The 144,179-nt window shown below is 38.3% G+C and overlaps 9 protein-coding genes and 2 long non-coding RNA genes across 25 annotated transcripts; 5 read left to right on the top strand and 6 right to left on the bottom strand.

Moving 5' to 3' along the window:
- Window positions 1-1,869: 1,869 nt before the first annotated feature.
- LOC309502944 (gamma-crystallin M2-like) lies at window positions 1,870-2,634 on the top strand (the record flags this gene model as incomplete). Its single annotated transcript, XM_082175618.1, has 3 exons — window positions 1,870-1,899; window positions 2,038-2,280; window positions 2,362-2,634. 3 exons carry the CDS (start codon window positions 1,870-1,872, stop codon window positions 2,632-2,634), a joined length of 546 nt encoding a protein of 181 aa, XP_082031744.1.
- Window positions 2,635-10,163: 7,529 nt separating this feature from the next.
- LOC309502957 (gamma-crystallin M2-like) lies at window positions 10,164-10,801 on the top strand (the record flags this gene model as incomplete). The annotated part of the gene is made up of 2 exons (XM_082175631.1): window positions 10,164-10,373; window positions 10,529-10,801. The coding sequence occupies exons 1-2, from the start codon at window positions 10,179-10,181 to the stop codon at window positions 10,799-10,801; spliced, it is 468 nt and encodes a 155-aa protein (XP_082031757.1). The 5' UTR covers window positions 10,164-10,178.
- Window positions 10,802-22,523: 11,722 nt separating this feature from the next.
- Window positions 22,524-23,346, bottom strand: LOC309503075 (gamma-crystallin M1; the record flags this gene model as incomplete). The annotated part of the gene is made up of 3 exons (XM_082175766.1): window positions 22,524-22,799; window positions 22,930-23,181; window positions 23,338-23,346. The coding sequence occupies 3 exons, from the start codon at window positions 23,344-23,346 to the stop codon at window positions 22,524-22,526; spliced, it is 537 nt and encodes a 178-aa protein (XP_082031892.1).
- Window positions 23,347-26,474: 3,128 nt separating this feature from the next.
- On the bottom strand, window positions 26,475-27,313 carry LOC309503074 (gamma-crystallin M2-like; the record flags this gene model as incomplete). The annotated part of the gene is made up of 3 exons (XM_082175765.1): window positions 26,475-26,829; window positions 26,926-27,168; window positions 27,305-27,313. 3 exons carry the CDS (start codon window positions 27,311-27,313, stop codon window positions 26,557-26,559), a joined length of 525 nt encoding a protein of 174 aa, XP_082031891.1. The 3' UTR covers window positions 26,475-26,556.
- Window positions 27,314-29,327: 2,014 nt separating this feature from the next.
- Window positions 29,328-37,660, bottom strand: LOC309503073 (uncharacterized protein; the record flags this gene model as incomplete). Its single annotated transcript, XM_082175764.1, has 9 exons — window positions 29,328-29,603; window positions 29,753-29,995; window positions 30,136-30,182; window positions 31,051-31,285; window positions 31,462-31,704; window positions 33,339-33,608; window positions 33,711-33,953; window positions 36,902-37,174; window positions 37,355-37,660. Coding segments are annotated over 9 exons (2,136 nt in total), but the record flags the coding sequence as incomplete, so codon positions are not given.
- A 462-nt stretch (window positions 37,661-38,122) lies between these two features.
- Window positions 38,123-45,777, bottom strand: c9h2orf80 (chromosome 9 C2orf80 homolog). Its single transcript, XM_082175615.1, has 9 exons — window positions 45,653-45,777; window positions 45,056-45,132; window positions 44,831-44,912; window positions 44,587-44,669; window positions 44,394-44,484; window positions 43,580-43,657; window positions 38,945-39,032; window positions 38,721-38,827; window positions 38,123-38,568 (listed from the first exon to the last, which is right to left on the bottom strand). Exons 2-9 carry the CDS (start codon window positions 45,094-45,096, stop codon window positions 38,500-38,502), a joined length of 639 nt encoding a protein of 212 aa, XP_082031741.1. The 5' UTR covers window positions 45,097-45,132; window positions 45,653-45,777; the 3' UTR covers window positions 38,123-38,499.
- Window positions 41,281-42,714, top strand: LOC309502964. The gene is made up of 3 exons (XR_014207442.1): window positions 41,281-41,531; window positions 41,854-41,907; window positions 42,028-42,714. It is a non-coding gene; the product is annotated as an uncharacterized lncRNA (long non-coding RNA).
- Window positions 45,778-45,971: 194 nt separating the features above from the next.
- Window positions 45,972-50,355, bottom strand: sgo2 (shugoshin 2). The gene is made up of 8 exons (XM_082175591.1): window positions 49,817-50,355; window positions 49,641-49,721; window positions 49,356-49,531; window positions 48,989-49,066; window positions 48,772-48,811; window positions 46,663-48,576; window positions 46,426-46,528; window positions 45,972-46,296 (listed from the first exon to the last, which is right to left on the bottom strand). The coding sequence occupies exons 1-8, from the start codon at window positions 49,881-49,883 to the stop codon at window positions 46,209-46,211; spliced, it is 2,547 nt and encodes an 848-aa protein (XP_082031717.1). The 5' UTR covers window positions 49,884-50,355; the 3' UTR covers window positions 45,972-46,208.
- Window positions 50,356-50,487: 132 nt separating this feature from the next.
- On the top strand, window positions 50,488-56,391 carry uchl3 (ubiquitin carboxyl-terminal esterase L3 (ubiquitin thiolesterase)). 3 transcript variants are annotated; one of them, XM_082175607.1, is made up of 9 exons: window positions 50,488-50,626; window positions 50,780-50,791; window positions 51,140-51,268; window positions 54,286-54,442; window positions 54,573-54,658; window positions 54,766-54,813; window positions 55,373-55,448; window positions 55,615-55,673; window positions 55,787-56,391. In XM_082175607.1, the coding sequence occupies exons 1-9, from the start codon at window positions 50,585-50,587 to the stop codon at window positions 55,868-55,870; spliced, it is 693 nt and encodes a 230-aa protein (XP_082031733.1). In that variant the 5' UTR covers window positions 50,488-50,584; the 3' UTR covers window positions 55,871-56,391. The 3 variants fall into 3 exon arrangements, with proteins under 3 accessions (XP_082031733.1, XP_082031734.1, XP_082031735.1); XM_082175608.1 differs by lacking the exon at window positions 50,780-50,791 and having other exon boundaries at window positions 50,508-50,626; XM_082175609.1 differs by lacking the exons at window positions 50,488-50,626; window positions 50,780-50,791 and adding an exon at window positions 50,835-50,858.
- Window positions 56,392-57,265: 874 nt separating this feature from the next.
- On the top strand, window positions 57,266-106,489 carry lmo7a (LIM domain 7a). Of its 13 annotated transcripts, none has more exons than XM_082175564.1 (35): window positions 57,271-57,616; window positions 62,617-62,687; window positions 67,334-67,403; window positions 70,364-70,470; window positions 80,552-80,582; window positions 81,154-81,267; window positions 81,849-82,044; window positions 83,965-84,205; window positions 84,785-85,075; window positions 85,345-85,626; window positions 86,336-86,491; window positions 87,647-88,378; window positions 90,335-90,364; window positions 90,899-91,025; window positions 91,449-91,588; window positions 91,899-92,538; window positions 93,190-93,423; window positions 93,745-93,859; window positions 94,226-94,387; window positions 95,536-95,711; window positions 95,825-95,888; window positions 97,196-97,252; window positions 97,397-97,438; window positions 98,497-98,522; window positions 98,806-98,913; window positions 99,119-99,211; window positions 99,622-100,115; window positions 100,927-100,983; window positions 101,148-101,203; window positions 101,385-101,543; window positions 102,696-102,885; window positions 103,015-103,266; window positions 104,243-104,351; window positions 105,609-105,711; window positions 105,792-106,489. In XM_082175564.1, exons 1-35 carry the CDS (start codon window positions 57,548-57,550, stop codon window positions 105,812-105,814), a joined length of 5,817 nt encoding a protein of 1,938 aa, XP_082031690.1. In that variant the 5' UTR covers window positions 57,271-57,547; the 3' UTR covers window positions 105,815-106,489. The 13 variants fall into 13 exon arrangements, with proteins under 13 accessions (XP_082031691.1, XP_082031690.1, XP_082031696.1 ...); XM_082175572.1 differs by having other exon boundaries at window positions 57,272-57,616; window positions 95,611-95,711; XM_082175570.1 differs by lacking the exon at window positions 97,196-97,252.
- A 24,326-nt stretch (window positions 106,490-130,815) lies between these two features.
- Window positions 130,816-131,482, bottom strand: LOC309502962. Its single transcript, XR_014207440.1, has 2 exons — window positions 131,025-131,482; window positions 130,816-130,892 (listed from the first exon to the last, which is right to left on the bottom strand). It is a non-coding gene; the product is annotated as an uncharacterized lncRNA (long non-coding RNA).
- Between the last annotated feature and the right edge of the window lie 12,697 nt (window positions 131,483-144,179).

Below are 144,179 nucleotides of genomic sequence, written 5' to 3'. Positions count from 1 at the left end.
TTAAATGTTGTAAAATTATGGTATTTTAAACAGATCAATTTTGATTACAGTTTTTTACGATTGCTATGACAGATTTTTCTATACTTTTAACAATTTTCCAAAACTCTTAACACAGTTAGCACTACATCCGTCTGTGTAAGCTATACTATTAACACATTTCTTGTTGCTTTAACACAAAATGCATGCAATTAACACAAATTTAAAATGCTTAAACTTCTTTTACACACAAGCTCAAACAAGAAAAAAACAATGGATTTTTACTGCCAAATTTACCAATGCTTTAACACTGTATGCCAGAACAGATAACACCATGTTCTAAACCTAACCTTACAGGCTAAAGTCAAGGTAAACAGCTGCTTATATTGTGAATTGAAACACAAATATATCCCCTGTATTTTATTCTATTCTTACTGAGAAACAGCTGATTGAATTATGCAAATAATTAGAAGATGACTCTTTTTTTTTTCTTTTTTTTTTCTTCTTGTGCTTTTTCTGTTCGTATATTTTGTATTTTCACATTATTCCATTGCTAGTGAGAAACAGCTGATTGAAGTTATGCAAATATGGGACAATGTGGCATTCCACCATTCCCGTCTAGTCACAGCCTGGTTTGACGCCCATCAGAGGATGATGTCCATTTTCCTTGCCCCTTACTTCCCTTTCCTCAACCCCATTGAGGAGTTTTCTCAGCCTGGAGATGAAAGGTTTTTGACCATAGTCCACAGGACCAAATGTCCCTCCTGTATGCAAAAGATGTTGCATACCAAGACATCACAGCTGAACACTGCCAGGTGTGGATAAGGCATGTTACTGTAAACGATTCTTCCCAAGATGCCTTGCCAGGGAAGATATCAGGTGTGATGTGGATGAGAACATGTGGACAAATGCAGAAGACCGGGCAGATTAGAAGATGGCCTTTTCTGTTTGTATATTTTGTATTTTCACATACAGTAATACTGTAAATGGCAGCTATATTGCATATTTTTGTTATCTTGCAGAAATGTCCTGTCGCAAATAAAGCTGTTACTGCAGCAATTCTGTGTCTGTCTTCTTTTTTTTCATAAACCATACATTCTATAAAGCTACTCTAAGAAGGGTCATTTATTTTGTAGTATTGAATTTCTGCTGCAAAAAACAACAACAACAAAATGCATGCATTTACATTACAAACAAAACAAAAATGTAGAGCGACTTCAAAAAAATAAATAAACTGCAGTGCAAAACACAATCTATGATCAATACAATATACTGTCTGTTGTATAAGGGCAGACCTGACACATAAAATAATGCAGTTTCTGTAATTTCAGCTGATGATAGTGTTTTTTTTGTCATTGTGTTATGATTGACTAAATGTTCCTGTTGGAAGAGAACATGTGTTAGTGTTTTGAATAATTATTTGATTTTGAAACATGTTTGCAGTGTTTTGTTAGACATAGTGTATTGTGTTAGTGTATTATTGTATTTTGAAAATTAGTTTTGGAGTTTAGTTTACAATGTGTGATTTTGAGCATGAAATTAACCGTTTTGCCAATTGTGTGTTTTAGGTGTGTTGGTGCGTTAAGAGTTTAGGAAACTTGTTAAATGTATTGAAAAAACTGTCATAGCGATTGTAAAAAACTGTAACACTGTGTTTGACAAAATTAGACATGTTATTGTGGAGTGTATATAACCTGTAGGTTCAGTTGAAATGGTCCACAATGAATGCACTCTAAACGTTTCCATACTGGTCTGCTGAGTCAGGAGGTTGTCCTCAATCTCAATAGCAAGCACACAGTTTTATTCAGTTCGCTCGGGTATAAAAGTAAGGGTGAGACCTGTCAAGAGGACAGAGCAGTGTAAACGGAAGAGCGTCCAATAATAAAATAAAAAATGACTACCACCAGCATGAACACGTGCAGGGTAAGTAATCATATAAATAACAACGAAATACCGCTTTCTCTCTCTCTAGTAGAATGCAATTTTTTACTGAAATGCATGCATACCTCAAAATTCCTAGTTAACCTCTTATCTTTAATCCTCTTTAATCTTTAATCTCAGGCTGTCTTCTACGAGGACAGGAATTTCCAGGGTCGCTCTTATGAGTGCATGAGTGACTGTGCGGACATGTCCCCCTTCTTGAGTCGCTGTCACTCTTGCAGAGTGGAGAGTGGCTGCTTCATGATGTACGATCGTCCCAACTACATGGGAAATCAGTATTTCTTCAGGAAGGGCGAGTATGCTGATTACATGTCTATGTTTGGCATGAGCGACTGCATCAGATCTTGCCGTATGATCCCTATGGTAAGAGAAGAATATATACTTCACAAAATGCTCTTATAACAGTTTAGCACAATTTTTACCTTTCTGTTTATATGTTTGTAGCACAGAGGATCCTTCAGAATGAGGATCTACGAGAGAGAGAACTTCATGGGTCAGATGTACGAGATGATGGATGACTGTGACAACATCATGGACCGTTACCGCATGTCTCACTGCCAGTCCTGTCATGTGATGGATGGCCACTGGCTCATGTATGAGCAGCCCCACTACAGAGGCAAGATGTCCTACTTCAGGCCTGGAGAGTACAGGAGCTTCAGGGATATGGGTAGCATGAGATTCATGAGCATGAGGCGCATCAGTGATTCCTTCTATTAAAAAGTAAATTGTATTAATGTGAGAAAATTTGTGTTACTTGACAATAAAGCACTTCTGAACTACTCTCTTAAAACACTTTTGTTTAGTTTTAAGGATAGTAAAATGAAATCCAGTAAAACATCAAAGCCATGGCATGTAAGTACTTGACTAGAACGGAGAAACCATTATTTATTGGTCAAAAATGATGACTTTTATAATATTTCAAACAACAATCCAAAACAAATAATGGATCACTCACTGTAGTCATATTGTTTGGTCGATATAGAACACAAGTAATTTGATTGAAAACTGTTCCACTCTAATTGAATCTTCATTCACTTTGGGTCAGGATATCTTCAAACCTTCAGCCTGACAAAAAGTATCTGAATGGATTTTCTGTATACACAATGGTCTATAAAATGTAAATGAATTTGACATGAAGTAAACAGGCAGTTTGGCTGTAACTTGGTAAGGCTTTCACCAATTGAAATAACATTTTGTAAGTGTCATTACCAACATTTGCTGACAATATGAGCAGAATAACCATGACTATGAAAAGGTGTAAACAAATATGAAATAGAATTTGTGAATTATAGCTTAACAAGACTATAAAAACTAAATAAATATAGTCTATTAAGTTTGGAAGTTTGTAACGATTCAAGCAGAGTTTATCCATTTTCCTTTAAGAGGCTGCAACTACATCTACAGGTTAGTTCATTAAAAATGTACCCCCTCTGACTACATCTCAGTCTGCATATTGTAGTCATTATATTAACAGTCATGTGCTCTGAATGTGGCATTATATCACAGTCATGTCCAGAGGTGGAAAGAATAATAAAATATTCGTCTCAAGTAAACGTACTATTACTTCAATGAAATTTTACTTAAGTACAAGTAAAATTACCGGTCTAAAAATCTACTCAAGTAAAAGTAAAAAGTATCTAATTTCTCAGAGTAAAAGTTACTGAGTTACTTTTTTAACAGCGGGAGTGGGGTGGGGGACTCTCCCGTGTAGGGTTGTAACCAGGGCCGGCCCGCGGCATAGGCAAATGCTAGGGGCGCCACTCATCCATAGGGGCGCCAGAATGAGTGAACGAGTGGATTTTTATTTTTTTATACTTTTTTTCTTATATATAATACTATTTTAAAACCATTAATTCGAAATACTACCAAATAAAGCAAAAAAAGTCCGGCTCATCAAACTTCCCCCGCCCAGCGAGTGCTTGAAGTGCGTCAGAAACAGAGCGCGCGCGCGATCAGTTGTTGGTAATTTGTTGTGTAGCGTGCGCGACGCCGCATCCAATGTAGACAGCATTGCTTTTGCTAACACACAGCTCGTAGAAACGGGCCTGGCAGCTCGCGCCAGTTCTAGACACGGTGAAAGTTTCCTGATTGTGACGGATGGCCGAATTTACATGACACATTATATATTAGCATTATAGTCTGCGATAGATACAGTGCCAAAAAGAAGAGAAGAGGATAAAAGGGGATAAAGACAGAGGTAAAGTGATGTAGTGAATGAACAGTTTATCTAATTGCATAGGAGTAAGATACTATAATTTCATGGCAGTTATTTTTTTACCTTAAACTTAATGTTAGCAGTTGTTCTGAGTTCTCCAGAGGCCCCAGACTGTGTGATTTTGTAACAATCATGTCAGTTTTAAGACGCATTTTTTATTATCACTTTTTTTTTTATTAATGTTTTACTCTACAGTTGTGCAGTTTTGGGGGGGGGATACAGTACAGGCCAAAAGTTTGGAAACATTACTATTTTTAATGTTTTTGAAAGAAGTTTCTTCTGCTCATCAAGCCTGCATTTATTTGATCAAAAATACAGAAAAAATTAATAATATTGTGATATATTATTACAATTTAAAATAATTGGTTTTCAATTTATTATACTTTAAATTATCATTTATTTCTGTGATGCAAAGCTGAATTTTCAGCATCATTACTCCAGTCTTCAGTGTCACATGTGACATCCAGTCTATCACATGATCCTTTAGAAATCATTCTAATATTCTGATTTATTATGAGTGTTGGAAACAGTTCTGCTGCCTAATATATTTGATGAATAAAATGTTAAAAAGAACTGCATTTATTAAAAAAATATATATATATTTTCTAATTATATAAATCTTCACTTTTGATCAATTTAACACATCCTTGCTGAATAAAAGTATTGATTTATTTCAAAAAAAGAAAGAAAAATATGACTGACTTTCTTCTTTTTATTTTTTTATTTTTTTATTCATCAAAGTATCGTAAAAAGTATCACAGGTTATAAAAAAATATTAAGCAGCAGAACTGTTTCCACTTTGATAATGAATCATCATATTAGAATGAATTCTTAAGGATAGACTGGATCAATGATCCTGAAAATTCAGCTTTGCATCACAGAAATAAATGATAATTTAAAGTATAATAAATTGAAAACCAATTATTTAAAAATGTAATAACATATCACAATATTATTATTTTTTTCCTGTATTTTTGATCAAATAAATGCAGGCTTGATGAGCAGAAGAAACTTCTTTCAAAAACTTTAAAAATAGTAATGTTTCCAAACTTTTGGCCTGTACTGTATATGGCATTTTTTAAATTGATTTGCCAAAATTAGTAAAACTTGTAACGGTATGAGATTCTCAGATACGGTATTAAACAATTATTAAATAAATAAACGGTATTATTAAACAATGGTTATTATCAGTTAGAATGACAGTTAAATTAATGAAAATGAATTTTGGTTGAACAAATGCTTTATTATAACAATCTTGAAACCATTTGTTTGTTTATTAAAAATTCAATAATAGCCTAATCAACTAAATTCAATAATTGATTATGTATTAGATTAACAACTTATTTTTTATCATTATTAATTTATTAAAATGTTTAAGAATAATAGAGTCCTATGGAATGTATTTGAAGAGTTCAGATGCAAAAGCCTCTAAGTGGCATCTGAAATTTTCTTCTAGAATGATAATTTTTATCAAGCTTGTATATTTAAGTTCAGTAATTTCACTTAAATGGCAATGCAAATTACCTATTAATTGTAATTTAAGTGAAATTACAAAAAAAATTGTGATTGTGAAATTGTGAAAAAAAAATGTTTTGTGATTTTTGCGAGTTTTTTATTCTCCCACCCTCCAATTAATCAATGCAGTAGTTTCCGAAGCACGATTTATTTATTTTTCCTCCCTTGTATTTTTTATTTTATTTTAATTTTTTACTCAGTAACAAATATGATTTAAAATGTAGCGAAGTACAATGCTTCAAACAAAACATACTTAAGTAAAAGTAAAATTACAGATTTGAAAACCTACTTAAAAAAGTAGAAGTACAAATAAAAATGTACTCAATTACAGTTGTAATTCGTTACTTTCCATCTCTGGTCATGTCATAAAGTGGGGTGAAAACCAATAAACTTAAAGGGTTAGTTCACCAAAAAATTGAAATTCTCTCATTAATTATTACTCTCCCTCAGGTCGTTTCAAACCCCCAAGACTTTCCATCTTCGGAACACAAATGAAGATATTTTTAATAAAATCTGAATGATTTCCACTTTGACAATTCAAAAAGTTAATAACGAGATTGTAAAACTAATCCATGTGAATTGAGTGGTTTAGTCCTAATTTTCCGAAGAGACACGATCTGAAGAGACACTTTGTAAACTGAACAGATTTAATTTAGGCTTTTAGTCACATAAAAACATTCACCAAGGCACACATCGGTTATGATAAACGGAAGCTCATTCAAGCTTGCTTGACTTACGAGAACCATGTCTCTTCAGAAAATTTGGACTAAACCACTCAGTTTACATGGATTAGTTTTACAATCTCTTTATGAACTTTTTGAAGCGTCAAAGTGGTAGTTGTGTAGTTTTATACTGGCTCTATCAACAGTTTTTGCTGAAAAAAATATTGACTTGTATCAGATTTTATGTCACATCTTACGTCATCTTCTCAGTTCTCGCGCATGCGTCGTGGCGAAACAAAAAAATTTAACAAAAACAGAAACAAGTCTTATAAAACAAGACCAAAAAAAATGACTGAATATATGAAAGGTTACTTATAAAAAATAATAATAAAAAGTCAGGCTTGTGCACAATTCAGAATTGAATTGAGAATGACTCCTTAATTCCAATTCAATTCTTGAATTTGAATTGATGTCAAAAACAGGATCTAGAATTACAATTCGAATTTGAATTAAAGGAAGCAGAATTGCAATTCAATAAAAATTCAAAGAAATTCATATACATATTTTAAGTCAAGTGTTTAACAATGAAGCTTTACAGTACACTCTAAACAAAAATGGTGCTAAATAGCACTAAAAGTGGTTCATTGGCTTGTAATCATAGGGGAACCACTTTAAGTGCCATATACGCTGATTTCACGCAGCCGCCATTTTGAAATCGAAAGTGAGGCTCCGGTGGGAAGAACCCCGGAAGTAAAGATAAACAACAATGCCTTGGATTACCAACCTGAAGCTGCTGCCGCGATTTACACTATTGGATGTTAATATCCAATATAGGATATGTATATATTTCATTCCTGCTTCGTTTTTTACAATCTGAATTATATATAAAAAAAAGATTTTATTTATAAATGAATTTCACTGTATATAGTCTAAAGTATGAAAGAAATGTTTGTACATTTTTAGAATTGACACAACATCATTAAACACAACAATAGGCTATCACATTCACGACTCTCCTGTGATTAAAGGCGACACTTCCGGTTTTCTTCCCACCGGAGCCTCGCTTTCGATTTCAAAATAACGGCTGTGTGAAATCAGCGTATAGCACCTACCTTTGTCAAATGGTGCTATGTAGAACCATAAGAGGTGCCATATAGCACCTTAACCACCCCAAAGAACCGCTGAAGAACCAAACTGGGCTTAACAGGTTCTTTAAATGGTAGTGGTGCTATATAGCACCTTAACCACCGCAAAGAACCCCTGAAGAACCATTTTTTTTTAGTGTGTATATGTCAGATATGATTGCATTATAAATGATATTAGTTTGAACTACTTGTACAGATTACATTAAAAGGATATGTTTTCCCCAAGCAATAAATGTTAAAAGCTCTAGTCACAGAACAAATAATTAAGTTTGATTTATTGTAATTGTAATTTTGTGGAAGATGATGGAACATGACTCCATTTCCTAGAATGCTTTACTTTAACCTAGAATGCTTTACTTTAACCAAGTATTTAAAATGGTTGCTAAACAATTTGAGGTGGTCATTTGTTTGAAAGCACAATTTGATGGGCAACACTGGACTTTTTAAGTTTCAGAAGTCCTTTACAACTTCACTCTGCACCTGTTGAGAGAATCTTTAGTGTTGCAGGAAAGATATTCAGACCAGAACGGTGCAGACTCAATGAAAAAACATTTGAGGAGCTATTGAGAATTAGATGCAACAGTGTTGCTCAGTAATTTTTTGCATTGGAATAAATGATATCTGCATTTACAACAACTTTGTGTTTGTGTGATTACTTTGAAATGAAAATTACATTGGAACAAAACTAATTAAACAACATTGAGGGGGTAATTTATTTCAAGAATTTGATCAATATCTATTTTAGAACAAAATGTATGCAGGGTTGAGGAGTAAATAGTTACGTGAAATGAAATTTCTGTTATTAAATTACAAAATTAATGTAATTGTATTTAGTTGTATTACTGAGGTAAAATGTTTAATTCAATTAGTTACTAATCAACTTAAAACGAAATTGCTCTGCATTGATAAAGTTATCCAAATAAAGTAATCCAAACCACATTTATAATGGGTAACTAATAACAGTAAGCAATAACATTTCCAAAGTAACCTTCCTAACACTGAATGCATGCGAGACTCAACACATTCTTTCTGTTGTGTGACTGTGTGGAATTTCTTTGAATTGCCATGAATTTAATTCCACTTCCTGTCATTCCAATTCAAATTCAATTCAACGTCCTGTGGGGCGGAGTAAATTCAATTCAAATTCAAATTCATGAATTGAATGGAGGCCAATTCTGAAATTCTGAATTTTGCACAAGCCTGATAAAAAGTACACGTCATCACCAATCAGTCATTTCTCAATATCCTGGATCTGACTGAGACCTAGATTCGGCCAGAAAACACAGGAATATCCTCTGCTCTCTCCACCAACTTCACTTCAAAAAGGTTAAGGAAACTAGTTTAGGAAAATATTTAATAATATATAACACATTTAGCAACTACAAATTGTGCAATCTGAAAAAAATTTAAATAATTTTAGTAAATGTATATCCATGTCTCTCTGTCCCTCTCTTTGTAAAATAGTATTTTAAAGAGATTCATCTCTGCTCTACAATGTTATGTCTCCCTCAACTCTTCAGCTAATTGCTGACAATGTTCTTCACAAACTAAATTAATTACCATCGCCAATCAATTCTCAGAACTGCAAACTATCAACTTTTCTACTTTCTAAAGGCTGAAATCTCTAAATTCTATAGATAAAAAAAAATAAATAAATAAAATATATATATATAAAAAAATAAAATTGATTAGGTGCTCTCATAAAAGCAATATCAGAATTTAAATATCTGCTATAAGATTTGTTCTAGCAACAGTCACTCCAAGCACTCTGACAAGCGAAAGCGGGGGTCCTATTAAAGTCAGTTGAATATTCAAGCTTGCTATACTTTTGCCTATGTTGATGAAAAAGAGTTATAAAAATTGTATAGACATGAAATGTTATTATGCAGTGTTACGTTGCACCAACACCATGCAGGCCCCAGATGAATTAGGTCAGTTAAAATACATAGAAAGAAAAACATGATTTGGTATCCAATGCAACCTAACATTTAAGGAAAATATATAAAAAAAGTTTAAAAAAAAGTTTAACAAAAGTTCATTGTGAAAAATGTAGTGTGACATACAGTACCTTGAAATGTTTTAAAATCAATCAACAGTTACTGTAGTTTACATTAACATTAAACTTAATGATAAAAACTATTTGTTTGATAACTTCCTCCACAAGCCCAGGTTACACAAGCATATTTGGTTTGAGCTTCATGCTGGCTGTTTAAAATGCTTTCTTGTCATTGGAATTGCTTTACAAGCAGAAATTTCACATTTTCTCCACCACAAGGCTTGAAATAATAACCCTTTCAGGTCTGTAGTAGCAAACTGTACCACTCACTACACCATGCAGCTGACTAAGGCCTTTTTAAACAATAGGAATACAAATTCTTTGGGAGTCCATATAGTATAAATAAGGCAGCAGACTGTTGTTACAGTAGCCAGTTTGGAATAACCACAACCACAATCATGCATGGAAAGGTAAGCCTTAAAAATTCTCAACATCTTACTAAAAACATGATTTATTTGCTGTTCTGATTTATAATGGTATCTCAGCTCTAATTGATATATAGAAAATAAAACACTGCAATTCAAATAAAAGAAATCATTTGGATATTGTGTTGGGTGACATTTAATATATTGATAAATAGTAATTAAGTCAATGCTGAACATTTTTTTTATTTGTCCCAGGTCATCTTCTACGAGGACAGGAACTTCCAGGGTCGCACTTATGAGTGCATGAGCGACTGTGCGGACATGTCCTCCTACCTGAGCCGCTGTCACTCTTGCAGAATAGAGAGTGGCTGCTTCATGATGTATGACCGTCCCAACTACATGGGAAATCAGTATTTCTTCAAGAAGGGCGAGTACGCTGATTACATGCCTATGTTTGGCATGAATGAGTGTATCAGATCTTGCCGTATGATCCCCATGGTGAGTTCCATGTACATTTTGCATTTGTAAAAACTTTTTTTTAAATATATATTTTTTTAATCCTTTTGTTCAAAAAGCATAGACAATAATTTCAGAATGCCAATTCATAAAAATGAATGAACCTAAACTATTGCCTGACAACTTATTCACTACAGTACAAAGGCTCCTACAAAATGAGGATCTACGAGAGGGAGAACTTCATGGGTCAGATGCACGAGATGATGGATGACTGTGACAACGTCATGGACCGTTACCGCATGTCTCACTGCCAGTCCTGTCATGTGATGGACGGCCACTGGCTCATGTATGAGCAGCCCCACTACAGAGGCAGGATGTCCTACTTCAGGCCTGGAGAGTACAGGAGCTTCAGCAATATGGGTGGCATGAGATTCATGAGCATGAGGCGCATCATGGACTCCTTTTACTAGAGATTTAATGTTTCAATAAAATAACTTCTATACAACATTAAACATTGTGTTTTGAACAATCTTTAATGACAATATATTTGTATTAATGAATAATCCACATAAAAATATCCAATGGATTAAATTAAACTTGCAAATAACACAAAACAAAAATATTATTTTATATATAGAAGAAAATGTCTGACAGATTTCTTTCAACACAACTGTGTGATCAATGGCTTGTATGATTAATCAAAGCATAATAGTTGAACCCAACTAAATAATATTTCTTAAAACAATTGATGATTAACTTCGGTTCAATGCTGATATGACTTCTAAAACTTAAACACATTCAAGTAAACAAGATTGCCACGAAGGCAGCATTCTGACACAGGTTTGGAGAATGAAGACCAGGGTTGGGAAAAATTTTGAATTTAAAAACTTGAATTAGGATATTAACCTTTTACAGAGTTTTTGTAGGCTATCAACATGTTCAGTTTAGCTCCGTTCATAGACTTTTAGTTTGTTTTTCCTCAGTTCCTGTTTTCCTTTGTTTGTATTCCTGCACTTCCTAGTTGCTATGGTCGCTGTCATTATATGTTTGTTGAGTTCAGCTGTGTTTGATTAATTATCGTGTTTGAATCAGTACTTAAGTTCTGTTTTCAGTTGTTGTATGCTTTATACACACGGTTGTGCTCCCACCCGTCTCTGTTTAATAAAACCTTTTTATATCTCGTCTTCAGACCGTGACAGTGTAGTTGTTATAACAGTGAAATTCAAGAACTTTTCCATCTGTACTTTTCCAGGGAGAGGTAGCTGTTTGTAATAAACTATAATAATTATAAATTTAACAATCTCATGAACCGATCGCAATTTCCGACACTGATACACGGGGTTGTGTACTTGTTCTCATACTCATTAAAATGCTCCAATACCAACAACCAATACCACGCAGCATGTACAGTACAGTGATTGTGACAAAGAAACACAGAAAACAGAGCAAACAGAGAGCAGAATGGATATATCAGAGAAGGATGTCTATGAAGTAAATGTATATCGAATGAATAGAATGTTAAACATATTTAATATTTACGCCTATACAGCTGATGTGTGCAAGCTGATAAGCGGCACAGACAGGCAAGCTTGATGAGCGCACATCCCTTTTTCACAGATATCACTGGAAAGTTTGTAGTTCGGTCAGATTTGTCAATAGCAAAGAAGGTACAATGAGGCACATATTACTACTGTTAAAGCTGCAGTCCGTAGTTTTTCCTCTTTGTCGCCATCTCTGTTCGAAATCTGCAATTGCAGTTATTCGCGGAATTATCAACTTTACGTGGGTTGTGCCTCAGCACGGCACAGTGCGGATGAATCCAATGTTTTGAGGAGAATGTGCGGCTGTCAGTCACCGCACCGGTGTGGATATTGTCATTCGGAATCACAGATTCTACTTTTTGGAAGTATGACCTACATAACAATTTTAACCGGAAACATCTGAACAAGTATGTATTGCAGTAAATCGTGCTGATTAAATCTAACGATCGCTTATCATATCAAACCATGCAAATTATACTTTGTTCTCAAATTGTTAATGTTAACAACATCAGCATTGCATGACTACATTTAATGCCCTTCCGATATTATCCTTGTTTTCGCATGGGCCCGGTTGCATTCTCTTTTTTTTTTCCTGTAGCCACTCCGAAGTCCGAACAAAGTCTTTTGCATTTTTTTTCAACTGGTGATTTTTGTTTGAACCTTTCTGGATCCGCCATCAAATTGATAAGTTTAATTATATCAAGTGCTGTGAGAAAAGGCTATAAATCTCCAACATCCTCACACGCAATATAGCCTATTAGCCGAGACTCCTTTATGTGTACAGAACAGATGTGACGTAATGACGCAAAGACATGCTCGAATTTCCCGCGGAAATCCACCAGTACCACTGGAATCAAAAACATTATTACAAGCTTACCGTTTAGAATCGAGCTAAGGCAAGCAGATAGTTTTGAACACTGGCTGGTTATGTACTTTCTAAAATATGTATTTTGGATAATTTTTAACCCAAAAAAGTTACGGAATGCGTTTTAAATTATGTTTTATTGACAAAGTTCGGAAGGAGCACGTTCAGATAATTAACCTGATTAACACGAGAGGAGTGCATTCAATCAATCAACGATAAGAGGTATATATACAGCAGACTTACCTCTGTTCGTTGACAGTTTATCAGCATCCCTCCACCACACCATCTCCTCACTTCTAGTCCTAACTCCCCTTATCACAACCGGGGGGAGTACTGGGTTTGGGACAAAATTCCGAGCTCGGAGCCCTCCCCCCAAGACTGGGTAAACCCAGCCTGATATGCCATCGATTTGATTTTGCCCTGCAGTTCAGGCTGGAAACCCGTACATTTATCTCCGCTGCTTCCTTTACAAATTTGCGGGAACCAATCACAAACTGGCTTATCCACCTATTGGCGGGTTTAATCCAATCCAATTCCAGAGCCGTTACGGCTCTGTCCAATTCCTTTTAACCTCTCGACGATGCTCAATGGCTTCTTTTTAGCAAACAAATTGCTTGAGTGGGTGTAAATACCACTAACTTTCATGTTTTTTTTTGTTTTTTTTATAAAACCTGCAAAAATCGCTCGATTCCATTGACTGCTTCTGCAAACCGCTGATCAACACGTTTGGTTACACATTTTCTGCCTGGAGTTTTCGCGTCGCTCTGCAAAGTACGTCACCTGGATCGTTGGTCTGATTGGTTGAAGGACTATCCAATTGCGTACAGAGTCATTTGAACTATGCCTGTTGATCACACCTCTTGTGCAGTAGAAAATACATAGCAGACTCCCCAGACCAATTTTCAATCTTAAAAGACTAAACTTGGTCTGGTGATAGCCAGATTACCTCCCCCCGGAACAACACTCTTGATCGCTGATCGCTTACTCAGCACACATGCATAATTTGGATTAAAACTAAATTGTATATGAAAGTAAAAACTTGAACTCCACGTGATTTATGTATAACGAGTGGTTAGGGCTGTCGCGGTGAAGGAATTTCCCTTGCGGTAATTGAGTGGCTTAACAGTAATATTAATATGCAGTATTATTGCCATTTATTTATTTTTATTTATTTGTTGCTATATAAATAAGTGTTACAATGTGGTCAGCATACACAAAAACGAGGACATTTTCAGTAACCAATGTAACCGAAAATAAACAAGGCTGTCACTCAGTGCGCAGTTACATTGTTACGGCAACGGACTGTCTTTGAGTGAGTCATTAAACCGTTCATTCAACGAACACATTCAAAAACGCTGATTCATTAAAAGATAGATGTAATGAAACAAGGTGTTAATTATTTTTAACTTTGAGCTCCACTTTTCAAGGCTCAGCTGACCAGCAATGCGTTGCATGTGTTACCCGCATCAGGGCTGGGAAGCCTGAATGAGTAAATAGAATGGACCACTTATGCCGGCTCTGTAGAATAAAAGATAAAAGACACGCTGTGAGACTAGCCTGGGTTTCTCCTTGCTGCCTTGCGCGATTTTATTCACGCTGCTAGGCAGCCTGGACACCATGGACCAGATTTTCCCCTCAAAAAGGGAACCAATCACAGAACGGGGAGGGAGCAGCAAGACGATGACGACGTCTATGCGAAACACCGAAGCAGTTTGTTTATATCTATGGATCCAACTTGGCATCAGACGCGAAGTTACCTTTCGATGCAGCCTTAGATAGTGTTCTAAGTAGTTTAGAACGCAAGTTTATTTCGTCTTCTTCCTCGTCGAATTTCTGTCGCTCTACATACGTCATCTGGTATAATTGAAACGATTGGCTATGAGCTACGTACAGGCGCATTTGATAGACATTCGTAGCGCCCAATAAACGGCTCTGGGCATTCATAAACCACGCCTCAAATACGAGAAAATGAACATGTGGTTCCCAGACCACGTCAAAGAGTATAGAAGCCCAAGAGGCGAAACACAATAGAACGCTCCATAGCAACAGTTGCCCCCATGACGTGACAGCGCGGCCGCCATTATGGACTGAAAACTGAAGGAAAAACGCCGAAAAATAATGGGAGTCAATGGCACTGAACCAACTTAACATAACAAAAACTTAACATAACTTAATTTTTTCTGGCCGTCATATCTAAATATGAAAACAATTTAAATACATTAATGAGGATGACCGACGTTAAATGACAGAAAATGTTACGTTTATGTGTTGGTTATGCATGGCCTAATTACCCTTAGGAAAATAGTATTTTGGGACAAAATATTACTATAGAAGGATTATAAGACTACTATAGAAATACTATAGCGGCTCGTATTCCTATAAGATTACTATAATATTTTGTCCCAAAATACTATAAGATTCCTATAGTACTTTTTCGTAAGGGTATGTCCCCCACCGAATCGGCTTCATTAGCCTACCACTTACGGTTTGCAAAGATACAATTATAAAATTACTGCAAACCTTTAATCTATCAATATTTATGTTCTATTATGCATTTTCCTTGTTATATGAATAACAGAAATTCATGAAATAATATATATGCAGACACACAGTAATAAGATATTTATTCAAATGTTGATTTTGAAATTAGTGAACATCACCATATGATTTGGAAAAATAAATAAATAAATAAATAAATAAAATGATAAATGAACATTTCTAAAGACAGTTAATCTTTTACAGAATATCACAAAAATATGAACAACTTGTTTTTTCAACATCTTCAGTGAAAGTGCACACAGTGAACGTTTCATGGCAAGAACAAAAACAATCTATGAATGTCCTATTACAGGCGGAAAGGTAGGCTACAAAAAAGATGTGCAATCTAGCAAGTGCACACATGAACTATAAACAGTACTAAAATGGAAGTGGTGCCAAGATCTCAGTAATTAATCAGACACCACCATCTATTGTGTGTGCATTTGTGTATGAGACGTTTTTTTGTATTTTTTTCTTTTTGTGAGAGAAGAGGCATTGATTTTGCCATTGACTGGCGCTAACGATTTCAGCAGCTTTCAGTCCATAATGGCGGACGCGCCTCCGCAGCGCCATCTACAGACTGTTACCCATAACACAACAGAGTTTCGCCTCTTGGGCTTCTATACTCTTTGACCACGTCTCAATGAGACGAGGTCTGACTTTAGCCAGGCTACTGTGAGACAGGAGTACTGGCTGCAAGCTCCGGCAAAGTTTAATTAACTCTCAAGCTTTTCTTAGCTCTTTATGTATTCACAACATTAACATATTTAACTTTACAGAACAACAATTACTTGTTTCTCTGGAACACAACACATTCCATTAAAGAAAATAATATTTCAATAAAGGCTTTTCAGAAGTTACTTTTGTCTGTACTTGACTTGTTCTGCAACATTAGAATCAATCACAATACATTGACCTGCCACAGTGTTTTCAAATGTTTTCACATCATTATAAACATTAATTCCATTTTCACACTCCCACATAAATGAATCTCGCATTTGGCTTCACACTAACCTCATGTTTTACCAAGGGGGTTATCCAGCATCCGGAAAGCATATGGGGGCATCCATTGGCTAACAAGCCATCACCTGCTGTTAGCATTCCATTGACTCCCATTCATTTTGGCATCACTTTGACAGCGGATAACTTTACTGAGGCGTTTAAAGACTCTATTTGTCCATTGTTTATTTCTAAAGAAACACGACAATGTATAAAAGGCTCCATTACCTTGTATCTTACGTTATGGCCCCATAGAAGCCGTTTTTGTAAAAATAGGCTAACGATTGCATCATAACCACGCAACTCTCTGTCGCACAGTAGAGAAATTACCGTATAGACAGGAGGAGAAGCTCGCAGGCAATCGGGGGGACGTGGAGGCTTAAAGTCCGATAAAGTCATGGGAGAAGAACAGAGAAAAAGAAAAGTTGCTCCTGCTCCTAGCCCATGGACAGCTCCTACTCACGCTCTCCGTCTCTGCAAGATTCGGAAGGGAATGATTCAGATTTCTCTTGGCACAGCAACTAGAAGACTTACAACTGTCAGACAGGTTGCTCACGTCACATCTACGTCGTCAAGCTCAGTTTGAGGCTGCGCAGTACGCTCAGCCATCAGGAAGAGTGTATGGCAAACCATTTTAACATTTAATCCTTAAAACCTACTAGTCGCTATTTTTATGCTACCAGTACTTATTTTTTAGATACTAAAAAATACCGTCTGTGGAGGGAAAATTCTGTTATGCGCGGGTGCAAAATAGGAATGATACATGCGTCGGTGTACAAAGTCAATTGCGCTGGGTGCAAGATAGGACCCTATGTGTTTTACATGAAAGTCGCCATTTCGGCTCTAGTTCATGCAAACATGCGGCGTCATTTTGGATCGAGATAACTCGATAGTAGCAAATGTACATTTAACTCACTTAAACTTTATCATCCAATTACAATCAACATCTAAAACACTTTAGAAACATTCCTAAACTCTTTTCACTTGAGTATTTTCTCTCATTTCACTTCAAATTCACATATTTGTCACTCGTGTGTAATCCGATATATGACTCATTACTACTGCATGCGTATTAATAAAACTAACAGTCTTTCTCAGTAACCCATCAAAAATCAACATACATGTTTGAAACAGTGTTTAACATCAGTTTTGACCAGTTTTTGAATAGTTTTTTTTTTTTTCTCACCTGTAGAATAATAAAAGACAGGAGTGAGACAGGAGTACAGGCTGCAAGCTCCGGCAAAGTTTAATTAACTCTGCAGTCTGCAGCACCCGCGGGCGCAGTACCTTCAACAGCGCTAAATTAAACACCCTCTACAGGAGACAATAAAAACAGCAACACATTTTCTTTACCCACAACAAAGGTAACGATTAATTTAACCATCAATAAACGAATGTTGAAGGCACATACATTTATGAACAATAAAAACATTTTTTTAAAGGGGTGTCTTTTTTTCCTCTTTTATTTTAACATATATATACACACATTTTCCAACCTACTACACATGGGTAAGGCTGAAAGCTGATGCTTCACTTAATAGAGACCAATGGCATTGATTCAATGCGTGACTCGCTGATTTTTTTTTTCGCGGATTCCTCGCGCTGTGGAATGCTGACCAGCGCTGACGCCATTCATGGAATACCCTTAAACGTTAAAAGGATGATACAACAAATATTTCACTTTCCTTGGACACAGCAACCTTTTCACAAATATAAATGACTTGACCTCAAAGACAGACGAAGGTAATCGCAGGCGCTCAGTCGATCTTTCTCATAAACTGTCTGTTTAGGCTTAAAGGATAACTGTCGCCAAAATGCAACCTAGGGTCTTTTTGTTAATCTACCCGAGGCAAACTTTCGTTTAAAAGCATAATTAGAATGGAAACGCCACTTTTAAGTTTGACCGTATTTTCGTTTTCGGTCAAATTGCCTTTTGAATGGGAGTGCTTGGGGCACTACTATGATAGCATCAAAAATCACTATTTTTAAAACACTAAGAAGGCTCGACACAACATGAAACTTTGCTCGAAGTATCACCAGGGGCTCTACACATGAACTCGAGCACTGAGAACATTGTTTGTGAACACAGAGTTTACTAAAAAGAAAGATTTTGAACAACTCACTGTAGCTGTGTGTCACGATCCACACACAAGAAATAGGGAGTATTTCTGCCTCAGGAAGCGTGAAGGCGGCCATCCTGGGAACCAGAATTAGGCGTGGCCGCCTTCTTGGCTGGAGACTCTCCAAAGCTGCTGCTTGATCCATTTTGTTGGGGAGTTCTTCTGTAACATTGCTGGCTGAATGATAGGAGGAAGCAGGATCCACATGCAGCAAACTTTATTTAATAAACCTAAAACTAGACAAACTCAGACTCGGGAAACAGGACACAGGAACCAAACAGCCAACAAACAAAAACAAGAACTCACAAAGACTGAGACTGAGACTAGACACAGGGCTTAAATACATGGGCAAACAATCTAAACAAGATAACAAGGGGGCGTGGTTAATCAGAAACACCTGGGGAGACTAATCAACATAACAGGGAACTGCTAAACACGGGAAGACAGAGACAAGACAGACAGAGGAACACAGACATGAATCATTACACCCATATCTTATACTATAAATTATATAAGTGGAGGGCCCACATCAATGCTTTTAGGGGGGCCCAGATTTCCCTAGCTACGACCCATGATAATAGTGCATATATTCTGATTTTATCGACCATGTACCTAAAGTAACAAAGTACTGTTTTAGCTCCATATTTAATTTATGACAGGAACGAGGATGTGTGGTACAGAACAACAGTGTGTTCAATAGACAGGTCTGTTGTTTAAAATAATGCTGGTTAAGCTCAATTCACACACAGATTAGAATCAGCATTTTTTAAGCCACTACATCAACATCTCTTATCATGGGGTTGGGGGAACGGATTCCAACAGCTGTTTTGTTTGCCATCAGATTCTGTTCCCCCCATGTTTCTTACACAATGAGGTTCTAATTAAAATTTGAGTCCTGGCTTGTAGTCTTTTCCTAATCCCATCCCTCTCTTTCTTTCCCACTTCGCTTCTAGTCTACATACTGTCCTATCATAATAAAAGACAAAAACGCCCAAAAATACATATTTTAAGCCACTACATCAACATCTCTCATCATGGGGGTGGGGGAACAGATTCCGACAGCTGGATTGTTTGGCTTCAGATTCTATTCCCCTCATGTTTCTTACACAATGAGGTTCTAATATTTACAAAACTGATTCTGGGCTGTTGGTCTGAGGCCTGGCTCGTGGACTTTTCCTTTTCCTGATTCATCTGCATAAAATTCAATTTGGCGTCATAATATATGTGGCGAGCAGGACGAGGACAAGGCCGAGGGCCGTGAGAGAGTGGCACGAGGCCGGTGGCGTGATTACTGATGAGCGACACCTGTGTGACACACCGGTCTCGCATCTCTCACGGAGGAGCAGAAGCATAAAGGGGGAGCGACGACAGTGGAGATCGAGAGAGGACAGGCCTGAACTTGTGTTGTGTTTTATTATATGTGACAGTAGTCGTCCGTGAGGGGCTGCTGTCTTTTACTTTACTTTCGTTTTGTATTTGTTTTATTTATATCATTAAAGTTTTTGAATGTTCGCTGGTTCCCGCCTCCTTCTTCTCATAACAACGAACTGCGTTACACTGGTGCCGAAACCCGGGAAGAAGGAGGAACGCGCTGTCAAAGAGCCCTCGCCACTGTAGGGAATCCGCGGTGCCATTGAGCATGGTGAGCAGTCCCGTCGCCATGGACGCACCAGGCAGTGCGCTGGAGTGCGTTGCCGGGTGGTCGGTCGAGCTCACTGCCGGCCGCCTGGGTGCTGGAGGGGCGGCTGCCGTCCATGAGGGAGCATAGGAGTCACCGCCGTTTGCCAGAGGCCGGAGCCTGCAGGGAGCAGGGAATGAGGGACTCCTGCCGTCGCCGTCCACCAGGCGGCAGAGGAGTGTCGAGCCGTCCACCGAGGGCTATCCAGCGCCACCGCCAGGCACCGCGGAAAAGATCGCCCAGCAGGTGGAGGACCAGATGGCAGCGCGTTGTGGGAACCGGACCAAGATTTATTTATTTTTTTTCTCTCTCTCGTCTCTGTCGCTCCTCATGCTTTAACGTTTCAAAGCCGCGATGTACAGAAAATCACACAAAGATATAGAAGAAAATGTATAAAAACATTTTTGATCAATAAAACTAAGAAATAACATAAATAACTCCAGAAAGGCCACACTGCAGATTTGCATTTCACATGCAAATCAAATTAAATCGGCTAAATTACCTGTGCGAGCAGGCCAGCCTACAGCACAACATCGATGCACCGAAAAAAATAAACAATTAATTTACTAAATTAAATTAGAACAGAATATACCTTTCTAATAAATAAAAATACAAAACGAAATAAATCAGAATCAAGTCACAGGATGAGGAGCAAATGTGTGCAAAATGCCTAAAGTGCAGGGGAACATATATTCAAAACACAAGCCACAAATAGTTAGATTAGATAACCCTGACAGATCAATAAATAAAATAAAAATAAAGAAATTATTAAAATAACGATAGTAGCCATGCGGAATTTTCAACTTTGTCTTTTTAACTGCTGAAACAACAATAAATGCTAAACTGGAGTGGCAGTCTTTTTAGCTAAAAATGTTCACAGCATCCAAAAATAAAATTAGAACCGGCTGAAAAGTTTTGAAATCACTTGTAGGCCTACCTGATCGAGAGAACAAATCCTAAAAGTCTTTCACTCTGTCTGTCCGTTTGAGTCTTTTCAAATTGTGCGCGCGGATAAAATACATTCTAACGTGAAACATGTTAACGTTGGCCGGCAGAAGTGCGATCATGGTTTTCCTGATGCTAAATCCAGCCTTGGAGAATATCCTTTCTGATGGTGTACATCCACACTTTATATTTTCTTATCCCAGACATTGTTAAAGATTTAAATCCTTGCCGCGAAGACGCTCCTCTGTCGGTCACGGATTGAAAGTGAAACTTAAATCTGTCACGGGGTGTTTGGATTTATTCACGCACGTTAAAAAATATTTATTAAAAGCTTCTTTCTTTGCACATTTTTATAAACAGCATTATCATAATAGGCTGAATATTAACGTATTGACATAAAAGCTAGTTCTATGTGAAATCAGACATTGAGCGCCAAAGTGGCATGATCCTCGTTTCATAACACCTCTGCGAAGATTCGACCGTGAGATCGGTAGTCGAATCAGGCTCCTCCTATCGAAGCATCGAATCTTCGACTATTCGGGGTCACCCCTACACGCCAGTGGACCGAAATTGCGCTAAACATTAAAATATATTTAGATATTTTACATTTTCAAGGCTTATAATGCTTTTATGCATTTTATAGTCATTAAACATTGAATATAAATTATGTTCATATCAAATTAACCAGACACATGTACAGAACATGTGCACGGAGAAAACTCACCAGAGTTGGGAAAGTCACAATAAACTAGAACCTCTGTTGTAAATGGACTTTTATCTTCACAAACAACAATTTAAACATATAATCTAAAAATAACAGATTTCACTCTTGCTTCAGCTTCTATAATTTTTTTATAAACTCTGTCTCCACTTATCTTCTCTCTCAAGTTCAGTAGCCTAAATATAAAATTGCCCTCCTACACATGTATACTGCAGAGTTGTCAGCGGGTCAATGGATCAAATGTATATTGTACAAATAGTACAAATAACTACTAAGTAATAGACATGTTTTCATTATTCTCCATATATTCTGCCTTTGATGTGGTTTATAGGGAAAACTATAAAAAAAACTATAAAAAGGTCAGTGAGGGCATCATGACATAAACGTAGCACCTAATTTGGCCAATTAAATTAAACTAGGTTGATCTATGCAATTGTTTTCAAATCTGAATAGAAATTAAGCTGCAAATGGCTTTTCTGAAATGTTTGGACCTTTTGGACGTGAAGCAAAAAAAGCCCTACTTTTTAAAAAAAGCCCTATTTAAATTTAAGGCTCTGAGAGAGTGTGAAAAACAGCCATGCAAAACTAAATTATGATTGTTTTAGTCTAACAAAGTGACTTATGTTATTAAGTTAGGTTTAAGTCTAACAAAAAAGTATTAAATTGTTTAAAAATGCATGATCTAACCCTTTTAAAAATGTCAGCCATACAGTAATCTAATGAAACAATGGACACGAAAGCTAGTTCTGAAAATAACACTTTATTTGCTTCTAAATACTAGTGATTTAACACATGTCAGTGATACGCCTCATGCTCATGAATCTCATGTTGCTATATCCCATATCCCTGAAGCTCCTGTACTCTCCAGGCCTGAAGTAGGACATCCTGCCTCTGTAGTGGGGCTGCTCATACATGAGCCAGTGGCCGTCCATCACATGACAGGACTGGCAGTCAGACATACGGAAACGTTCCATGATGTTTTCACAGTCATCCATCAGCTCGTACATCTGTCCTCCAAAGTTATCCCTCTCATAGATCCTCATCCTGAAGGATCCCCTGTACTGTAAAACAAAGAAAGATTATTAATTTAGCAGTCTTTCAGCAATGCATGCATAGTATACCGTTAAAATTATGAAAAAAACTGTGCATTGCTAAATCTGCACAACACCGTTAACAAAGTGAGACCCTTACTGAAGGAATCATGCGGCAAGATCTGATAGTGTCGAACGTCATGCCCATGCTCATCATGCGCTGCATGTCATGGTACTCGCCCCTCCTCAGGAAGAACTGGTTGCCCATGAAGCTATTGCGCTCATAGACCATGAAACAACCACTCTCCACCCTGATGGAACCAACGCGGCTCAGGTATGAGGAGATATCAGAACAGTCACTAATGCACTCATAGGTGCGGCCCTGGAAGTTCCTGTCCTCGTAGAAGATGACCTGTTGATGGAATTACACTGTTTTTAAATAAACAGAATGCTTTTTAGATCTGAATTGCATCAGGTTTTAAACAAATACACACTGACTTCAATATGAACAGCTTTCTATCAATTATTAAGCATTTGTATGAGGCATACTTATTTCAAGCACTATTACCTTGCCCATGGTGGTGATGTGTTGTTTTTCTCAGTGCTTCAGCTCACTGTACCAGCTGTACTTTGATGGCCTTTGGTTGTGGTTTTTATACAAGAATCAGGGGCCCACATTTTGTTGTTATTCAAATGCCAAAAGCTGATGATTAAGCAGTATGACTTCTGCTGAAGTGGTCCTGTAAACTGAAACAATAGATTTTATCCATACATCTCTGGCAGCTTTTTGTGCATTGTCTTTTACAGTATAGACAAAGCTTTAGTCACATCCAGAGCGAATGTGACCATATTCACATGACAGAGACAATGTGGCTGATAGATTTTCCCTTATCATATTAACTAGTTTACAAAAGGGACAAAATAGACTTTAGACTAACCTCTAGAATTATACATGTAATTTTTATACTCAAACAAGGTAAGATTGGATGTCAGGACCATGGAAATAAATGCTCTTTATGCACAAGAATAGCATTCATCACATACAAACATACAACATTTAGTGCATTTGACAATATTTAAGTCTCTTTGTATTTAAAGTCTCTTGTAACATGTACCATTTGTCATTAAATGTGCTAAATATTTTATTTTATATTTATAAATATACATTTATTACTCATATTTAAATATTGCACATGGAAACAGAGAAAATTCAGTTTCCTAAATTTCTTACATGCACATTACAAGCAGGATTGCTCATTCAAATTGAAATTCAAATGACCATGGTAGATGGTCATCAAATCAAATGAATCAAATGAACCAAGCAAAAGTAGTATTTTTTAAATTAAAATAATATATTTAATCCAAATAATAAATATATTTAAATATATATAAAGTTGTTTAAATATATGTATTATTTTGATCAAATGTATTATTTTAATTAAAATATAATGTATATATAATACATATAATTATTATTATCAATGAATAAATAAATATATTTATTTAAACACGTGGATGAGAATATTTAGCGGGTATGATTTTAGATGTTCTGAAGTATGTGCTTCTTATAAATATATGTGCTTTTGAGTTTCAATAGAGAATAAAAAATGATGTTTTGTTTATTAATGTTCAGGCAGTGATCTAATTTAGTTTAGATCAGATTTTATGACCAATTTATGGAAAATCCTAGTAAATATTCTCCTGTATGTATTCCAGATAAGTTCTAGTAACTCTAAAACTTTGAGGCAACTGATTGCCTCTATTTTTTTTAAAGTTTGCCAACTTAAATATCATCAGTAAGCATAGCTAGTTTTTTTTTAATAACTGTAAATTACAAATAAACATTCATTTAAATCAAAATATATATGTAGTGTTTTGTTCATCTTAATTTAATGCAACTCAAATTTTTAAGTACTGACAACTTTAATTACTTCACTTGCAACTTAAAATATCCCTTTTATACATATCAACATTTTACTTTATCTAAACTTAGTTTTTTTTTAAGTCACGTTAAATGTTATTAAATTAAATTATAGAATTTCATATAACTTCAATTCTAGTAGCAATGTTACTTAAATATGTTGTGGCAACTGATTGCCTTGTTTTTTTTGTTTTTGTTTTAAGTTTCCTCTACTCAAATATCTACATTTGCAACTTAGCTTGTAAACCCGAATAATTTGGCAAAACTAAAAAAAAATGCTAAAAAAAATTAAGTTGAGAAATCGAAAGTTTAAGCAGAACTGTTACATTTTACTTTTTCTTAACTTGAAATTTTTGAGTAAACTATTTCATACATTTAACTTAAAATGTTCATGTAATCTCAAAGTGAATAATTGTATTAGTATAAACTTAACTAGTTATAACAAACTAGTTCAATAAATGCTAACTTGCTCATTTGCTAACATGTTAACAATAGCATGGTATAGCACTTGCTGTATGACTGCAGTTATATAAAGCTTGTAACATTGTTCTCAAACCAAGCCACATGCACCACATGTCACCATGATGGTAATTCTCCTAAAATCAACATTAACAGAAATTTGTATAAATTAGCATAACAAAACATTAGTCACTAATCTCCCACTTAACATTAATCTTGCTCAAAAAAACATATTACACTTAATTTTAACATTTTTATCTCCCTTTCGTGTGCCATCGGCAAAGCATGCTGGGAAATAGAAATCCCAGTTTCAGTTCAATTTAAGTTTGTCTGTAAACTTAAACCTGAATAAGTTTGCAAAACTTAAATAATATGAGGTAATTAGTTACATCAAATTTTTAAGTTAAGAAATGTTACATTTAAGTAAGCCGAACTTGCAGATTTTTATTTGTAAAAACTTGAGTAAGCTAATGCATATTTAACCTTTTTTTTTTTTTTTTTTTTTTTTTTTTACTCTTAAATTATCATGTAATCTCAACTTAAATATTTTAGTTTAAACTTGGCTAGCTTTAACCAGCTAATTAAAAAAAATGCTACCTTGCTAATTGGTGACATATATCATACACTGTTCTCAAACCAAGCTCAAGTCAGTTAAATTACAAGTTTGTCTAAATTAAAAGAAACAAGTTCATGGAACTCAAAACAATGAAACAATTCAACTTACTTAAAATGTGTCAGTTTTGTGAACTCAAAAGAAAAAGAAAGTTCTAAATACTCATAAAAGTTCATTTGATTGAACAAATTTGTATAATTTAAGTTGGTCCTACTCAAATCAATTAATTATTTTGAGCGTTAGGGTTTACAGTTTACAGTAAGTGTGACATTAACATATTTGATTATGGTTTAATCTATTTTTTTAAGTTCCCTAAACTCTAAACTTTATCGGAGTTGTAAAAACTTCAAAAAATATCTAGTGTTAACTTAAATCTCTGATAGATGTTGAATGAACTCAAAAATAATATTAGTTAAACTTTTTGGCACATTTTGAGTAAAAGGTACTTATCATTATAAGTCAGTTATACTTTTTGGGTTTACATTTATTGATATAAATGCAATTTGTTGTTATTATTATTGTTTTATCTTTTAATAATTGTAAGATTTGTAAATGTTTAATAATGTAAAAATAAAATTAAAAAGTTGAAAAAAGCTAGTTAATTCTGTTATAAAAGTCTGATTTAGTGCTGACAATTCAGTAAAACAAGAGTACTTTATTATTACAAATATCATTTTATTCTTATTTATTTTTTTAGATCCAGGCACAAGAAGTGAAAAATCAAAATGTTTATAAACAGTTATGCTTATAAACAGGAAATGAACAGTTCATATAAATTAGTGCAAGCAGAATGGCTAATAATCATTGACTCGTCTGAAGGAGCCCACAATAGCGCAGGTAGCACACCAGTCTCGGTATCTCCTGTATTCCCCAGGTTTCAGGAAGTACTGCCTCCCTCTGTAGTTGGGATATTCATAGAAGATCCAGTAGCCATTCATCACATTACAGGAGTACACATGCCGATGGTGGAAACGGTCAGACACACAGGGGCAGTCATCCATGAATTCCATCATGTGACCTCCGTAGTCAGCCTTCTCATAGATCCTCATTCTGTATGGTCCCCTGTACTGTTGACATCAAGATGCAAAGGAAGGATTCAGTACACTGGCATCAAAGAAACCGTCATCTATATCCACAAAAGCAGCACATTCAGTGAACCTCACCATTGGTATCTGGCGACAGGATCGAATACAGCTACTGAAGCCCATCCATCTCTGGTAGTCAGAATACTCGCCTCGCTTCATAAAATACTGGTGGCCCATATAATTTGGACGTTCATAGATCATGAAACAGCCACTCTCTACTCTGATGGAGTTGCAGCGACTGAAGTAAGTGTGTAGGTCTGTGCAGTCGTTGCTGCACTCATAACTACGACCTTGAAAATTTTTGTCCTCGTAAAAAACAATCTGAAAAAGTTAACAAAATCAACACTTCATTTTAGTGCCGCTATTAGGAGAGTAATCCGTATGCATCAAAGGTTAGTATACATAGGGGAGGTGCAATTCAATGTAAAAGTCATGAAAGTGGTGCCAAAAATCCTACCTTGCCCATGGTCACCGTTGGAGAGATTCCATATGCTTCCCAAGCTTTTTATACTGCCTCTTGACAAACAAAGTATTGTTATTCAAATTATCACAGGAATATGTCAGGGTACTGGCACATGTTACCTTTTTGTTAGAGCACAATATTGGGTTCAAAATATGGATTTTACTTGAAAAAGGATATATAATTACATGTTTGGTGTTTTCTCTTGCATGGTCCAGGGAAATGACTGGTACGGCACCCACACATTCACAACACAATGCTCACAGAACAATATGGAACATCCCTTTTGCATTAAAGAAGTTGCTCAACAGAGGGAGCGGTTACTGAGATTCCATTCTCAACAGGATTTTCAACTGCACTGACATACTTTACAGGATTTTTACAGAAAACGCAGAAATTAAATGGAGAATTTACAAAGGGAAATTAACAGAGAGAAAAAAACCTATTGTAATCCTAACTGTGTTTTGGGAATGATTGAACACAAGTGTTATGTGAGCATTGTCTCATTCAAATGTCAATTCGTCTCTAGAACAGGGGTGTCACGTTCAGAAACAGGAGGGCTACTATCCAGAAGAGTTTAGCTTCAACCCTAAATAAACATAGCCTACCTAAACCAGCTAATCAAGAAACTTCCAGGGATGTGTTTTGGTGCTGGTTAAAAAGCATAGATATTGGTTAATACAACTTTTAGTTTGTTTTAGCTATTAGTTAGGCTAGCAATATTAGCAACAAGCAAAAGGCCCAAATAAAGTATAAAATAAATTGATTAATATATTGTGGCATGTAAAATATGCAAAAAGTTTATTTTTGTTTGTCAATATGATGGTCATTTTCAATTTCTTACTAACACCTACAGCTGTGGATGCAGCATCTTGCAAAAGTTAAGTAGAAAAAGTTCAATGTAGAAATTGCAGCAAGTTTGTCCAACAAATTTTCTGTAACGTGCATGTGTATTATTTATGTGCTTTTTGTAAATCTCTTCTACATATTTTTAATGGTAAAAGTAAAATGAAATGCAAACCTTTTTAAGTAAAAAAAAAAATAATAATTTTTTGAAAAAGGCCTAGGATACACAGTAAAAACCAAGCAAGCAAGCAGTAATCATTACATGTTCTTGTGATATCATACACCAATTGACTATGTGTGCAAATAGTTTTTATCAGTCACACAAAAGGAAAAATGATTCACAAACCTGTTAGCACTATATTCCAAGAATAAAAATAACCACATAATCACAAAGCCATACTTGCATAAATCCAAGTAAAGTAGGACACTTATCCATCTACCATGTTGTGTATAGTCTTCCATTAGTAAAAAACTTGTATTAAGTTAATTACAAAATTGTACGGCATGGCATTGATGTATCTATTTGGATTATGCCTTAAAAACAAGCAGATATTATCAGAAATGTAACTGTATCCACCCAATCACAACTTAAATTACTTACTTTCATTAAAAATCCAGAATGACTTAATTGATTGATTGATTTTGTCTTCTTTACTCAGTCTTCTTCTTTACATTATAAAGCTGAATAGATGTTTAGGAGAAAAAACCTTGTCATTTGGTATTTGATAGCTTCTTTGTTCCACGATAACATGCATGTGTATTAAATACGTCCTCTAATTTCTTTGAGGTCAATGTGCATTTAAATAGCAGAGCTGCTTTTGTTTTTTTGTCATGGTAGTGATAGATTTAACTACAATGAGGACAGTTAATCCAGACTGAGCCCCACATTGTTCAGCCAAAAGCATAAGTTGTGTGATAGACAGTTTGCCCTCAGTTTTGCTTTACTGAATTTTTCAATGAATATTTTCCAGTCTGGTAACCATATTTTCACTGATAGGTCAGTGAAGGAAATTAAGTTTAGAATAACTATAATTACAGTTTAATTATTTAAATGATGTTTTATGGTGATTTTAAGTTCACATTAAAACACTACAACAGAATAATAGCCAGACAAGAAGATGTTTCAGTCAAGAGAATTTATTTAGTGCATATGTTGCTGCACAGTTCATGTTGTCTAGTTGAAGGTGGTTATTCTCCTGAGGGACCCAATTCTTGGGGCCGTTCCTCCCCAGTCGCTGTACTTTCTGTATTCACCTGGTCTAAGGTAGTACATTCGTCCCCTGTAGTTGGGCTGCTCGTATAGAAGCCAGTGGCCGTCCATCACGTGGCAGGAGTGGATGTCAGATGTATGGAAGTGGTCCATGATGTTAGGGCAGTCTTCTGTGAGTTCAATCATCTGACCTCCCATATCAGCCTGGTCATATAGTCTCATTCTGTAGTTACCATTATACTACAAGAAAACACGGATTTGGGATATACTAAGCAACACATTTATCATTTTATGTGGCAAGAACATAAGCATTATATTTATTTGAATTCATGAACTAGTGCATGGTTATTTTTTTTATCATTTAATATTTATTCCCTTAGATCACTTACCATGGGGATCATACGGCATGATCTGATATAGTTACTGAACCCAACCATACGCTGACAGTCAGAATACTCGCCCCTTCGCAGGAAGTACTGCTGTCCCATATAATTTGGGTGCTCATACACCATGAAGCACCCACTCTCTACCCTGATAGAGTTGCATTGGGTAAAATAGGGGTGCAGGTCTGCACAGTCACTGCTGCTCTCATGATGGCGGCCCTGAAAGTTCCTGTCCTCGTAGAAGATGATCTATTAAAGAAAAGTGGTACAGTAAATCTACTATTCAAGTTTGCAATAATATGAGCTTAGCTGTAAACTGGCTTCATGTTATAGAGTTAAAAACCATTATAAGTCTATTAGTCTGAGAGTGAGGGAAATTACAATCTTACCTTTCCGATAGTCATGTTGGCATCTGGCAGGGCTATACTGCTCAACACTGGCATCCAATTTATCACTGTCTTTTATAAAACCTAGAAGCAGCTGTGATAAAGTTTTGTCAGCAAAAAGTATTGTCATTCAAATAAATCTAGCCCAGGGAGTAGTAATAGGGGCTACAATCAGGGGGACAATGAAACAATCTGATTATGTTTGGCTTGGCCTGGTGCAGTTTTTCCATATTCAACAAAATGCTCCTGTCCTGCTAGCAGAATCTTCAATCTGGCTGCAATCAGCACAATGAATCAATGCAAAATATATTTTACTGAACCAGTTGAGTAATAGATGCTTAGTCTGGATGAAAGCTGAAATATAGTTATAAGATTCATCTTATATATAATGACCAAACTAAAAAAACTAAAAACAGTAAACTAACATGAAAGCAGAACATGGAATCATTTTAAAGAACTTTTGTCTTTTTAAAACTGTATACAAAAGAAAACATTACAGTCATTTATAAGCAGTTTTATTTGATTTATTAGTCGTAGAAACAAAATTACATTATGAAAAATATACTGTCAAATATGAAGTCAAACATTCTATGAGTCAAAAACAAACAGAGTTTATAAACATTTATTTTTGAGGTAACATAAGAGAGTGTAAAGGCTGCATGAGTTGTTAATTAACATGTTTGCTTGTGTTACTCAACATTGCAGGCCCTAAGTAAGCAAATATTGCCAATTTGAAGTCTGTATTAAGCTTGGTGTGTGTTTACAACAATATTACAATACAAAATGAACAAGTAATAGAATAAAGCATCTAATGGATTAAATATAGCAAAGTTTTAAATGAGGTTTAAAAATATTAGGTTGATTTTAAGCTTGAAAGTTAATTCTAGTAATCCATGATTCGTTTGATGGAACCCACACGGGCACTCATTCCTCCCCATTCAGTGAATCTGGTGTATTCTCCAGGCCTTATGAGGTACATCCTGCCTCTGAAGTTGGAATTTTCGAAGAAGAGCCAGTTTCCACCAATTACCTTGCAGGAGAATATGTGGTTTGTTTGGAACATGTCCATCACATCTGGACAATCTTCCACAAGAGACATCATTTGACCTCCATACTCCATTCTCTCAAAAAGCTTCACCTCATGAGAAGATCCCTGTGTATGATAGATAGAAGAACAAAAAGTGTATGTAAATTAGCTACTATCCACTCGTTTTTTAAGAAAAAAAAATCCTGAAATGTAAAAGAATGATTGGAGTGATAAAAAAAAAGTGAAGTTTGTAATTTCTTTCAATGTAAATCACTCAATCATATATAGTAGCATATCATCACCATGGGAATTACACGGCAGGAGCAGACAGAATCATTTTTGCCCAACCAGCTTTCAAACTCTGGGTACTCTCCTTTACGGACCAGGAATTGCAGGCCGTTGTAATTTGGTTGTTCATAGATCATGAAGCATCCACTCTCCACCATGATGGAGTTACAGCGGTTAAGATAGCAGAGCATATCTGCACAATCACCACTGCATTCATATTGATGACCCCCAAAATGTTGGTCTTCATAGAAAATTATCTGTTAAAAAAAAGATTGAAGAAAAAAAAAGACATTTTATACATGCACAATTTACAGTAAACCATCATACATGTCTTCAATATAACACAAAACAAAAGCCTATTTTTGTGGGTTAACCCAAACCCTTTCTCACTTTCCTCACAGTATTGCATACCTTCCCCATTTTTGACAGTGCAGTTGTACCATGGGAGTGTGACACTGCTCATTACTTTGAGGACACTCTTTGGTATATATAGTAGACACGAAGTGCCGACACTGTGTGTGTCATTCATATTACAATTGCAAAAAAAAAAAAAAAAGGGGAATGAAAAGGGGGAAAAAACTTTTCTACTGGTATTCTTTGTTAAAAAAAATATTGTCCATACTGCCATTTTGTGAAATAGATGATAAAAAAGAGACTGTAATCACATAAAAAAATCATTAATATCCATACCCAATATCTAATAATTCATGAAACATTGTTTACAAATTGCATTTAAGTCTCGACATGTGATATTTATTTAAATCTATGAATTTACAATGGTTTGTGGGATTTGCATATCTCATAAAATGATAAACATGCTTAATGTAAATGTATGTATTTTAATTATTTAAGTACTTAATGTTACTGATTATTTTATTTAATTGTAACTTTTATATCTATATTTTTATATTACTGTTTCTAATGGATACGTTACAGTTAGGGTTACTCACTCACCATGTGCTTACAATAAAAAAATCGATTGAAAATATATTTAATAATTTTAAATTATATATATTTAATGCTGATACACACACACACACACACACATATGACAGTCAGAATACTTGCCCCTCTGCAGGAAGTACTGCTGTCCCATATAATTTGGATGCTCATACACCATGAAGCACTCTCTACCCTGACAGAGTTGCATTGGGTAAAATAGGGGAATATATATATATATATATATATATATATATATATATATATATATATATATATACAGTTCACTTAAGCCGGGGACACACTTAACGACTGTAAGCTGATTATGAATGTAATTTGATACTTACGACTGATCATGCCCAAATGCGCCGAGTCAGAGACAGTTGCGTTCAGTCAGTGTTCACAGTCGGTGATTAAAATCTGCTCCAGTTGTTGGAAACAGTCTGTAAGTGTGTTCAGTTCAGGCTTAGAATGTTTCAGCTAGTTGTTAAGTGTGTCCCCTGCAGCCTACTTCACCTGAACTAAACTGGGGTTAAGTGTATTGCTCAAGAGCCACTAAGTCACACCCCGTATTTTGATTATACACAATCCTATTTTTTAATGTTCATCTACATAAACAATGTTAAACATTGGCCGTATTATTAAAAAGCAAGTTTTTTACACTTCATCTGTTTATCATTAGTTATTCACCATGAGTGAGTTTAATGTGTAGTACAAGCAAAGAGAACACTCAACACCTGTCTCATGGAGGAAAATGTTTCTATAGTTTTATTCAGGTTACTGAACAGTGTAAAGTAGTCTGGCAGCCTGTAGCAAGTGTCATCATCAGGCAGTGACCCCCCCAGGTAGAGGGTGCAAGAACAAAACTGAATACACTTCAGCACAGACACCATTTTATTTAGTGTGTGAAAAAGGGCATATAGCAGACATTTCAAAAGGACTCCTTTCATTAGAGATCCATGATACGTCTGATGGAGCCTATCCTGGAACTCATGCCACCCCAGTCACTGTATCTCTTGTACTCGCCAGGCCTCATGTAGAAGTGCCTGCCCATATAGTTGGGCTGCTCATACCCAAGCCAGTGACCATCCATCACATGGCAGGAATGGAAGTCGGACATATTAAAGCGGTCCATAAGATTAGGGCAATCATCCATGAGTTCCATCATCTTTCCGCCCATGTCAGAGCGCTCATAGAGCCTCATTCTGAAGGACCCACGATGCTAAATGGGTAACAAAACAGGAGTTAAGGCTGGGTACTTAATGTCAATGTATTAAAACAAGACCATTGATAACTTTAGATAATGATTTGCTTCAGTCTTTACCATTGGGATCATACGACAGGATCTGATGCAATCATTCATTCCCATCATACGCATATAATCGGGATACTCGCCCCTTCTCAGAAAGTGCTGGTGTCCCATGAAGTTGCTTCGGTCGTAGACCATGAAGCAACCACTTTCCACTCTGATGGAGTGACAGCGATTGAAGTAGGGATGCAGGTCAGCGCAGTCACTCATGCACTCATGGTGACGGCCGCCGAAGCTCCTGTCCTCGTAAAAGATAATCTAGAGAAAACAATATTTAGATAATGAGAGAAGCACAATAAAAATTAATTTATGACTAATACGTTATTGTAATTCATACAGACCTTTCCCATGTTTATAGGGGCTTTGAAATCTTTCCTGTGGAGGTGCCAAGTGCTGCTGGAACTATAATATATATCCGAGAAGATAATGGTACTACTGTTTGTGTTGTCATTTAAGTCGCAGTGTACTCATGTCAGCAGAAACTGTACAGGAAATTTGTAAACATGACTGTGCCTAAACAATCACTGTGATTGCCTCCGTAACATTAGTTTTTCCAGCAAAAGCTGCTCTGTTGAAAGCTGCTGGAAAGGTCTGGGGAAACAACACAACATTAGTGTTAGTCTGCATTTATTTTAGGATTACACATTTTAAATAAAATAATTGAATTTAAACTGAATAGTTTTGTGAAATGTCTTTAGGATAGCTGATAGTGGATGTTTATATACAGTGGGGAGAACAAGTATTTGATACACTGCCGATTTTGCAGGTTTTCCTACTTACAAAGCATGTAGAGGTCTGTCATTTTTTATCATAGGTACACTTCAACTGTGAGAGATGGAATCTAAAACAAAAATCCAGAAAATCACATTGTATGATTTTTAAATAATTAATTTGCATTTTATTGCATGACATAAGTATTTGATCACCTACCAACCAGTAAGAATTCCGGCTCTCACAGACCTGTTAGTTTTTCTTTAAGAAGCCCTCCTGTTCTCCACTCATTACCTGTATTAACTGCACCTGTTTGAACTCGTTACCTGTATAAAAGAGCCCTGTCCACACACTCAATCAAACAGACTCCAACCTCTCCACAATGGCCAAGACCAGAGAGCTGTGTAAGGACATCAGGGATAAAATTGTAAACCTGCACAAGGCTGGGATGGGCTACAGGACAATAGGCAAGCAGCTTGGTGAGAAGGCAACAACTGTTGGCGCAATTATTGGAAAATGGAAGAGGTTCAAGATGACGGTCAATCTCCCTCGGTCTGGGGCACCATGCAAGATCTCACCTCGTGGGGCATCAATGATCATGAGGAAGGTGAGGGATCAGCCCAGAACTACACGGCAGGACCAGGTCAATGACCTGAAGAGAGCTGGGACCACAGTCTCAAAGAAAACCATTAGTAACACACTACGCCGTCATGGATTAAAATCCTGCAGCGCACGCAAGGTCCCCCTGCTCAAGCCAGCGCATGTCCAGGCCCGTCTGAAGTTTGCCAATGACCATCTGGATGATCCAGAGGAGGAATGGGAGAAGGTCATGTGGTCTGATGAGACAAAAATAGAGCTTTTTGGTCTAAACTCCACTCGCCGTGTTTGGAGGAAGAAGAAGGATGAGTACAACCCCAAGAACACCATCCCAACCGTGAAGCATGGAGGTGGAAACATCATTCTTTGGGGATGCTTTTCTGCAAAGGGGACAAGACGACTGCACCGTATTGAGGGGAGGATGGATGCATGTATCGCGAGATCTTGGCCAACAACCTCCTTCCCTCAGTAAGAGCATTGAAGACGGGTCGTGGCTGGGTCTTCCAGCATGACAACGACCCGAAACACACAGCCAGGGCAACTAAATATCTCAAGGTCCTGGAGTGGCCTAACCAGTCTCCAGACCTGAACCCAATAGAAAATCTTTGGAGGGAGCTGAAAGTCCGTATTGCCCAGCGACAGCCCCGAAACCTGAAGGATCTGGAGAAGGTCTGTATGGAGGAGTGGGCCAAAATCCCTGCTGCAGTGTGTGCAAACCTGGTCAAGAACTACAGGAAACGTATGATCTCTGTAATTGCAAACAAAGGTTTCTGTACCAAATATTAAGTTCTGCTTTTCTGATGTATCAAATACTTATGTCATGCAATAAAATGCAAATTAATTACTTAAAAATCATACAATGTGATTTTCTGGATTTTTGTTCTAGATTCTGTCACTCACAGTTGAAGAGTACCTATGATAAAAATTACAGACTTCTACATGCTTTGTAAGTGGGAAAACCTGCAAAATCGGCAGTTTATCAAATACTTGTTCTCCCCACTGTTTCATGAGGGTATCTGTTAAAAAAAAAAAGTGATGTCAGTTTGATTACAGTTTGATGTCAATGACAGTCCCATTGCCATTATTCATCTCACTAACTAATGTATTGGACCAATTAATGTTTTGCAGGACCTTGCCAGTGTAGGATGGCTACTTCATCAAAATAATTGTCAATGACTAATAATGTTACCAGCATGGTATGATCTACGTGATAGCCAGTAGTGACATTTAGTTTGTCATTACAATTGTTATAATATATAACAGGTAGTATATAACTTGATTGATTCCAAAAGCAAAAGTGCCATCAATTACGATATGTAATGCCTACAGTGTATTTCTAAATAATTTACATTGGCAAACATGAAGAAATACTAATCTTGGGAACACTTTTTTTTCCCGATGGTCCACTTTAGACATTCTAAAAAACAAGAGGTAACTTTGCTCTCATTAGAGTATTAGTAGAGTGTCTGCTTAATATCTGCTTACACTTTATTTTAATGGCCCCCCAACAGACATTCTACTGATAATAAGTAACTTTGTAACTACATGTCAAATTATTTGACTTAACCAGACCCTAACACCTAACCCAGTACTAATACTCTGATGAGAATTAGTTGACATGTAGTTGAGAAGTTACTTATAGTTAGTAGAATGTCTAAAGTGGACCATCAAAATAAAGTGTAGCCCTATTCTCTTTTAGGAATCAAAGCATCCCCCACAGATGCCATATAGTCTGAAATCTATATATGTTTGATCATGGACAGCTGTAATAATCAACTTGAGTGTGCATGACACACCTGCAGCATGAATACATACACTGCAAAGCATATGGTTTTGTGACATTTTATTGACAAGTCAATGCCAGTAAAGGCACAATTATTTTAATAATGTGGACTCTAAAAATCTGTGATTTTGCGGAAGGAGCCAATGGTGGCACACATGGCACCCCAGTCGCTGAACTTGCGATACTCTCCGGGTGGCATGAAATACTGACGGCCTTGAAAACTGGGGTGCTCATAGAAGGTCCAGTATCCCTCCATGACATTGCAAGAGTGAATGCTGCGGCACTGGAAGCTTTCATGAATGGACCCGCAGTCATCACTGAATTCCATCATCTGACCTTGGAAATCTGGCCGATCGTAAATCCGTATGCGGTAGGATCCATCACTTTTCTGCAAGTTTCAAATAGTTAAAGTCAAGAGTTTGAATGTGTGCTGTGTTAATGTGTACAACAACACAAAATACAACAAGAGGCTTAAACACTGTGGGTACTGAGAACAACAACGTTTTTGTGTGTCAGAACAGCAAACCACAAAGATGGAATAATAATCATTAACATGCATATTACTCACATTGGAAAATGTACGGCATGAGCGAATAGTGTCATTGTAGCCCATCCAGCGCTGATATTCAGGATACTCTCCCCTGGTTAGCACATACTGGAAACCAGAGTAGTTGGGTCTTTCATACAGGACCCAGCAGCCACTCTCCACTCTGATAGAGTTGCATCGACTGAAATGAGGGTGCATGTCTGGGCAGTCTGTGCCACACTCATAGGAGCGACCCTGGAAGTTTCTATCCTCATAAAAAATAATCTGCAAGCAAGCGATTAAAGCAATACACACTGTATTGGTTCTGTTGTTATGTTCATAGTCAAAGTACAGTTAAGTATAAGAAGCATTTGGATAACAATTTTTCATAGTCAAATGCTAACCTAAAGTTTCCTCAAGAAATGCAAGTCTTTGACCGTCTCATTTACCTTACTCATTTTGATGTGAACCTCAGGAAACAGTCCTAAACAAGAGAAACAGTCAAACAAACTAGGGCATGAGGTCTGCTTTATAAACCTCCATCAACATGGTGGATCAAACTTTATTTGTCCTCTCAATGACTGGGATTTGTCACTCTGATGGTGCTGCTTACCTCTTAATCCTATCCATAGATTTAAAAGCCCTGATTCATCAAATCAAAATTCCTACCTGGCAAATTACTGACCTAAGCTGCCCTCCTCTCTTTTGATCCAGGCACTAATGAGATGCTTTATGTGATGGAATTATTGCTTATGACATGGAATGCATCAACAGAACGAAATACATCTGCAATGTACCACGGGTTACTGAGTTAAGAAGTAGTTCAATAACTTTATTGATTACAGCATATTTAACATTGCATCATCATTCACATGTACTATAAAATGAGAATGCATGGGCAAAATAATTACACACACCTTCTATTTCTTAAAGATAATGTGTGACATGTTGGCCATATATTAAGAAAGTCAGTAAAACAAGTCATCTTGGTATTTATAAAATAGATTATTCTAAATTAATCTCCTCTCTTTATTATTCCCTGGCTGTGCACAAAGTCTTGGGAAATAACCAATATTTTAACAATAAAGACAAACCAGGAAACACATGCAATGATGTTAAATGTGTAATCATAGCGGTGTTTAATAAACCATGCAAATGAATATTTGCTTGTTGGACAGCTGCTGTTTTCAGTCCTGCAGAGATTCTTGCAAGCCCTCATAGTGAGCGGTTTCATCTTTTAAAGAGTCCTCACTGTCCTGTTTTTGTCAAAAGACAGGTGCAACAATTACAGTACATAATCTGAGCACATGATGGCAGTAATTTTCAACTTTATGAGTGCATTGTTATTTTACTGAGTGTATAGTATAACAGATTGCGGTAGAATGTATCTGAGGAAAAGCAGACTTACACTCACACTAAATGAGGAGCTGGAAGAGGAGGAGGACTCGAATGTCTCTGTTACTGGAGAGACTTTCTGCTTACTGTGTTCTTTGATCCAGCGTTTCAGCACCTGGGCTGGTAAAGAGATAAAAGGCAATGATAAACAATCAACAAAACCTTTTGTTCTATTTTAGTGATCACTTTCAATTTATGCATTAACAATGTTTTTATTATATGTAAAAGGTCACATACTGTGTTTTCTTGAGCGCTCTACTGCTTTGAATGAACTAAGCATAGCAAATGGATGATAAGAGAGGGACAATGGGTGAACAATGTTGCCCTGTTGAGGAAAAGACATGAAATAATTGTAAAACTATGCTGAAATTTTATGATATGAAACTCTTCAGTTAAAGCAATTAAAGAGGGATTCTGGAATACCTTTTCATGACACTGTACTGTATGTCTGGACGGTATATAGCGCCTCTTAACCTGTCTCAATTTGAAGGTCCTCCATATACTGTATGATAAAATATATATTTTGGTATGTCTGCTGTCATTATGACAAGGCTGCTCGTTTTCAAGCTTTTTTATTTTAATAACATAAACTGATATATAATTTTTTATCATGTTTCAGTTGGTAATTTCAGAAGTTTAAAGAAGTTTAGGACTATATTTATCAAGAAAAGTTGTTGAGGGGGAAAACATTTATATTATTGCTTTTTTATCATTAACTATTACTATTTTTATTTACTATTTTTATTATTTTTTAGTAATGCAGTTAGATTAATACATAAAACTATAAATAAATAAATAAATTTTAAAAATGCCCTCTAGTGGGTCCTGACCTTCTGGTTGAGAAGTATAATGTGAGATGGCAGACTAAACAACAATTAAAGGCTTTCTATTTACAGATCATGGGCCTGTACAAGTAGTTGATCAAACTCAGGGTAACAGGATTAGTTTTGAGTTGACAAAACCAAACAATCCAATCAGGCTTTGTTGGTACCATGATGCTGATCATCAACTTTCTCTGTCAACTCAGGCCTTGATCCTGAGTTTAGGGCCCTGTCCCAAATGGCGCACTTCATGCGGACTTTCGGTCTCGTGGACTTGAATTGCGCGTGCTCGCTGAGTCTACGAGTCCGTAGGCCGTCCCATTCAGCATTTTACCGCTCTGAAGTGTGCTCAGCAGCGCCCCCTTTGTACCCTTGAAGCGGTCTTCCACGAAGCCCGCATAGATGCAGGCTCCACGCACTTTAACTACCCAGGAATCCTTGCGAAAGGCCAATCAGACAACAGATGGGAGGAGATTTCACTCAAGGATAATTGTTGACATGGCTGTGAAGAAAATATTACTGTTTTTATGACCTAAATGTACATTTTACCAGTTGTTACCTACAGTTTATACAAACATTATGGTCATCGACCAGTGGTTGATGTCTCAAACATAATAATAGCGTGTTTAATAATACGATCGCATTATGATTCATTAAATAAATAGAACCGAATGGCAGGGCTTTACTGAGTCATATGTAAACATAGTATGAATATTGAAACCTGTAAATTGAAAAAATATATTTAAATTATGTTTTAAAATTGTAATCTTAGTTCAAATGGAACATTATGTATTATTATGTACAACTGTATACATCATTTAAATAAGCATGATTTATCTATTGTCTAATGCCCAGGTGATATGCATAATATCAAAATATAGAACTGTAAAATTAGGCTGTGTAGTGGACATGCAGATAAGACGTCGGAGCGCAAAAATGTGATTTCTCCTGTCCAACAACAACCAGACCGTTATTTCCGGCATGCCGAGCGAGTCTGTCCCAAAAATACCTCTCAATGCGCCCTCGTGGACTCGCGCCAAGGGCCCTATAGGTCTGCACTACATGACGTCACCAAAGTGTGGACTCTGAGGAAGTCCACAAGTCCGGAGTGTGCCATTTGGGACAGGGCCTAGGAGTTTAGATGTGATATCACTAGCAAACAGCCAATCACATGCTGTGGAATAGTGAAACTGCGATTCACATCTCTCTTCTGCAGAAAATGATGAGATTGAAAAATATTATGAATTTAAACAAATTTACACAGCAAAAAGAAAAGAGCCGTCTATGAAAGAGGACAACTAAAAGAAATTGGAATCTTGCTATATCAATGCAAGTAAAAGTTGTAAAGTTTATCTGTTGATTCTAAAGCTTATTTATTTTACCTTTATATGTTTATAATCATTTAAACTAAGGGCATAATAATAGTTGATCAACTAAAATTGTACATGTGTAATGGATTAAGGATATAAAAATTACATAAATAATATCTAAATCATATACAATTATTATTATAAGCATTGCTAAAAGCCAGACGATTTTGTCTTTAAAAATAAGTTGCTATGTAGTGACCTTTAATTTGGAGTAGAAACTTATTTTGCTCACAGCTGATTTTGATCCAATTTTGGTATGAGATCTCTTTCCTGGAGCATAACCTGCCCCGGACCAGGTTAGCCGTGCAAGTTACTATGGACCAGGCACGTGCAGAGGGGGGGGCGTTGGGTGCTCGAGCGTTGGGTGCCCCTTGGTGCCCAAAGTGCCCTTTTGTCAAGGCAAAATTTCCTCTCCTTTTTTTTTTTAAATTAAAGGCCCTTTTGTGGATGCCTGCCCAATCTAACTATTAGTAAAATTAATGAATAATAATTTAGCCGTAAATAAAATGACCCACATGATGACCTTTCACCTGACGAACTCATCCGGGAAGATTCCTCACGCTGCACGCGCATTTTTTTATTTGGCGCGGCTACGCGCACTACCAGAGGATATCTTCAACTCTGCGGCTGCTGGTAAGTGGTGTTTCATTCTCAGCGAAGTGCTTTTAATGTTTGTTTACTTATTATTTTACAAGAACGACGTGAAGAGAGCATGCAGACAGAGATGTTGTTTATATTGCTGTGTGTAGGCTGTAGAAGTAACGTTAGCTTGCTGTTTGAGAGAGACAAGTTTCAGAGGGTCTGGTCTTTTTATGTTATTTGACTAAAAACTATTATTTATACTTTAAACTATTGTTATTATTTCTACAGTATTAATTTTAAAAAAACGTAGAGTGCCTTAAATTATTATCACAACACTGGTAAGGCTTACCAGTATCTTATGTTTTGTGTGCAGCAGCCTCTGTGAACATCTCCCCCAGCAGGCTGGGCAGAGTCAGCTTTACAGCAGGTCAGTGAGCTAGTGAGCCAGTTCCAAACACTGGCAGCAATCTTTACATCTTGTCATGGTCACATAAAAATTGTTTAATCACCTAATATATCTCCTATATGTTTGTTTTAATGTCTACAGTCTCAGATCAGCTCCAGCAGTATCATCATCATCATCATCATCATCATCATCATCAGCAGCAGCAGCAGCATCAGTAACAACAGCAAAGGCAGCAAACTCACTTAAGGACTTTAGTAAGAATTTACCAGAACAGGTATCACATTAATGTTAAAAATCTTGTGAAGTATTAATTGCTGTATTTTTTCTGTTTGCTTTGTTTTTATTTTCATTGTATAAATGTAACTCTTGTATTTTTGTAAATCAGTTTATGCCATGAAAGTAGCCACAGATGCTGACATGGCATTAAATAAAACTATACTGTACTGTACGAAACATGGGCCACGTTGATTTTGTCCTACACAGTTTACTATTACAGCTGTTCTTTATTATTCTGTTTAACAGAGAAGAAAAATCCATCAGGTTGGGACAACTTAAGATACTTCAGTTTCTAATCCCAGAGTTATTAATAGGTGCACATACATTTTTATTTTTTTTACTTTTAAACTTAAAATTAGTCTTTTCTGTTCTGTTTCTTTTTCAAACCTGCATCAATGCATTTGCTGCCGTATCGATACAGAATCATCCATATTGAAATTGCTGTAGCCTATTGATATTTTGAGCACAGCCCTATTTAAAGCCTTGTTCCATGTGCCCCCTTTTATACTTTGAGCACCTGCCCCTCCAGAGGTCTCTGCACGGCCCTGCTATGGACTTGAACACTATGAACACTGCTAAAAGCCAAACCACTTTCATGGTGCCTAAAACCCAGTGTTGGCACAAACTAAACTGAAACATACCTGGCTAGCCACCTAAACTGGCTCCATGGTAGGCTATATAGGCCCCCATGTGTATCCCTTCAATTTTTATCCTGCATGACTGCTCACTAGTATGGAAGCTTGTTTCCGCCACTGAATAATAAATAAATAATAAGAATTGCGACTTTTTATCTCACAATTCTGCCTTTTTTTCTCACAATTGCGTCTTATGAAGTCAGAATTCTGACTTTTTTTCTCGCAATTGCGACTTTATATCACGCAATTCTGACTTTATAATACATAATTGCGAGTTTATATCTCGCAATTCTGACATCTTTTCTCAGAATTGTGAGATATAAACTCACAATTGGGAGATATAAAGTCAGAATTGCATGATATAAAGTCGCAATTGCGTGTTATAAAGTCAGAATTGTGAGATATAAACTATTCTGAGGTAAATAAAAAAATTAAATTAAAAAAAAGTCCGTCTTTTTTTCCCTTTAGAATTGGACTTTATATCTCACAATTGTGAGTTTATATCTCACAATTCTGAGAAAAGATGTCAGAATTGTGAGATATAAACTCGCAATTATGTAGCCTATGAATTGCGCGCGAGAAAAAAAGTCAGAATTCTGACTTCATAAGACGCAATTGCGACTTTATTTCATGAGAAATAAAGTCAGAATTGCGAGATGTAAACTCGCAATTGTGAGATAAAAAGTCTCAATTATATTTTAAAATGTTTTATTCTGTGGCGGAAACAAGCTTCCATACTCTTGTGTGCCAAACACTCTCAAATAATAAATACTCTCAAATACCTTATCGTGATCATGAGGGTAAGATGCAGATGGTTTGCAATTGTACAGAGACAGAATGTCTTCTATAGGTAAGCTGTTCTGAAAATAAGAGGACATGATACAACTTGTCAAAAACAGAATTGCTGTTGAAAACCTCTGGAATTCAAAAGCTGACAAAATAATAAATAAATACATAAAATAAATATACATAGAAATGTAAATATATATATATATATATATATATATATATATATATATATATACTTTTATTTCCTTATGTAGCCTATGTATAATTGTATTTTTTCCAAATTTATTTAGTTTTTCATTTATATATCTATTTATATATCGTTACACCACAAGGTGTCACTGTGCCTCAAAACTTCAGCACTGCCATTCTGAGCTCTAGTCTGTCTGTATGCTAATTAGGAGGGCGTTTTACCTCAAAGAAATGTATAAATAAATGTGAAAATAAATAAATGTATAAATAAATAAATGAAAAGGTAAATGTGGTAAAAACACATTTATAGTTGTAACAAAAAGTATTCAACCTCCGTTGCAAACCACGTTGCATTTTCAGTTGAATTTGGGGAAACCACTTGAAACATTTGTGTTGAGCTATTTCACATGCTGTACAAAGTCTGTACATTTTGCCAATAAACCTGATTTGCAATGGGTGTTGAATTATTTTGATTACAACTATACATAAATAAGGAAATAAAAATATAAATACTGTATTTTAGTTTTTTACTTTTCTTTGTATATTTATTAATTTATTATTTTGTCAGCTTTGGAATTACATAGCAACCAGCAAATTATATTCTCTTCTGAACCTTACCAGAAGCATTCCAGCAAAGGAAGAAAGGATCATTGCTTCTCTTTCCAGACGATTAGGGTACTGGCTAATATGTCGTAAACTGCCCATTCCTCTACAAAGACATAGCATGGTCAAATGTGATTTTATGCAAACACTTCAAAAATAGCATGCAACTATTAAACATACACAAATTCCAGTTATATAAATTACTCACATGTAGTTGTTCTCAACTAAATTCTTCTCATCATCTTTATTGAGCCACCACAAAGCCACACTTATAGCCAAATCATAATGGGCCTATGTGTAAAGGTGCATATTTAGCCATACAAACCCAAAGCTTTGTTTTTCATAACATGTATGATTATAACATAAAAACATCAACTCACAACAAAATTTTCATCTCAATAGAACAATATAACCGTTGAAATTAAACTGCTGTTTTAATATTGACCACTTACCAAATCATCTAACATTGTAAAAGTGCTTTTCCCTTTTGGATCAAAACCATTCTCTCTGAGTCGCAGTCCAATATATTCACCACTAAAAGATGTTAAAATATATATACATTTTCAGCAGCAGTTAAAAGTTTTAAGATTTGTTCTAAATGTGTGTCCTTACGCAAGTACAATTTATAATCCTATTTATCCTGATACACATCAGTGAATTTATTTCACACTACTTACAGCAAAGTTTTAACATCCCTCTTCAATCGCTTGGCCTCCATGTTGTAGACACTTAATTCTTTATGCCAAAATTTTGTCTGGAAAAATAGTTGAAATTCCATTATAACAGTAATGCTAGGAAAAAAAAAAAAAAAAAAAAAACATTATGGGTTAAAAAAAACAAAACAAAAAAACACAAGTTCAACTTTACCTATATTATTATTAATAATAATAATCTTTATTTATAAAGAACTTTTAAAACCAACAGTACGAATTGCTTTACAAGAAACAAATAGTACTTAATCCTCTGCCAGGGGCAACACTAAACACAGTAAGCAAACTGCAAACTTTGGTTTCCAATGAACAGGAAAAGTGAGACGAAAATTTGACTGGTTATCTAACAGACTTGTATTAGGTTACCTGAGGCATCTAGTAAGACTAACATTTGCAAAAAAATTGGGATAATCCAACAAGTTACTAATGAAATAAGAACAGTCCATGAATATAAACCAATTACATTTTAATGTAATGCATCTACTTATGCCTTGACACAAAAAGACTGATACATATAAAAAACACGTAAAAATTGTTGTAAACTAAGAAAACACCTTAACTTACCTAAAACTAACACTTCCTGATAGCACAATAAGATGCCTATATCAGAAGCTTCCATCTGCTTTCAGACAGTATAAACTGGTTGAACAGACACTCCTACTCGATCACAGAATTGTAGTCCTCTCATGTGAACAGTCCTCTAAATAATTCATTCAGTCCTTTAATCACTTTAACACTGTCGGCCAGTGCTCGGTTACATAACAGATATACAACATTCATGTATAAAATGAGTTAGGAAAGAGATTAGAGATTACTTCCATATGATCAGTAGGAACACAATTTAGGATTGGAAAGCAGAATCAAGTTAATAATAAAAAGCAAATAGAGCAGGTTTTCTTTATTAACCACAGAAATAAACATCATTTAAAATTCAAACGAAATCGCCTAAATGCACAAGAATGAAACTATGCTGAGATCTGAAGGCTAATTAACAGCTGTCATTAAAATGCTTTAAGATCAATCCATTAAACAATTTAATTGCATAAAAAAGTCAATAAAACAAAATAACAAAAAATAAAGTTAAATAAAAGACTGAAATCAATCAATGGGAAATTCACTTCTAAGTTTGTTTCTTCTTCTTCTTATCTTTGCACACCGGAGAGTTTAAGAATTTTGTATCAGAGTATTTGTCCCCACGCCTCATTTTGCTGCAAAACAAATAAATAAATCAATGAAAGAAAATACAAAAGTTATCCAAACTTATTACAGATTCTATATCAAGGCAGAAATAAATCATAATATATGTTATATCATTATATTTTTCAAGTGTGACTCACCAATTGAGAGTTGGCTCTTTGTAGGAGACTGGTGCTGCTCTTCTTCGTGTTCTCCCTGAAGAGTTAACGTCTGTATTTGTTAGACTCTGCATAACCCTGCTATCTGTTCACAGAATAAAAACGTATAAAAAACAAACAAATATAAGACAAATATGTGAAATGAAAAAAGTTATTATTTGATTCACCTTGCAAAATACAATAATTGACAAAGCATTTAAACCAACACATAAGGATTACCTGGAGCTTGGTGCCTCAGTTCTGAGTCCTGGTCCTGGTAAATGTTCATAGTTTGAGAGCGGGCCTCTGGTTGAGGGCTGTGGGCAGAGCTATCGACTGAGAGCGTTTCAGCGTAACCATCTATAGTCTCCCATGGAGGCCTCTCCTCTGTGAGCTGAACGTCTTTTGTGTGTTCACTAAAACGGTCTGAAGTTGCATTATATTTTTCTATGATAAACATGCTCGAGTTCATGGCAGGTGAAACATCATCCATTTCATTTGTGAGAAGATGATGTTCAGGAGATGATGTTCTGCTGGAAGCACCACTGTCAGTCATTTCTTTATTTAGAGATTCATGAGAAGATGAAATTACATAGGTTTTCCTGCACCTGCTCTCATGAGCTTTGTTGGTTTGGTCCAGATCTATGTTAAGAGCATCCATATTGATATGGTCAGCCTGATCAAGCTTGTCAACAGAGGAAGGGCAGCGTATTTCAGGGGTTTCTGCATTATGTTCATCTCTGATGTCCTCCTCTGAGCAATGAGATATCCCTGGTAGTTGTAAAGTATTAGACAAAGACCTGCATCCTGCTCCATTTTGAAGATCAATCACATCTTGCCTTTCAGTCGACACATTTTTATCCATACTCACAGCACAACTGTTTTGTTTCTTTGTTAATGCTTTGGATTTTTCTTTTCCTGCAGCTTTCACATTTTTCTTTTTATTTGCCCCCTCTTTTCTGTGTTTCTTAGCTTTAACGGGAACTGATGATGGAAATTCAGAGGCTTCCTGTACAAGGCTGATATGCACATCTTGTGTACATTCTGGATGATAGGTGTTTTCCTTCAATATCTCATGAGAAACATGCTCAGGCTCCTTGCGCTGTTGTGCAGTAGAATCTAAACCAATATCTTGAGCTGTCATTTGGGTTCCTGGTGCTACCTCCTGTGATCCTTCTGAACTGTTGAATGATTGACTTGGCTGTATCACAAATGTTCCTCTGTTTTTTTGTGCCAGAGTTTTGTTTTTATGTTTTTTAACTTGAACTGCACTCTCACTTGCATGCACGTCAGTACCAGCAGTTTCTGGCCATACAGTACCAGCAGACTCAACATTTTCATGCACATACGAAGCACTGTGATCCATCATAAGGGATGAGACTTTGGTCCTCCTGCTCTTCTGAGGTCTTAGCTCGTCTGGAACTATACATGTTCTCCTGGGTTCCTGGGTAGCATGAGACTCTTTTGCTTTGTTTTTAGCAGCTTTACTTGAAATATTTCCATCTAAAGAAATTGTCTTTCTTTTTTCAGAATTCTGAAGCTCAAGATCACTGAAACAATCATAAAAAATGTCATTAGAAGTATCTTGGGAGATAAGGTAAGTTTTCCTTGGATCTGGGTTTGGTTCTTTCCGTTTACATGTGCGCCTGCTACTTTTAGTGCAACGAGAGGTGACGTGAGTCTTCCTGCGTGCAGATATTGATTCCGTTTCATGCTCATTCACCACCTCACTCTGAACAGTGGGAGAGCACTGCTGTGTCACAGTGGTCAACTCTTTTGGCACAGCTGATGTATAATCTGACCTACTAAATTCAATTGGTAAGTCTTCCTCTGCAGATACACGCTCACTACCTTCTCCTGGAAGACACAAATCCTTCTTTTCCCGATGTTCTTCTGTAACTCTAGAGGTTCTTCTTGCATTTGTGTCAACTGTTACAATTTCAGCAGCACTGTCATTAACAGTCATCTCCATTTCAGAGTCATATAGGGTGTTTTGCTGTGCTGGACTGTTTCTCTCTTGGCTGAGACCATCACAGGCTGTAGGTTCTTTAACCATAGCTGTATCCACTGGTACAGACACAACATTGCCCTGCTGTGGACACAACGGACCCTCTGGCAAATTCTCAACCTCTTTTTCCATTTCAAACAATTGGTCTGAAAAATAAATAAATAGCTAATTAAAATTATAATAACAGCATCAACATATATTGCATCAAGATACATTGAAAATTCATAACTTTTCTAACAGTGCCAATCATTCAAAACTTGAATATACTTTCAAAATTAAGCTTGACTGACATTCTTAAGGAAACCTGTATACAATGAACAGCCTACACTGTCTTCTCATACCTTTACTGGTGTTGTGTTCAGGGTCCATACTGTCTGGAACCTTTAAAAATAATATTTATTATTATTATTAATGAACAACAAAAATAATTTAACAATTAGCTATTTGTGAACAATCAACAAAGCTTGGCTGAAGTCTTTAAAATAATAATGATTCATATCATTCTGATTAAGAAAAATAGCCATATAACTTAATTATTAGAAAATGATATTGACTTACCTTATCATTACAAAAAATGTCAACAGCCTTTGTCATCCAGTTAAGAGAAGAGTCATAAAACTCTCGTATAATGGAAAACTAGGGAAAGAAAATAAACTACATTAACTACAACTATTGTAAATAATAATTATAATAATAATAATTTAAAAATTAACAATAATAAGTTATGCATATTCTTTAAAGTGTTTTTAAAGTACAGTACAAGCTCAATATGATATACGAGTCAGACATTGTGCCTGTACACGTATATAAGTCAGGGAATCAAGTTAATACGAATGCCTAAATTTAGAAAGTAACCTACAAAAACAAACCTTAGTGCCAGAATAATTCAATTCCATATTACCAGACTTCACTCTAACGGTCTCACCAATTGTTTGCTTTTATGACGCTGATAAGCAAGATCGAAATTAGTGGTCTGAGCATCTTTCCTCAGCCGCACCACCTCTTCCTCCAGCTCCCTGCTCTTCTTCTTCTGAGCAACCAGAGCCAAGGCCAGAGCCTTGTTGTTGCTTTTCAAAGAGAACTTGAAGAATGATGAGGTATCTGGAAAACATTAAAAGTTATGGTCATCGGTCAACTTATAAAAGAGCACAAGTAGCCTATTGCAAACAGATTAACGTTAACCTGTTTGGTATTTCTGAGTATTTCTTACTGTGTATTTTCGTCTTTATCTTGGCTGCGTATACAGACGTCTGTTTGCCCAGTCGTATGTTTTCCTTTTTATCATTGGGGGCTGTAGAAAAGGCATGAGTGATTATACAATGTCGGAATAAAACACAGCCGTTAAGAATATGATTTTATATTTTGACTAACGTTAACGTTACTCACCAGCAATAAAAGACGACGACAAACTCGAGGCTTGATGTGGTTTATCTTTATTCTTGTTATAATGCATTTCTATTCGGATAACAAATAGCGCATACAAATGAAACCGGTTTATACAAATTTAAAACCAAACATTGCCGCGGGATTTTAGAATTCTTCTTCGCTCGCGGTTTATAGAATCAACTGTTGAGTAAATACCGCCACCCACTGGACTAAATCTGTTGCGTGACAGCCTACAACCACAACAAACCAGCTGTAGGCTGTCATGCAGGAACAAACCAGCTAACCAAAACCTCTCTGACGGACATGAAAAAGGTCATAATATCACTAACATAAAACTAGAGTAGCCTTATGAAAGAATGAGATGAAGCAAGTAAAGGATAAAATAATTACAAAGCACAAAAAGAGAAGATTTCAGAATAAAGGTTTAACCACAATATCGACTTTAATAGAAAACTGATGTGCATGTACGCGTGGTGAGACTATCAAAGATCTTCGTGATACTACAACACGAATGATGCCGCATAAAGGCACGCCTAATATAAAAGATCGTTTCTATCGTTTCTCTGACTTTTATTTTGAAATTGAAGCCTGCATTTCCGCTGGGACATTAGGCCAGTCGCTGAATTCACACACTCACGCGTCACGCCACGCGCGCGCACATATTCCATTGAACTTCCTCCTCAGCTGTCAAAGCGTCCAACACCATTGCTCGTGGAAGCAATATCATATTTTTTTTTATTTAGGATATCAGACGGGGCTTAATCTGAGATGGAGGGCCAGCGCTGGTTACCACTGGAAGCTAACCCAGAGGTATGAATTTCTCCCCGATCTCACGATCCTTCGCCGTTCATTTAATTTTATATCGTTCGTGGGTTCATTTTAGCAGGAACGGTAAGCTGCAGCTTATGTCTTTTACATCATATTTTATATGATACTGTTTTGTGTTCTGTGTCTGCTTTACAGGTTATGAACCAAGTGAGTAGATGTCTCGACAATCTGGGTGTGTCTAGGATTCAAAACTTGTGCCAAATGAATGAATCAGGTTTATTAAAGCACGCTTGTGATAAAGCTAATTATCAACTTTGATTTATTATGTTTATCAATAATACCGCGCTTGGTATATTGTTTGTAACTTTATTGCATTTGTACTAATGTAAAATGTATTTTATGTTCCACATTAGTTTATTATTCACGTGTTTAAATAGAAATGCTTTTGGATTGTGTAGGCCCTTGGTGTCTATGCATGTTCATACACTTCAAACCCCTTTACTAGTCTTATATGATTTGTATTTAATCTACGTGTTGTGTTATACTTTTGTTAAGTTTTTACGGCAGCTTGGCTTGGTACCCACCTGGCAGTTTGGAGATGTGTATGGTCTGGAGCCCGAAGTTCTCAGTTTGGTGCCAAGGCCTGTGTGTGCTGTACTTTTGCTCTTCCCTATAACAGAGAAGGTAGGACTGTACTTTACACTCATATAGACTCCATGTCCGTAAACAAGCTCTGTGTTTATAGTTAGTTCTCTGTTTGTAAATAATGGTGGACATTAAACTGGATATGGTTGTTTCTGGCATCAACTCTTTCCCTTTATTTATATATATATATGTATATGTATATGTATGTATGTTAGAGATGCACTGATATGAAATTTCTCAGCCAATACCGATAGTTTGTTTTTTTGCTTATGGATAAAAAAATCTCTCCCAAATAATGCTGCAAACTATACAGAGAACCTTCTCATTTGGTACACTATAATATTAGAGGTTAAAATTAACAACAGAGCTATTCAACTGCTATTTATTTCCAGATATAATATTTACACTAAAATAAAAGCTGAAATGTTTGTAAACAACTCAGTTACACATATTGATAGTTTTCATAAGCACTTGTTTTCATGGCAAATTTATTCAAACATACATATATAATTAACAGTAAATAAGCTCCTCTCTAGTTTATTTTTATTTTTTTTTAAAGATTGGCTAACCAACAAACACACTTTTTTCCTGAGGTTAATGCAACATTAAGTGATATTGTTCACAAGCAAGTTTCAGCTTCACAAGTAAGTTTTATTGACATCTTTCCACGGTTGAAACACTGTTTGAGTGATTACATGAGACATGAAACGGATTTCGGTAAGTTGTACTGTAACTTTCAACTTACCTTCTGATATTCATGCATGTTCTTCTAGATATAATTTGTTTTAAATTGGAAAAATAGACTGCTGCTTGAACTGAGGCGCTACAGCGATCCGTCACTTCACATTTAGGAGCGTCAAGCGTTTGTTTCTTTTTAGAAGTAACAAAGCACAGTTATTTGCGATTTACTGGGTGAGAGGCGCGCTACAAATAATGTTTAGTATAGGGAAAAACTGCAGATCTGGCAACCCTATGGGTTCATAGGGTCAAATAGAGTCTGCTTTTATGTAGCTGTTTTTAGCTGTTAATGCGTTATTGTCACATTAACTTGCCTTAAATTCAGCACAAGTGATTTTCTTCACACACAGTGTGAGTTGCAGTCGGTCATGTTTTACCGCACCCTTTTGATTGACAGGATATAATCGGCACTGATCATCGGCTGTTTTTAAACAATCGGCCGATGGCTGATCGTGAAAATAATTGCTTTTATCGGCCGATACCGATTGTTGGCCGATACATTGGTGCATCTCTAATGTATGTGTGTGTGTATATATATATATATGAATCTGGTGAAGACTTGCCCTGCATGAAATGTAACCGAGCAGTCTCATCATGATTTTGAGTATTTTTTTCTCTTTATTATGACCCAAAATAAACAAAATAACTGAATTTGCTGTACCAAATGTCTAATGATATTCATGATTTTGAGCACCTTTTTTGTTGGTTTAAAGCGATAATCTGTCTAATCTTTATGTGGTTATGTAATTAGTGTTAGTGACTTGGGCAGTTAGGTTTCAGCATGACAAAACATGTGACAAATTGTATTTGTTATACAAACCTGGGCTCTCATACAAACATGCACAAACGTTAATTAACAATACTATCTAACCAAGTTACTTAGGCAGTAAATGAAGAAATAAAACAAAACTGCGAGCTATTACAAGTAATTTGTATTAACGGTACAGTAAGTGATTTCTGAGAAACACTGTTGGTATTTGAAATCAACCCAAACAAACACACCCCTCCCTTCATCGCTCCGCCCCCAAATAACAAGTGGCCTACACAATGCAAGAGTGGATGTCTCTTTATCATAGCTGAAGCGAAGCAAAATAAATCTTCATAAAAAATAAGCGAAAATGACAAAGGAAGAACAAAAAATAAGTATATACCAGCAAGAGTTTGTTGTTAGTCATCCTCTTCAGACAAACAATGGCTGTGTTTACATGAGGCATTAACATGCGATCACCGTGATCTGATCAAGCAGATTGGATCATTTGCCAATCAGGACAAGGTGTGTTTTCATTTGTTCACATTAAGTGGGCTCTGTATCTGGATAACCGATTGGATTTCTGTTTCTCACACAATATTTAAATGAGGTCTGTGGCTCGTTTGAAAGGCAGAAGCTTCAAATGGCTTAGCGTAAATCAACTTTCACTTTACCCTCTATCAATGGCAGTGTACACAGCAGGGATTTTTTGTGATTTATTCAACAAAAGGACAATTGATCACAAATAGAGCACTTAATTTACCAATTAAATTTTCCCAACATTAACCTTGTATGATGAAAAGCATTTATATTGTATGTGGAACATGTCAAAAACGGCAGAATCTGAACACCTATGTATTAAAGAAATAAAAGAACACCCATCACATTAAAGAGCATTAATTAGAACTAAACAAGGGTAGGCTATACTACACCAGATTAAAAGTAAAGATATAAATTAAACAATGTACCATTGCTTTCACCCACTTACTTTACTTTTCTATGCAATCTCCAGTCTTAGATCAAATAAAGTTTTTTGAATGAAGGAATACTTCTAGAGTTGATCATACAAAAATAACTGAGTTGATCATGTTAAATGATCATCATCGATCATCAGGGTTTAAGGTTATGACTATATTGATGGAAATGGGAGCTTAAAGGTGCTCTAAGCGATGTCACGACAGGTGGGTAAATCCAGTTTGGTTTTTCTAAATGGTTCATGACTGTTTCAGGAAGCACGGAAGGGAGGGGACGGGATGAGGAGGAGGGAGGGTCAAGCTAGCCTTCGTTTTGTTTTACAATACTTTGAACGCCAACAAGAAGTGACGTCACCCAACATCGCTTAGAGCACCTTTAATGAACATGCTGAAACAATGAAAACATACAACATTTAAAACATTAAAAAATACAAAGTGTATTCTGATTATTTCTTTGGCAAAGCACTAAAAAAGACTATATTCATAATCAATCAGTAGAATGAAGCATCTTTGTCATTCTTTTTTATTATTATTTTTTACAACATGATATTTACTGTAGATTTATTTTAGTAAAATAATTATTTTCCTCAATACAGTATGAAACCTTTAGACAGGAAGAGGAGACAAAAATTAAGGCACAAGGACAAGAGGTGTCCTCGGATGTGTACTTCATGAAACAAACCATCGGCAATGCTTGTGGTACAATAGGGCTGATTCATGCCGTGGCAAACAATCAAAGGCATCTGGAGTTTGGTATGTATATGAGTTGCTCATTTTCAGAATGATTTCCCTTATTTTGAAGAGTATATTATTAGTCAGTTCATTTGTATGTTTAATATATTTGTTTTGTTTATGGTATGTTCATGAAATTCTTCTTTTACAGAGCCGAATTCGCCCCTTAAGGCATTTTTACTGCAGTCTGCAAAGATGAGCCCAGAAGAAAAGGCAGCTTTCCTTGAAAAAGATGAGGTGATAATGTGTATTTTAGTGCAGCAGCTTGCAACTGGAACTGTTTTTGGAAGTTTAAGAAACTTCTGACTGTTTTCAGCAAACCTCTGATATTTTTATTTTTTCAGAGTATCCGAGTAACACATGAGTCAAGCGCTCAGGAAGGACAAACCGAGGTTGGTATTTGCTAAATATAGTAGTTGATTAGTTGTTAATACAGCATTCAAAACAGTACCAAACTACACACATTTTGAAGTTGTATCCCATTGCTGAATGTTCTATGTTATGTTTTTCTTTTGTTGTACTTGCAGACATTTTGAAATGCAGACTATATTGGAAATATTGAAGTGTTAGTCCTTGTTTCTTTTTAAAAACAGACAACCTTATAACAGCTTATCACTGTCCTCATCTTCCATGAATAAATCTCTTGTTTTTGCCTTTGTTCCTTTGAACTTGAAAATTGCTGCTGTCTTACATGTAAGAGACCCACTTTAAATGTGTCTGAAATTGCACACCCACATTTTTTTTGCTGCAGTCACCTACAGTATAACCTTTAAGAGCCCTTCCAATCTGGTTTCACGGGTTTTCAAAGGACTGAGATGACTTTCCTAATTCTTAATGGCCTCTGAGGCCTTAAGCATCCTCTTTGTGTTGGATCTCAGTTCTGCTTTTATGTCTTGTTGCTACTCCAAAAAATCTAACCTGCTAACTTCTTTGTTCTGCTCACCTTTATAGGCTCCAGGTTTAGATGAAAAAGTGGATTTGCATTTCATTGCCTTTGTAAACGTTGAGGGATATTTATATGAACTGGGTAGGTACATTTTAATAAATGTATTTTTGTCATTTTGTTTTGGGTGCTTGTCACTTCTGCAAACAGAATATAAAGATTAACAGTATCAACACCTATTTAAAGAAATATACTTCATATTTTTATACAGAATTATTACAGGTGTTAATGTTTTGTTCATGTGTTTCAGATGGACGTAAACCTTTTCCAATTGTTCATGGGAAAACCACAGACGACACATTTCTTGAGGTGTGATGTTTGTCATTGACTTTCTATAGACGTATAGACTCTCTCTGACAAGGTTGTATATTTGGAACTTGTTTTTGTTTGTAGGCATTGTTTAAATTGTGTTTGATCCACAGGATTCTGCAGAGGTCTGCAAGAAGTTTATGGCACGTGATCCCCAGGAGCTCCGCTTCACTGTGGTGGCTCTTTCCAAAGCATAAATGTTCTTATTTTACCTGAAAGAAAAACTGCCAATCATTCAGAAGTGCTGAATACTTTAAAACTTTAGCATTTATACAGTATAGGTTACATTTTGACTGATTAAAATAAAAGTTTGTTGAAAGTTTTGACCACAAGGCAAATGAGAAGCAACTTAGAATTAGCCAATATCAAGAAATGTACATGCACATAAAAATGTATTTTGTATCCGAAGTGTTGTCACTCTGACTAAAATACTTTGTGTTCATTTCTTCAAAATGATATGAAATGCATTCTCTGTTAATGATACAAATTGACCTAAGGGCGTTGTTTTTCTGCCAGAAAAGAAGCCATTTAAAATAAAAGTTATCATGATGAATATGTACACATATTTTGACAAAAATAAATGTACTGTTCTCACAGAAGTGTTAGACCGATGGCAGTGATTCACTACATATGGTGTTCTACTTCTAAATACAGTTTTCTCAAGAATACAGCAAAAAAATCTGTTAAAACTAAAAGAATAAAGAACAAATGTCCAGTGTTTTTGTCTCATGTTGGCCTCATTGCTGTATTATGAGTGACAACAGTTCACTCCGTGAATACTCAATGATTCATTTCTATCTTTTGTTTTTACATCCATACTTTTTTCCCTTCAAAACAGCAATGTTATCTAAAAATAAATTAAAATGTTTACCACAATAATTGATTCAGATTTATATTTGAATGTAAGGTTTAATTATATTTAAGATAAATTAATTGTTTTCAAACCACATACAGTGGTCACGTGTTTGAATAATGACTGTTCATGGAAATTCAAGAGACCTTTGTTTCCTACATAGCTGTGATGATTTGCGAATTATTTGACAAATACCCTTGAAATAAGCATACGGTCAGCTGGTTATTATTACAAAATAAATGCTGATGATAGCTCCAGTGTTCCTGGAAGATCTGTCTTCTCACGTAATGACAATAATTTTGTTATTCGTTAAATTGCAATTTAGTCAGAATGACTAGCTGACTGACATTAATTCCTTACTTGCATATTAACTAGTATGTACTTGCACTTTAAAAATCAAAATGATGAATATAAGCTAAAAGTACTTCAATTGTAGCCTATTGTCATGGGAAATATTAAATCAAAACTTGTATTTAAATGATTAAAAGTCGCTATCCTCTGCTTAAATTAGATACAATTTACCATTTTTATTTATATGCTAAGCACTTCTGATCTTTAAATATTTTCACTCTGTACTTGTAAATGTGTTTAACTAAATCTTAGACATTAGTTTTTTATGTTTTTTTCTCCAGTGTTTTCTTTGTCCTAGTTTGGCACCTATAACGTAACCTGACGGTAGTTTAGGTGTGTATCCTGACGCACTAGGGGGCGTATAAAGTACACAACACAACTCTAAAGTTTCTCTGGAGTAGCTAAAAGAACAAGGGGAGATTTAAGAGTTTATCCTGCGTCCTTTACGGTCGATGACGTTCGATAGCATAGAGTGATAGTTTTGAAACTGGTAGTCGAATAAGAAAAGCGTTTCAGCGGCTGACTTCTTCTTTTTTTTAAGAAAGCAGGTAACGTTAGTATTAAAAATATTCACGCGACGCGGTACCGTAGAACAGAACTCGAGTCTCGCGTCTTGACTCTTGGATTGTAGACGCCTGTTTCCTTTCAGCTTCACCACTTAAGACCGGTGATGGAGTGGCGAGCGCAGTCTGCAGTGGGTTATGAGGCTGCTTACTCAGAAGCACAGAGATGGATTGAGGTAAGAACTGTTCTCACTTTTACACGTGCCGTGCTCTCATTTAAATAAATATAGTTCAGGAAAATGACACTTGACACTGCCAAATAATGAGGTAACTAAAACGATAAAGCACTGAATATATTCATTTACTCATGTTGAATTATACCCAGACACACCTGTTGAAATCGCCTTTAACAATGATTAGAATTGATAAAAAGCTGACTAAATTTGACATATGGTGTTGCATGCGAAATATAAGTATACAAAAGTATCTCCAAAAACCTGATGGTGAATAGGTTACTAAATCAGACATTAGTGTCTGTTTGTTTATGATTAGTTTGGAGTGGGGTTTCAATCTTCAACTGGCTGAAGATTGGCAGGAGTCACGTGACCTGTCAGTGGCTGATGGCAGCTGGCAGTCTGATTCTGGCAGGTCACGTGATCTGCTGGTGGCTGGCGGTTATCCTTGGCAAGTTTCAGCAACCATTGATTTCTAACCAAAAAACTATGTGTGTGTGTGTGTGTGTGTGTATGTATGTATGTATGTATATATATATATATATATATATGCAATATATAAAAAGGAAAACTTATATTTATTCAATTATAATAAAGCCACAAAAAGAAAAACATTCAATGAATCAGATTAAAGTAGGCCTATGAAAGATAAAACACGAAACTCATCATATAGGCCTAAAGAATTCAGCACAAATTTGTTGGAGTTTGCAACTTGGCCTATTTTATTACAGGTGTAAAACATGAGTGGTGAAAAATAATTCCTTGGAATGAGAGTGGGAACCAACCAGTAGGGATCACGGCCATTTGACCACTTTATTTGTGATAAACCTCTCTAACATGTCGATTGTGTAAATTAATGTATTCATAAGAATACATATAAATTATAAAATAATATATGTCCTTGCAGCGAGTGTGATTGGGAACGTGTTATAGCTCAACCTGGTTAGCCGGTCATGATCAACCAGGGCTATCTGACTATTTTAATTACCATAAAATTCTCTAAAACCCCAATCATGTAAAAGAAGAACATAATCATATCAAGAGATGCACAATAATAAATAAATGTAATTCACCAGAGCTAGAGAGGGAGGAATACAAAACACAAAATCTGCCAAAAAAAATCAATGGTTGCTGAAACTTTGCAAGGCTGACTTGCCAGCCACTAGCAGGTCACGTGACCCTGAATCAGACTGCCAGCTGCCACCAGCCACTGACAGGTCACGTGACTCCTGCCAGCCAGCTGAAGATTGAACCCCTACTGTTAGTTTGAGAGAATTTTCTGTTCTCATTTACTTTTACCAAACGCTGAGGGTGAATAAATGAGGGCAGAATTCACATTTTGGGGTGAACGATCACTTTAATGTATCACTGTTTACTTTTATATGAAACTTTCTTTAAAGGTCTATAAAGGTCACACTCACAAATAACATTTATAGTACCGTCGCACTTCATATCATGGTCAAAATGACAAAACGGAGATGCTCTTTGGTTTTTATTATTATATTATTCTAAAAATGTATAAATAACATAATTATCTAATATTGATTAATTAAACGAATACAACTTTTATATATATTTTTTATATTTATTAATTTGTGTCTTCCTGTCCACCACCAACAAATTTTGGGTATGTGATTAAGAGGACATGACAATGCATTTTTGTATCTTATTCCACGAACAGTGATGCATTAAAGGGATAGTTCTCCCAAAAATTGTAATTATGTCCTCAGTCAATCACCCTCTTAACGTTCCAAACTTGTACGACTTCCTTCGTTACACGAAATAAGATATTTTGAAAAATATTGGTAACCAATTTGGTGACCATTGACCTCCACTGGGCATAAAACAGTGAGACATTTCTCAAAATATGTTCCACAAAAGAAAGAAAAACATACAGGTTTGGAACGACATGAGGGTGAGTATGAATTACAACAGCATTTTCATTTTTGGCTAGAACTATCCTTTAAAGAACCTTTTAGAAAAAACTGATCTATTTTATTTTTTCATCAAGCTCACAGTGGAAAAACTAGTAGTCCTGCAACAGTTTGCACACGCTTTACTGGGTTTATTCTTCCTAACCCTCTGGAACCCACTTAGTCTGGGGAACAAATGATTAGGACTTTCCTATCCTTGTGAATTCCCTTCTCAGCGGGAGATGGCAGGGCCAAAGCACTGGCTGTAACTGAACAAATATTGTTCTTAATTCATGAGGGGTGAATCTAAATGCTTTCAGTGTGACATCAGTCTCACACAAATGCACACTGGTTCATTGTCACAGGCAGTGGACCTTGGCAGGGCAGTTTCAGCCCCAAGCCGATTGCTCCCCTGCAAAGGAAGGGGATGTGCCGCTTAGCGTCCAGTCTGAATGACTAACGGGCACACTGAGCAGTGCTGGAGTCTGAGTGTGTGAGTGTGTAGGGTGTCATGGTCAGCTGAACGATCTGGAGTTTGTCACATGTGCTCATTCTTGCACCCGGCCTGTGGGCAGAGACATTCCTGTTTTTTCTCCAGGGTAGTTCTCAGCTTGTTAAAGTCAAACCTAAAATTAGCCACCCTTCTGAAGTTGCTTGGTATGTCTAAGTGTAGAAAGTTGTCATTAGCCACTGTGACAATTATTGTAGTGAAATCATATTACATAGAAGTTTTGTTAAATATCTCATCCATTATTGTTTAGGTAAATCAGGGTCATCTAATTTGAAGTTTAAATTTGTAGTTGAACATAAGGTCTTTTATTTTTTTTATGTTTTACAGATTTGAATTGATTGTTCTTTTTAGCCTAAAATGACCCTAGAGATGTGGTGTTGAGCATTTTCTCCCAATATTCCTTCTTGCTCAGCAGACTTTACTTGGGCAAAGGGATTAAAGCACTTTGGCACAATTAACGATGTGCAACATTCCGTGTGTCCAAACAACTTGGAATGCCTCATTGCTCCTTCATGAATGAACAATCGCTGTGTGCAAAAGTGCAGCTGAATTAAAATAATGTCTTGCATTATCAAAACCTGCTATTTAAATTAGTATGTAATTGTAATCACATTATGTGAGCTTAGTTTGTAGTAATAACTCCTTTTTTTGGAGTAGATTTTTGTAGGTAGAAAAGGTGCATGTGTGGAGGTAAGGGATGTGAGACTGTTTAATTTGAATTCTTTAGAGAATCTCAAATTTGTGTGTTTTTAATGGAAATAAAGTAGAAACAATAATATTGGGAAATATTATTAAATGTAGATATTTAATATTTTAATATTTCAAAATTTAATTTATTCTTGTGATGGTAAAGCTGAATTTTCATCATCATCATCACTCACATGATATGTCACATGATCCTTCAGAAATTATTCTAATATGCTGATCAAGAAACATTTATTATTATTATTATTATCATTATTATTATTATCATCATCATCATCATCATTGTTAAAAAAACAGTTGTGCTGCTTTATATTTTTGTGGAAATTGTGATACTTTTTTGCAGGATTCTTTGATTACTGTCACTTTTGATCCATTGAATGGATTCTTCTTGCTATATAAATTCTGTTTTTCATTTTACAATTAGTATATCATTTAATAGTTCATATTTTTGTTCAGTTTTTTATTGGTTATGTAAAAAACTGGTTATGTATTGTTCAAGCTCTTAAATTGTTATCCACCTGCTACAGATATCTGTTTAAAAACAATAAGCCATTATGGACATTACAATGACAGGAACAGCAGGGGTCAGGATTTCATATGTCATTGAACACTGATGTTTACTGCACCAGTTTAATGCTGTGTGAATGTGCTTCATATATGATTAACCTCTTGTCTCTTTACACTCCATATCTGTGAGAGTTTGTAATGGTTACATAAATCTACATGAAGGGGACAGGAAGCTATTTGACATTTAATTCCAAAAACATTGATCTTTAATATTCTGACTACTTATAACTTTTTGGCTGTATTATAAGATTATCTTGTTATTTTTTTTCTCAAGCTTTAAAAGATTTAGATCAGTATGACATGGAATACAAAATTCCCTTTGAAATAATCTACCTTTAGTTTGTAACTTGTAGTGTAACTGGATCTAGTACTATAGGATCATAGTATTTGTCCATACATTATTTCTGTCCTTGTTTTGTTCAGCAGACATAGAAAGTGTCCTTTGAAGTTCTGCTTCTTAAAAGAGAACAATTGCTGTTCAAATCTCGCAGTCAATGCTGATCTCAACATATCCAGTGTCCTTTTACATGTAAGGCCCTCCACACCCTCTGAATACATGCCATGTTTTTGAGTGGCAGCCAAGTAAAAGCAGCTTAAGAATGTCCTGTTCTTCACAACAGACATCAATAAGTGGTTACCCCTTGACATCTCTAGATTTCATATCTTTTGCATACTTTGTTTTTGCAACAAGACTGTTTTGGAGATATTACAATACAGTATCTGGCCTGATTGTTTGTAGTTAATTTCTTAAATTTTGTTATACCAGTAGCATATTATAAAACACACCTAAAGTATTACTCATAATGACATTGTCTCATGAAAGCTAAACTCTGTAAAATGTTTTTACTGGCGTTTAAACTTGGAAATTGAAAACATTTGCATCGGAAAAAGGGCTTTAGTCATAGATTATGTTATATGAGGTGTGGAGCAACAGGGCTCACATTGTAACCGTGTAGTCTGAGGGAATAAACACAACATAAATGCTTCCCTGTGTGTGAGCAAAAACAATGGGCTGCCTGCCTTCTGTATCCTGCAGGAGTAGTTTGAGATCATTGGAAAGGCATGAAGCTGTGTGTAGAACTGTGACATTCCTCCAGATGCTCTCGTTCTCTGTGGTTTGGCCACTGGGCTCCAGCTCTGATTACTGAATAACCCACGATTCTCCAAAAGAGGCTGTGTTATTGTACTGGTGTGCTAGACGCTTGGACTTAAAGCTCGGAAGAACAACTTTCCTCTCCTTTCCCTGGACATCCTACCTTCCCACTCACTGGTTCTTAGTGCTTCCTGTGTTTGTCCTTGTCTCGCAGGCAGTCACTAAGAAGAAGTTTGGGAGCAGTAATTTCCGGAGTTCTCTGGAGAATGGACTTCTGTTGTGTGAGTAAGTAAAGCTATGTTTATTTATACTTCTTTATTTTATTTTTTACTATGGTTTTCTTGCTTAAACCATGAAAAGGATTCTGCTATAATTTTGTGGCTTAGGCTATCATTTTGTAATGGTTTTTAATATTTATTGCACTTTTTGTGCACCACAAACATAATGTAAACAGTCCTAAAGGACAGTTCATTCAAATAGGGAACATTCAGTCTTCATTTACTCACTCTCATGTTGTTCCAACACTGTATGATTTCCTCCGTCTATGGAACACAAAGTAAGAAAATTTTGAAGAAATTCTTTCTTTTTTTTTTTTCATACTATTAAAGTCAATGGGGTCCAAAAGTTAGGTAAAAGTAAACTGGTTTAAATGAAGTCTCCTGAATCAAAATTACTTTGAATGATCAACAGAGCAAGAATTAAGTGTTATTCAACTTCAAACCTCATTGGTGCTTGTCATAATGTTAAGCAATGACAATGAATTTAGAATTTTGGACACCACTTACCTTTGACTCATTGTGTGAAAAAAAAAAAAAAAAAAATATATATATATATATATATATATATATATATATATATATATATATATATAATATATATGTATTAGAAAATATATATAATAAAAAACACACCTCTTAAACTAAACCATACTCTAAACCTAAGCAATAGTGTCAACAAAAGCAAATGTGAGTTGGGGAAAGTTATGCGTTACAATATTGCATTGCAGTTACTTCCTAAAAAAGAAACGCCTTGCATTACTTATGGCACTTTTCCACTGCATGGTACGGTTTGGCTCGCTTTGCTTATCCACTTCGTGGTACGATTCGGCTCGGCTCGGCTCGGCTCGGTTTGATTTTCCACTGCAGTTTAGTACCGCTTCAAAGTGGGTGGGGTTATAGACTGCTCGTTAAAGTTGATGCAAAACTTTTTCATTCCTGGTCACAAGATCCAGCTCTCGCTGGATCCGCTCCTCGGCTACTAGCGAGAGGAACGTCTGCACCTCGTCTACTGACCAGTCACCACTATTCAGCCATTTCTTTTTACAAGTTTGTTTATTTATTTATTTTATTATTATAATTTTTTAAATATTGCGAGCAAATAATACTTGGGTGGCTGTTGCTGACTATTTAAATCTAGCGGGTTTGGTGTCTTGTGTTGCAAATCCAATGACGTTGGTTCTGTCTGACCAATTGCATTTTAGTATCTGTACAGTATGCTTGAACCTCAACAGAGGTAGTACCATTTAAAGTGAGCCGTACCATGCAGTGGAAAAGCGGCATTAGTTACTTTTTATGGAGTAGTAACTTAGTTACTTTTTAAAGTTACTTTAATTTTGCAATAGAATAGAAGAATAGAATGAGGCATTTATATAGCGCTTTCATATGTACTACTGTACACCCAAAGCGCTTTACAATCGTATCAGGGGATCTCTCCTCAACCACCACCAGTGTGCAGCATCCACTTGGATGATGCGACGACAGCCACAGTACAACGGCGCCACACACCAGATATAGGTGGAGAGGAGAGAGAGTGATAGAGCCAATTCAATGTAAGGGGATTATTAGGAGGCCATGATTGGTAAGGGCCAATGAGTGGAATGTGGCCAGGACACCGGGGTTACACCCCTACTCTTTACGAGAAATGCCATGGGATTTTTAATGACCACAGAAAGTCAGGACCTCGGTTTTACGTCTCATCCAAAGGACGGTGCTCTCTGACAGTATAGTGTCCCCGTCACTACACTCGGGCGTTTGGACCCACACAGACCACAGGGTGAGCGCCCCCTGCTGGCCTCACTAACACCTCTTCCAGGAGTTTTACAAAAATGACTTTTTCTCACCTGGGATGGGCTTGCCTGTTTGTTTTTTAATAATAAAGTTTTAAAAAGTTATATTTTTGACAAATGGCCAAAAGTGAAATGAATAAGCCTCAGGCTGAAGGAAATGAACTTTACAGGTGTGAATTTCCAACACTCTTACTTTAGCAATAAAAGAAAAAGAAACACAAATGTGAAGTAATTTTGGTTTAGTATGGTTGAATTGGATCATCGAAGGTCAGTAGCAAAGGCATTGGTTTATACATTTATTTGTGTAATTTAACATATATTTAAAAAATATTTATTTATTGCAGCTTTGTAAAATATTCTGAGTTTGCAATGCATTTAACTGTTTTTATTCATTTTGAGGAATAACAAATCTGCTTTTATTTCTGCAAGTGAGATGAGTAAATGCCTGCTCACATTCAGTCTAGAACTACAATACCCATCATGTTTACACACAACGCCTCTGCACTTACTCCCGATTTCTCTCAACATAGAGATTCTCAACATAGGGACATTCTCATGAGCTTGCGTTTGCGGTCTGATGCATTCGTATGCGTATGAGTGAAAGTCAATTGAACGAAAAGTGTAGTGTGACTGCCCCTCTATTTGACTAGTTACTTGAAAAAAAGTCATCTAATTACTTAACTTGCATTACTTGTAATGCATCACCGTCAAGACTGTGCTGAAGTAACCATTTAGCCTGCTTCTACAAGACTTTGAGCTCTTTTATCACTCATGTTTTACTGGACTCATACATGTGTGTTCTGCATTGCAAATGAAATTCAGTACCAGGTAAGTTACCAAGCAAGTTTACATCATAAAAGCCAAACATATGGAGCTCAAAATGGTATAGTTTACAAATCATGCAGCATAGTAAAATCGTTGAAGGTCTTAACATAGTATTGTGCAAGATCTGGCAAAAAATATTGATCAAAAATCTGCCAAAAATGTGGTTAGAGGCACATTTTTCCAGTGAGCCTATTGGAGCTATCCCTTTAACTACTTTTCTATAATGCACTGAAACAATATTTCACCTGTTGGCTGAAATGTGATGCAAGCTAACACTACCTGAACTTTTTCATTAGGAATTTGCATCTAATGCCAGCTGCATGTAATTTAACATGCATGATGCCTTGCAGCTATTTTTAAAACAAATAATTTGTACCCTGCTGTCACAGTCAGAGACTCTTCCATCCCAGGAAGCATTAGTAAGCCCAGCAGAGGAAAACAACATGGATGGCAGAGCATTTAAAAGGACATCTGGGAAGAGGTGTTCCATAGTGCCAGCTACTCTAGCCGGGTTCAGAAACCTGAGCAGAGGACAGGCACACGGGGCGAAGCAGCTCTCTGGCCTCTTGTGCTGTTTATGTAAAGGGAGCATTGGGTCGGTGGACTGGACGTGACATGCTGCAAGCTCAGGGATTTCAGCACATTTCTGAACCTGACTGGATGGTTTTGGGGCAGTGCGTGGGCCGGTCTGACACGCTGGTGTCAGTCGAATGACTCAGCAGACTAATTACCACAGTCCAGTGCAAAATGTCATCGTCCTGCTCCTGCGCTCTTATGCTGCCTGCTTACAGTCTGTATACCGAGCCATTAGCTTTGCTATTTCCACATGAGCTAACAAAAGCCTACATTACCTGAGGACACTGTCACTCTGGATTTCACATCTAAACAAAGAGTCCTGTGAAACTACTGCTGGGGCTGGCACAGCAAAAGCTTGACTTTAGCTTAAAGAGTGTGCAAATACTTCTTAGATGTGTGAATGGGTAGATGTTTTGGTGATTACAGACAGAATAAATGGCCAACACTACATATTCTTTAGATACTGTAACTATACTTTATTTTTTTATTTTTTTTATAAATAAATAAAAAACAACATTTTTGGGCCACCAATCTAATTTTAAAAAGCTTTGTGTAGCTCTAGTTCCGTATATTAGTATATAGATACTGGTGTTTAAAAAGTCATTTATTTTAACCAGGTGCACACATCTCTGACTTTGTTACCATGTTATGACCCGACTTTTTGCATGCCGCTGCTTCATTAACCAATCAGATTCTACATTTTAATTACCTTTAATTGTAAATGTTACTGTTAAATTTAGCATTCAACCAATCACATATTTACACATTATTTTGTTATTCTTTGCATGTTATTAAATACACTATGATATTGATTCTAAAGCCTGTTGCCTTTGGCTTGCTCAGTTGGGGATATTTTGGGGATATTTAATTTTATCAATCAATAAATTCCTCTTGAAACAAACTTTGTTGTATTATTTTAATTTAATACTGTGAAGCTGCTTTGATACAATCTGTATTGTGAAAAGTGCTATACAAATAAACTTGACTTGACTTGACTGTATTGACCTGTAACAAAAATGACAGCTATGTTATTCCCTTAAAGTTTTTACCCAAAATGAAAATCCTGTAATGTTTTACTCACTGACTTTTTCTTCTACCACAGAAGGAATTGCGCATCACTAAATGAGAGAAAATACACTGTATGAGACGAGTCATAAAAATGTTAATGACTGCCTCTCCCTTTAATGCACATCATTTCATGCTCATCACTCAGCCGCATGCCTTGTATTTTGCACTTCAATGTTTCTGTGTATTTCCCCAAACCAGTTTTTCACACAAAACTAGACTGACTTGGAGGCTATTGACTGATGTCTGTTTCCACAGAGAGCTGTTGGTGTTTTTTCAGGGCATTAAATGGCTTTGTAAACTGAAGCCAGATGGTCAGAAGGAAAGAAAGCCATAAACTGGCAACTGACACGCAATGTAATTGTTTGTGTTGACTTTTGTTCTGCTTTTCTTTTTCTAGACTGATCAACAAGATCAAGCCTGGCGTTATCAAGAAATTAAACAGATTATCCACACCTATTGCTGGCTTGGTAAGTTGTTGTTGTTTGTACTTTGACATGCATACAGGATTTTTGCTGTAGTATTCCATGATCCTGATAAGAACTTTAACTCTTAAAAGAAGTTTGATTGATTTACTAAATGGTTGACATGTACATGGGTATTTAGCGTGAATTGCAAAAAGTTGATTTACTTCTGCCTGTTATTTAATAGAAATCATTTGTCACCATTTTCCAAACAGGAAGCATTGCAATTTTCTATTATGAACGATCCATACACATGCATGTAGAGAAGGGGAAATTAGATTTTGAAATAATATAATATATTACTTGGACAGTACAAAAACCTATGCTCTATGTTCTTGCTATGGTCTATGCTCTTGCTTTTTAATGCAAGAGCATAGACAAGTGGCATATGGGCCTGAATTAAGCTGTTTTTATTGAAACTTTTTGGCCTAATCAATGCAAAACATGCTAATTTATTTCCTATTTCCCTTTAAAACTCTTGACCCAGGTAATCTTAGATAAGCATCTGCATGTCCAACAGCATCACAGCGGTATTTCCATAAAATGCTTCCAACCCCAAAACCTATCGAGCACAGCCTAAACTCACAATTGAGGGCTTACATGGCACAGGCTAAGCAAAGGCATGCAAAGAAAAACACATAGTTTGAAGTATATTTTAGTTTTGCTAAATACTGCTGAGCCTGTAAAGTTTGTCCATAAGAGAGCTGTTTCTGAGCTACCAGCAAAAGAACATAATGCACTTATCCAACAATGTTTATGACTGATGAAAGATTTTTTTCCACAGAATGAAAGGCTCATTCAAGCCTCTGAAATCTTCCCAGCACTATTATTGTTCCTTCTGGCTGCTTGGCTTTTGTTAGACGCAGTTTTATTCTAATACTGAGGTTTTATATTTTGTTAAATCAAGGCTCATTAGTGCAAGAGTGGAAATCTCTGGTTTTGTGGATGGTGTAGCGACTCTGGCTTTGGATCACTAAACTCTACTCAAGGTTTGGCTTTGGTTGATATTTGGATCACTTTCCCATAGTTCCATCAAATCCGGAGCCGTGGTTTACCCTTGTGTGTCCCCGGATAGCTGATCCTCCTTTTAACAATTTGAAGAGAGGAAGCCTACTCTTGTGTGGCACGCTGGTCGGCCACATTAGAAAAGTCATTCTGGCAGGGCTTTGGACTGAGGTTTAGATGACTCTGTAGAGCACAGCCCTTCATAAACCCCCCTATAATTGAGCTGGATGGATATATTTGCAATGAGTCTCACCACTGTGAAAAGAGAATTGGCAGAACTAATTATTTGAATAGGATTTTCCACAGGCCACCAGGCTTGTTTGCTCTTAAAAGTGTGCATTTAAGCAGTTATATTTTATTATTTACTTTAATTAAACCCATAATATTTAAGTGTTGTAATTGTAATTTCGTTTTGCATTATTGCCTATTCACATAATAGTTTACTGAAAACAACATGATTCATATGAGAGCTTGATCTATGCTGACACAGTTTATCACAAATTTAAATTTAGCATACCTCAGATTACATACATATCACCAGTAATGCCTGTGCACCAAACCAACAACAAGCAGTTGCAAAAAAAAGTGTTTGACGGTAAGCTTGATAGTTTTTTTCTGATGGTTGTAATCGCTGAATGAGTATTTCTGACAGGATTACTGTATGTGCACTGGCTGTAAAGTTAGAGATTCATTATGTCACTGTCCCAAAGCTATCTGTGCAAAATTATTGCTGTTGAGGAATTGTAAGTCATTTAAAATTCCAAGTAAAGGTTAAACATGTAATAGTCTGTTTGTTCCTAACCACCTGCTTCAAGACATTTAGCATTCAGGTAAACAGGTGACTAGTTGGACCTTTTCACATCTCAGATATTTTGCATAAATCTAGGTTAAAGGTTAAGGACACTGATTGAGCTGTTGGAGTGTGAGAATTTGGTTGAGGAACGGAACAAACAATAAGAGACGTCTTGATGTTGACATTCCTTTTCTGTGTTGTGTATCTCATTTGTCACCTTTAAACACTGATAAAACGTCCTTCAACTGACCCTTTGACTCCCACACACAGGGTCAGGGTGAGACCTTTGACCTTGCACCTCGGGAAAGGATTTAAACAGCAGGCGAGGAGGTGATTCAGAAGTAGAGCTCTGCTAATAAGCATGTTTGCTGTTTAAATATAGGCCAAAGCACCCTGTAATTATTTCAGAGCAAGCGGGAAAGCAGGAAAGGGTGGGCTGCACGCTCTGAACTATGATCCAGATGGTTGATCAAGTCTAATTGAAATAATGTCATAACAAGACTTCAGTACCATGATAGTCTACATTTCTCAACATACCAGATGTGTATGTGAATGAACAGACACGATCTTTAGTTTGCTTAATATTAAAAGCATTTCCTGACCCACCCACCAAGCAATTTTAACAGTTGCTTGGGGGAAATACTTTGTCGTTTCTGTCACCTGTGTTTCATGGCAACCTCGTCTCCAAAATAATCCACCGCCCTGAAGATTCCTCAAATATTCTAGTGAGAGATTTGTGTGGCGGTTTCTGGGTGTGAAAAGTGAGAGTATGCTTGAGTTTATGTTTGTGCACATGCAGGTATGTGTTTGGGTTAGTCTAGAGCGAATGAAAAGAAAGTGCGTGTGTGTGTTTGTGTGACTGCAGTACATGTGTGGGGGAGGGAGGGTACTAGTGGCTTCGACACTCTCTGTCATACTTTTGCACCGCCCCGAGGCCAAACTCCTACTCTCACAGGTACAGTCACAGGTCAATCAGTGAAATCCTGCCTTTATTCTTTGCTCTTGTGGTGTCACTTTTTATTTGCCACCTGCCCTCTTTCGTCTCCTCCCACTGCTTCAGCTCACTGGACTGAACTTTGGAAGCAATGATTTCTGGACTGTGTGTGCCAAAGATTCTCATATGAGTGCTGTCTAACTCAGAAGGTGGACACATATTCTCTGTCGACAGGACAACATCAACCTCTTCCTAAAAGCCTGTTCAAAGTTTGGACTAAAAGAGGCCCAACTTTTCCACCCAGGAGACCTGCAAGACTTTTCCACACGTGTGACTGTCAAGTAAGTTTTGGTTTTCTCAACTTACAATGTTCGGTAATAAACTTGACCTTCCGCCAATGTGAAAATAGCTGTGGTTTTGCTATAACAGAATGTGTCCAACCACTGTTTATGGCTCACTAGATGGTGATTTTGGCAGATCTTATTGTCCTCTGGTCTCATATCCACATATTTTTGTAAAACAGGCTTGTATTACTAAACCAGTCATTTAAATTCAACTGAGCCAGTATGAAACTCAATGTGAATGGCTATTTTAAAAAGATTTATGGGCACGTTGTTGACATAATAGCTTAATAACATTTATCATACAGTCATGCCTGGCTTGTATGTCTTGTTTGTGAAAATGCATTGAATATTAAATAAAAAGCATGAATTAGCTTTGCGCTCTTTGTCAGGTGAGAAATTAAAGTTAGAGAAGAGCCAATAAATAAAGAAGAGCAGAGGTGAGTTGCAATGAAACTATAATCTGATCTTAAAAAGGCAGAATCACCCTCATGAGTGAAGCATAAACTCTCACTATCACTGAAACACAAGCTGACAATTGGCCTGTGTATGTGTAAATTCGAGATGAAGAGAGATTAAATACTTTGTGTGTGTGTGCGCCGTGGGTAAATTTGCCACTTGCAGGTGTTTGTCCTGTGCATGCTGTAATCAGGCTATATTGTTGTAGTTTCAGTGTTTCGGATTAGCCCATGTCTGTGAAAAGGGTGGAAAAACATGGCATGTTGATCAACCTGTTCAGTATTTTCACAGGTGTGTCATTGGGAGGTAGTGACGTTGTGAGATCTGTCAGTCCAGCTCTGACATGTTCATCACCGCAAGCACTTTAATATTTGTGAACAAAAACACAAGAAGTCCTATGCTATTATATTTTCTTGGTGACTTAAATGAACAAGAATGTTTCAGAATTCATTGCAACAGTTCACAGAAAAATAATAATTCTGTCATCATTTACTTACCCTCATGTCATTCAAAACCTGACTTTATAGTCTATGAAGCACAGAAGGAGAAATGTTGATAAATGTGCTGGTTGTTTTTTTACCCAGTGAAGTTGCATTGAATAGGGACTGAAGCTGTCAGCTTTCAGAAAAAGGAAGTAAAAGCACCATAAAAGTATAATAAAAGTAGTTTGTTTGACTTGTGTGCTATTTTCCAAATCTTCTGAAGTCATTTAATAGCTGTGACTAACAGATCAATTGTTTACTGACCATCTTTGCTATGAGTGGATTGTTATCTAGATCATTGAGTCAGTGAGTTGAACTTGAAAAGTTTAATTGGATCAGTTCAATTTGTAAAAAAATCTGACTTTTATTATCTGTTTAATCAAATTCACTGAAAAGATAGGTTCATTTGTGAATTGGCAATCACTATTACTCTCATAAGCTCTCATGAATTCTCATGACCTTGCCAATGAGAGTTTGGGCGAATGTCAAGTTTTTCAGTGAATAATGGCTTAAAGTTGGTGTATTCCACTCACAAATCATGTCAAGACTTAGAAATAAATAAATAGCACAGGTTATGTAAACCACATTAATTTATGTTGCTTGTGCTTTATGGTGCTTTTTAAGGTGAGCTTCAGTTATCATTCACTTTATTTAAAAAAGTTCTGATGATATTCTTTAAAAAAAATCACCTTACGTGTTTTTGGAACATATTTACAAGTTTGGAACAACATTAAATATATATAATTTGGGGTGATCTAATTATTTAGTGGACTATCTGCAAATGATTCTTGTTCTTTTCCTGTGTTTTCCAATAGTTGATCCTTTTGTGAGCTTCATTTGACTAGGTGTGTTCAGCTCTGGCTTGAACTGGTCCAGCACAAAATGTGTGTTGGGGCATTGTGACATATCATAGCTGTATTACGTCACATACAAATTAGTAACGATTCAAATATGTGAAATCAACCTGCCCATATTGATAAGACTGCTTTGAATAGGGCAAGGGGAGGGCTTTATGTTTCTGCCCATCCTGTCATTGTTACCTCAGCAAAAGTGACAGTGCTGTCAGACACTAACCTGTGGGCCGAGATTAAACAAAGCATGCCTTGCTGCATGACGGTTACCATGCCACACCCTTACTGCCATGGAAACTGTACAGAGGCTCTGATTAAACAGGACTCATCCAATCTCTATAGGCTATAATTATAATCACTTATGCCACTTATGTCTGGGGGTGTGTGTGTCTGTGAGCATGAAGTGAGGGTTTATCTGCGTCCACTGTCAGGTATTTGTCGGAGGAGTTCCAGGGTTCCTAATTTTAGAATTGAAAGGTCACTTTTCGACACTAGATGAAGTGCAGCAGTGATATGATTCCTGACTGTTACTATTTTTAGCTTGTTTTCTCCTTCATTCTCCTGGTGTAACTTTACATCCTTCAGAAACATGTTTGTGTTTACATCAAGAACACAACAAGAAGGCTACCATTTTGGCTTGCAGTTTCTGTTCCGGGTTTGTGTAGGCCATGCAATTTGCATATACTAACTGTAAGCTGGCCAAGAATTAGACTACACCCTGTCAGCACTGTCCAACACTGATAAATGGTAGGGCTTATTTTTAAACGTTTATACAACGACCTCTGCCAAATCATTCTAGAAAATGAATTTTTTTGTGTTCTAAACGATACATACAAGCAGTAAACGATACATGGCAGTAAACCATCTGTAATGTGAGGGCAGAGTTTGCACGCCACATTACAGTTTTCAGATCTCTCACACTGATCTGAGGTTTATTGCCCTTGTGGAGTTTGATGGCGGCTGTTCACAGTCACACAGAAGGCAACGTGAGCCGATATTGCAGCCTGTTGCTGGCAGGCTTGCGATAAGCAGGGCCTACATTCATTATTACTCATCAGTCCATGAAAAGCAAGTGTCTCAGAGAGGGAAACAACTCCAGGTCTTCTGTCCCTCTGGCAGCCTCTTCCAGCATGACAGCTGCTCAGTTTGATGGCCTGTTTACATGTGCCAATAAACACGATCAACATTGCTTTACTTTTACTTACACACACACACACACACACACACACACACACTTACACACTTACACACTTACACACACACACACACACACATATATACACTGTAAAAAAATTCTAACCTCTCCAAGTCAAAATTTTCTAGTGACTGGTCACATCTACATTTTTTAATTGGCCCAAGTGCAATTGTTGCTGCAATAGTCTGTTAACATTGGCTCAATGAGAAATAATATGTCAGACTAATTGAAAAATTTAGATGTTATCAGTCACTAGAAATTTTTGACTTGGGGATGTAATTTTTTTTTACAGTGTGTGTGTATATATAATATCATTTAGTATTTATTTTTAAATGTTAACATCCTTTGGTTTAGTAATATCATTGAAATATCATTGAGATACTGTTAAAGTTTTTATTAATTATTAATACGAATTTTATTAATAATAAATTATTATTACGGACGCACAAATACCACTTTTTCCAGAATGAGTCTGATACTGATACTTTCATTTTTGGTACTCACTGATACTGAGTATCGTTAGCTGTTTTTTCATTGTTTTTTTTTATTCTTTTTTTTATATCATTTAAATATTGGTTATAGAAACCAAAAGAAAATGAATCATATTAGTTTGCTTAATTCACAAATAGATGTTTCCTTCAGTTCTTTTCATGCTTAATTATGCCTTTTAAACTGATTGTACAAGCTTCTTATAGTCTTCTGTTCTGTTCACTGTTCATTCTAATGCTCGTATTTTGTTTAACGTATTTAATCTACAGCGCTCATTAGAGCTGCTCCAGTGCAGCGGCACAGTAATCACATGACCTTTTTCTGTAATAATGTAGGGTTAGGGAACCACACGTTATACATAAATCACGTAACTTTAACTAAAATTTAATTTAGTTAGAGTTAGTTGTAATCCAACTAATTGATCAGCAATCAAGCGCATGCAACATAAGTGTGCATGCTCTCTTTGCTATTGACATAACTTTTCAGTGTTGTCTGTGAGAAATGGATGTGCGTTCGACTAGCTTGTGCATCTATCAATACACTTAGCGTGCTTCACTTACCAGCTCGTGCACAGCAGCTATACGTAAATATTTATGTTTAATATTCTTTTAGTTAGATACATTCATAGACCTCTTTTGTCTCTTGATATCTCAATGTCTCTGTTTGTTCTGTTGTCTGTTTCTTTGTCTGGACACAAACACTGCACACACAATGCGTCGTATCAGTTATTGGTATTAGAGCATTTTAATTATTTCGAGTACACAAGCACAGTATTGGTACCGATGGACAAGGCATTTGTTGGTAGATGAAAACTATGACTAGTGGTGAATCATAGTTTAGAAGGTTTCATTTCTTTGTCATTGTAGATGGTGAAATCTAGGTAGCTGTGTGAACTTTGTCTCTATGTTGTATTATTGTCTCGTCCAGTGTACATATTGCCATGTTACTAGTAAATGTTAATGATAAAGAATTTTATCTCTTCCTGCATTCCAGTAGTTTATATAGTTGTGCATTTTAACTGATTAAGAGTCTTGATAGCACTTCACTTTTCAATTTCTAATCGTATTAATAATTATGGACAATCATCAGTTATTGAAGCCATAATAAGAGAGCCAAATTATTCATAAAAGAAATGTGATCACAAATGCTTTCATGTCATTAATACAAACTTCTAAAACTGTAAGAGAGTTATTGGGATGTCAATGCGGTGACGCAACCGAACACGAGAGCAACGCAACCTGGCTGTTTAGATCTCATTGGTTGTTTGCTTGTCAATGGTAGCACGCTGATTTATCAAAACATCTGATAGGCTGTTTAAGAATCTATGGGCGACGCGTACGCATTTTAATGAAAATAAAAACAAAAACCTGCTTCAGAGGGTTTCTTTTTTTCAGCAATACAGTGTGGCAGAGTGTGACAGTGTTGTTCTTATTGACCGCAGATGTCATCATCTCATGCCCACGCACCAAACTGTTTGACCGAAATCACTTTTAAAGCAGTTCTCCTAGTACATGCAAATATACTCTGAGGTTGGCTGCTGGATACGTTAAGCTGGTTATTGAAAAATATTTGAAAATAGATGTGCTGAATGTTGTACTCCTCCTTATTAGATTGAAATACACTACCGTTCATCATTATCGACAATCATCACAGCTTGATTATTGTAACTCCCTCTATATTGGAATAAGTAATCAAATATGAATCGTCTTCAGATGGTTCAAAATGCAGCTGCCTGACTTCTGACTGGCACACCACAAATTTGATCACATCTCCTCTCTATTATGCTCTTGCATTTACTCTTGAGTTTCATTTTTTTGTGTGTGCTTTTTTCACACAAAAAAATCTTTAAAGCTCTGAGTGGAATGGCTCCTGAATATCTCTGTGATCTTTTAAATCCAAATTCAACAGTCTCAGGTCTTCTGAGCAAAGAGTGTTGATGATCCCGAGATCCAGATTAAAGTCGAAGGGTGACCGTGCCCTTTCCATTGTTGGGCCGAAACTGTGGAACTGAGTCTTCCGGTTTCCCTCAGATTAACCTCTTCAGAATCTGAATTTAAATCCAAGTTAAAAACTTGTCTTTTTACCGAGGCTTATAACTGTCCCTAGATTATAAGGATCCATCACATATCAGTGTTTTGGTACTCTCCTCCTCCTCATTGCATTGCAGTCTAAATAGTTTATATTTATTATTTTGTCTTTTTTTTTAGCAAGGTTTTGTACAGCACTGTTCAACTACTGTTGTTTTTATTGTGCTTTATGAATAAATTTAGATTTGATTTAATTTTGAATACCGTTCATAGGTTTGGGGTCAGTACGTGACATTTATAAAGTTGCAAAAATTGTTTCCTATAAATTCTGCTCTTCGACATTCATTAAACAATTCTGGAAAAACAAATATTTCCACAAAAATATTAAGGAGCACAGCTGTTTTTAACATCGATAATAATAAGACAAGTTTCTTGAGCAGCAAATCAAGTGATTTCTGAAGGATCTTGTGACTATGAAGACTCTGAGGTATCTGAAAATACAGCTTTGCCATCACAGGAATTAAATTTTTCAAAAACATTAAATTGATCTCATCTACCACAAACTTTTGAACGGTAGTGCAAGTCTGTTTAGGTCAGTAAAAAGTACTATTGGTGGACTGTAGACAAGTGGATCTTTTAAATAATATAAACAAACAGTGTTGTGAATTGTAATATAATGTTTTCATTATAAGTGCTGTGGGAGAATGAATATGTCATTTGCTCAATGGTGTGTGGCACTGGATGGCATCAGTGGTCACTATGACAGGGACACTGGTATATTGTGAATTGCTCAATTGTCCATACCATAAGCAGACAAACAAGAGCTGCATTTGTGCAACACTCGCTCATCCGACTAGTGAAAATTATTCCTTACAGTGTTTTACTTGTGGATTATAGCTGGTGAATCGGATAAGAATGTAACAAGCCTTTTGGGAGACATTAAATCAATCACAGCCAATGCCTCCATTTAAATGTATGTGTTGTATCATAGAGCTGAGTAAAAACACAAAGAATGATTGATGCAAGCTGGCATGACTAATTAGTGGCATTCGTACATAAAACCAGGAACATTCTTTACCCGCTGAAAGTTACAAAAAAAATGGGCTGTGAGGTCTTGCTATGCACACACACCCACTTTATAAATGAGGGGTGTTGATGTCATGAACCTGCCCGTCCATTGTCACTGTGTCATTTTATTGCATTTCCCAAAAGGGTTTGGCAGGCCTTTTATGGACTAAAAGTATTTCGAAATTGAGGACGGATGTACGACTTAAAAATTCCAGAAATATGCCGTGGATATTGTGTAACTGAAGGCTAGGCTTGTGTCCATATGTAAGTATTTTACATTATGTGTAGGTGATATTCTATCTCTGTTATAGACTATCCTATTTTTTCACTCACAACATCTGTGTGAGCCACTGTGGTTTGGACATTGTTTGGAGGGAAACAGCACAGTGCCATTTAGAAACTTCCATTGTGTTTTATTTTGAAATGTTCCAACTCAATCACACATACAGAAATGGTTTGGTTTCTAGAGAGACAAATCCTAATTGTAACTGTGACTTTCCCACGGACTGGTACAATACTTATGACATTGACCTGCTCAGACAGTATATTTAGGCCCTAAAACGGTCAGAATACAATTTTGGGGAATGTAACTTAATTTCTGAGTTCATTACACATGAATACTAAAGAATGCAGCAGGTTGATGTCGCCTTTTGTGAGAATGTAACAGTGCAAATATTATATTCTCACAAATGGTCATTAACATAAACAACATTTTTTGCCTTGGGAACAGACGGTGATTATAATCAATTTAACGCAGTCTTGTACTTGTTTAGACACATTAGTTCAAAGCATTTAAAGCCTGATGTGTGAATAGAGACCCTATTGAAAAGCATTTGCGCTCTGATTATGTCTGACAGTGTTTTGAGTAGAAAAATTTGCTGTTGTAATTGGAATGTTCCAGCCACAGTTCTCTTACTAAAGGATGGAGAATTAAGAGTGGCAAGAGCGGCTGTTGAACATAAATGCACTAGTTGGATATGGGTTAGGTCACCCAAAAAAGAAAATCCCATTAATATTTATTACTCATCTGGAACACAATAGTGAATTTTTAATTAATATTCTGCCCACTCTTTTTAATATAATGAATGAGGACAGGGGCTGTCAAGCTCCAAAATGATTTTAAAAAGCACCATAAACGTATTAGAAAAGTGGTCTGTGCTACTCATGTGCTTTACTGCATGTCTTACAATGCATATTATAGCTTTTTGTGAGGAACAAAACCAGAATTGAAATGTGACTGACTAATTTTATGATGCCTTTTCACATATATCTTTTATGGTGTCTTTGCGTCCTTTTTGATGTTTGAAAGTTTAAGTCCCGATTCATTGTAATTGCAAGGAAAAGAGGGCCAGTACATTTTTCTAAATTTCTTCTTTTGCATTTTGCAAGGCAATCATATGAGTTTATGACAACATGAGAGTGAGTAAATTATAACACTATTTTCATTTTTGGATGAACTTTCTCTTTAATCAGATTGGATCATAAATGTTGATTTTGCTGATTTAGCTTTCCCTTTCAAGATTCGTACATTCTCTCAAGATTATTATTTAAAAAAAAAAAAAATTCAAAAAGGATTTGCTGATAAATAAATGCCTCATATTCATGTGAGTGAACAGCTGATCAAAATACACCCTAGAGGTTCCCAAAATAAAATAATTTCCTTCCCTCTCTTCTCACCCCAACAAAGAGTCCTTTGGCTTTTTCAGGGATCATAAATTATCATTAGGTAACAAGCATTAGAATGTTCTTGACTTTTTTTCTTTTTCTTTTTTTTTTTTCAAACAGCTTTATAAATGTGGACTTTGTTCTGATGGCAGACATCAGACATTCTTTTTTTTTTCTTGCAACTTTTATTGGAGCAATAAATTGCTGTTATCTTGAGCAGGGAACGCCTTCATTCAGCTTGTTGAACATGTCATACAGGTTCACCAGCTTGAAAAACACAGGTTGCTGACTAGCATAATCACTCTTCAACCTCTCAGCTGTTGAACTCTTTAGCGTATGTCATAAATCTTGCATCATGGCTGTCACAGCTAAAAATGTATTTGTATTCTGAAAGTGTATTGTTAGTACTGTAAGTAACAGATGGACCAGTGTCACTATTGTGATTGTTCGATTGTTGTGTTTTGCCACTGCTGTGATGTCATGTGAGTTACAGGTTGTCCCGCCCTTGTGCCAGTAAACACGTCATCAGAGAGGTGTCATTGCAAGAGGGAGGGAAAGTAATTTTGAATTAAAAAATATATAAAAAAAAATAATGACATGTAAGGACAAATCATTTCTAATAAATACTGCAATATTCCATTAAAAAATAAGAATTGTTCATTTTGATTTCGTGGTGACGTTAAATACTCTTGGGTCTCAAAATACTAAAATGTACGGTCTAGGCCTGAGCTGCTGTACTATTGTATTACCTATATCTCTAGGAAAATGGGGCATATGTAGTTGAGGGCCAAATGATGTTTACTGTACATGTTAATATCAAAACATTAAATTGTGCCGTGATAATGAGAGCAAAAATAAGACTGTGGCAATGAGTTTTGTAAAACAGTAATGTAGGCCACAAACATTGAATCATTATAACTGGAACAGGAACTTTGTTATTTTTGTTACGGAATAACAAAAGCAAGACAAAAGGAGTCAAATTTTGGATAGTTAGCCTGGGCCTATTTGCCTATCCTGCTGATATATGCCTTTAATATGCACTCTGGACACACACAAAAGCATATTTCTCCATTCACATATCCATTTAAAAGCTTTGTATCTATTTTTTTTAAGTAATGTATTAAAAATAGTAATGATGATGAAGATAATGATTATTATTGTTGTAGTTTATATCTTAATTCCCTGCATGTATACATAATTTAGTATATCATATCAATAAACTACTATTTCATTATATTGTAGTACAGTGCCCTATTTAGGCGGGCTCTTAAGGGGCCCTCCAATTCCAATAACTAATGGCTCAAGTATTATATAATCTTTTGGTCCAAACATCAGCAAGAAATACAGTACCCCGCTTTACATGCAACAAAAGGATGTCGGGAATCTTAAGTTCAACATGCCATAGATATTTTACATCAATGAATGTGGTATTTTTATAGTGATCCTATTTGGTTTTAACCTTAGGTGACAGTGCTCATATATAACCAGCCAAGGACAAGATTGTGACATAAAAGTAGAACACTTGTTGCTTGTTGCATTTATAAAATAAAATATATTGTCAATTTAGAGTGGAGCTAGTGTTAGTAGGGTTCTTTGGCTGTTGTTTTTCTGGTCTTTATATCTGCTGTCAACCGTCCCTATGTCGCGGTGTTTGTCAATGTGTTTGAGTGAACATGTTTTCAGTGTGTATCCTTTTGAATAGAGCTGCTGGGAGCCGGCCTGATGGGATTGTGCTCTCACTTTCTAGCTCATTCACTAGGGCACACAGAAACCCAAAACACTGTTCTTTTATTGTCCTTTTCCCAGACTGTGAGTGATTAACCAAACACCTCTTCTCCCCTACAGACGCCAGGAGAGCAGCAGGAGGCTCAAAAATGTAAGTGCTAATGCTGAATTATTTGGGTTAATGTAAAATCGTGTTTATCCCCTAATTTGCTCAATTGAAATATGCTGTGAGCTTTCGGAGTCTTTGCTTCATTCCTGTGGTGTCAAATAAAATGCTTACTTAACAGCTCACATATTGCGGTTTGTGTTTGTTTATTTCTTAAAGTATCACAGTAGCAGTATGTCATATTAACATTTCAAGACGCTTCATCTAAAACTCAAGTACTGATCAAGACATCATTTTATATATTTAGAATAGAATAGAATAGATGTCTTGATTTTGATGTCTTTTTTTTTTTCTTTTCTTTTTTTTTTCCTAATTGTAAAGAATATATAAACGGTGAACTGATTTTTTGTATTACCACTCGAGTAATTAGGAAACTTCTCAAAAAGGGTATTCAAAAAAAAAGTTCAATACTTTTTAGGGCCAGTGTATATAATATCTTAAAATTGTACAATGTGATTTATCTAGTTCCTGTTGATATCTTGGCATGCATGGTTTATTGACATATACAACTTTGTTGCAATATGTACTAATACAGTTGTGTTGATTTGTCTCACAGGTTCTGATCACCATATATTGGCTGGGCAGAAAGGCACATGCTGATCCTTTTTACAATGGACCTTACCTAAAACTAAAGGCTTTTGAGGAATTACTTGGCACAGCACTATATAAGGTAAGATTATGCAGTATTTGCTGTAGTATTTACGCTTAGATGTTACTGTGTATATAGGAGTGCGTGAATATTGTGGATTCTTCTAGACTAGCTGACCATGTACAGTAAATCTCATTTTACATCCATTCTGGAATTTAAAATATCTTGCTAAGAATGCAGCATACTAGTCTCATGGTATGAAACACAGTCAGCCAATAGCAATTAATTCACCTGATTGCATTGATACTGTTGACCATTACATATTGTAAAAAAAAAAATTATATGATTTTGAAGGGAATTTGACCATGCTTATTCGATCCTTTTTAAGTGACATAAATTGCCATTAAAACCTGCCATTTAATTTTACAACTGTGCACATTTCAGTTATTGTAGTCAGAATCATCTGTGTAAAAAAACACACAGTTTGAACACTTTCAAAAGTGTGACTTTCATTGGAAAAGAGACGGCAGATTCTCACGAGCAAGAAGACTGTGTTTATGCACTGATGGAGGCTGTATGCTGTGTTTGTTGTTTGTGTTGTTCCCTTGTGCATGCTGTGTGTCGGCCTGTCTCCCTCACACTCACACCCTTGTGCTCGACAGGCACTAGAGGATTGCACATCACTGCGGGGCAGTGCACGAAACAGCACTTGTAGAGATAGCTGGTACTCAGAGAAAGAAGAGCTCTTCCCGCTACGGGCCGGACACAGGAGAGAAGACTCTCTAGACAGCCTCGACTCGCTGGGCTCCAGAACTTATAGCACATCCTCAGACGCTACACTCAAAGGAAGCAGCGAGGGTAAGACTCTTCAATCTCTGAAGTCACTCTTGTGCATTCTAGCTTGACTTTGAGAGTCAGAGATGAGTAGTTGTAGTTGGATATCTCATTTTGTGTCTTTTTAAACAAAACACTCCACCAGTGCAAGAAAAATATAAAGTCAAGTTTAAAAACCTGACCACAGATAGCTTTGGCTGAAATGTAGTTAATTAATTAAAGGATTAGTTAACTCCAGAATTAAAATGTCCTGATAATTTACTTACCCCCATGTCATCCAAGATGTTCATGTCTGTCTTTCTTTAGTCGAAAAGGTTTTTGAGGAAAATATTCCAGGATTTTCTCCATATAGTGGACTTCAGTAGGGTCCAAATTGCAGTTTCAATGCAGCTTCAAAGAGCTCTATATGATCCCAGCCGAGCAATAAGTCTCTTATCTAGCGAAACAGTTGGTCTTAAAAAAAATTTTTTTATATACTTTTTAAGCTAATGTGCAAAGACTTTTCACCCTTTACAAAAAAAAAGGGAAAACAACGATGTCAGACGATTTTGAAGTTGGAGGAGAAAATGAGATGGAGTTTTTCGCCCTACCCTACCTTTTTGAACCGGAACACGTGTGACCTTTCCAACGTGATTACGTAATGTGTGGCGCATCGCAGAGCTAGTGCAAGACGAGCATTTGTGGATGATAAAGTATATACGTTTACAATTTTTTTTGAAAATGACAGATCGTTTTGCTAGATAAGACCATTATTCCTTGGCTGGGATCGTGTAGAGCCCTTTGAAGCTTCATTGAAACTGCAGTTTGGACCTTCAACCCATTTGTCCCTGTTGAAGTCCACTATATGGAGAAAAATCCTTGAATAGTTTCCTCAAAAACCTTAATTTCTGTTCGACTGAAGAAAGAAAGACATGATCATCTTGGATGACATGGGGGTGAGTAAATTATCAGGACATTTTTATTCTGGAGAGCTTGTCAAAACAAATGCCTGGTGCCCTCTAGTGGTATTCGAACTTTACCTTTTAATGCTTTAATGAGCTATATTTAGCTGTTTGTGATGGTCAGCAGATACTGTTTTGATGGAAAGTGCAAACTCCCATCAATTCATTCTCTTCTACATGTTTGCGTTTCAATGACATTAGCATCTTTTTACTCAGTCATGGTCCCAGGGGCTCAATTGCAGCTCATAAGGAAGGTGCTGATGTAATTAGCTGCTGATATAATTACTGTGCTGGACTGTCTACACGTTCACCCCAGTGAGACATTTTTTCTTATTCCCCACTGACCTGCCAATGAGTCAGACGCATCCCACTATCATGTTTACTACAGAGAAGTGTGTTAAAAAAAAGCTGTTGTCTTTCCGTGTAAAATATTTACAATAATACAAATTGTGTAAATATGTATTAGGACGATAAAGACATTTTCAGAGAATTCCATTCAAAAGTTTGGGGTCGGTCAGATTTTATAATGCTTTTGAAAGAAGTCTTTAATGCTCACAAAGGCTGCATTTATTTGATCAAAAATACTGTAAAAACATCAGCATAGAGTTTTTTTTTCTTGCTTAAAATTTTGTTAGATTTGTGTGTAAAATGAGAAAAATCTAAATTCTAATGAAGAAAACAAATTTTTGCACTGCCATATATTGTGTGGATCAAATTGTGTCTCCTAGGATAATAAAGTGTGAATTCACCTATGGGGACCAATAGAAAAATAAGAAAAATCAGCTTTGTAAAAATACAAAATAGGCTAATGTCTCAATGCAAAACAAAAAAATTCAAAAAGATTATTCTGTTACTTTCTATAAGGTTCAGGGTTATGGATTAGAAAACATCATTAGCTCAGTATAAAAACAATAAAAGTCAATGGAAAGTCCCCACCAGGAAAGAAAAACAATCATGTGTGTTTATATGTTCACACTCCTGGCTCTCTGTGCTGTTTCTCCAGGTTGTGGTAGTGATCCCGAAGCAGATCTGAGCTTCATGATGTCAGAAAATAAGGAATACCGCCGTTCAATGGTCTTAACACCTAAGACCACCACTCCGTTCAATCAGTTCCTGCCATCAAAGGATAAGCAGTCGGGCTATGTTCCAGCACCATTACGCAAGAAACGTGCAGAGCGAAATGAAGACAACAGAAGAAGCTGGGCCAGCCCTATGTTCACAGAAGATGACGGCACTTTTACTAGGTAATGCAAGTCTACACTCTAAAGATTCAATTGGGGTTTTCATGGGATGGTATATTCACCTACTCTGGTGAAAGGTGACCATCTGATCATTGATTTATGATGTAATACAGACCATGCTTTCCAAAAAAAAAAAAAAAAAAATTCTTTGAGGAAAACACCCACAGAATAGAAAAGTCACAAATGAGGTCTCAGTAGTTTCTCCTAGGCAGCAATAAAATTAAAAAGAGAGCAAAAGGAGACTTTTTGTCTCCAGCTTTTCAGATTTTTCTCCAGACAAAAGACCCTAGTAATCTTAAATCTGTCTCTTCTAGAGTTTAAAAAAAATATCTCAACAATGTCCCACATTCTCTCTCACTCTGATACCTGCCATCGAAAGATCTGAATGTTAACTTTTCTCAAAACAGTTCTCAAAATTTGTCTCTTGATCATTTGCTTTGCTTCCTAGAAATGTTTATCATTATATTCCTCCTTTGTAGGTTGAGATGTTAGCTATGAAACATTCTCTATGTTTGAATGCCGGTGCTTATTATTCCCACTATTTCTTGGCATTTTGTGACCATCATTGGTGGTGTATCCCAGTCATGAGAGGGCTGGTTCAGACCCTTCATCTATCACCGAGTTGAAATCCCAGACAACTGCCCACCAGTCTTTGGCCTATGAGTATGAGAGCAGTGATTCAGATACAGATCGACCGGATCCCGACATGGTTCTAGATGACCTCGCTAGCCGTAGATTTCACAGGCCGTCCCCTGTCGCTCCAACCAACTTTGCCTTACCCATGAGCCCGCTGGAGGGAGCTGCTGTCTCGTGTACCACCAGGCCACAGGTGGCTGTCTGTAATGTGCCCCGGCATTCATTGACCCATCTCAGGTCAGAAACTGGCTTCTTTGACACGCATCTGTTTGCTATTTTATCAGTGTTAACTCTGGGTCTTCTCCAGAAACCTTCGAGGTTTGGTTTTGAGTTGCTGTGATGTCATTATTTCGCTTGATTTTCAACCCATAGCGTGGACTTTTTGAAACAACTTTTTGTTTTCAATGTTTGATTTTCATTTGGTTTGGTGTGCTTGATAACCATGGATGGTTTGATGTGCATTGATCATTGGTGGTATGTAACACAAATGGCTGTCTTTTGAGCAGCGGTCAGTCACAGCCTCTTCAGAGGACTTACAGGAGGCCTGTATCCGCTGACGCCTGCATTTACGATGACTCTGAAGAAGAGGAGGATGAGTTTGGCTATGCTGATCCTGTTCAGGATGACCTTTATGCCCGTAAAGTAGGCCTGATGCCACAAACATCTGCCACAGTGCCTTTTGATAAATTTCTGCCCAAGTTCTGGACACCTGAGGAGGATACACATGTGAAGAAGATCAAACTGGGCTCCCAGCGCCGCCCTTGGTACAGGAAGATCCAAGGTTTCAGGTCTGTCCAGTACTGAGGCAAAAAAATAAAAGAACGTAAATTAAGAAAAGAACATAAATAATTCTAATAAATAAAAATAAACCTATCCCTAACTCCAGGAATACTACATTTTTCAAGATATGCTTGATATTCCCAAAAAATATTTACATAAATCAGCTGTCCCATATTAATTATAATTGGCAACTGTCCATTAAAGTAATTTGGAAATTAAAATGGAAAAATAAAATTACACTTACTGTATTATTTTTAATGAAATCTGACTAAGAACCTGTTTTCAGTTCTAAGCCCTATTGATCAGTCCATCAGCCGTTTTTCAGATAATAATTTATAATTCTCTGACATGTTTGGCTATCCAGTGGCTCCAAAAAAGTACAGGAAAGTACATAATATATTATACAAACATACCTGTCTTATACCTGTTAGATGGACGTTTAATACAATTTGACAACCAGTACAGATGTCCAAATTTTTTATTAGTTTTTATCTTGATTTTGAGCAGTACATCTGTTTTGCTTATACTTTCATATATTTTTAAGCGTTGCTTAAATGTACAAATTTATTGGATGCCACTGTAAACCCTGAGGTTTCTTTTTTGCTTATTTACTTTGTTGCTAGGGTTTCTGTTACCTCCTTCTGTCTTCTTTCTGGTGATGGTTACTAACTTTTCTCCATTTTCTTTCTCTGTGCTCTTTCACCTCACATTTTCCAGTCGCAAGAAGTCAGGTTCGTCCTCTGAAGAATCAGATGGTGACGCCAATCCCTGGCTCTCTCTACCTGCTTTCTCTCGCACTCAATCTGAACCCCCTCCCTCTCACTTCCATGCACCTGAAGGCCTCGCTCAGTCCAACCTCACTTCCACACCCAGGTCCTTATCACAGCCCCATATGCAGTAGGACTGGACATCCACTCACTTCCCCTGATCAGCTTCTCCACATATTCTAATAAATCTATCAACTGATGCTTACTAATAAGTAGTTTTTTTTTTCTTTTTCATAATTATCTTTGTGAATGTTAATGATCTCAACAGACAAGTGCACATAAATGATGGAAATGGTGAGAAGGTCCAAATGACTCATGCCTAACATTACAAGTTTTCTGAAGCTATATATGATTTGTGCACGGAGACAAAGCCATCCACTAAGCTGTTAATTCGAGTCAGTGAGTTGAATTCGAAAACCAGTTCATTGAACAAGTCATTCTCTTGAGTCTGATCTTTTCAATGAATACAGCTGATTCAGAAATCTGACTGATCAATTCCTTTACAAACACACTGATTTCATTTGACTCAATTAATGCTCTTTGAGCTCTTGAATGATGTGCCACAACTGACGTAAGGGTAATATCATCAGTGAATAATACAATTTTGATCTGTTCCTCAAACAAAGGTATCATATCTTCAGAAAATGTGGAATATTGCAAACAAGTTGTATGGACCATTTTACAGATTTTTTTTTGGTGCATTTTTAGAGCTTAAAGGCCCGCTCACACCAAGAACAATAACTACAGAGAACTATAAAAATAACTATATTAGCGCCCACACCAACGCACCATAACGTCCTGTTTATTTTAAGCTTGCGCTGCAGTTATGTTGTCTGCCGCTTTAAATGCTCAAGCTCTTTAAAGCAAGATACATTGTGATTACTGTCAATGTTTTCCTTATTCATCAGCTGGGAAAAAAATATATCTGAAAGTGATTCCAACGATATCATTCCTCTGTGGTTATAGCGGTGGTGTGTATCAATTCTTAAAACTACTTTTATTAAATCTAAATTTGAAGTAACTTTTAGTATTTTGAGGCAGAGCGCTCACACTTCTGCTTTTCCAAAATTTAGAGCAAAATGAGTCTGCATAATGCTGCTGTTACTTATATATTGCATGGTTAGTTGCAACCTTCTGCATACACTACTCGTCTTAACTGGTCTTAACTGATTTCTACTCTTTTTTTTCTTCTTTTTTTTTACTGTCCCCTTGCATGTTCTGAATCCTTTCTTTACTCTTTTCTCCTTTGATTCACCCACAGTTCTCAGACACAACACCTCACGGTTGCTCAGCAGAGTGCTGGGCTCTCTAAGTCAAAGCCCCCTGATTTTTGGCCCAGACCAGATCCCACCTCTGGCCCCAGACTCATAAAATGCGAAAAGCGCCCCCTCCTTGGGCGTGAACACCCTAACGACCCATACAACGTTTCTGCCGACATCCTGCCTGATTTGGAAAATGACGATATGTTTACACGTCGTACAAAAACCTTCCACTCGAGTGATGATCTGGCCCAGTTGAAGTACGGTAACTTCCTGGTGCCTCGCCGCAGATCGGAGGCTGAAGTCACAGTGGTAATTCAGCCCCGCCATGAGGGTGAACTCGTTTATCCTGACATTGAAAAAGACGATGTGGTTTTTCGAAGGGCTCAACAGCAAATCAGTCATTACCCTCTGTCCGGGGCCCCTGATAACTACCACCCTGTTCCTATTCCAGAGACATGGGCTTTGCCACCAAAACTGCAGGCCAAGCTAATGTTTGGCCCAGTTGAACCTAGACAGAACAAACCCAAGTCCGAGATTAAACACGGAGCAGAGCAGCACCTGAAAACAGATGATATGCTACTTCGGAAGCTAAAAGCTTTAAATACCCAAGGGATGGAGAAAAAGGGATCTCCCAGTGTTTCTTTGTCTTGCAATGAAGAAGATATGCAGAAATGGCAAGCCATCAGAGAGGCTAGCCGTGTGCGATACAGGAAGAGGCTGATGGTTGAGAGGTTAGGTTTCTGAGCCTGCAGAAATACCTGTGTGCGCTTGTCATCATGATCTCATCTGCGGTGTACTTTTTCGCATTCTCGTGTTAACTATGATCTTAGACTGGCAATGGCAAATGTTTGTGAGTCTGACATGGGTTTGACTTTGATTGCATGAGAATGATTGTAACAGGTAGATATTTGGTTTTCTTAGTGTTTTTCTCTTAAATAATTTTGGACCAGCTTCAAAATTTGCTCTTATTTAGATAAGTTTGTGCATGAAGTGATGAGGTCAAAATGGTTTTGAGCATTGAAATGTGTTGTTTTATCTTATCTTATTTTCTTGAATGTGCAAGGCTTCCATTGTCAGCCGCTTCCAATTATTTTAGCTGCACAAAAACAGTCAGTTATGCTGCTTGATACTACAAACTGGTATTTGTTATCATATTATTTTAATTTATTGTCATAATCATAAGCACACTGGTTTGTAGCACATATAGTTTTACAGTTTAATGCACTTTCTTGTTATTCTTCTAGTTATTTACCTATAGTGGTTAATGAATCAAAAGTCTATTTTCTTAGGTTTACTTTACTGAATTATATAAAATTAAAAGTATTTTTTATTAGCTGGAACACCAAAGAATGTGACATTACAGATACACTTTGTTTGACTTTGGAGAGCCAATTGCTTGTGAAATGCATTTTGCTTGTGTTTAATAAAATACTGAAAGTTTTGGTCATGAAAGCATCTAAGAAACTGATACATCAAGTACAGACTCAACTGCTTTGACTTTCGTTTAAGTCCCAAAGTCCTAACAGACTTTATAAGGTGCGAGTGTATCCAGCTAAGCTGTGGTGGAATTTTAAAACCTGAGCAATGTCTAAAAATAATCCAGTCAGACACATTCACTCTTTACGAAGTATCTTACAATGCGCTCTAGCTCCAAATACCCCACACCCTTGTGATCCTGTGAAAGCTGGAACTTACACTTATGTGACCATGGAAACACACCTAGCACTTGAACCCCAAGTACAACATTGCATTTGATCAGAGTCCATGTAATGTCAGGGCATTAAAAAGATCAAATGCACTGGGATTGGTGGGGAATTCTACAAGTTTCCAATGATGTCATTCTACCTTAAACTGAAACGAACTAAGTTACAACTGACAGTTAATATTACGTTTGCACATTTTAAATGTCAGACAGCCAGGGCTGTAATCAGCGAATTAACTGAATGCTGAAGCATGACTTTGTAAAAAAATAAATAATCATTATGCACTTGATCATAGCTGGAGCGGTGTGGCTAAAGCTAATGACATGTACAATACCGTTCGAAAGTTTGGGGTCAGTGCCATGATTTTTTTTTTTTTTTTAAGAAGTAAAAAAAAAAAATTCAGCAAGGATGCATTAAAGACATTTATAATGTTACAAACATTTTCTATTTCAAATAAATGCTGATCTTTTGTACTTTCTATTCATCAAAGAATACTGAAAAAAATATCAGTTTAAACAATAATATGAAGGAGCACAACTGTTTTCAACGTTGATGATAATAATAAATGTTTCTTGATCATCAAATCAGCATGTTAGAAAGATTTCTGAAGGATCATGTGACACTGAAGACTGGCTGCTGAAAATTCAGCTTTGCCATCACAGGGATAAATTATATTTTTATACATAAGAACATTAAAAAAAATACAGCAAAACAGTAATATTGTGAAATATTATTATAATTTAAAATAAATAATATTTATATTAAATTATAATAATATTTCACAATATTACTGTTTTGCTGTATTTTTTTTTTAATCAATTAAATGCAGCCTTAGTCAGCATAAAAGACTTCTGTCAAAAAAATCTTACCGACCCAAAACCTTTGAACAATAGTGAATGTTACTTTATTGGTCATTCAATACAAACTGCCATCAACACACCAAAATATGACTATTTTGTTGCTGTGGTTCTCTTTGGTTTCTAGACTGTTCCAGAAAAGCTCTGATAGTAAAGGGTGAGTTGTGGCCTTGTGCAGTAACGGCATGTTTTTGTGTGTGTGTGTTCACGGCTGCTGCGTAGGCCTCTGCCCTCCCCTATATTAAGCACTGACACTCACAATGTACTCAATGCTATGATCCCTATGGGCTGCTGTCTAAAACATTTTCACTGCAAAAAACGTGTCGACTACAGATATGCACACTGCTGGCTAATTTAATCTCTGTTCAAACGTGTCCTTCTGGAAAGATCCAGAGCATGAGAAGCACAGATGTACTTCTGCAATGCAGACGTAATGTGCTCTCACAGGTAAGTCACATGAGTGGAAGTGATTGAATGAGCAACTCATGGAAAATTATTAACCAATTGCCACATAACATAATTCGTTATTAATAAATTTCTGTTATTAATGCTTGCTTGATGTGAGCTGAAAAACTTTTATTCATATCAAAACGCTGAATGGCTTAACTCTTTTTTCCATCCTAATGCATTACTTTTTTTTTCTAAAGGAATTAATTGGACTACTAACGGTTTTTGAAAAACATGTTTACAGGAGCAAATCAGTGAGTGACATCACTGATAGTGAGACGAACCTCAGCACCTCGGCGGTAGAGTTGCGTTTCGAAGACCTGCAGAAGATGCGCATTCGAATTAAGGAGAATGAAGATAAGTGGCAAGATGTGAGTATCGGATCACGTGGTTTTGTTATTGATAATATTCATAGCTGCAGATGTTCGGCCTGTGATTCAATGAAAGTTGAGACTAGTAAGATGTCCTCCTAAGGACCTTGACTGCTTCGAGTCATAACAATAATAATAGTTTATAACTGTTCAGTGATACTTCGTAGTGTGAATGTGGTTGGACTGAGCTTCAATACAGCATCTAGGTCATATACGGGCCTCTAATTCACACGGGAAAAGAAGTCGGGTGGAGCCAAACAGGCAAAATAGGACACCGGCAAAATCTAGTCCTCCCTCACTCCTCAATCTGTCCTCGTATCTCTCCACCCTTCCCCTGCACTGTCCCTCCTACCGTTACTGCTTATGAATAAGCACCTGTGCTCCAGTTATGGAGGCTGAGCGTCTTTCTCCTCGTCCCTGCAGGATCTTTCAAGGTGGAAGAATAAGCGCAGGAGTGTGAATTCTGACATTGTGAAAAAGAAAGAAGAAAGAGAACAGATCGAGCAGATCACTTCAGGCGGCACCAGGAAATCAAAGACCTTGAAGGAAATGCATGATGAGAGGTGAACATACATTCTTTCAAATCAAGCTGTAGTTGTGTGTGTCTCTACAGCTTAAACGGTACAAAACTGTATATTTAATTTAATGTTTAATTTAAATGATTATTTAATTTCCTAATTGTATTTCTGTTATTGTGTGTGGTGAACTATGATGAAATGTTGCTGTCACTGTTTGTTTTTTGACAATCTGTTGTCTGTTGTCTGACAATCTGAGAGTGTAGTGTGTTCTACTTTCGCTGATCCATTGTCTGCTCATTGTAAAAGTGTAATCTAATCGCGGTTCTTGTCCTGCCTCCCTCCTGCTCCTTTTCAGAGAGAGCCGTGAGCAAAGCAACTACAGGGACCGCTTTAACTCCAGCGTTGATGATGTCTTTGAAGAACCTGTACCCCGAAGCAGAACTCTGCCAGCACGTAGCTACACCATTGACACCCCTTACGCCCCCACGGAAAAACCTTCACTACCCTCCATACCATCTATGAGAGAAAAGGAACCTGTGGCTGGCACCCTGGCATCACATCAGCCAGATTTTCCAACCAAACCTGATCGCTCTAGCCCAGATATCCCACTTACAATGAATAACAGCATTCAGGAGAGCAAAACAACAACCCAAAACCTTCTGGATGATCCAGTTCCTGCTTTCTCCTACAGCAACACCAGCCTGATTAAACCCACCAACATGATCAAGCCCATCAGCGTCAGTAAACCCAGCAGCGTTCTCAACAGCTCAGACTCGATTAGCAAAACTAAGCCAGTTGAAAACTACAGCAGCACCATTAGCTCATTGTATAAGCCCAATTCAATGGATACAAAGCAGTCTGGGCTGGATCAAGTTTCTGCCTCCCTCCCCAGGAGCTACCAGAGATCAGATAGCGCAAGACTCACCTCTGTAGTTACGCCCAGGCCATTCGGCACACAGGCCACCCGAATAACCTCTCTTCCCAGAGCATTCACGGTGAGTTGGCCCTGTTTGGTCTCAAACATCATGATGGCGTTTTTCTTTTTTAATGAATGAAGATCTTTGAAAACATTATGCTACCTGCCGCAGTGTGCGATCGATTTACATTACAATGAAATTCTGATGTAATTATAGCTCATATGAATTATAAAGAATCTAATTGAGTTACAACACTAGAATAAAACTGTAATGTGGAAGCCAGATTTTTGGGGCAAAGCCAAAGTGTCATTAAAGAGTGCAGTGGTTCTGGAAGTAAAAATTAATTTTCTCCATAGATTTTTTACGTTAACTTATAAACTGTTAAATACCTACTGTGTGTGACAAGGTTGTTATATTTGTTCTATTAGTTGTTATAATTGATGGGAAATGCTTTTGTTGAAGCCATCAGCTTATAACTCTTTAACAGACACGTTTTTTTTTATTCCTATGGGCAAAAAATTAATTTGAATACTTCAGAATCAAGCCAGCTGAACTCTTTGACTGTTGCACTATATTCCTCTGTTTGACTTTTCCCATGGTTAAGATGATCAGTCATAATCTCTTCTGCTTGTATTCACTATAACTGTAAGTAATGAATACATCTCAAAGAGTGAAGAGTTTAAATTTGGTTCTGAAAATACTTACGGTATATGGTATCAAACCTTTTAGATGGATGACTCTCTTAAGCGCACCAATGGAGAGACAGACAGCCTCAAGAAACCTACAGTTTTCAACCGCTATGCTCAGTATATGAAAGAAGATGAAGATATGTCCCAGGAAAGCCCTAAGCAGAGCAGTGATGAAGAGGAGAGATCAGAAGAGAGAACCCCGTCTCCTGTCCCTCCGATCAACAAGGTGTTGCCTCTGCCTAAATCTTCGTTCCCGCTCATCCCTCCAATTGAGGCAAGACACTCCAGAGCAAATCTCAACTACACATTACAATAACATTACATTTTCTAAAGCAAAAGCAAATTTCACTTGCAGAGACAGACATATGAGCAAAATAAATCTGACTAAATCCAGATCATTTAAAAGTTTATAGGTCTGGGTTGCCTTCTGTGTAGATTAATGACAATTTGGATGTCAATGTTGCTGCTACTCAAAGTAATTTAAATTTAAATTTTATTTCAGTAAATCTCAATGGCACACTCCCGAAAACCAGAAATCACTTCATGTGAAATCCCTTCACTTTTTGTATATAGCTGACCTGTCTGTGTCTTCCAGGTGGACTACAGTGAGATGAGGATCAGCCTAAACCAGAAACCCAACAGTAGCCGGGACTTTGGCTTCCAGAACGACTGGGACTCCACTGGTGTCCGTGTCAAATCTGTAGTTCCAGGTAAAAGAAACTGTTAAAGTCCTCTGAAATAGAAGTGATGTCAAAAGTGATCTCATGTGCTGCCCAGTGAATTAATGAAGTACAGACTTTACCTGCAGTTTCAGAGAACGTCTGCTACTCATAAAAAACACACATGTACTGCTACAGTATATAGGGCAGATATTTTTCTAGGTTAAATCTGATGAGCATTTAGTTGCCCAAGATAGCAATGGAACAAAATGTCCATGAAACAAAATGTATTGTCTGAGATGCTAAAATAAATAGTTTAGTTATATAAATCACAGTTCGGGCATCATTGTCATTCCTATAATTGTTTTGAGGAGTTTTTAACATTTATTTTGTGTATAATGCATGTGTGCAATGCAGGCAGCACAGCGGAGCTCAGTCAGGTTAAGGTTGGAGATGAGATCCTTGCGGTGAACGGGCACCGGGTGGCAGACATGAGCTATAATGAGTGGAAGAGCAGTATGGAGGAGGCCTTGCAGCAAGGAAGTCTGCTTATGGACATCCGCAGACATGGCAAGAATAGTAAGTCCCCGCCATCTCATCGAGTGCAGCACTGACTACAGCAAGCCTTGGTAAAGCTTTCAACTGAAAAGAAACATTGCCAGACTTCTTATAGTTACTTTTTGCTACATATATTGCAGAATAAGATCCTCTGTTCTTGGTTGACCCTTTAGTTAAAAGTCTATATCTACTGTAGTAGCAACATAGTGTGTATCATTTATGTTCATCTCGTATATGCTTGTCAGTTGTGTGTTTGGCTTTCTTGTTGCTGATATTCTTTTTTTCTGCTTTTTTTCCCCATTTAAAGGAAAAGTTCACTCAAAAAAAATTAAATGCTATCAATATTTCCAAGCCTGTATGCTGCTGGCATATATATATATATATATATATATATATATATATATATATATATATATATATATATATATATATATATATATAATATAATATAATATAATATAATATAATATAATATATAAGAATATAATATAATATAATATATAAGAATATATACAGAATACAAAAAAAAGACATTATATGCTTAAAATAGGTATGCTAAATAGGTATAAAATAAAATATATATGCTTAAAATAGGTATAGTGGACTGTCAAGCTCAAAAAAGAACAAAACTACAATAAAGTACCATGAAAATAGTCCATATGACTTTTGTGCACTATATTCCAACTTGTTTTTTTTTTTAAGTGAAGTTTATTTTATATGGAACACATATTTTAGTTATATAAAATAACCGTTTTCATTTTTGGGTGAACTATTCCTTTTTCTACCTTCCCTGGTATGGTTTCTTCAGTATATATGTAGTATGTTTGTATTTTTCCTAAACAGTGCATTATTTTAGTTTCTAAAGTAAGTGGTTCTTTATATTTTCAGTGGTTCATATTTTCAGTGTTTACTAACAGGCTTATAGTTTGTGACTGAAGGCAGATCAGAGAGCATCTGTAAGCTTGTTGGTAAACCTGGTGTGTGTGGAGCTCATTCTGACTGCATGGCAGGGGAAGGTGGTCTGTCTTTCATCCCCACATTTTAGAAGTATTTACCATATTACACATTCAGTTTTTAGTATCTGTCTGTCTGTAGTCGTACATCTGTTTTCATAGTTTGCTAATTCTGTGTTTTTGAAATGAATGGTTTTGTTGACATGCCACAATCAGACTGGGGCAGAGACCTACCTTCCCTTCCATTTAAAAGCCATAAGACCATCAATCTGACCAGTCTGGATCCTCTAGGTCCCTCTGAGTCATACATCAGCACCAACCTGGATTTCACATCCCAACAAACCAAGGACAACGTTGTGAAAACCGTGAATGTCAGCTCACAGCCAGACAATGTGAGCAGACTAATTAAACGCCTACTATATATGGCACTTTATTTTTTAATTGGTATTTGAATGTATTTTAAAGCTTCTTTCATAATGCTAAACCGATGACCTTTTTTCCACAGAATAATGGTTCAAATGGAATAAATGGTGGTTTCCGTGAGGATTCAGAGAATATGAATAATAAAGGTAAATTACTTTTTTAAGCTAATTGCTTGGAAATATTCTGTAAAGTTTTTTTTGTTGTATGCTTGTTTTAATAAACGCATTTTTGCGTGTGAAAATTTGTGAATCTTGTTCTGAGATTGTTTAATAGCTTGACAAGAATGCTTGTTTTTGATTAACTTAAACAGTGTGATAAAGATTAGTCAAAATGAGATCAGCTATCCAAATTCTATGCACATACTGTTTATACTGTGTGTGTGTGTGTGTGTGTGTGTGTGTGTGTGTGTGTGTGTGTGTGTGTGTGTGTGTGTATATACATACATACATACATACATACATACATACATACATACATACATACATACATACATACATACATACATACATAAATAAATACATAAATACATGCGCGCGCGCGCACACACACACACACACACACACACATATATATATACATATACATATATACACAGACACTGTATAAACAGTATGTGCATATAATTTGGATAGCTGATCTCATATATACATGGTACCATGTATGAGTGTGTATTTAATACAGAATATATATATATTAGTAACACTTTACAATAAGGTTCATTAGTTAACTTTAGTTAATGTATTAACTAACGTGAACTAACAATGAGCAAAACATTTGTTACTTTGTTAGTTAAGTAAGGGATAATGTAGGGCGAGGCGGTTGTTATAGCGAATACAACCCCGACAGGCTGATCAGGACGCGGAGGGGTCTTGAATCAGCCTGAAGGGGTTGTATTCACTATAACAACCGCCTCGCTCTACATTATCTCGCTTATTACATGGCTACCTACCAAATAAATCAATAATTTGACACAAAATATTGATTTAAAAATGAGTTTACTGATTTAAAAACTATTGTATTGCTTCCGCTAAAGAAAATAGTCCGTTCCGTCTCTACGTTTAGAATCCTGCGTCCATAGCAACGCTCTGTTTTTCATGGCAACGGTGTGTTATACTTAGCAGCGTCTGTTATCAAGAAATAACAGACCGCATTCTACATTAGAATTCAACCAAGCCATGTAATAAATAAAAATACAGCTGTTCATTGTTTATGTTAGTTCACAGTACATTAATGAATGTTAACAAATGTAAAAAAACAAAGTTCTTTTACTTAGTTCATGTTAACTAAGGTAGTTAACTAATGAACCTTATTGTAAAGTGTTACCATATACATTATTTTTATTTTTATACCAAACTTTTTTTTTTAAGAAAGCAGTGTGGATTAAGAATGAATTGCTAAATCTACTTCCCCAGGACAAATTCATCTTCTTCTAACATTTTTATCTCCCGTGTAGAATCTGAATCCATTTCTGTGAAAAACTTAAAAAGGAGATCAGAGTTTTTTGAACAAGGTAACAGAACAGCATCAGTGCAGTGCTGATGCGTTCAGGCTATGTGTTTCGGGGGCTGTGGGTAAACCGCTAAGTCTTCATCCTGCCATCCTCCTCTCCTCTCTCTAGCAGAAGCCCCTCATAACCTCTGTGCTCTTCCCTCAGGCTCTGCAGGGCTCACAGTCAGTTCTCTGGTCTACCTCTGTGGTAAAGGGGGGTTGAGTGTGCAGTGTCCACTTCCATCTTGTGCGCTGACATGCTGTCTACAGGAGCCAGAGTACTTCAAAAAGTAGAGGAAATTTGGCGAGTAAATAGTGCAGAGGAACAAAACAAACTAGTTTATCTAAAAATGGCAACTCTGTCATCATTAATCACTGATAATCTTCCCTCCAATAGGCTGTGAACCACTGACAGATCAGAGTCAGTAAGTTTAACTGGATCATTTGTAAATCTGATTCATTAATTAAACTTGTGATCCAGATCCACTGATTCATCAAAAAGATTATACTCACGCTGTCAGTGCGAACAAACCTTAAGAGTTTGTAAATTGTTTTTAAAATATATCTTCATTAGTCATTCTCTGAGGCCTCTGAAAGACAGCATGTCAGGACCATACCAACATACAAAGCACTTTAAATAAAAGTAGGAAAGTACTTTAAAAGGAAAGTTTATCTTGCTGATATCTTACTTACCGTCCCATATTAATATAACATCAGTGATTTTCCCCACAGGTATAAATGAAAGAATTTAGGATAAGACAGATATGAATATGAGACTGTTTTACCTTCACACACTCAAGTCATTCTTGCTGTGTATTCTTGATTGTAGAAGCAGCTCAGGAAAATAAATCAGTAATCAGTGTGGAGTGTGTTGGTATTGTGTTGTGAATGCAAATAGTGCATGCTGTGCTCGGGGTTTAGTGTTACTAATAGCCAGTGCTTCTGCATGTGGCATTGCATATGGGGACTGGCCAAAGGTGTTTATCTACGAGATGTGTTTTTGCATTATTCATTTGGTTTGTTTATTGAAGTCTTTGCATGCATTTGTTTATCCGAAGTCTGCATGTGGTTCTAATTTAACATTTATTTATTTATGGTACTGTTGGGTTATGGGTTTCTTATTTTAATATATTTTATGTTATCAGATATTGGGATGGAATGCTGTGCATGTGTTCCCCTCATGCTATGATGAAGGTTTTTTTTATTTTATTTTTTTATGTAGGCTACACTGTCTAAGAAGCATCTAATTGTAGCTCTTTTTTACAGGTGGATCTGATACAGCAATATCAAATGTAAGTTGAGTTTCAATGTTTTCTTTTAATCCAACCACTGTTGCTTACAAGCATGTGATCTGATTAATTAATAATAAGTGAATTATAGGGTTTGGGTGCAAAAAAAAAAAAAAAAAAAAAAAAAAAAAAATATATATATATATATATATATATATATATATATATTTATGTGATATAATATATATGGATATTTAACATGCCAAGATATTGTAAAGGATATCTGGGATATTTTATTTGACCAGTGGTTGGCTCCAATAATTCAAAGCATTTTCTGTGTGTGTAGCTTCCCATGCCCTCCATCACTACATCCACTACACGCTGGTCCTGGGACCCAGAAGAAGAGCGCAGACGTCAGGAGAAGTGGCAGAAAGAGCAGGAGTGTTTGCTGCAGGTGAATATTATATGAGCACAAGCGTTGGGCTTTATAGAGTTATGGCCTAAATATGGGTTATGTTGTCGAGTAAAAGCGGATATATAACATTTAAATGAATAGTTGTGAGATTATTTGTTGCTAAGGTTGTAGAAACTAGTTCTGGTAGGAGATATGTATTATGCTGCTGATCATGCAAACTCAAACTGTTTTTCTCATTGTGCAGGAAAAGTACAGAAAAGACCAAGAAAAACTTGATGAGGAGTGGAGAAAGGCACAGCAAGATCTTGCGAAAGAGGGCCCCAAAGATTTTGAGGAGGTGTGTTATATGTTATGTTATGTTATATTATGTGTTATGTTATATGTTATGTTATATTATGTTATGTTATATGTTATGCATTTATTTAGAGTAAACCATTGTTGTATGATGCCTCCGCAATAATTAGACCATGTTCACGGGAGAAAGTATATTCCAAAAGGAATATAACAGAATTTATAAAAATAATTACATTTACACAAATTACACTTTTCAAAAGTTCATATATATAATCTGGTGATTTTTCCAGCGAAACAAAACCTATTATTTTATCTTGTGGAATTTAAATGCCTGTAATTTCATATAGCTCCATAAGGGCATGCAAACAATTTTTTTTTCTTCAGATTTTGTAAGGGGTATGTAAATGTATGTCATTGTCACTGTCAAACAATTATTTGATTGTTGTTGAACAGGAGATGGAGCTGAACAGACACAACCTCTACTCCCCTCTTCCCTCCATCAGACAACCTACTGTTTCATGGGAAGAGCAAGAGGCCTCCAGATTGGCCCAGCAAGAGGAAGAAAGGAAGAAAAGAGAGGAGGAGAGAAAAAGAGAGGAAGAGAGGCTGCAGTTAGAGGAAGAGAGGAGAAAAAGAGAGGAAGAGAGGCTGCGGTTAGAGGAAGAGAGGAGAAAAAGCGAGGAAGAGAGGCTGCGGTTAGAGGAAGAAAGTAGAAAACGAGAGGATCAACAGCGTCTTGAGGAAAAGAAGAGAGAAGAAGAAAGGAAGAGAAGAGAAGAGGAGAGGCAGCGTTTAGAGGAAGAGAGTAGGAAGACGAAAGAACAAGAGCGCCTTGAGGAACAGAGGAGGAAGAGAGAAGAAGAGCGCCTCCTTCAGGAAAAAGAGAGGAATAGAAGAGAGGAGGAGTGGAGGCAACTGGAAGAGCAGAAGAGGTTTCAGGATCAAGAGTGAGTTTCTGCGTTTCAATAGTCATTAATTGGTTTCTCTTGTTTTAATTTTATGTCCCATCTTTCATTATCTGTCATGCTAATATGAATGTATAATTTTCTCAAGCATGCAGTTTAAACAGTTTTTGTTTTGTTTTACTTCCAGAACAATAACATCAAGGAATGGCATTGAATAGCATGCTTGACAAATACATGTATTAGCCCTGCTTTAAATACCAAAGTAACCTGACCTAACTAACATTGTCTGTGTTAGGGCTGGGCGGTATGACACTATAAATTTGTAATACATTCTATGTATTGGTAGAGACTGTATGTATATGTTAGTGAGCATGACTGTTTTGCATTATTTACACATAAAAAGCAATGAAGAAACATGGAATAATGCGAAATTACATTAATATGAGGAAGCCTATTAAATACACTGTAAAAAACCCACTGAAAAAGTTTCAGGATTCTTTGATGAATATAACATTAAAAGTAACCGCATTTTTGTAACTGAAATCTTTTGTAACAGTTTTTATAGTCAACGTACTGACCCCAAACTTTTGAACACTGTAGTATAATAAATCAGTAGTATAAAATTATTTTTGGGGGTACATTTTTACAGCAATAATAACTATATTGTGATGAATGCTGTTGCCGTGATACAAGATACTCATGCCACGATTAAGATTTTAGTCCTACTGCCCAGCCCTAGTATGTGTTTTACTCATGCATTAATAATCGTACTAATTTATCTTCTATTAATGTTGTCCAATCATGACTGTGTGACCATCTGCTTGTCTGTGCTGATTCTGCTGTTTGGCCACAGTAAGGTGGACTCCTTTGGCTATACCAATGTTTACCCTGAATTATCCTACTCGCACAGGTAAATTGGACTCTGCTGTTTGCACTACCATTTTTATTTAACAAAGTTGTAAATGAATGCAATGCTTTCAGGCTGTGCGTCCATACAGGAGTTATACATTGATAAGATCTTTCATCTGAATGTTTATTTAGTAATCTTATTCTCTCTTTCGGTTCGGTTTGCAGGTCCATTTCCAAATCTACTCCAGAACTTGATGAGGTTGCAAAACCAGATATTAAAGGTCAGTGCAGCTTTTATCTTTTCCTCTAACCCTTTATGTGTGTCTATTATTGGTTTGACGAATAAGGAGCCGCTGAGACAGCATTCCTGAAGAGCGTGCTGTCAGTGTGCCACATGTTGTAAGGGCTGGAGTTAAATCACACAGACAAGTACAGCGCTGTAGAGTCTGTGGCTCTCTGCAGGTGTGTACAGCAGACACAGGGGGTTGGCAGGATGGCTGCTGGAGGAGGAACTGAGGCGAAAGAAAAACCCTCAGATCCAGAGAAAGCAGGCAGCGAGTGAGCTAGAGCTTGAGAGGAGGAGCATCCTCAATGCCATGAAATACAGAGACCCAGAGAGAGGTGGGGCGGCTCGGACCCACGCCAATCAATCAGCTCAACCAATCACCTTGGCCTTATTTGCTGCAAATTTGATAGATGCAATGTCAGCAAAATCAGATGTAATCAAGTCTGTGTCCACACGATCAGTGTGCATTTGATTAAAAACTCTAATATAAAAACAGTGGGGTCAAACAGCCTGAGACCATAAGTGAAAATGTTTCTATTTTTAAATTGTTCCAATTTAATAACTTTTTTCAAATGATCTAATATATATTACACTACCATTTAGAAGTTTGGGGTCAATTTTTTTTAAGAATACATTTATTTTGCAAGAATGCATTATTAAAATGTTCCATTTCAAATAAATGCTTTTCTTTGGAACTTTCTATAATCATTAAAAAAAAGTGTCACAGTTTCCTCAGAAGGAACAGAACAGCTGTTTTCACCTTTGATAATAATAAGAAATGTTTCTTGAGCACCAAATCATCATATTAGAATGATTTCTGAAGGATCATGTGTCACTGAAGACTGGAGTAATGATGCAGAAAATTCAGATTTGTCGATCACATTTTAAAACATTAAAGTAGAGAATAGTTATTTTAAATTGTAATAATATTTAACAACATTACTATTTTTCTGTTTTGATCAAATAAATGCAGTCTTAGTGAGCATAAGAGTCTTCTTTGAAACATTTTTACAAACTCTTACCAACCCCAGACTTTTAAAAGGTTATATATATATATATATATATTATCAATAAAAATTGTTTAAAAAAATACTAAGTAGGCTACATTTTTTTTAAGGATGTCTTAATTTTGGTTATCCTTGTTTTGCTTTAATAACAGCAACACAAGAGTTGCATGAACTTTATGTAAAAAAACCTGATGATCATGTTCTTCAGCATGATTTGAGATTATCCAAAGAGCTTCATATTGAGCTTTAGTGGAAGCAAGAATATCTGAGCGTCTGTGACTTTTTTTATGGCCAGGCTTACATTATATTTTGAATCCCAGATTTTCACTGTGGTCTTTCTGTGGACATTCAGACCCCACTATATATATATATTTAATCATATGAAGATTATCTGAAATCGATTGCTCTTGATGTGAAATTACATGATTGTCCAATTACAATTTGTCACTTTGTTATTAATTGTAATTTTTGCCTGAGCAGCAAGTGGTGGTCTGGATGAGGTCAGCAGGGACTATAAGAAAGAGCCTCTATCTCGGGCTGAATTGGAAAGGCAGCAGATCCTTCAGGAAATGAAGAAGAAGACTTCCTTGAACACAGACAACAGCTGGATTCGCCAGCAGAGCTCTGCCAGTGTCACCGCCAAAGAACCGGTCGATCTTCCCATTAGGAGGTTAGTATATGCCAATTTTTCTTACTTTGTAAATAAACAATGAGGAAGAAAATGACTGAGTGCTCCTGTAAAGATACAACTGATGTTATTTGTGAGCTACAAACATTGACAAACTCACTTTGCTTGCAGGGGCGAGTCTCTTGACAACCTCGATATGCCCAGTTCCTCCTGGAGATCATCATGGAGCACATCTAACAGCACCTCGTCCATACCAGACTACAGCCGCCCTCATTCTGCCCTCTCTGGCTCCTCGTCGTACCATAGTGGACGTCCAGGGTCTGCCACTCTCGAGGCTTCTCAGTCCATGAGCTCCCTAAGGCAATCCTGGTCTCCATCCGCAAACACACCAGAGCCAGAGCCTCGGGCTCCACCACGAAATAGGTATTCCTCGCTAAAAGAAATTGTTATTGGTTTCTAAATACTCTAAAACAGTGGTTCTCAACTGGTGGATTGATGACAGCAGAATAATAAAATGCAACTAATTCTGGATAGCAAAACAATATCCTTTTTTTTTTTTTTTTTGACATCAAAGGCCATATGTCCTATTAAACTGCTAATTTTTTATTTAAATTAAGACAAGTAAAAAAAAAAATCCTAGTGCATTAATACAAAATACATACTTATTTTGTTTTAAGGATTTTAAAATGTTTTTACTAAAAACAAGTAAAAGGCCATCTAAAAATTTAAATTGTCATAATTTTCTCCCCCTCATGTCATTCCAAATCTGTATTTCCTTTCTTCTGTGGAAGACAAAAGAAAATAGTTGTTAATTAAACAGTTTTGGTTCCCATTTACGTCCATTGTATGGACAAAAAATATAATGGAAGTCAATTGGAACCAAAACATTTTAGTTATTAACATTATTCAGAATGTGTTCAGCAGAAGAAAGAAATGCATACAGGGTTAAAATGGCATGAGGGCGAGTAAATGATGACTGAATGTTTATTTTGAACTATCCTTTTAAAAATGCTTTTTAAAATCCTTTTATTTTATTTTTCTTTATTTTTTTTCAGTTAATATATAATTTGGCCCAGTGCTTGTTCTATGTGATAGGCTAATAAATGAATATGGTAAAGGTGCACTCAACTTGTTGTGACCACACCTTAAGATTTTTTTGTTGACACTTTATATGATAAACAGTTTAGATACTATGTTGGGCTGCCACTTGATGTCCAGTTTGGCTCGTCAAGCAAAACCATTTGATAACCACTGACCTAAACAATTCCATCCATCCATCTTCCTCCCCATGTGTCTCTCATATTTCTGTTGTCTTCAAAATGTGTTTGGACCCCTCATAAGCCATGGGCTGTGTGCAAGTCTGTTGCTTAGCCCTCAGATCATGTTTTGTGTAATCTAGGTCAGTGAGTGGCAGGAAAATCTGTTCGTTCTGTAGTACTCCACTGGGCAAAGGAGCAGCCATGATCATCGAGTCCCTGGGGCTCTGTTTTCATTTGAATTGTTTCAAGGTGAGCTTCTAGCTACTCCGAGGTCAGGTCCAGCCTGGCTTCATCAGTGACTAACCTGACTAATCTTCCCTGCCTGCATTTACGATTATTCTAATCAGTTGTTGTGTGCACATATAAACTCAGCCATCAAAATGTCAACCCAGAGAATCAAAATGCCAATTCTAACCCTCTAGCTGATTCGTAGATTATGACACTGACAGCTCTGCCCTGTGACTTTCCTTTCTTTCCTAAAAGACTGTCATTTGTTTCTCTCAAATGGAAACAAACCATCAAGAAGAAACATGTGCATTTTTAAAAAGCTGGACTACACAAATCCATTTCTGCCATGATGGAATCCCATGACAAAAACACGTCTCATTCACTAACCACCTATAGTCTACGCCTATATGTGCTGGATTAGCACTGCACCGTGGCATATTTAAATAAAAACTAAGTTGCATTAACACGCCTAATTTATATGCACATTAGAATAGAACAATAAATTGCACCTTATTCACTCAATTCTAAGTACTATTTGACTGGTGCAGTAAACATTGTGCTATTATAAAGTTGTTTTTAAAAGGCATATTTGTGTATGTGTACAATTTGCTAGGGTAATTCATCAAATGATGATCAAATGATGGTGAAAAGTGTTATGATGGGACATATCCAAAAATGTTGTGTAATCAAGCATACTTTCTGTGTGCTATTTAACTGTCACAGTGGCCCAGTTAAGAACTCCAGATTGCAGTAATCTGCTGCATCTTCCATAATTTAGCACACAAAAAATGGCCTGCAAGATGGTAAATTGCACTGCGCATAGTGCGTTTAGCACATTTCTGTAGAGAATCGGGAGCTAAAACAGCACAGACAAGTGCGTGTAAATAAGCAACACTATCAGTGGGCGCAATTCATTCTTATTTAAAATCCCTTCCGAATTTATTCCTGTCTTTACCTTCAGAGCAGCCATATGTGGCTCATCTAGAGCTTTATCATTCCTCGCACATACTCGTCATTCTCCAAATGCCAGTCATATGTATTTCTGCTCATCCTTTCATTCACACTGCATCGTCCTCTTTCTAATCTTGTTGCCGGATTATTTCTGGTCCCTTTGGGCTGGTGTTACTACTACAATTTCATATCCTCTTATGCTGCTGCTGCCTTGACCTCAAGCTAGGATTCTCTCTCTCACTCTTAGACGGAGGTGAGTGTATGATATGGCATTACATTGAGGATTCTGACTGTCTAACAATGTGTTCTTTCATCTTGTGTTTGCAGTGTTCTGACTGCAGGTCTGATTTGGGAGGCTCAGAAGCAGGAGCAGAAGTCAGAATACGAAACCAACAGCTCTATTGTAACTCCTGCTATGTGCGACTCAAAAGTAGGCCAGACATCTCTGCAATATGTGCAATATAGTGAGATTTCTGATCTTCTTTATGACTATATTTTTTCTCTTTCTAGCTGGGCAGCCCACAGCCATGTGATCTTGCTGTACTGCAGCAGATTGAGGAAGAACCAATCTCAGACAAGGAACTGTAAACACTAAAGAGTGTGTTGGAGATGTGATAACCATTGAGTGATTCAGCCAGCCTTGATAATTCAATGAGCTTTTATTCTTCCTTTTTTTACTTATGAGAGGGTGAGATTCCTAAGGTTATGTTTATTTGAAAGTATTAGTAATTGTTTGTACAAAAGGGACGTGCATGTACCTGAATATGAACTATGCATTTGAAAAGATAAATCATACACTGTCTTTTTCATCATCACTGATTGAAAGATTCTTATGATTTCTGGCTGGTTAACCAATATTTGTATGGTCCTAAAAGTGTTTATAGTAATTAATAGAAATGTTATTTTATTGTTATTGCTTGTCTAGGTTTCTCCTGCAGTATGTGTTATATAAGGGTTTGCTGACTAAAATATCCTGTTAATATTCCACTTCATCTGTGTGCCTTTTTGTTTTTTGATGGGGAAAGATAATTAAGGATAAATGCATTAAGAATTTATTTAAAATGGCATGGTTAGTAAGCAGCACTCATTAGTTATCTACTGGTAGCATCTATTTCATGCATCTGAGCAATTTCTCTGCTGGGCGAAAAATTTATCTAGAACAAAAGCAGCGTACTCCGTAATAATTGTAAATAAAATTTACCAAACTATGTCTTACCTGGGTGTGATTTATTTAACTAATCTCTCATTAATAAGATTTCTACACCTTAGACTAGGCTGAATTCATCGTTGCTGTCTCCATGTAACATTGACTCATCTTTCATAGAGTTCATACTGCAACCTCATCACAGTTGCAGGGGAATTTCATCCAAAACCTTTTCTAATGGTTCAAGTATTTTTATCACAGTACTACACTGCATTTCCCATGATACTATGTTTTCAATGAGTGTGTATTTGTGTTGCAGTTCCCTAATGATATTACAATTGCACACTGCCAACATCTGTTGGCAACTTACTGCTGGTCCTCAGGGCCTTGGGAGCATTACGATGGAAATTGTATATATGCAGCCAACAGTTTTCTGGTTTTCTTCTAATGGAGAGCATCAGCTGATTCTCATATCAGAGTAGTATTGCTAGATAACTAGCAAGTAAATACCTATCAATGTAAACATTGAAAAAGCTTCAGATTGCCTTAAGCCCTAAATTTCTCTCTGTCTCCCCATGTGTATTTCACTGTCTTTCTTACCCTGAATGGAACATTAGGCTGCAATGTTACAGTTTGATCACCTGAAGCTAAAAAGTGAGTGGAATTTTTTTTTCTAGATTTAGATGGAGTTTCCTTCCAAGAGTTTCCAGTACTTTCTGCATCATCCAGAAAATGTAAAACTCTAGTTGGCTACTTAGCCACCTTAGCTACTTATTTACAGTATTATCTATACTTTCTCTCTTATTTATTTCTATTTGCCTAATAAACCTGCATATTTTAATGTCACGAGAGATGGCATTAAGGCCCCGATAGGCTACTCACGGCAAAGTTCTTTTTCGTTCTTCGTTTAGGGATAAAGCAAATTTCCAAATACGTGAGCTTATATAGCCTATATACTATTAGCACCATCCGACGCCGCCCACACTGCTGAAAGTGACGGTTCGATGAATATGTCCTCTCAATATCAAAATAAACCCACAACAAAATTGAGAAACAGCAAGCATTTATTTTAATAAAGCATAAGAAAAACAACGTGGATGTTTGCATGAGTTCTGCAATTCAGAACTAAAGTCACCCTCACGTGACCCCTAGCCGCGTGTCAGCCATTTTGACGGAATACTTCAGCGCACCTACATACATGAGAATGCGGATTATCACATGTTTTATGGCTGCGAATTGATTAAAATAATATAATAGTATATAATGGTCACTGTATTAATTATCTTGAGCCTGCTGAAATGTTCCTATAAATATATTTTCTTTACAACTGTGCAATCTGAATAATAAATAGGCTAAATATATTTATCCACTAAGCTGCAGCAGTCCTATGCTCGTCTTCCCATTAACAGTTTTTTTTCTCTCTCTTTCTGACATTTCATACCTGTTGGGTTTACATTTTTTTATTAAATTGACTATAAAAAAAGATTGCTTGTGTGCGCTGGTGTTTATTCCAGTCTTTTAAAATAGTTGAATGAATGAATGCTCGCGAGGTGCCCGTAACGATGTTAATAGGCTATTTAATCAATAACGTACACAGCGTAGAGGAGAATGACAGTCAACTACATTGAATATTATAGCATTGTGGGCATAAACATGTAAATAATGAAAAGACTGACATTGAAAAATGACACAGAATATTTAAAATTTAAATATTTAATCCAAATAAATAAATGTTCGAGGTTCGCACTGATGTTATTCATTTGTTCTCACACACTTCAGCGTCGCGGTCACTGGTTTAGACGAACACTGACCACTATCTATTAACGCTATTAGCACAGCGGCCGTCAGCTAACTCTTCACGTCATGTCATCACAAAAAGAAATATACAAGAGGAAGATAAAGGAATTAGGAATCATAGATCCATATGAAGCACCACAAGTTATTTTTACAGGCATTAAATGTGTAGAAAAACTTCCTGACATTGAGTTCGGTGACATTTACAGCTACCTTATTCCCATCACGCTACACCGGAGCTTCATTAAAAGCATACACAAGCTTAGCAGGCTATCGGTATCACAGCATCGCTCGGGCATGATAGAAGAATAGATGAATATTTCGCGACGAGCTGTATTATCACCAGTGGTTTAGCATTTTCTATTCCGTCAAGATGGCTGCTCCAAATGGCGTGACGTCACGCGGGACGTCCCTATAGCATACAATAGGTTGCTTAAAATCAAGCAGCTTTACCGTATTTAACATGAAAAACAGTCAGTCTCATTTCATCAAAATAAAGCAGCTCTCCAGTGTTTTCATGTTTTCACTCATGGATGTCTGACCTCAATGGACTGAACAGGAGAAATGAACCATAAAAAATCTCCACGTGAAAGAATGCGAAGCATCCATGCACACCTAGGCTACCTATTGCATAATCGCCATGGACCAATGGTAGTACAAAGGTGTTAACCAGCTGTTGGGAACTTTTCCAGAAAGTTCGCTTTGGCAAACTATATAAATATATATACCACTTAACTTAGTGATTGCTATCAGGATGTGAAGAGACTTTCAACCAGTATTACAAAAATTGTTTCTGGAACAAATCGCCTACCCTGCCTTTAAGTATGCATAAAAGCAGAGAATGTTTCTGATTTCCCTCCCACATCGTGTTGTTTCTAATCGAAGTATTAGTCAGCTCCAGGAGGCGCTGTTAGGCGCCTAGGTGAACAGTTTTAACTGACCTGTGGAACATGCACAAAGAGATCTTTGAAATTCATTTATAGAGATGATACAGATGTCCGATCTCATTGTCTGAGTGTCTGCTGGGTGGAAGGATAGAGGGTTTCATCCACCCCCAAGCTCGCCCACCTGCTATCTGGACTGATGCTAATTTTAGTCCGCATGATTGATGTCAGCCTTGTCTAGTTGCCATGGTTTTAGTTTCTCACTGAACATCACCTGCAAGGTGCTACCCTTCTCTAATCTGACATGTTTGGTAACAAATAAAGGAAAAAATCATTAATACCTGTACCACTCTAAAGATATTCTTATCTAAAAATGCTAATTTTTTGTAAGGCTTATTAATTTATGTAAGAAATGTACTTTTTATTATTGTATTTATTTTTATTAAGTTTTCCATGTCCTCTGTTTCATCAAACACCTTAGTCTGATGCAGTTATTTATGTACAATTATAGTATGTATTAATAAAAAATAAATTAAAAAAAGATTTAATTTAGTAATCTTAAGTAATTTTGTGCTTTTTGTTCATTTTTTTCGTCTGCATGAATTGGAAGTTGTGATAGTCTTTTCTTCCCAAATGTATATCTAAGTGAAACAGCTTGTTGAACAAGAAAAAAATTGATTTTGTCCATGGGGAATTGATTGGGTGGTTGTGGTTGCTGTGATGTCATGTGAGTGACTGCTTTTTTCTAGTTTAATGTGTTTTTGACTTACTACTCTTACTACTTATCAGTGAATTTTTTTCCCCTCAACAAGCGTTTCTTGTGTCACGATAAGCAGAAGCTTCTTCCGGCGCTTTGGAAATGATTGTTGGAGGACCTTTTGATGAAGTGAAAGGAAATCAAGTTAGATCTGATGTGTCCCGGACTGTAGCTCTAGGCAATACTTTGGATCGATTAACGATAAAGAATGTTCCCATTTTGTTCTAGCGCTGTGGAGGCAAATGTGCACTTGCTTTTTTTTTACGCAGCTCACATTTAATTTTTCAACACTGAGTTTCCTGATTGTCTTCAATTAATGCAGTGGTCCTGTTTTGGTTAATTGTACAGGTAGTTGAGTTGTATCCCCCTTTTCTAGTGTTTTGTCATGGCTTGTTATTATCAGCCTTTCTGTGCAGGAGGCTTCTGTTGTTTCGTGGAGGTGGGTAATATGCTTATTGACTAGAGTAGGCCATTAAACCAGCACTTAGTAACCTGGCAGTGACATGCAGCGCAACCCTCAATCATAGTTTTTTAGATGCCACATCGTTTCTCCTCCGCACTTTAGAGCCAAACACACATGAAAAGTGAGTGGCTACCTGACTGAAGTGGGTGAGGGAAGGGTTCTTGCAGGTGTGAGAATCAAAGGGATTTTTTTTAAAGAGGGGCAAAGCACCCACTCTTCAGTCAAATGGAGATTTGGTGTGGGGGTAGAAAGTGATTCATTTTTTATGTCAGGACCTAAGCCAAGTGCTATCACTGCAGGCACTGATTTCTAATTTCCCTTGATGGCATACTTCAAAGATCCAATCTTACTGTACTGTTCAGTCTAACGCTTGGCCTCCAATGAAATGTCCAGGCCCTTCATTTTCATTGACATGGAAAATGTTTCACTGCTCATGAATGCTAAGACGGCCACAACTGGAGGAAGCAGATATGCTTGAAAGTTATTATGCCAAGAGAATGTTTTTTTTAGCCCACAGTGATTTCAGCTGCCATTGTGCTAAGCTGGGCATGGAGGTGAATATTAAGTCACAAATTATTCTTCTGTTTTCACACTAAATGATTTTTGATGATCTCAGGAGATCAAGTATGGTGTGAAGTTAAGGGCGTATTGGCAAAATACTGCTGTGGGCAGATTTCGGAATAGACACAATCACACTTTTAAAATCTTAAAAGGGCACAAGTGCACTTGATTAATCCAATTATGTTTTTAGTCTTATTGATTCATACTTTAAGACATTTACTGTCACACATCTTTTACTGTATCACCCATATATCTGTGATTGTGTGTCATTTCTGGACCATTTCTTGGAATTAATAAGCGCTCATTTTAAATTTTAAATTAATGAGCGCTCATTTAAAGCGCTCACATAAGAATTTAAAAATTATTCTCACCAGATTGTCATTTGAAATGCATATAACACGGAAATGATGGAATGTCCCTCTTTTAAAATATAGTGATATTGGAAAGCCTTTAGAATTTTTGTTGTTGTTGTTAAAAAAATAAAATCATTTACAGGAACGTTTTAGGTTAAGTAATACTAACAGTTAGTTCTGAACTTCTTCAAATCTGACTGGCCAAAAAGCATTCCAGGAGTGTTGTTACAAAGCACAAAGTCCACACCAAAGGTCTCACGCTGTGGCTGTATAAATGAGCTCACAACGAAGGAGAATACAGAATCATCAGTCTTTCATAAATCCACGTAGGAGAAACACAAGGAGAACAACCAAACACATCCACTAAACAATGAAAAGACTAGACAAAGAACCGAACCAAACAGGGAGTATATATAGCAGAACAAATGAGGGAACTAATGAGCTAATTAATTAAGAACAGGTGAACTGAATGAGAAAGACAGACTTGAAAACAAGGTCACAGGAACAGAAACAAACACAAAGCATAATCCTGACAAAAGTTAATCTCTTCATCAGAAAACACTTGCCTGAAACGTCTCATTTGCAGTCCTGCTAGTGCTGCAGTGATGTATTTTTGATGTATAACCCTAAAGTTAGCTTCACCCTGGTTTTTCTGTTCTGTGTGATGATGTTTAATGTTCCAGACAACCCCGTAGTCCTATTTAGCCACTTGTTAGCAACCTTTTCAAGACAATTAAAAGCTTTAAAAAAAAAAATCAAAAGATGGTATTACTGATGTATTCTATGTTGTAGAATTAAATGTATGTTGCATTTAACCACAAACCCGTTCAAAAAAACGAAAGTGCTAAATTGCTAACTCGCGTCCATGTTTTGTCCTACAAAAATATGTCATCCTCGCAGCACTCTATTATATCCGTCACCATGTTACACATTTACATAATGCCCGCCTGTTGCTTTGATTCGACCTCAAAGAACTTGGGTTAGTGAATTTGCTATGTCAGGCACAGTCAGTTTTTTGCTGCAAGGGCCCAAAAAAAAAAAAACATTGAATGGACATTCAATGTCATCACCATATTTGCCATTATAGGTAGAATGCTGTTTACAGCTGCTCATGAAGCCTCAGGAGCTGAATACCTGATTATGGAAAGGGTCATTATATTTTCGACACTTTAAACGGTTGACCAAATACAATAGCTTGGAACTAAAACAGAGTGTTTCAGACTGAGCATGAAAAGAGGTACTGCAGCAATGTGAAGTATGAGAAAAATATTGTCTTTTTTAATTAACTTTAAATTATGTAAATGTATTCTAGCAGACTTCAAACATTTTTATTCTGGACTTAATGAGCATTATATGGCCACTTTAATGAAGTTAAAGATTATAAGTTAAAAAAATTACTGTAACTAGCATAGCCTACTGTACTGACGATTAAAAACTGTCATTTCATTTTCTCTATATGAAAAATAAAAAGGGATTGGGATTTTTACTTCTGGAATTCAACTATTGTTCTCTGTTACCTCCGAAGATAATACTAATAGCTAATACTTTTCTACAAAAAAATAGTTTTGTTTAAAAAAAACCCGGAAAAATACTGAAAAAACACTATTGCTGGTCACCAGCATAATTTTGCATGGAAGCAGGATTTGGTGGATCAGCCACACCAGGGCTGCGTTTCCCAAAAACATCGTAAGCTTAGGTTGACCACCAATAGTCTCTATGATCAATTTAGGCTTACGATGCTTTGGGGGAAACGCAGCCCAGCTTAATTTTGTTTGAGAAAAGCATAACTATGCTGGTCCACCAGCTAGACCAGCTCAAACTAACCTGGGCCAACATGGATTTCATGCTAGTCTATGCTGAATTTTTCAACAGTGTATGGAATCATTATCGTTCCTTGAATGTAAAAAACAAAAAAGAATTATTTTTTTTATTATTATTAATAGTAGACCTATATGAATGAATTCTCAAAAGTTAATTTTGTTTTCTATAGTTTTCCTTTCATTTTTGTAGGTGAATACATTTCTAGCTTTGCAAGTACATAATTCCTGTGGGTGGCACTTGCTCTATATGTAAACAGTATTTTGCATAGTTACATCATGTTCCTTTCTGTATGCTTTTGTATCATGGGAGAGTTACCAGGTGTGAATGGTTTGACATTAGTTCTGCTGGACTTTACTAAGATAAGGTTGCTAAGAGATGCTGTCACACTAATGCTAATGCTACCATGTACTTATGTGTACATTTTCATGCCTGTATATTTTCAAAACTGATATTTTGTGCTCAATCCTGTATTTTAAAAACAGAATCAATTGGACTTAAGCTACTGTGTTGACAACAATACTTTAAACAAGGCAAAGCAAATAAGGAATATGCTCTCATTATTTCTTAATCATTTAGAATGAAGCTAATAAAAGTGCAGTTTAGCCCCAGAGAACCAGCGCTCCATGACTTCAACTAGACAAATGTTAACAGCTGTGTGAGAAGGGCAATGTACTGTATGGTGCATGACCTTAAATCAGATGTTTTTGGCATTGTGCCTGAATGACATCTAATATGAGCAGGGAAGAGATGTAAATGTAGGCTATAGGGAGAGCCTTATTAAGTCAGTCTAAACCGAAGCAATACTATAACATGGTCCCAGTGACAAATGCAAGCACTTTTGGATGGGTTGAGCAACACAAGGCCAAACCTGCATTTTTATGACTAGAATGAACCATATGCCTCCAAACTTCATGACATGCCAGGTTGGTTCAGTTTGTTAAAAGACTGTAGAGTACAATGTGAGATCAATACTGGGGATCAAGTCTTTAATAACAATGTGTGGGAGATTATTCTATTTACTTAAATCAGTACATATAAAGCAATACATAACATTGACATAATATAAGTTTGGTGTTTGAACAACGTACCGACTGCTGCATTGATGTAACTGAATCACTTTGAATGTGTTTGAGAACCTCAGTACATACATTGGAAGGTTTATTTTTATCCAAGCTTTAAGTAGTGACCTCAGATCTTCTAAAGATGTCAGTACGTTGATCAAGTGTTCTCTGGGTTCGGTGACGAAGCAGTTGTCATAGAAACAAATGCCTGGGCTTATAATGGAGGTGAGCCAAGGTATTATTTGTAACTGGATTAAAAGAAAGAGGCTTCCCGTGCTCCGTAAACCACTGTGGAATTACGGAAACAATTAAAGCCCATTATCATAATTGAAAAAAGTGGTCTGAGGCTGTATTCTTCTTCTTTGCAGTGTTTTACACTTTCTTTTTTTTCAACTTTGGAGAATGCGCTCATGTTTTTACACCTCTGATTAGAACAGGGAATCCACGAATACTGATTTGCCCGATGGATTTAAATGTATGAATTTTACATAGTTTCCTTGTATTTGAACACTGCTGCAGCTGCAAGCTGGCAAGACGGGCAACAGAGCGACACAAAGCCTCCTCCTCAGGTGCTTCATCCTTATTCAGTGCTGTGAATATGTCAAGCTACTTTTAACCACCGAATGCTACGTACCATTTGTGCTACAAGAACTGTGAATTTAGACCATATATAATAGTGTTCCCTTCCTTAAGATGTTAACAGTTTTATGACATAAAAATGCTTTTATTTCTTGCAGAGTTGCAAGATAAAAGCCATTAGAGCTTAATCACTTTAAACTTGTGGTCAGACTTGATTATTACACAATAATTATTTTTTGAGTATTAGTTAGAACTTTTACTAGCTTTACTGTACATGTATATAATATACCATAAAAAAAATGATTAGGCTATACTGTAAATTAGCTTCTACAGTGCTTTGAAATCAACTTTCATGCTCTGTTCGAGGTCTCAGAGACCCCAGGGCAATTTTGATACCTTAAAAAATATACACTTAACATTTAAGTAATGGGTTGATATCTAATGATCTTTCCTATAGAAATAAAGACTTAAAGGGATAATTGTCATCATTTACTCACCCTCAAGTTGTTCCAAACCTGTGTAAATTTCATTGATTCAGCTGAACAGTTGTGCCACACCCTTGACTTCCATAGTAAGTCAATGGTGCCCCACAACTGTTTGGCCTACCCCATTTAACTTGAATAACACATTTTCACTGTTATATTACTTATTAGACTCCAGAATATGACGTGAATCTGACGTTAAAATTAGAATTTAATTTCAAAATGACTATTATTATTATTATATACATCATGGAGGTGTCAGGGAACCCAAACATAAGTCAATCTCAACAGGACATGAGGGTAATGACAGCCATGCGCCTCTCCTGCATGTGTCCATTCACTCTATTTGTTTCTCATTGATAGATCTGATTTCTCCTCACAGCAGTACAGAACTGATTCCTCTCTGAACTCTCCAGTCGAGCAGTATGCTTTTTTCAACTTTTCATCAACATTTTTGTTACCTTCTTTATCAGTCATGTGACTCATCCCACACAGAAAATGTACTTGTAATTGTTTTTCTTTTAAATTTTTTTATTATCCAGTCATTGTAAGAATGAATGTGTAATTTTCCCTTGGTATAGCTTCTGTTCTAATCTGTAGACACTCTTTGTCTGAAGCCAATTTTATATCCCTTTATGTTGCATTTGAGTAATTACGACAAATAACCCTGTAATCTAAAAGTTTATTCACAATGTGCAGATCCATGAAGGTGATAAATTGCCTGCATCAGACTGATTTTTTAAGTTCTCTTACGCTAGGGGAAAATCCTTTTCCGCGAGATATTGAAGCCAAAAATTATCCTTAATTTTGTAATAATGCAAAACGCGTTGCAGCAGCAATGCAGACATAGGCGAGACAGCTCGCGCGCCTATTGGCTGCTCTGCGGCAACTGCAGCAGCCTATCGAGCGAGGCCTGGCGTGACGTCAGACCCAATCAGGGCACTTCGCGCCCGCTGCGTCACGTCCCGCCGAAATTGGCGTGGTCTAGGCCTATAAATATCGCTCGCAGGCAGCTATTATCTGATTTTTCATCCTTCAAGCGAAGCACACGCATCGCTGGAGCTGGATTAGAAGCCGCGCCGTCTGAAAGAGAGCACCTTCAGCGGGACGAGTCACTGAAGTCGCTGGCCGCGCCGCCTTCCTTGCCTTCCTGCTGCGCTTTCCGGCATTATATCCTTTCTCTGCTACTGTGTTTATGTATGTGTGTGTGCTCGCCGCCGCGACACACACTCCCATTGCACTAAAAGAGCTGGGCGTCTTTTTCAAGACGCCCCTTTTCCTGATCACGCAGCTCTCGCACTCGCTGACGGCGACTGCCCTCACTGCGAGTTAGGTACTGCCTATGGTGACTCTGAGGACTCACCTGGCATCCTTCTCCGAGACTGCTCCTCCGCCCCCCCCCCCAACCCGCAAAGCTTGCCGGTTCGCCCGCTTGCCTTGCCTGCTTGGGGGACGATACCTGTTCTCCCTCTGTTCGAGCCGCGCACACCGCGCCGCTCACAGAGGATGTCAGGAGCGGGCGGTCACGGGGCTAGCTTTCTCTCTCCCTCTGTTCAAGCCGCGCAAACTGCGCCGCTCACAAGGGAGGCTGGAAGCGGACGGTCGGGGTTAGTTTTTCTTTACGTTATAAGAAAGCTACCCTGCCTTCTGCGCCCCATTCATGCGTCACTCACCGGCGAAAGGAGAAAGATGTGTTTTTTAGTCCCTCCGAGGATGGACTGACCTTCAATTTCTCATACATATTCCCAGTTCCCTGATCATGCGACTGGAAATATCAATATTGCAGCAGGCGAGCCTGTTTTAATACAAGCGCGCCTGCAAGCATACGCCGAAGAAAGCATGTGACGCTCTTATATGCTCGTGCATCCGAAAACCTTTGCGTTCCCCCCTGTGGCTCAGTGGCGGAATCATTGGTTTTTCTCACGAGAGACCGGAGTTCGAATCCCGGTCTAGCGGCAGTTAAAATTATGCCGCCAATGCTTCGCTCTGTCAGTTCCCTGAAAAGCGACTGCAGACGTGCATTTTGCAGCCAACGAGCGCGTTGCACAACCCGCTCGCCTGCACCCAAACACCGTTTCTATGGTTTCCGTGCGTCACTGGCGAAAGGAGAAAAGAGCGTTTTCTGGTCCCCCCGCGGACGGACCGACCTCCTCTTTCTCGTACATTTCTCATTCCCCTCTGAAGTTCGGGCGACTGGAAATGTCTGTATTGCAGTGAGCAAGCCTGTTGTAATACACGCATGCCTGCAAACAAACGCCAGCACGTTGACGCTCTCTTATAATACTCGCGCTAACTGAGTTACAATGTGTCTCCCCCTGTGGCCCAGTGGCAGACTCTCAGGTTTTTGCACGCGAGAGACCCGCGTTCGATCCCCGGGTCTACCGGCAGATAAAATGATGCCGTCAATGCTCGCTCTGTCAGTTCCCTGAAAAGGCGACTGCAGATGTGTATTTTGCAGCCAACGAGCGCGTTGTACAACCCGCTCGCCTGCACCCAAACACCGTTTCTATGGTGTTCCGTGCGTCACTGGCGTAAGGAAAAAAGGGAGTTTTTCTGGTCCCGCTGCGGACGGACCAACCTCCTTTTTCCTATACATTTCCCATTCCCCTCTGGAATTCAGGCGACTGGAAATGTCAATATTGCAGTGAACAAGCCTGTTGTAATGCACGCAGGCCTGCAATAAACGCCAGCATGTTGACGCTCTGTTTCTATGGCAACTTCTCGCTCGTTCAGTTCCAGTAAATGTGACTGTTCCAGTGTATCCTGCAGTAAACAAGTCGGTTCTGTCACCCGCTTGCCTGCACACAAACGCCGTTTTTACGGCTACCCAGATAAATCCCATAAGTGTGAATTTTTTCTGGTGTCCCGGCCACGGCCGATGGTGCTTTATGTGTAAGAAGAATGCCCACTGCCCAGTGCCCATCTCTACACACAAGCACAGCCCGTCACACAGGGCTCGCGCACATGAATCGGCTCAGACCGATTGCGCTTCAAACATGGTGAATGTGCCCACTAACACCACGTTATGCATGTCTCACGGTTTCTGTAAAAACGAAACCAACGTGCACTCGCTTCACGCAAGCGGACGATGCTTTCGGTGTGATAAATGTGCCCGCTGTCCCGCGCCCACATCCACACATAGACATGACAGTTCCCACGGGAACCGCCCAGCCCTCCCCCTCGCGGTTAACCACCGCAGAGGAGTCGAGCGCGGGCAATCTGCCCGCTGTCATCAGCGCGCCCCATGCCTCAAATGTCACGAGCGACACGCTTGTGTTACAGCACACCGAAGCTTCTCCATCGCTGAGCGAGCGGAGCGCGCTTCGTATTCGACCCCTAGCTATCCATGCAGACGCATGGGCAAAGCTACCCGGGGTTTCGAAGTGGGTGCTGAACATTATAGAAAGAGGCTATTCGCTGCAGTTTCGCCGACGCCCTCGCCGCTATGTGGCGCGCGTCGAGACCACGGTAAAAACAGAAGTAGCACATCTACTTCGAGCCGAAGTGACGAAACTATTGAGCAAAGGGGCCATAGAACCTCTCTCTCAAGATCAGAGCGAGGGAGGGCTATACAGCAGATACTTCCTGGTACCGAAAAAAGACGGGGGTCTCAGACCCATACTAGATCTAAGGCAACTGAACAAAGTGCTTGTGAAGCGACAGTTCAGGATGCTCACGACCAGGCAAATCCTTGTGCAGATTCGCCAAGGAGATTGGTTTGTGTCAATAGATCTGAAAGACGCGTATTTTCAAATACAGATAGCGTCACGTCACAGGCGATATTTGAGATTCGCCTTCGAGGGCCAGGCATATCAGTACACAGTCCTGCCGTTCGGTTTGTCCCTAGCACCCCGTACATTTACGAAGTGCATGGATGCGGCGCTCGCACCCCTCAGAATGAGAGGCATGCGAGTGCTGAACTATTTGGACGATTGGCTGATTCTAGCGCAATCTCGCGCAGTGCTCATAGGACACACGACCATTTTTACTCGATCACCTCGAGGATTTGGGTCTGAGTGTCAATTGGGCGAAGAGCTCCCTGTCACCCAGTCAGAAAATATCTTTCCTGGGCACAGAACTGGACTCACTATCCATGATAGCGCGACTATCACAACAGCGCGCGGTAGACATTCGACGCACAGTGAACTCTTTTCGCTGCGGCGCGTCTGTCCCGCTCAAGAGATTTCAGAAGATGCTAGGTCTCATGGCCTCAGCATCGTCAGTGCTCCAGCTGGGTCTGCTCCGCATGCGCCCGCTGCAGTTTTGGCTGAAAGCGCGAGTCCCACGCGAAGCGTGGGCACCCGGTTTGCTTCGCCTCAGGGTCAATCAGAAATGCGTTACAGCTCTGAAACCCTGGAAAGCGAACGACTGGTACCAATCAGGTGTAAGCCTGGGGACTTCCTCGAGGGTGAAAGTGGTGTCCACGGACGCGTCCACCTCGGGATGGGGAGCGCTGCTCGAGGGCAGACCGTTCTTCGGCCAGTGGTCAGAACGGGAGAAGCTCCTGCACATAAACTGCCTCGAAATGCTGGCAGTAGACAACGCGCTGACGCGTTTTTGTCCCCAAATAAAAGGTCACCACGTCTTGGTCCGTTCGGACAACATGTCTATGGTGTCCTACATAAATCGCCAGGGCGGCATCAGATCCGAGAAACTGTACAGGCTGGCAGAACGCCTCCTGGTATGGGCTCAGTGCAACCTGCGCTCGCTCAGAGCAGCGCACGTGCCAGGGATCATGAATATAGGACCAGACAGACTGTCCAGGAACAATGTTCCGGCAGGCGAATGGTCTCTACACCCACAGACAGTCCAACTGCTGTGGAAGAAATTCGGCAAAGCGGAAGTGGACCTGTTTGCGTCTCAAGAAAACGCTCACTGTCAAGAATTTTTTCTCCAAGAGCAGGAGCGCGCTGGCCCATGTGTGGCCCCGCCGCCCGCTCTATGCTTTTCCCCCGTCTCTCTCCTGCCTCAGGTGATAGAACGGATCAGGGAAGAAGGATGCTCAGTACTGCTGGTAGCACCGATCTGGAAAAACCAACCTTGGTTCCCAGCCGTGATGCAGTTAGCAAGTACTGCCCCGTGGCCAGTACCAGTGAGGAGAGATCTCCTCTCACAGGCCCGCGGCTCGATCTGGCATCCTCACCCGGAACTATGGTCCCTTCATGTCTGGGCCATCAACGGGTACATGTTGGACTCCCTAAAGGAGTATTAAACACGATCACGCAGGCTAGAGCTCCGTCTACAAGACGACTCTATTCTTCGAAATGGTCAGTGTTTTCGGGCTGGTGCACAGCCCGTGGTGTGTCACCCACAAACTGTGATGTGACGGAGGTGCTTTCCTTCCTACAAGAGCTGTTGGACGGGGGCAGGGCCCCCTCCACGCTCAAAGTTTATGTGGCGGCTATAGCAGCGTTCCCAGAAACAACGCTTGGTCAGTCAATAGGAAGGAACGATTTAGTCATCCGCTTCCTTAGAGGAGCTAAGAGACTGAATCCTCCCAGACCTCCCTCAGTCCCCGTATGGGACCTTTCTACGGTTCTGGAAGCCATGAAAGGTGCGCCATTTGAGCCTTTACAGTCAATCGATTTGAAACACCTGTCTTTCAAAACGGTGTTTTTGCTGGCTCTCGCTTCAGTGAAGCGCATAGGGGATCTGCACGCGCTCTCTGTGAGCGCGGCGTGCATGGAGTTTGGGCCCAATGACTCAAAAGTTATACTCAAACCTAAGCACGGTTATGTTCCAAAATCCCTCAACACACCGTTTAGGGCGCAGATTATCTCTCTGTCAGCCCTACCGGTCCCTGATGAGGAAAGAGACGCGAGCCTCCTTTGCCCAGTCAGGGCATTACGAGCTTATGTGTCTCGCTCGTCTGTTTTCAGACAGACGGAACAGCTCTTTGTTTTCGTTTAGCGGACGTTCTAAGGGACTAGCCGCGTCGAAACAGAGCCTATCCAGATGGATAGTTGATGCTATAGCGCTGGCATACGCCTCCAAGGGCATGCAGTGCCCTTTGGGTGTCAGAGCGCATTCCACGAGAGGCATGGCCTCTTCGTGGGCCTGGTCAAGTGGGATTGCCTTGCAAGATATTTGTATGGCGGCAGGCTGGGCCTCCCCGTCTACATTTATAAGGTTTTATAACCTAGAGGTTCCCGCCCTGCAGGCCAGGCTGCTGTCGGTCTAAACTACCAGTATTATCTGACCTGATGCGTTCAGCTCAGAATGCTGCGTTTGCTGAGCACAGCTCAATGTTCGACAGTTTAAAGCTGGGCAAACTGTGTAAGACCCACATTTTTCCCCATCAGTTCAGGCCGTACCCCGCCCTGTCTGTATGATGAAATTCGCGTCCCATCGACGCTACTTTATGTGGAAAAGTGAGGCTGCACCCCTCCTTCTTCCCGGACTCTCTGTGAGTTCACTGAGTGATTGTGCACTATATGTACCCCGGGCTTTCGCCCTTGGGTCTTTGGTGTCAGATCTCAGCATGCACGGCGTTTTACATTGGGTCCCCTAGCGTAAGATATCTTACGCAGTACGAGAGACCTCTCGTAAGAGAACGTACTCGGTTACTAACGTAACCTCGGTTCTCTCTAGAAGAGGGAATCTTGCCGTGCATGCACACGCTCTGGTTGCTTCGATGATGAAAAACCAGATAATAGCTGCCTGCGAGCGATATTTATAGGCCTAGACCACGCCCATTTCGGCGGGACGTGACGCAGCGGGCGCGAAGTGCCCTGATTGGGTCTGACGTCACGCCAGGCCTCGCTCGATAGGCTGCTGCAGTTGCCGCAGAGCAGCCAATAGGCGCGCGAGCTGTCTCGCCTATGTCTGCATTGCTGCTGCAACGCGTTTTGCATTATTACAAAATTAAGGATAATTTTTGGCTTCAATATCTCGCGGAAAAGGATTTTCCCCTAGCGTAAGATATCTTACGCAGTACTCGTTCCCTCTTCTAGAGAGAACCGAGGTTACGTTAGTAACCGAGTACGTTTTATTTTAAAAAATAAATTTAAAAAACATGAATAGACGAACTGTATAATACAGTGCCGTCTTCAAGACAAAGTAAACACAAAATACATTAACTGTTTGAAATAATATTTAAATACTAGTCATAGTAATGAAATGTACAACCTTTGGATAAGAATGCTTTAATTTCACAATATTTGGAGATTTACTGAGACATGTCAAAAACATTTTTGAAGAGAAGTTTGATGATCCTCAGGATAGGTCAGCTGTTATCTTCCTCTTGCCTCCTTAACTGAAAGACTTGAGTAAACCGAGCAGTATCTGCACCAGAGGAAGACCCCTGAGAGGAAATGACACCAACTCTTTGCACAGCTTAGCTTGTTTGTTTTGGAAAAATTCTCATTATCTCCAAATGGACTCAAAGACTGTCAAATATGTATGAACCTTTTCTTTTGTTTTTAAGTGATATTACATTGTGCTGGTGCACACTGTTTAGACTGGCATGTTGACGAGGTACAAATGAAGTTGAAGGATTACTTAAATCTCGTGAATAATTAGTTCATTGCTGTTGTTCTCTTTTTTTAAAGACATTACTAAGGACTTTTATTCAGCAAGGATGCATTCAATTGATCAGACTTACATTGTTACGAATTATTTCTATTTAGGATAGTTTACCCAAAAATGGAAATTAGCCCATGATTTACTCACCCTCAAGTCATCCTAGGTGTATATGACATTCTTCTTTCAGGCGAATACAATCGGAGTTATATAAAAAAAAAAATCCTGGCTCTTCCAAGCTTTATAATGGTTGTTCTTTAATAAAATCAATGGGTTACACTAATCAACATTAAAAGACTTAATTTTACTTAGAAAGGAATCTACAGTGACCCATTCATCTTTAGAGGATCTGTACATATGTTTGTATGTATAGGCGTCTCTTAGTTACTGAAAGGCCCACACCAATAATAGCATTTATTTAGTTGCATCCTTTTCTGATGATGAAAGCTAGAGGAAGGTAGACGTTTGAGGGATGAATCAGACCGCTGCAGTGGAAGAGTCTTTTGATTACACAGTGCTTGATGAATTTCAAGGTTATTGTTTGTTCTCATAAAATCAACTTGTATTTGCTTTACTCTGAACCCAGTTTCGTACTGGCTTATGAGGCGTTTGCTCTAAGTCTGAATCATACCACTACAGATGCTGTTAATTATTTTGTAACTTAGTAATGCGGTATAAGATCCAACAAAATTACATCTGAGGAGTACCTGTAATAGAATATAAAACTTTTTTAGGAAAGACATAAAAAATAAGTCATGCCTGATCTGAACCAATCCCAGCATTAAAATCCACAGTTGTGACAGCCTAATTGATTTGTATTATGTTTTGTTGTATTTGCTGTTCTCAAAATTTTGGGTGGCAGATTTAAAATCGCGCACTTCTGGGGGGTCCATTTCCAGCTGAGCAACTGCCACTGGGATGAATGGGAGTATAGCTTTAGAAATAGACCTCCTTCGAGATCACTGGTGTTAGTGACAGATGTTACTCTACGTTATCAATATAAATCTCTCATGATGCATTTCCAATGAGGAGGATAGGTCATCAGCATGTAATTCTCAATTAAATGGCTACCAACTGCTTCCACAGCTGTACAGGTTGCACCTTATTGACAATACCACCCCCTACCAAGTCCGGTGGCCAAACCAGATCAATAAATTGCCTGTGCTGGTTCAGGAACAGTGCACTCATGCTGCCATTTACAGACCCCAGCATGTGGAAACCCATGCTGCTTAAGCGAGATAAGCTGATGAGATAGAGGATGATGGGGCACTTGGCAGGTCCATCCTGTGGAAGTGTGTCTTGTGACCGTGTTTACTGATTAAACCAGACTTCCTTTTGAGAAACTAACAGAAGAAACGATTCCTTTCCTAACTTTGTTTAAGATGCTAAACTGAGCTTCTCTAAGTTCATGTGGACAGATACTGGAACACATCTTTGTCATTTTTTTAAATTCTCTTTATGGTAGAGTAAGATCACAAGACATGGATAAAGAACATAGATGTGGAATATATTTACAGTTTTGCATATAATATATAGCCTATATATTTAGAGAAATCATTATTGGTACTGTTAACTAAACTGGTACCTAATTCAATAAGAATTTCTATATAACATTTGCAGTGCAGTTTGTTTCACTCCGCTTTGTGTTTGCTTGTTTCAGTCAGAGTCTGTGCATGATTAGTGGAGGATTCAGTGACTCTTTCTGCAAGTTACGCAAGTAGGTGGCAACAATTGACTCATTATGAGTGAAACATTGAATCATTTACTCAACCGATTTGTTCAAAAACTTGATTAATTCATGAACAAAAAGGGTGTCTTCATTAGTGAGTCATTGAATTGTTCACACTGACTCATTCGGTAACACCACTCTTTGGTAGAAACTAAGCTTTTTCGAAATCAGTTGAACCAGTTTCCTTTCAAAATGATTCAAGTGTTTGAAACACCACACGCTGACGGCACATGCACCAGCCCAAACAAGCATAAAACACCATTTAAAAACTATTGCAAATGTTTTCTTGAAAGTGTGATCTATTAAATGCAATCTACAAATCATCAAATACCATCAAGCTTCAAAGGGATAGTTCACCCAAAAATGAAAATTAGCCCATGATTTACTCACCATGAAGCCATCCTAGGTGTATATGACATTCTTCTTTCAGACGAATACAATCGGAGTTATATTATAAAATGTCCTGGCTCTTCCAAGCCTGAAAATGGGAGTGAATGGCTGTTTGACTTTAGAAGTCCAATAAAGCGCATCTATTCATGATAAAAGTGCTAGCTTCCGGCAGACGGCCGTACGCATCGATTTACGCAAACTTAATGACGGCAATTGACGCCTCTCGTGGTTCAAACACACAGGGCTGGGCAACCGCATTTGTCATTACGTTGTGCGTCAAGTTCAAGGGTTACTCTTTTGGCATAAATCGATGCGTACGGCCGTCTGCCGGAAGCTAGTTATTTTAGTCAATAAAGTTTTAAATATGGATATTTTTCTGAACCCATCGCTTCACTTCAGAAGACCTTAATTAACCCCCGTAGAGCTGTTTTGAGCACTTTTATCATGAATAGATGCGCTTTAATGGACTTCTAAAGTCAAACAGCCATTCACTCCCATTACCAAGCTTGGAAGAGCCAGGACATGTTTTAAAATAACTCCGATTGTATTCGTCTGAAAGAAGAATGTCATATACACCTAGAATGGCTTCAAGGTGAGTAAATCATGGGCTGATTTTCATTTTTGGGTGAACTATCCCTTTAAGTGTAAATAAAATAAAATAGGGCTTGATGTAAATATAATATTAAATGTAAATATTATAAACTTGTTTTGTGTGATAATGGAGGGCTTGGCTAATTGGGACAATAAGACAATTAACCAATTTTCCTTTTTATTATAGTCTAAAACAATGTGCCATTTAAAAGCTTCACAAAGCTGAGACACAAGGTTTGTCTTCACTGTGGAGCACAAATAGACAAAGTAACTGGCAATACTGTGTCTAAAATGTAAGTTACTCAACATTACCCAAGCTATTATTACAGATCTTTTCACTGCTCAAATGAGTGTGATATCATTGCGGCTTTAGCACGGAGGACCAGTAGCAAAGCCCGTAATGACAGTAGCTACACTTGCTCCCAACTTCATGCGTAATTGAAAAAAAATTAAGTTATGTTAACTTCCACATAACTTATTTTTTTTTCAATTACGCATGAAGTTTATTTACTTAATAATTTTAAGGCAACGGGTTTCCTCACTTTTTTAAGTTAAGTCAACTTTTTATTGTGAAGCTGAATTATGTTTAAATGCACCCGTTACTCGTCATAATTGCATTTTTATTAGTAACAATTGTAATTAAAGAGCTTAAAATGTAACTGTCAAAATGATGACTGTTACAGTAACTTGGTTAAAACAAGTTCATATTACTTAATTGTGTGTGCTCTGTTAACATTACTCATTTTGACTGAGTTTTCTTTACTTTCTTGACGTTATTAAATTATAGAGCTCTCCAGTTCAATTTGTACTTGTAAAAATGTAATTATGACGAGTTACATTGAGATAATCAAAAGCTAATTTGACTTGCTAAATGTGATCATTGCATTTCAAAGAGAAGCAGAGTCACCTGTTCTCAGACTACAATCAATAGGCTATTTCATGCATAAATGTGATAAGATCTGTTTCAGATTGCTATCTTTTGCCAGGATTCTGCCCTAAAAGATTATCCATTTGAATGAAATTTTGTGTCAAGTGACACAATAGATTAAACCCAGTGTCTAGAGATATACTTTGTTCCAGCAGTGGCATATTTAAATCTATGAACATCTGTGGAGGTTATAGGTGCTTCCATCAAAACAGATAACCGGACAGTCTGTTAATCAGATAATAATCTGTGTGTGTGTGTGTGTGTGTGTGTGTGTGTGTGTGTGTGTGTGTGTTAATTATATATAAGATAAACTGATGTTATAATAAATGTACATTTTTATAGATCTTTTACTGGCCATTACAGGATCATAACTCCACCTTTATTGCATTACATTTCTGAACACTGTCCTTTTCTCTCAAATATAATTACCAAGAGTAATACTACTTAAAAAATGAAGGATTATACTCCTCAACACAACAGGAACCGGTAATTGTCTTTTTTTTTTTTCAAATTCAATTGACTACTGATTTAGACAAATGAGCAATTTGTTTAAAACAACGGCAGAAGCAAACATCTATCAACATGCTAAAGGAATATGAAATCTAAATGACGCCTTGTCTGTATCTATATAAACAAAAGCTTTATCTCTTAGTGAGCTACTGAGATGGGAGACATTGAGGTGATGGATAACAGCAATACTTTACACTCTCAGAGCCCTGATAAATCCAGCACACACTCATGCACATGTGCAAAGCCGTGTAAAAATTTACAAACACACAAATGCATAACTCCCAGGTTGTCTTTCAAATCATTTAAATTAATACTCTATTTGAATTTACAAGGATATTTCTTTGAGCTGAAAAGGCAACTTTTCCAGTATTCGTTGACCTTTTGCGGTTGTTGAGTCAGAAGTGGCTGGTCTGCTTTGTTCCTGATGATCTTGCAAGAACAAAGTTATTTCCTGAAGAACACAGGCAGGCCCATTTATAATGCATTGATTGAACTGTAGAACGTTGAAGGTTTGTGGCATGCACCAAACCAAGGATACTATCTAGTTTTGAAGGATCTTTTCTAGAATGGAAATATGCATTGAAAATCTATTCTCTGCTGGTTTTATGCTCACGGTTGGTATTTGGCATTAACATAATTTGTATGTTTAATTGACTTTATTCAGTTTAGATTGCCTGACATTAAATGATCCCTCTTTTCATTGCCTTTCTGAAAACCACAGAGAGCTGTTACTATGATTATTGACAGAAAAAGCTATACTTATTATTGACAGAATGCAGTTAGTTATGAAACAAACCCCTTCCCTCTTAGGAACTACGACTGCTTCTTAATGATGATAAACAGATTTGTGGGTAAATTGATTACAGGGTTTGATGCTGTGCTTGGCACTTAGTTGCTTATTGGGTTTTTAAGACTTGTATTGACATAGACATAGTGGTCCATTTATTTCTTTACCTATGGCTAGTAATTCTAGAAGTAAATGAGTATTAGTGAACATTATAATTGTTTTGCAAAAATAAATGCAGATAGACAGAAACATGAAGACATCCAGAGGTGAATAGGTTAAACGTGTATCCAAAAGATATCACTATACTTCCCCCTGTTGATTTATTAAGACAATATTGTTTGTATTACAAGTTTTCTGAAATGTTATGTTTATGCTAATGAGGCATTGTGTAATTAAATATGCACACATTTACATACCAGGTCATTAACAAAACAGAACATCGGCCAGCAGTTCTCGGCAGTCCAGAAGTAGACTGAGGCGATCAACCACATCCTGCCCTGGCGTGACTCCTCTGTCATCAGGCTACCGCGGGATGCCCCCCAGTCAGCTCATCGCCAAGGGCGTCCCCCTGCGGCGTCTACATCTGCTCGGGCGCCACAGGAGACAACACCCCGGCCACCCCGTCGAGCTTCCCGCAGGAAGGTAACACAGCCTGTCCTTCCATCGAAGCGGCCATGAAACAGGCATGCTCAGAGATGTGGGGAGCTGCTCTCGACCAGGAGGTGGTGAAAGCACCGCTTCTTGCCCCGGAGGAGGGCCGGGTGGAGAATCCTTGTTTTTTTCTTTCGCTGATGACTGCTGAGCTCAACACATTTTCAATAAAAGAGCAGTTTCCTCAATCTCTGGGCCATACAGGGCGTGGTCTGGCAATGAGCGACGCTACACTTCCTCATTCCCAGTCCCCCCTTTCACATTTGCCACGAGCCAAGAGGGCGCAATTCAAGGATGCGTTGCCTCCTCACTGTTGCCTCTGGCCATCCCTTCAGGGGGATCCTTGAAGCCATGTAAGTGTCACACTAGACTCACTGCCTCTACTTCGGGAGTCCTCCTAGGTTCAGCGGCATCTTCTTTGCCTTCGTGGCAGGCAAAAACACCCATGTCCTGCATACAGAGGTTGCAATCCTATTGGTGAAGGACATAATAGAGCCTGTACCTTCAACTGAGATGAAGACGGGTTTTACTTCATCATACCCAAGAAAGGAGGTGGGTTACGGCCGATCTTGGATCTGCGAGTTTTGAACTGGGCCCTTCACAAGCTCCCATTCAAAATGCTGACGGAGAAACACATTCTCAAGATAGGTTTGCAGCAATCAACCTGAAGGACGAATACTTCCACGTCTCAATTCTGCCTCAACACAGACCATTTCCTGGGCTTTCCTTCGAGGGTCGGGCGTATCAGTACAACGTCTTTACCAAAGTCTCGGAGGCTGCCCTTGCCCTGAAATGGGCATGGTACCGCAGCACACTCTGTGTGGTCATCACACCGATCTTTTTCCAAACTTTCAGCCTTTGGTCAGACCTTGCCTTTCAACGGCCTGGAGTGCCCTTAGAACAAGTGTCCAGGCACGTTGTTGTGACAAGAGATGCCTCCAGAACGGATTGGGGTGATGTATGCAATGGGCACGCAGCTTTGGGCTCCTGGACGGGACCTCGACTGCAGTGGCATATGGTTCGGACGGACAGCACTGCGACAGTTGCGTATATCAATCGCCAATGCAGTGTACGCTGACGTCGCATGTCTCAACTTGCCCGCCATTTCCTCCTCTGGAGTCAGCAGCATCTTAGATTGCTCCGCGCCATTTACATTCTGGGCAAGCTCAATCGTGCAGCCGACGTGCTCTGACAGCTTACACTCTCGGGAGAATGGAGACGAGCGCCTTCTTGGCTCTCAAGGTGAGTTCCCCACTTGGTGAACCCTGGATTGAGTTTCCTACAAGCATCCTTCTGTAGTCAGATTTGGCGGAGACGTCCGATATCAGGCCCAGTACTCGAGTACATGTCAGGTCGGTCAGCCCTTGTACTGGGTTAGATCCCCCATTTGTTGTTATTCCCCCTTGGTAATCCCATATGTGTATTCCTTCACGGTACAGTTTCCCTGTCGGTAAACCCATGTCTTTCCCTGGCCAGATTCTGTTCTGCCCTGTCTCTACATCTGTAGCAGTTCCACCCCTGTCTAGGCAGATCTTTCCATATGTAGCACTGACCCATGGGTCAGTCCATATGTGTATTTCCACATGCTCTTCCCTACGGGGAGGATGTGGCCTCCGTAGTGTGCCTATCCATTGGACTAAGTACGCTTCCCCAGCTTTAAAGTCCGCGTGAACCGGAAGTTGCAGATTACCTTTCTCCAGTGTTGTGACGTATTTCCAAGTGAAACGGAATATTGAACAGAGGGCAGGGTTTTACTTTAGTGCTCCTCCTCTCCATCTCTGCTCATAGCAGACTAACGGTTTGAGGGGAGTGGTTAAGCGTTTTTCAACCCAAGACGTCAAGCCTACGTCATCAGAAAAGGAACGCCATTCCAGACCGGAAGTAACTTTTCAGACTTTGATTAAAGATTACCACGGCAAACAATTTTTTTCTGTGTATTAACTTGCACGGATTAATTGTTCACCACAAGACTAGTAATATGCGCTAACAAAGTAAATAGGGTCAATTTTGATTTCATGCCGACTTTAATTACTCTGGTCATGGCTGAAAAGGAAAATGGGATTTGGTAACCGAAGCACTCTTCCCAGGAAATAAAATGTAAAAGGAACAGCAGATATTACAGTCTCCATGGTAAGCCCTGTCCCACACATGAAATAATTAACTCTGGGTCATTCTAAACCAGGGGTAAACAGAATCCTGATTTATCTTTATTTACGTTTCACACTGCTCATACTATATCCGGGGTTAACCGTTAATCCTGGGTATTCTTAAGCTGCCGTTTCACACTGCACATTCCTAAACCCAGAGTTAAAGTTCTTATTTGCATATTCGCGGTGTCAATGTTACTGACTGGACAAACGCAGCACCTGACCTGTTTACATAAAGACTCTATCATTGTGCATCCTCATATTACACATTGCTGACTGTAATATCAAGGTTCTTTCTGAGTGAACTTTTCGAATTATAATGATAAGAATGACAGTCTCTTCTTCACTCCAATTGTTGCGTTTTCGCTCCTTTACCCGGAGTTAAAGGTGGTATCAGTGATTTCAGGCCCAAAAATATTTTTGTCACATTCATCTAATCTTTCCTAACGATCCGCTAGCTGCCCGCCCCATAAGCATGCCGTCAAAAAAACGCGTCTCTGTAGGCAGCCTAGGCTCTGAGATCTGCACACAAAAACAAATGGTTTAGCCAAACACTCACAACCAAAACAAATAGTGTTCTAACCAATCACCGACAGGGGGAGGGTGTTGTGAGGTTTTGAGCCAGCTTTTTCTTCAGCTCTGACTTCGCGTGCAGCCGTGCACGAGCACAAAACCTCACAACACCCTCCCCCTGTCGGTGATTGGTTGGAACACTATTTGTTTTGGTTTTGAGTGTTTGGCTAAACCATTTGTTTTTGTGTGCAGATCTCAGAGCCTAGGCTGCCTAGAGAGACGCGTTTTTTTGACAGCATGCTTATGGGGCAGGCAGCTAGCGGATCGTTAGGAAAGATTAGATGAATGTGATACAAATATTTTTGGGCCTGAAATCACTGATACCACCTTTAAAAAACGGTGTTTAGAACGACGATAACCAGGGGTTAAGCGCAATGTGAAAAGCCCTAAGAGGGACTTCTAATGGGTTTGAACGGTCTTTGAAAACTCTTTCTCTTCTTACTGCCCTTTCATAAAAGCAAAGATTAAAGGGGTGGTATAATGCCCTTTTCACAAGATGTAAAATAAGTCTTTGATGTCCCCAGTGTGTATGTTAAGTTTTAGCTCAAAATACCCCACAGATATTTTATATAGCACGTTAAAACATTTTTGAGGGTGAGCAAAAACGCATCATTTTGTGTCTGTTCCTTTAAATGAAAATTAGCTGCTGCTACCAGCACAGAGGGCGGAGCTTTAACAGCTTGCACTCACACAGACATGCACTGAAAATTTCAAAAACTTTTGCCTTTTATGTTCAAACCGGATTCAGACAAAGATGGAAAGACTCAAGAAGAAGTGACAACATGTAGAATGCAACAGGACAATTCTGAATGGTTAGTTGATCAATTTATGTAGCTTATGTGTAGTTATCTAAGTTCTAGTCATTAATTAGCATATTCTGTGTAGTCCCTACCAGCTGTTTGTTGTAGTCCTTGAAAAGCGATTTCTTTAAAAGCAAATATCTCCCTTTGCTTTGAACTTTGCAGATGTTGCTTATGCTCAAACAGCAACATTACACACTAACTAAAGTTAAAAAAGTGAAATCATAATCAACCACCCCTTTAAAATTTGCCATCCCGCAAGACAAAGTTTGGCCACTTTTGTGAATCTAGAGCACTTGACAGTTTATTAGTTTCCATTGTAACATAGATTGGAACAGAAAGTTAGCCAAGGGGGAACCAGTCTTACTTTTTTGTCTCAAATTAGACCAATCTAAAATTGTATGCAAGCAACTGACTTAAAAAGTAAATACCAGTCTTAAAGAAAAAAAAAATTACCTGGGGTGCTGGGAAAGTTACGACTCAACAGAAGCAGTTGCCAAAAGGGGACACAATAGCTTTCCAGCATCTGCATTTCCATCAGTCGTAACAGTTCAGTGGTTGTAGCATTTTCCATAGGGACCCCATTTGTCAGTCGACATAATGTTGTAGTGACTGACGGGGAACGTCTTGGTTACTGATATAACCCTTGTTCCCTGAGGGAGAGGCTGATGATTATGTCCCAATCTATATTTAAGTACAACAAGAGATCTCAGTTCATGACATGCTTTCTCATATGATGGTAGCTAGTCTGCAGTTCATGATATATGAGCATACGATCATTGCGTGGCAGATTATTATATAGCTGAGCACTAGATCATCATAAGTCTTCTCTTTATGGCTACTCATACTGTATGTGAGCACACACACACACACACACACACACACACACACACACACACACACACACACACACACACACACACACACACACACACACACTTTGATTGTACTTGTTTAATTTATATTCTGGTTATATAATTCTTCCACAGTGGCACCCACAGCACTCTTGCTGTTTCACCAAATTTTATCACATAAAAGAGCAACTTTGAAGTGATTTTTATTTTAGGAGCAAGCCAACCAGGAAATCACAGTCCAGGTCACTGCTGTGAAATATTTCACGCTCCAAAGACAGATTGTGCTAGCATAAAACAGCTGAACTGTGTTTAAATATGGAAGCAATCTTTTCACTATTTTGATATACTGAAGCTGTGCCCATTTAATAACACGAGAAGTTAGGAGCAGACATCTGGTGATAGTATAATAATGAACAGATGTGTCTTCCCCAAATCACGTTGCCTTTGTGTCTGCACATTTTGCTTATAATCTAATGAGTAATCCAACAAATATATAAAAACAAACATTTACTACCATTCAAAACTTTGGAGTTTGTTTTTGAAAGAAGTCTCTTATGTTCACCAAGGCTGCATTTATTTGATTAAAAATACAGTAAAAACAGTAATATTGTGAAATAGTATTACAATGTTTTCTATTTTAATATGTCATTTATTCTTGTGGCAAAGCTGAATTAGTCATTTTAATATGCTGAGTTAGTGCTCAAAAACATTTCTTATTATTACCAATGTTGAAAACAGTTGTGCTGCTTAATATTTTATTTTAGAAACCATGTATTTTGTTCAGGATTCTTTGATGAATAGAAAATTCAAAAGAAAAGTATTTGAAATATAAATCTTTTGTAAGATTATAAATGTCTTTACTATCACTTTTGATCAATTTAATGTGTCATTGCTGAATACAAGTATTAATATCTTTAAAAAAGAATAATAATAATAATTATGTATCTATTTGGGAGAGAGTGATTTGTAATTGATTTGATGCAAATGCAAAAGCCTGTAAAAGCTTCTAGAGTTATTTCAAATTAAAATGATTACAAATGCACAAAATGTCCCCTTAAGATGTTTAGCCTTCTCGTCTTTGAAGACTGACCATCTGTTGTGTAATTTGTACTGTTTGTCTGTTACATGGCCATATACTGACAGAGCGATATTGTTGTTCATACAGACCTTTATGTAACCCGTTTCTTCAGCAAATTATGCATTGGTTTTGGCAGAGCTTAAGGCCAACAGACTCCAATTGCCTATTAATGTTTTAGGCCAAACAGCCTCCAAATGTTTTGCATAACACCTGTGTGAAGTGTTTATTATAATGAGTTGATTAAAGATGGGACTAGGGTCATTCCGACCCAATGTTTTTTAGAAGAAGCTGAGGATGTGGAAGGAAAGCAGGTGACAAGTGACAAAGCATTTTAATACTGAATTAGTGTCCCTCCATAAAATACATTTCAATAAGTTACTAAACATCAAGTATGTATTCTGCGAGGAGAGCCTTGCCAGTCAAACTAAAATAGCATATTCTTATATTTGTAAAGGTCACTGCACTGTACCTTGTTTGGAATTTCCATTTCTAAAGTGTAGACAGCTTTTTTTGGTGAACTCAACACAATAGTATTCAGTATGCACTTTTTACAAAACGTTAATACCTCATCTTCCTAATAATACATTTTTAATTATTGTTTCCTTTGATTTAACTTCCTTTGAGCTTACTTCAATGAGAAAACAACACAATTGCATTAGATTTTCATCACATTTCATTGCAGATTTAACATGACCCACTCACCTTACACAGTCCTATGACGCATCTGTCACATTATTTTATTTCTATTTGAATGAATTATGTAAAATGATTAATAATTCAAGACAGTATAAATGTGGTTCACCCGTTTAACCATTGTAAAATGTCATGTAAAGGACACATTAGTTTGTGTCTAGTAGTTGAATGCACATTAACACAAATGGATACATAGAAGAAACAAAGTTATGTGTGTCAGGCTGAGTTTCTAGAAAGTATCTAAAGGGGTCATATGACAGTTCTAAAAAGAACATTATTTTGTGTATTTGGTTTAATGCAATTTGTTTACGCGTTTTAGGGTAAAAAAGTCATTATTTACACATACCGTACATCAGGGGCGGATCTAGAAAAATATTTATGGGGTGGCGAGAGGGGGGCAGGAATTTTTGAGGGGTGGCAAAATATGGCAGACGTATATATACTGAATTTAATCACAGTTAAATTGGCCATAACTTTTAATTTGTTGCTGCCAATAGGGATGGGTATCATTCGGTATTACTACTCTTACCAATACTCCTTATCGATCCGGTACTTTAACGGTATTCTTATCGGTTCTTTTTGTTATATAAAAATTTTTTTTTTTTATTATTTAGAACACAATTAATATTGTTTTATATTTTGAAATGTAAAATAAATATCTATAGCAAAAGAAAAAGCAATGCTTTAACAAAACAAATAAAACATACGTTATGCAGAAGGGTGCAGGCTTTTGTGTTTTATATTCAGAAGACATAGGACACCAAAAACAAAGTACAAACACATGGTCAAACAAAAAAAGGTACACAATTAAACAAATATACAAATTATATATCCAGTGCTTTAATTTCAGTAATATCTACTGACATTACTGTTCAGGGGTAATATGGGCTAAAAAGACATCTAATAAAGTCAGATTTAAAATAACACTGCATAGTTTATCATAGATAGATTAAAGCTTATATCATTCAAGAGCTGCGACTGACTTTCTCTTTGCCTTTTGTTGTTTGATTCACATTAATGGAGCAATCGTCAGCAGGATTATTAGACTGCTGCCTCTTTAAGACCAAATGCAGATCTAATCATTATTACGCATCATATTTTCTCCCAACTATTAACGCCCATACTTAATCCTATTGTATTTGTTATTTCCCCAGTTGTAACCTAGTTTCATTGCTGTGATATCTGGGAGGAATTGAATTTAATAGGACTGCTTAGCTAATCAAATCGATCTCCTAACTGGCACTGTATTGTGTGTTGTAACATAACGTCGGCGTAACGGCGACCATCAATAAACGTTATGGATACAAACAATATTTTAAATTTTTTATTAAGCTGTTCTTGTCTTTACTAAAATAAAAATTAGGCTAATCAAGAGAGAGCGATTTGACCGCTGATTTTGGCTAACGTAATAGACTCGCTGTTCTCTTTCATCATCTCGTTTCGAGATCCACCTATGGGTATCCGTACCTGACCTCTGCAGAAGCATCCAATTGCACCAAGTCTGGCTAGACAGACAGAAGCGCGCAGCCAATGCCAAGTAAGGCCACACCCCTTACCCAGGCATATATAACTTCTCTGCGGGCTGCTATTCCTCAGTTGACATTCGCTTCTCGCGATCTCTGCGTCTCACAGCTCGGTTGTTCCTTTCACTGCTCACCTCGTGTCTTCAGGAGGAAATATCAGCTAGATCAGCCTCAGCCAGACGTGACAGTTGTCTTTTCAATCCTGCTGTTTTTGCATCGGAGCCGCCCACGCTCTCGCTATTCACCGTTCCTCCGCCCACTGAAACTGCCAGCTACGGATTTCTCCGACTTCTTCTCCGGTATGTCGCTATCTAAGCCTACCGCCTCTCTAGGTGACAACCTATCACGGGCCTGCCCGGCCGCGTGTGGTGCACTTATTGCCGCTAAGGACCTCCACGAGTTCTGCGTGGTCTGCTTGGGTCTCAAGCATGCTAAGGAAGCCCTGGAGAACCCGGAGAACTGCACCTTTTGTCTCATGCTGCCTAGGAAGTTGCTAAAACGCCGTCTTAAGGTGGCAGTCACTCAGTGCTCCGAGCTCAGCCCGTCTGACTCGGACGGTGGACACGGTGATGACGACGACGCGCTACCGGGGGCCTCCCGGGGCGTCACCTCTCTTGTTTGGGCTGACCAGCCCAATCCCGCTTTCCCCGAAGAGGACATCTTCGCGGGTAACCTCGCTCTCGCCCTCGAACCGCCCGGTTCGGTGGAAGAGGAGGATGCGGCTATTCTCGGGGTCTCAGAGGACGAGGAGGCCATCCCGCCCTCTGGTGTTCCCCAGGCTAGCGCCCACGCGGCGCTGCCTCAAACCATCCTCCTGGAAGTGTGTGAGCGAGCGGCCGCTCGTCTCAACATCGATTGGCCGGCACCGCAGAGTGCCACCGACCAGGAGAGAGATATTTATGATGGGAAAGTGCTGGGACCCCCTCCCGGCCCGAGGAGACAACTCTTCCCCATTCTCCCGGCGTGTGCGAAGCACATGAGGCACTACTGGAGCGACCCGCTCGACTTTAAACACGGCCTCACGGGACTCGAAGTCAAGGATATGGCGGTTAACGGTATGGGTGACCCCCCCGTTGTTGAACCTTCCATCGCCAGGCACCTTAACCCCGCTCAGGGTGGGCTGCTCGCTCCCCCTAAGCCGGTCTTGCCAAACAAAATGGACCGTTTTGCTGCTTCCGTTCACCAGGCAGCTTACAAGTCCTCGGCTTTGGCCGTCAGAGCCCTAAATGTCTCCTCTCTCCTCTCCGCCTACCAGGCGGAGATCCTGGACGAATTAGGGCAACAGCTAGAGAAGGGAAATCCTTCCGAAGTGCTGTGGAAGGAGATCCTTACTGTGAACGATCTCGTCCTCCGTAACGCCCGGCAGGCCGTCCAAGCTTGCGGGCGCTCAATGGCGCTCTCCGTGGTGGGAGAGCGCGCGCTTTGGCTTAACCTGTCGGGACTCCCTGACAGTGAGAAGCGGCGCATCGCGGGTGCACCGGTAGAGCCCGGCCGGGCTCTCTTTGGTCCCGCCGTCGCACTGATGCAACAGAGCTGTGACGATAAGAAAAAGGAGGATGAAGCTTTCAAGCTGTGCCTTCCTCGGAAGGCGGCCCCACGCCAGGCACCCCCTGCGCGTTTGCCTAACCCACCTGCCACGGGACGACAGTTTCGTCAGGGCAAAGAAAGGCCCCGCAACAAACCCCCCCCCACGGCACAACAGCCCAGCGCCTACTAACAAGCACTGGGGGAAATCCTCTCCCGCCGCGGCCGCGACCGGGAGACCAACTAATCCCACCCCCACCGACGTGAAACGAAAGCGGCCTGCCTGATGTTCACCGGATGGGGGCATTGAGTCCATGTTCACGGGCCGCGAGCCCCTTGGACTCCCCTCTTTGCTCAGGACCTCCGTCCAAAAGACTCAGGGGTTCCCGAGGCTGGGTCAGCTCACCGCCTCTCGAGACTGCCCAGGTTATGTGTTCAAGAAATGTGTTTTTTCCCCCCATGTTCAGGGGACGCGTTGTGAGGGAATGTTTAAGTACAGTGGCACCACACCGCTCTCATTCTGTTCCCCTCACTCTGTCTATAAAGGCTTCGGCCCCAGTGTTCACACAAAATCAAAAAACACACAAGAGACAAAAAAATACTAATCAAATGAATTCGTTTCGGAGAGAAGCCCTCTCTCCGCAAAGAGATCTCATCTCATTGCAGAGAGCGGAAATCTCTCCGAACCCACGCATGCCGCCCCTAGTGTGTCCACTAGATGGCGCCATGGCATCACTAATAAACCAGCTAGGTCCACACAGCTCCGCTCCGGCCCGGGCGGGGGCGCTCGCGAGTCACGAAGCGGCTTGGCAAACCGTTTCAGCTCCCGAGTGGGTGATGCGTACCGTAACCAAGGGTTACAGGCTGCAGTTTACAATGAAACCCCCGCTTTTCAACGGTGTTCTTTTTTCTCACACAGAAGAAAACGCCGCACACATTCTGAAAGAGGAGATATCCTCTCTCCTAAACAAGGGAGCGATTCAGGTGGTGCCCCCCAATCTGATGAATCAGGGTTTTTATTCCCGTTATTTCCTAGTCCCAAAGAAATGCGGCTCACTCCGCCCTATCATGGACCTGCGAGTGTTAAACAAACATTTGAGGAAATACAATTTCAGAATGCTGACACAGGGCTCACTCGCCCGTGCTATAAAGCAGAACGACTGGTTCACATCAGTCGATCTGAAAGATGCGTTCTTTCACATAAGCATCTACCCCCCACACAGGAAATATCTTCGTTTCGCCTTCCAAGGCATATGTTACGAATTTACAGTTCTTCCGTTTGGGCTCAGTCTAAGCCCCCGGTCATTCTGTCTGTGTGTGGAGGCGGGCTTGGCACCGCTGAGAATATCAGGGCTGAGAATTCTGACGTACATAGACGATTGGCTTATCATAGCCGAATCAAAGGAGAAGGTGTTGCAGGACACCGGTCGTGTGCTCGCGCACATCACATCCCTCGGGTTCAGAGTGAATGTGAGCAAGAGCAATCTTACGCCCAGTCAAAATGTCATTTTCCTGGGCTTGGAGCTGAACTCAGTCTCCATGCGAGCGCGTCTCTCCCAAGAACGCGTTCGCTCTCTGATGGACTGTCTGTCTCAGTTCAGAGAAGGGGCGAGAGTACAGTATCGCACATGCCTCAGGCTGCAGGGTCTCATGGCTTCATCCATCCAAGTTGTGCCATTGGGACTTCTGAGAATGCGAGCGTTCATGAAATGGGTTTTGTCACTACATTTCAGCCCGCTTCGCGATCTTTGCCGCTTTGTAACAGTGACACACGCTTGCATGGCAGCAGTGCGTCACTGGGAGAGCGAAGACTTTTACGCACGGGGAACCCCTCTGGGGGCGGTTACGATGCGGAAAGTTGTGACGACGGATGCGTCCTTAACAGGCTGGGGTGCCACCCAGGAGGGCAGAACGGTGAACGGTCTGTGGCCGAGCAGACTGCGTTCAGCACACATAAATTATTTAGAGCTTTTGACCATCTGGAAAGCTCTGAATCATTTTCTGCCTCGCCTGCAGGGACATCACGTTCTTGTACGGTGCGACAATACCACGGCCGTGGCTTATATCAACCGTCAGGGCGGCATGCGCTCGTCGAAACTTCACGCTCTAGCCTACAAGCTTTTGGTGTGGAGCAGGCGAGTTTTCCTGTCGTTACGCGCAACTCATGTTTCGGGCATTCTGAACAGAGGTGCGGATCTTCTATCGAGGGGAAACCCAATCTACGGAGATTGGCGTCTTCACCCGCAGATAGTGGAAATGCTATGGATGAGATTCGGACGGGCGACCGTAGATCTATTCGCCTCGCACGAAAACTACCAGTGTCCTATGTTCTTCTCGCTAAGGGACATGGACGCGCCCCTCGGGATAGATGCACTGGCCCACCCATGGCCCAAAGTGCTCCTGTATGCTTTTCCTCCCCTGTGCCTGATAATGCCTACTCTGGCCAGGGTGAGAGAGCAGTGCCTGTCTCTCATTCTGATAGCACCCAGGTGGCCCAAAGCTCCATGGCTGGCGGAGATAATTTCTCTGTTACACGCCGAGCCGTGGCGCCTCCCCCTTCGCACGGACCTATTGTCCCAAGCCAACGGGGAGATTTTCCACCCCCACCCGGACAGGGTCGCTCTCTGGGCCTGGCCCGTGAGAGGACGAACCTAAATGCACTGGGGCTCTCGCCGAGTGTCATTGCCACTATTCAGAATGCTAGGGCCATTTCTACACGGTCCCTTTATGGCTGTAAGTGGCAAGTGTTCGAAGGGTGGTGTGATGGGCGTGGTCTCACATCTTATCAGTGCTCTGTGCCTGATATTTTGTGTTTCCTTCAAGGCCTTATGGAAAAAGGGAGGTCTTTTTCCACTATTAAGGTCTACCTAGCTGCTATTTCAGCTTGTCATGTGGGTTTTGAGGGCTCTACTGTCGGGCAGCACCCTCTAATCCGCAGATTTATGAAGGGTGCGCGCCGCTCTCTGCCAGTCACCAGGAAAACTGTTCCGGAATGGGACCTCTCCATGGTGCTGGAAGCGCTGTCTCAATATCCTTTTGAGCCTCTGGGGAGTATTTCCCTTAAGTTGCTGTCCTTCAAGACAGCTTTGCTCTTGGCTTTGGCATCTGCTAAACGGGTCAGTGAGCTACATGCACTCTCGGTTCACCCCTCGTGCACTAAATTCTCCATCAGTGGAGATAAGGTTTCCCTTAAGCCTAACCCGGCCTTCGTGCCGAAGTGCTTTCCTGCGTTCACTTCGGAGGTGTTGGAGCTGTCCGCTTTTCACCCTCCACCCTATGCCTCCTCGGAGGATCAGAGGCTGAATGCTCTGTGTCCAGTCCGTGCTTTACAGACATATGTGACTAGGACCGGTGCTTTCCGGAAGAGCGACCAGCTCTTTGTTTCATGGGCCCCACCGCACAGAGGGAGTCCCATATCGAAGCAACGCCTCTCACATTGGCTTGTGGGCGCTATAACTATGGCTTATGAAGCAAAGGGAGTGCAGCCCCCTAGGGGCATCAGGGCGCATTCCACAAGGGGCTTAGCCGCCTCTTGGGCCTTGTTTAGGGGAGTGTCACTGCAGGACATCTGCTCCGCTGCTAGTTGGGCATCTCCTCATACCTTTGTGCGTTACTACCGGCTGGATGTCACCAGAACCTCGGTAGCACATTCAGTTTTAGGAGTGGGGTCTTCTTAACCCTTTCCTGTAACCTCGTTGGGTAGAACCAATAAGGAATGAATGGGCTGGTTGGCCAGGCTCATTCTTGTCACCAAGCATTTTTTATTCATTCATAAGTGTAATTATATGCGTTGGTGTACTGGGGTTATCGTGTATGTGTCACATGCATGTTTCATGCCCTGCTTATCCACAGCAGTTAGGTGTGGAATCATCCTTGCAGGTTCATGAGTAGGGGACGTGTCAGGCACCGCCTCTCTGAGGTGACCGTCCTTCTCTGGCTTCAGAACCTCACTGTGAGTGTATTGGGCAATCGGGGAGCTGTCCATGTCTCTCCCATAGGTGGATCTCGAAACGAGATGATGAAAGAGAACAATAGGTTACTGTCGTAACCCCGGTTCTCTGAAACATCGAGTGGAGAGATCCACCAGCGTTGCCCCGCTTGCCGCACGAGAAGCGAATATACTTACTGAGGAATAGCAGCCCGCAGAGAAGTTATATATGCCTGGGTAAGGGGTGTGGCCTTACTTGGCATTGGCTGCGCGCTTCTGTCTGTCTAGCCAGACTTGGTGCAATTGGATGCTTCTGCAGAGGTCAGGTACGGATGCCCTTCCCATAGGTGGATCTCTCCACTCGATGTTTCAGAGAACCCGGGTTACGACAGTAACCTATTGTTTTTGCTGATGCTGAATCGTATTTAGCATACAATACATTCATTACAAATGTAACTTTAAGTTAAACGTGTATTTAAAAACTACACCTGGGGAAACTCACTTCACCTTCAAAGGCTCTGGGGCAGCTCAGTCTCTCCAGTCGGGTTGCAGGACACTGCGTACTGCAGACAGATGCACTGTGCAGCCTGCCCAGGCTGCCCTGCTGCCACTGGTGAAATTTCATTTTCGCGGGGGTCGCTGCCGTGCTAGTGATGGGTGAAACCATTGTGAGGGGGAGGGGATTCTAAATCGGCGATTTCTGTTTGAGAGGAGTTTGTTGCGGGTCTCCTTGGCCTTCAGCGTGTAGGCTATGAACATAAAATATACTTAAAAAATATGATCTGATTTATAAATGGGGTGGCAACAGGGGTGGCAAGACTGTATCCCAGGGGTGGCAGCTGCCACCCTTTGCCACCCCGTAGATCCGCCACTGCCGTACATTAATGTTGCTCCTCTATTCCCCGCCTTTCTGAAACGCGTCGATTTTTACCATAGACAGTATAAGAAATGGACAGAGTCATCTCATTGGAACTCAATGGGCTTTATGCACAGCTACACTACTTCCTGAACTTCAGCCAGCTCTTTGTTTCCTGTCTGTCATTATTGGACAAACTGATTAATCCAGGTGTGTCTGATTATTGTTACTGAGGTCAGGCACACCTGGATTAATCAGTTTGTCCAATAATGACAGACAGGAAACAAAGAGCTGGCTGAAGTTCAGGAAGTAGTGTAGCTGTGCATAAAGCCCATTGAGGCAAGTGAAGCCCATTTTCAGCGATTTTTTAGGACTTCCGTTCCTGACGCGCAGACTCAAACCGAGCTTGACGACGTAGATGTGACGTGAGCAACCCGTCTGTCTTCTAGTAGCTGTGGCATGAGAAATCTGAATCATTCCCTTCCGAATCTTGCAGAGACGGAGATCGTGAGTAGGAGGTGTCCATGAGCTACGAGCAGGAGAAACTTTTGCTAGGTATTCTGATTAATTATTTTGTCATTTTGCCTCCACGTCTCCCCGATTGCCCGCGAGCTTCTCCTCCCGTAAATACGGTAATCTCTCTACTGTGCGACAGAGAGTCGTGTGGTTATGACGCAATCGTTAGCCTACTTTTACAAAAACTGTTTTTACTGGGCCATAACGTAAGCTACAAGGTAATGGAGCATTTTATACATTGTCGTGTTTCTTTAGAAATAAATAATGGACAAATGGAGTCTTCAAATGCCTCAGATGTAAAGTTATTCGCTGTCAAAGTGACGCCAAAATGAATGGGAGTCAATGGGATGCTAACAGCAGGTGAAGTTCTGCTACAAGATGGTGGCACGCGGCCGGCTTCAACTTCCGGTCGACTTCCTTCCCGCTTGATTTTTACAAAGCTCACCATTTTGAAAAGCGTGGTGTGCTCTGATTGGCCAGTGATCCAGTGCATTTTGATTGGCCCGAATACCTTAAGCGTGAGATGGAAATGTCACGCCCCTTACCATTTTTGGAACGATATAGCTGTGTCCCAATTCAGGCGCTGCGTTCCAGTCCACTTTTAGACACGCACTTGCGAACTTCCCTAAGCACTTCCCCTCGGGGGAATCCCCGCCGCCATTTTGAAGTGCGTTCCACTTCGTGAAGTGGTCGAGGGAAGTTTGTATGGACAGACCCTCGTTCCCTCGATTTTGACCGAGGGAGCGAGTCTACTTCATATGTACACTTCAGGCACCTATATGTATATATTTTTTAATTTAAAACAACCCCCACACACCTATACATTTGGATGCTGCATTAAAAAAATTCTTAAAGGGAAAAATAATAATAAATAATATTAAATTGAATTAAATAATAAATCAACTCTTAAGCTGATTCCAAGTGATCAAGGGCTTAGGACATTCCAATTCAGCCCATTGCAGTTTCCGCCAGTATTGGGCACTCGTGCATCGTAAGCAATGACGTACATCCGCGTGAACGAGACGGAGGGAAGTTAGCGAGTGAAGGGCATGACAATTTTGGACTGGAACACAGCCAGGGTCTGCATCCTCTGAAGGCCGCATTTGAAGGCCAATTGCGTCACAGCGGCCGACGAAGGCTTTCCCAAGGCTGCGTTCCAGTCCACTTTTGGACACGCACTTGCGAACTTCCCTAAGCACTTCCCCTTGGGGGAATCCCTGCCACCATTTTGAAGTGCGTTCCACGTGAACGAGGGAAGTTTATATGGACAAACCCTCGCTCCCTCGGTCAAAATATACCACAATGCAACACGATTGTGACGTCAACGCATATTGCGTTTAATTTACCCCACCACAAACAACTCTATGATGTATATATTACATTTTTAAACCAACTCAAAC

Source organism: Leuciscus leuciscus (genome assembly GCF_965113295.1).
Source record: "Leuciscus leuciscus genome assembly, chromosome: 7".
NCBI classification, from domain to species: domain Eukaryota; kingdom Metazoa; phylum Chordata; class Actinopteri; order Cypriniformes; family Leuciscidae; genus Leuciscus; species Leuciscus leuciscus.
The sequence above is the reverse complement of the archived record's forward strand: the minus strand, read 5'-3'. Positions and strand labels throughout refer to the sequence as shown.

Coding starts and splice junctions, on each gene's coding strand:
- c9h2orf80 (XM_082175615.1), bottom strand. CDS start 45,096: ATGGAGGCCAAGCGATTGAAGAGGGATGTTAAAACTTTGCT. Junction 44,485..44,586: donor TTAGTTGAGAACAACTACAT/GTGAGTAATTTA, acceptor ATGTCTTTGTAG/AGGAATGGGCAGTTTACGAC. Junction 43,658..44,393: donor CCTTTGCTGGAATGCTTCTG/GTAAGGTTCAGA, acceptor TCTTATTTTCAG/AACAGCTTACCTATAGAAGA.
- sgo2 (XM_082175591.1), bottom strand. CDS start 49,883: ATGCATTATAACAAGAATAAAGATAAACCACATCAAGCCTCGAGTTTG. Junction 49,722..49,816: donor GTCGTCGTCTTTTATTGCTG/GTGAGTAACGTT, acceptor CCTTTTCTACAG/CCCCCAATGATAAAAAGGAA. Junction 48,577..48,771: donor TGAACACAACACCAGTAAAG/GTATGAGAAGAC, acceptor TTTATTTTTCAG/ACCAATTGTTTGAAATGGAA.
- uchl3 (XM_082175607.1), top strand. CDS start 50,585: ATGGAGGGCCAGCGCTGGTTACCACTGGAAGCTAACCCAGAG. Junction 51,269..54,285: donor TCTTCCCTATAACAGAGAAG/GTAGGACTGTAC, acceptor TCCTCAATACAG/TATGAAACCTTTAGACAGGA. Junction 55,674..55,786: donor CAGACGACACATTTCTTGAG/GTGTGATGTTTG, acceptor TTTGATCCACAG/GATTCTGCAGAGGTCTGCAA.
- lmo7a (XM_082175564.1), top strand. CDS start 57,548: ATGGAGTGGCGAGCGCAGTCTGCAGTGGGTTATGAGGCTGCTTACTCA. Junction 85,076..85,344: donor CATTCATTGACCCATCTCAG/GTCAGAAACTGG, acceptor TCTTTTGAGCAG/CGGTCAGTCACAGCCTCTTC. Junction 88,379..90,334: donor AAGAGGCTGATGGTTGAGAG/GTTAGGTTTCTG, acceptor TTTGGTTTCTAG/ACTGTTCCAGAAAAGCTCTG.